Source organism: Castor canadensis, chromosome 6 (assembly GCF_047511655.1).
Source record: "Castor canadensis chromosome 6, mCasCan1.hap1v2, whole genome shotgun sequence".
Lineage (NCBI taxonomy): Eukaryota > Metazoa > Chordata > Mammalia > Rodentia > Castoridae > Castor > Castor canadensis.
In genome coordinates, this window is record NC_133391.1 from 21,406,698 (window position 1) to 21,550,876 (window position 144,179).

A 144,179-nucleotide genomic window follows, 5' to 3' on the forward strand; every position below is an offset into this window, starting at 1 on the left:
ATTAAAGCTACAAGCTTTCTGTGTCTCTGTGACAGTAACTAGAAAAAAAAAAAACATTTTCTTTTCACTGTGTGACCGTGAAATATTTTCAACCACTGGAGGATATTAATACATCAAGCTATAAAATCTTTTAAATTAAAAAGGCTCTGTCCTGCTTGCTTTATGGAGACCAATAAAAACTTGCATAAATTTAATATTTCCAGAGTTCTTATAAAATAAAGAAGCTGAACTTGTAGTGCTCGAAGTGCACTAGCCATTAAAAATCAAAAACAAAACCTTCCACAGAAATTACTAACTCAGAGGCATTTTATATAAGATCCAGGTTCATGTAATAAAAGTGAGTATTATCAGACAAATTAGAATGGATTTTCATAATTTCACTTAAAAAGTACTTTGCATATTTTTACTAATTTTCTCAATTTGTAGTATCATTAAAGCATTTTTTAAAAGATTTGTATTTGTTTCTCACAAAGAATCTAAAAATCTGGCATTCCCAGACTTTTTATACTGGTTTATAAGTTCATGTGAGCTGCTATTACTTTCATTCAATTTTTTTTGTGGTGGTGGGAATTAAACCCAGGACCTTTTGCATACTAAGTGCCCTACCACTGAGATGCGCACCTAGTCCCTTCAACTTGCTAAATTGAGTAAAATATAAAATTATATATGTCCAAATAAATAGAATTATAATTCTAATAAACATTGTATAGCAACAGTAATTATGTCCCAGAGTGTGTCAGCTAAAACTTCTTTTCCAAGATCTTCACTTCTAGGCAAAAACCAAAATGGAGTTAATTGATTCTTGAAACCTACGTAATTTCTATGTAATTGCAGTGTAAATGTATATACTTGTTTGAGATAGAGTCTCTCTGTGTTGCCAAGGCTGCTCTTGAATTCATGGGCTCAAGTAAACCTCCCATCTCAACCTCTTAAGTCGCTGGGACTACAGACATGCACCAACACACCAGAACATGTACTTTTGTTTCTTGTTCTTACATGTCAAAGAAAGGCTCTGCCTCTGAGCTCTGTTAAATGTATTCATCTATGCTACTTCAAGAAAATATAAAAAGTATATGGACTGTGGATGTTGCATGTGCTCATGAGTACCGTGGTCTGACAAAATGCTGTTGTAGAACAGACAGTTAGCAATCCCCTGCTTCCAAATTTTCTCTAATGGAAGGTAGTGCTTTGGTTAAAAGCAGAGTTATCATAGTAAAAATGTCGATACTCCCCAAAGTAATCTACATGTTTAATGCAATTCCCATCAAAATTCCAATGACATTCATTAAAGAGATTGAAAAATCTACTGTTAAATTTATATGGAAACACAAGAGGCCACGAATAGCCAAGGCAATACTCAGTCAAAAGAACAATGCAGGAGGTATCACAATACCTGACTTCAAACTATATTACAAAGCAATAACAATAAAAACAGCATGGTACTGGCACAAAAACAGACATGAAGACCAGTGGAACAGAATAGAGGATCCAGATATGAAGCCACACAACTATGAGCAACTTATCTTTGACAAAGGAGCTAAAAATATACGATGGAGAAATAGCAGCCTCTTCAACAAAAACTGCTGGGAAAACTGGTTAGCAGTCTGCAAAAAACTGAAACTAGATCCATGTATATCACCCTATACCAAGATTAACTCAAAATGGATCAAGGATCTTAATATCAGACCCCAAACTCTTAAGTTGATACAAGAAAGAGTAGGAAATACTCTGGAGTTAGTAGGTATAGGTAAAGAACTTTCTCAATGAAACCCCAGCAGCACAGCAACTAAGAGATAGCATAGAGAAATGGGACCTCATAAAACTAAAAAGCTTCTGTTCATCAAAAGAGATGGTCTCTAAACTGAAGAGAACACCCACAGAGTGGGAGAAAATATTTGCCAATTATACATCAGACAAAGGACTGATAACCAGAATATACAGGGAACTTAAAAAACTAAATTCTCCCAAAACTAATGAACCAATAAAGAAATGGGCATGTGAACTAAACAGAACTTTCTCAAAAGAAGAAATTCAAATGGCCAGAAAACACATGAAAAAATGCTCACCATCTCTAGCAATAAAGGAAATGCAAATTAAAACCACGCTAAGATTCCACCTCACCCCTGTTAGAATAGCCATTATCAGCAACACCAACAACAGGTGTTGGCGAGGATGCGGGGAAAAAGGAACCCTCTTACACTGTTGGTGGGAATGTAGACTAGTACAACCACTCTGGAAAAAAATTTGGAGGCTACTTAAAAAGCTGGACATCGATCTACCATTTGATCCAGCAATACCACTCTTGGGGATATACCCAAAAGACTGTTACTCCAGAGGCACCTGCACATCCATGTTTATTGCGGCACTATTCACAATAGCCAAGTTATGGAAACAGCCAAGATGCCCCAGCACTGACGAATGGATTAAGAAAATGTGGTATCTATACACAATGGAATTTTATGCAGCCATGAAGAACGAAATGTTATCATTCGCTGGTAAATGGATGGAACTGGAGAACATCATTCTGAGTGAGGTTAGCCTGGCCCAAAAGACCAAAAATCGTATGTTCTCCCTCATATGTGGACATTAGATCAAGGGCAAACACAACAAGGGGATTGGACTATGAGCACATGATAAAAGCGAGAGCACACAAGGGAGGGGTGAGGATAGGTAAGACACCTAAAAAACTAGCTAGCATTTGTTGCCCTTAATGCAGAGAAACTAAAGCAGATACCTTAAAGCAACTGAGGCCAATAGGAAAAGGGGACCAGGAACTAGAGAAAAGGTTAGATCAAAAAGAATTAACCTAGAAGGTAACACCCACGCACAGGAAATCAATGTGAGTCAATGCCCTGTATAACTATCCTTATCTCAACCAGCAAAACCCCTTGTTCCTTCCTATTATTGCTTATACTCTCTCTACAACAAAATTAGAGATAAGGGCAAAATAGTTTCTGCTGGGTATTGGGGGGGGGGAGCGGGAGGGGGTGGAGTGGGTGGTAAGGGAGGGGGTGGGGGCAGGGGGGAGAAATGAACCAAGCCTTGTATGCACATATGAATAATAAAAGAAAAATGAAAAAAAAAAAAAAGCAGAGTTATCAAGGTTCTTCTAGAGCAATTTGGCCAAGAAACACAAACGCACATATAAAAACTGCACTGTGTACAAAGTTTTTTCCAAAGAAAAAGAAGAGTGGATTTATTTTTAAATCAAGTATCTTATTTCAGAGGTCAGAAGGGAATAATGAAAACGAAAACATAAGTGAATATACTATGTATATGTGCATGAAAATTGAACAATGACACTTGTTGAAATTGTTCTAAGAAGGGAGGAGGGGGATGAGGGAGAGCAAGGGAGGGGGTGAATCTAATTAAGACACGTTACAAACACATATGTAAATGTCACATTGAACCCCCCACTACTAATATACTCTAATAAAAAAATTAAGTGAATATAGAATGTGGCAGGTTACAGACTGTAAATGTTATTTGCTTTGTCTTGAATATCTGCAAATAATGAAATGGAAAAAAAGAAGCATGCAAAAAGCCTATCAGCAAAGTAGGCTTAGTTTGACACATTAATTCAAAATTTAATGCTTTAGTAAGCTGCTAAGAATCAGATTTCACTCTATTAAAATGAAAAAAAATGCTTTTTGGAGTAATTAATCTGCTCTCAATAAAAAATGAAAAAGGCATTCTTTATATTTTCTATTATCTGACCAGATAACAGAGATTCTTCTTCTCAACAGAATAATGTCTTCTGACTGATGCTGGTTGTTTGCATACTTATTTTGTAAAGCAAACTGAATTGGCAAATTTCAAAGTTGGATAATAAAAATTACCTACACTGACAATAAAAGATTGTGTGTAGAGAGGGTACAAAACCTTAAGAACTTATAGAATAATGTCAAAAATTATGAACTATGTGAAACTGGAGCCCAACAGGTAACCAGATAAAAGTCAATTCTCTAGTCATTGACTGCATGCCAAAGAGGCCTGTGGGAAATTAATACACCTCACTGCATCTATGGGAGTGAACAGGGATAAAACACAACATAGCTGACCACTTTTCTCACTGCCATATCACATCCATAGATAGTTATGAGATACAACGTGATGTTCTGAATCAGGTACACATGGGACAGCCATCAGCTCGGGGCAATGAACATACTTAGCACCTTCAACTCTTATCATGTATGATGAATACACTCAATTTCCTCTCTTCCTACTCCTTTAGGGTATATAATGTTCTGTTGTTAATAATACTCACCCTGGAGCTAGTGGAGTGGCTAAAGTGGTAGAGTGCCTGCCTGGCAAGCATGAGGTCCTGAGTTCAATCCCAGCACTGCCAAAAGAAATTATACCCTACTAGGCCATAAAACACCAGAATTTATCCTCCTACCCTCCTTTCTAGTGATCAAGAATAATCTTTAAAGATTATTTATAATTGGGGGAATGAGAGATTGTTACAGAAAAACATCTGAAACCTGAAGAGAAAACAAATGGGGGAAAGCTGCCTTTTCTGTATCATACATAGCAGTTCCTAATGGGTTTGTCCAGTCTATTTAATTCTCTGCTTGACCTTTGCTTGACTTAGTACTAACCATGGATTATAACTTAGACCCTAGAGTTTCATGCTAACTTGTAGACTGCTTTTCAACAGATACAATTTCTTTGATACATGCTCATTTTATACTTATGCAAATCATATTTTTCATTTTTTGAAATATATACTTTTTGACAAGATGAAATTCCTGAAATTTCAATTTCTGAAAAGTTAAATGAACATACACAGAACTTTGGTTGTAAGCAGAGATTGACAAAGAACCTTCTCCAAACAGTTATTTGTGTGTGTATGGGTGTGGGTATGTGTGTAGAGGATGACCAGCGGAGCCCAAGAAAATTCCACAAGGCAGACAAAGCTTAGATGGATAGGATTAAATGCCACTTTATAAATCATTAAAACCATCCTAAAATCAATTCAAAAATTGACCAGAAGCCATTGCACTTTGTTCCAAAGTGAAATAACATGCTGAGTAAGCAGGGCAAATGCGGCTTTCTCTTCTCCAAACCGAGGTAACCTGCTGGGTCAGCACGGGGACAAGTAAAGCTCCAGGGGACAAAGGCAGTCAATGTCAAAGGCAGCGAAACCTACAGAACGGAAGCTAAAATGCTAGAAATCTGTTGTTAGTGACTATATTATTGTACAGTTCTAGGAAAATTATAAAGGCAGAATGTGGGATAAGATCATATATACACAACAATATGAAACATACGCTCAACACCACCTCAAAACAAAGAGAAACACCGCAGATTCCCATAAGATGAGAAAACAGGGTTTTCCACGTCATCTGACTTTGACCAAGAAACCTAAACTGGAATCAAATAGAGATTTTGACTTCCAAGGTCGGCAGCAGCCCTGCCATTGCAGCAGCAGCTGTTTTCCCAGGAAGGGTTGGCTCCTCTGTGCTCCTGTTTCCAAGACTTTTCTTGAGGTCACCAGATTGAATCCTTCCAGATTCATGCAAACATACAAAGGTCCTCTTGTTAATATTGCCATTGAGGTCACATCCCGGGATGCTACTGTGGGTTATTTATTATGGATCATATTGTTGATTATATTTCAAAATCTTTTTGGTATCTCCAAAGAGCAGGCTTGGCTGCGTTTCATAAACATGTTCAATGATTCCCTGCTCACCTGCCCCCCCCACAAAAAAACTAAACTAAAACAAGGAAAGCTCTAGAAAATGCCCTGTAATAATGGAAGAAGACTCCCCAATGGGAGATGAGAGGGAAAAGAGAAGAGCAAATGCTCTCCTAAACTCTGGTTTTTTTTTAAAAAATTTTTTTGCCTACTTGCCTTTCAGTCTGAGGCTGAGAGTTCTGTGCCTAGAAGCTTAGGCTGGCAGTGAGGAAGCAACTGTGAATGGAAAAAAGTGGAAAGACAGTAACCTATCAAGGTTGGTATATTTTTCCTCACAGAGTGCATAGATTCTGGGGGGAAAAAGTGAAAGTCGTGTATAGGAAACTATAAATCAATTACAGAGCATAACCTTGGACAAGCTTGAAATAAAATCTTGTGGATTTTCTTTGGTGTCTTGCTTTGGGTTTTTTGTTTGTTCGATTTCATTTTCTTTTGTTTCTGTAAGTCTGCTACACTGTAGCTGCATGGTGTGGGGATTACTCCTGTAATACCACTTCCAAGTACATGAAATACCTAGAACACAGTAGGCACTCAACAAATACTTGTTGAAGACTTGATCAAATTAACTAATGAGCAATTAAAAAGTAAAGACCAAAAATCGTATGTTCTCCCTCATATGCGGACATTAGATCAAGGGCAAACACAACAAGGGGATTGGACTTTGAGCACATGATAAAAGCGAGAGCACCCAAGGGAGGGGTGAGGATAGGTAAGACACCTAAAAAACTAGCTAGCATTTGTTGTCCTTAACGCAGAGAAACTAAAGCAGATACCTTAAAGCAACTGAGGCCAATAGGGAAAGGGGACCAGGAGCTAGAGAAAAGGTTATATTAAAAAGAATTAACCTAGAAGGTAACACCCACGCACAGGAAATCAATGTGAGTCAACTTCCTGTATAGCTATCCTTATCTCAACCAGTAAAAACCCTTGTTCCTTCCTATTATTGCTCATACTCTCTCTACAACAAAATTAGAAATAAGGGCAAAATAGTTTCTGCTGGGTATTGAGGGGGTGGGGGGAGGGGGGGGTGGAGTGGGTGGTAAGGGAGGGGGTGGGGGCATGGGGGAGAAATGACCCAAGCCTTACATGCATGTATGAATAATAAAACAATAAAAAAAAAAGTAAAGACAATGCAGACAGTGCTGTGTCAAAGCCCCTCTGTATCCACATACATGCAGAGCTGCTGGCCAGAATGCCCTGGGATAGGGATTCCCCACCCCATCCCCAACCCCAGCCCAGGCCAGCCTTGCTGCACCCACCATTCCCTGACTGGGAATCCCCCACCCCAACAGTGATGATTTTAGAAAAATGCAAGTTCCATTCATTGATCAATTAGATCTGGGGAGTCCATGTCTCAATAGCTCTGATCCTGGCTACTTCCCTTAGAGAAAGTAGTCCTTTTTTTTCAGCCTTGTAAATGGCAGAAGAAAGGGTTCTTTAGGTGTTCCCTGCCAGTGGGGGGGTGTCCAGGGCTCCCTGCCCCTGGTCAGCTTTCTGCTGATGAACTTGCTATTTGCATTGTTTTAGGAAACAAAGCTGTTTTATGAATAAAAGGAATGCATGTTGTGTCACAAAAAAAAAAAAAAAGTACAGTGACAGTAAAGGAAGCTAATCAACAGAGTGAAGAGACAAACCACAGAATGGGAGGAAAATCTTTGTCAGCTGGGCAAGCAGGAGATTAGTATCCAAAAGAACTAGAGGAAAGATTAGTTCAAGAAGAATTAATTTAGAAGGTAACACACATGCACAGGAAAGCAATGCAAGTCAACTCCCTGTATAGCTATCCTTATCTCAACTAGCAAAAACCCTTGTTCCTTCCTATTATTGCTTATACTCTCTCTTCAACAAAATTAGAGATAAGGGCAAAATAGTTTCTGCCTGGTAGCGAGGGAGTAGCAGGGGAGAGGAAGGGGGGGTAAAGGAGGGGCCGGGGGGAAGGGGGGAGAAATGACCCAAACATTGTATGCACATATGAATAAAAGAAAAAATAAATAATAAAAAAGAGAAAAAAACATATACAAAGAACTGAAAATTAAACACCAAAAGAGCAATACAGCCAATAAATGGGCAAATGAATTGAACAGTTTCAAAAGAAGAAGTACAAATGGCTGATTAGTATATGAAAAACATTCAAATCTTTAACCATCAGTAAATGAAAGTCAAAACCACATTGAGATTCTATTTCACCTTAGTCAGAATGGCTACCATCAAGAAAATGAATGACAAATGTTGGTGACAGTGAAGGGGAAAAGGAGCCCTTATATACTGTTGGTGGGAATATAAATTATTACAGCCACTGTGGAAATCAATATGGAATTTGCTCAAAAAATTAAAAATAGAACTATCATATAAGTCAACTATACCTCTCCAAGGCATATACCCAAGGGAATGTCAGTCAGCATGCCATAGAGTCACCTGCACACCCATGTTCACTGTGGCACAATTCAAATTCACAATAGCCAAGTTATGGAATCAGCATAGAAGCCCATCAATGGATGAATGGATAAAGAAAATGTGATATATATACACAATGGAGCATTATTCAGTCATAAAGAAGAATGGCTTTGTCATTTACAGGAAAATGGATGGAAGTGAAGACCATCATGTTATGCAAAATAAACCAGACTCAGAAAGACAAACATCACATTTTTTCTCTCATATTTGGAATGCAGACACAAAAAGAAAACAGACATGAATGTAGAAGGGAGAGGTCACTCATAGAGAAGAGGAAGGGGATTAGAAAGAGGAGGATGAGATAAAGTTAGGATAATGGGGTTGATTATGACTAAAATACATTGTATGCATGTACAAAAATGTCACAATGAAAACCATTATTTTGTACAACTAATATACACTAATTAAAGTGCAGTGACATTTATCATTATTTATAAATTAGATTTTAGTTAAGGCTAGATACAAGAAGTGTTTTGGACCAGGGCTTCTCAAACTTAAGTTTTTATATGAATCACAACCCACCTGGATATCTTAAGATGAAGTTTGGTTCAGTAATCTCAGACAGAGCTGAAAGGTCTGCATTTCTAAGTTCCTAGGTGATGCTTAAACTGCTGGCTCACGGACTGCATTTTGGGAACCAAGTTCTGGGCAACCTAGCTCTTCCTGGCTACAGAGGAGGCTCCAAGTGGGGAGTCCATGAAAAGCATTGAGACAGATGACCAGCAAGGACAGGGATAAGCTTGGGCTACACAGGCCAAGCCATGAGAGGGAGGGTGGGCGACCTGGAGAAGTACACTCAGTCTCCTTTCTTATTCTATAAAGTGAAAGCATTTATGATCTGTTTAAGAAATGTAGCAAGAACCATTGAGCAGTAGAGGAAATATGGAGGCAAAGGGGGACCATCTCCCTATTGCTCAAATCATGCCACAGCCTCCTTGGCTTTATCGGGCTTGGTGACAAGGTTTGTGAAAGACCAATCTTCTCTCTTCTGACACCTTCTCAAGGATCCTCATTCCCTGAAGTAAAGACCTTGGCTACAACCATAGGAACCACATTCCCAAAACTCTGGAGTCTGAGAGACAATGTCTTGGCATCATGGCATCTCACATGGATCACAGCAGTTAGCTTAACCCTCTCCCGCTTCCAACCCACTCCGTAACTCTAATCCCTCCCCTCTGCTCCAAGTCTCGCAGACACTGTAGATAGAAGGATGACTCACACCTCACTGCCCCTCTCCTGTGCTTGGTTTGCCATCACTTTCCATCATGGTTCTCACAGAAGTAAGATACAGCCAGATAGATAAATAACATCTTTTTGAGATATCATTTAAGGATCAGGGTGACTCAATCTACTTAAATGAGTTACTGATCCAGAAGTTAGAATCCCTCATGGTAGCCCCTGAAGTTACCTTTTGAGCTCAAGTTTTATATAAACACACACACAAAAAAACTTTAACAAGAACAGAGCTCAGTGTATGGGGAGGGGGTATGACTATGGTTACTTCCTGTTTCTTACTCTTCACTAGAGATGTGGTGGTGAGTTGTTTCATGCCTCCTCTCTCATTACAGTAAATCAGCTTCGCAGTGATGGCCCTAGGCTGGTGTCACAAGCCTTAGGACACCAATCATAAGATGGGTAGAAGGGTCGATGAGTGGCGGTAGTTGCTGCTATGCCGCTAGTCTCGTGGCAACCCAACTCTAGGCAACAAGACTCACCTGAAGGACAATGTGGAAGGCACGCCTGGAGCTGTACAGTTCCATAGTCTGGGAAGGGACTCTCAAGAGAAGGTTCCCACAGGAAGGGACTGCTGAAGGTGGACCCCATGAGAGCCAAGGAGAGGAAGTTTCATCTAGGACATTTCTCTATAAATCTAAGTGGATGTATGTACAATAACAAGGATGGTTATATTATAGATGTGGCTTCAGGAAAATACAGATGCCCTCTGTCAAGTGCTTGAGAACTAATGAGGTCATCTCTCTGGCTTTGTAAAAGTAACACAAGCTGTAGTCTCTCATGTAAACTACCACCATGCATTTGTTCCCAGTTATCCTGCTTTACAATAAGAACTGTGCACAATAGTAAATGAGTCATGTTACCTGTTGGGAGTCTTACTTTAATTCAACAGTATTTGAAAGATTTTGTAATATGCCCCTGTTTTTAAAAATGGGTGATGGACACTCCATTGAGATGCCTCCAGTGCCCTGACTTTCTACAAAGTAGTCAATGAAACCCAGTGAAAACTGTGAACAAAATTTAAGCTGAACCAATCAGAAACTGTCAAGTAACCTCCAACTACAGACATTACACTTTAACCAATACATATATTTTCTTTGCACCATTTCTGCAAAAACCTTATAAAAGTTTCCACTTTTGAGTCCTGAACTCCTTCTGGTCTAATGCTTCCCCTTTCATGGATCACTGAATGTTTAAATAAGCTCACAAAAATTTCTATGTGCCTATGTTTGTTTTTAACATTCCCATTCCTGAATTTAGCAAATCCAAAAGAAAAAATTTTAATTAAGAAAAAGTGCATGACAATATGGATGGACCATTTATAACATAATTACCTGATGCTAAAAAGTTAATGAGTGAGTGAGTGAGTGAGTAGTTGCAATTGGGGAAAAAACAAAATACTGGTCTAATCTTAACAAAAATAAACAATGTTAAGTGCATTGTTTTTAATCTCACCTAATCCTTACAACACAACTATAAAATTGATGGTTATTTCTATTTCTACTTAAACACAGTAAACATAAAGTTGGTAAGGAATTTGTGGCCACACAAGGTGCCGAATTGGAAGGCAAACCCAAGCTCTTGCCGTTAGGATATACAGACTCCCTAGTCCTGACAACCAACACTTCCTCTGTGCCTGACCCCAAGACGAGTGTTTTATGTACACTATCTAAAGGATCAACCTATATCCACAGTCAGACTCTATTTTACTCCAGTCAGTCTGGAAAAAACATGAACATCAAGAAACAGAAAATGTGAATCCCAACAAGACTTTCTTATGGTTCATCCAAAACAATCCGGGGAAAGCAGCACACCAACTAAATGGCAAAAAAAGTCTAAACATGGTCTTCAAGGATGTTTCAAATGAAGACCATACAACCAACCTCCTCTCTCTGGTATTGTATGGTTTTGTTATGACTTTCTTATGTTTTCTTGACCCTCTACAGGAAAGAAACCTTTGGCGGTTTCAGAATAAACTAATGAATTGTCATCAGTGTTTTGTGGGTTAGGAGAAATCAAGTATGGTCATATAACTAAATTCTCAAGACTAAGTTCTTTTATGTAAAACATGCCAAGCACACCAATGTGCTACCATCCTAAGACCACCAATAACGCCAGTGAGCTCTTCACCTCTTAAGATGTCATTCCTGTTATGTGTCTAACTAAATATATATGTACTCATTGTTTTCATGCGTTGTTTCTTCGGTCCTATTAAATGTTTAAAACTAGGGGAAGCATCTCTTGACTATGGGCTAATAGCCTTTTTTTTTTTTTTTTACCGTACCAGGGTTTGAACTCAGGACCTCATGCTTTCTAGGCAGGGGCTGTACCACTTGAACCACTCCACTGGTCTGATTCTTAAATACACAATTTAACCAAACAGTGGACAGAAAAGTTGAAGAGAAGGAGAAATAATTATGGATTCATTAACACTTTGAGCCAAAATTATCCATGTCCCCAATAGAAGAAGTGGAATAGAAATATAAGCTCAAAATCACATAAAATCAAGACTAAATAAAAGTCTTAGAGAAAGTCTGAGCTCTGTGGCCTCCTCCTAATTTCCAGAAAATGCTTCTACAAATGGTCAGGCAACTGAGCATCTGAGATCTAATTGTGTCACGTCTAACAAACTAGCTTGATGTTCCCCTTTTAGAAGAGCAGATGGGGTAGTCTAAAGACTATGAGAAGCCCCTTAAGAATGATATGACAGTCTGAGGGACAGACTTAAACTAACACTTTTTTAAAAAAATCAATGTTTTCATGAATTAGCAGGGATTTTTCAACTCACATCTAAATGAGATTTTCATCATTCTTTAAACAATGCCAAAGTAATTTTTTGGTTTTAAATAAGGATAAAGAATAAGAAGTTAAATAAAAATAAATTGACAAGAAAAGAGTTCAGCAAGAATGCAACAGAGAAGAAAATTACTTAAACCATTTTGCTACTGACAACTTCTATAAAATACAGGGAAGTACGGTGAATAATATCATAAATACATTTCTGCCTACCATGCAGTTTTAATAAATACTAATGTCTTGTTATACTTCTTTGAGAGAAATAAAATTATATATACATGTGCATATGCATATGTGCATATACATATATGTACATGTAGATAGGTGGATAGATAGATGATACATAGATACATAGATAAGATACACACATACATACAAACATACATACATACACATATACATCGATGATAGATAATAGTTGGTGTTCCCTATATTTTTCTTCACATTTTAATTCTCCCTTTCTCCCCAGAAGCAAGTATTATTATGACTTTGGAGTGTATTATATCTATTATATATGTATAAAGTATAAAAATCCCTAGTATTATACATGCATAGTACATAGATGAAAACATCTAGTATTAAAATATCCACTGAGTTGTGGTCAGTGAGCTCAGTTGGTTAGAGTGCAGGGTTAAATAAAATGTGGATTAAAATATACCAAACTTATGTATCTCAAGTGACTCATACATCTCATATGTCTTTTAAAATATATTCTCAAAATTGTTCCTAACAATGAGAAATACTGGAGGACAAATTTCAGAAGTAACTGATGTGACCAAAAACCAGTGGCCATTTCTTCTTGGAAAAATAATTGGATGCGAAAAATATTCAAAGCAAGAACTTTTCTATAGTGAATTCTGAAACCCGTATTATAAATCCTGAGAAGAGACTGAGAACTGGAAAGAATTTCTAAGGTGGAGATGTGATTTAAAATGTTACCAAGAAGCTCACACTGTATAAATTTAAAACTAAAGATGAAGTCTACAATAGATTTGAAAGGTGAACCCAGACACTATACAGGGTTATGACGGTTCATTGAATGCTTTTCCATGTATGCTAAGCTACTCTGGGAGTAACTTGCACAGCTTCAGAAAATGCATTAACTCTTCAACACCCCAGGGCACTGTGTAGTAAGTTATTATCTGATGTACTACATTTTCCTCACACTGAAATTATTTTCACAACTTTAGCTCTTCCCTAGATGTCAGTTATGGCCTCTGTAAGCCTTATAGCTTTCTGATCACTTAAGAGTTCCCGAGACTCCCAAAATTATTTAAATTGTCTACAGAAGTCATTTGGGTCACTTGGAAAGCCTAACTAAACAAGTGAAATTCACCATGATGCTACTGTGTCCATGTTCTTAAAGACACCAGAGTGGGAATGGCCAACCAGATGCATTCAGACCTATTAAAGATAGTCTACAGACTGCATAGCCAACCAAGTGGCCATTATGATTGGCAAGCAAAACCAATTAAGTACAGAAAGGCTCACTTACTGGTTTTATGCAGTCAGAGTTTTAGTAAGTAATAAATGCTCTGTAAGTCTGGCTCTTCTTGGTCAGACTTCCTGGGATCATTAACAGTCCCTTGGTAATTTTTTCAAGAAGAGAGCTATCAACCCTGGCACTTCAGCCAAATTTTAACTTAAAGAATTAGAGTCTACCCTGCCCAAACTCCCTTGGATTGAGTGGCACTCTCTGGAGGACAACCACCTGGACTTTTATTATGCTTGTCTCGTAGGAAGCCAAATGAGCTCTCTCTGGCCATACTCATTATGAAGATGTCTTAATGTGTTTGCATAATCCTCTTCTTCCATCATGCACTCAACAATATAAATGTACATATTTTATTCCTTTTCAGTAAGAGCTGTGTCCTTGGTCATCTCATTTGCACGGTCAACTGAACAGGACATTGTCAGATGTCTATTTACAACTGTTTGATTTCTCTCTAGACATTCCAAGAGTGATAAAGAGAGGTAAAGAGTGAGGAGCAAAATTGTGAATTTCAATTCCTTCTGGAAGAAGAGAAAATGAATAATTAGCCTTAGTGTTAATTCCCTTGGACATAAACATTAGCCTTGATGGTTCAGAAATGGAGATTGAAAAACAGAAAAATTCATTATTTTATCCAATTTAGGAACACAGCCAGGCATGGTGGCACGTGCCTGTGATCCAGGCATTCTGGAGGCTGATGCAAGAGGTTTGGGGGTTTGAGGCCAGCCTGACCTTAACAAAACCCTGTCTCAAAAAAATGACTTTTTTCCTAAAAAGAAATACTCTTTCCAGGGATGAAAACCAACCGACATCAAGAGACAAGGCTGGTGAGACAGAAAAACGTGGTAGATCACCAGTCTAGGCTGGTGCAGCTTCTGAAGAGAAACCTGCAGCAGATTTCTCATGATATCTTCAGTCTTTTAATTGTGTCATTAGGAAAATGAATAACTGAATGCTTATTTTATTTCATTTGAAAAATCAGCTTATTCAGTGAGGAACAAACAAGGTGACATCAGAGAGGTGTTAATAGGCATCACATAGACATTAGTAGATTAATAGAGTTTTAATTTTTCATATTTTTAATTTTGCATCATGTGTATATAGCTCAAGATACCTATGAACTCTAGGGAGAGGGTGCTTTGAGAAAATGGTTAGAGGCATTTTATGTGGAAAACAATGAAAATGACCAAGACTCAGAAAGCATTAATGCCATTTCCATGCATTAAACTACAAACTTGACTGTGAAAAATTATATCTAGTTAACACATAAGCACAGATTGAGGTCTAAAAACTCACTTTTCCTCTTCTTAAGCACTACTGACACTCATTAGCACCTTGAGATAAAATTTCATGCAATTTAATTTTTTTTTATTTATAAAACTTTCCAGGTGTGATTATTATTCATCCATCACAAGATATATTTTTAAAAATAAAAAAAGACAGCATTCATTTCCAAAATTTACATATGCTGGTGGAATGCTCTAATTATAAAACAAAGTAATTGTGTTAATATAAGGGTTTTTTTTGGTATGAGGTTGCACTCTGTAAAGATGCTCACAAAGTTAAAAACATTAAAACTCCACAGTCCAGGTATGTTATTTCCTTGTGGATTTTAAGTGTAAACTCAGGTAAGGTTTGGCAATTCTTTCTCAAGGATTTTTTCTTAATCTGTATAACCAGAAACTCCAAGGTCAAGGAGAAGTGTCATCATCATTTCAGGCTTTTATTGCTATCACAGCAACGTTTGACAGCAGAGTATGAAAGAAGTATGGCCGTAAAGTTGAGAACCCTAGAAAATTTGAAGACAGACCAACAAAAGTACAACAAATTATCCCAATACTAAAGAAAAACAGAAAAGTAATCCAGGTAGAGATGCAATTATTATTATTCATTGATTAAATACCTTTTGAGCTCTAACTATTGGGCAGATAAGGCAGTAGGTGATGGAGACCCAGGTATCAAACAGTAAGGGCTTTACTCCAGCCTGGTGAGGTTGATGGGACCCCAAGGGATTGGTGATTAAGCTGGGTATATAAAAGGAGCTTCTGCAGGGAACAGTGTCGCTTAGGAAAAGCATCAGTTAGGTGTACTCTGTAGGAAGACAGTTGTGTGGAGGAAGGACAAGTTGCTAAATGTCTCATGTCAGGACTCCCTAGCAGCAGCCTCTTCCCACAGATCCCCTGTGGTTTCTCTTTAAACCCCCCCCCCCGCCTTTGCATTATGAACGCCCATAGATAATGTGTTCTCTAAGACTCTCCCCTCTAGGGAGTATAGGGGGACTTTGGGCATTGTTTATTTTTCCTTTCTCACAATGAAACCTTTTTTTAATCCTATAAGGCAGTAATTACAAATGGAGACCACCTGGCCAACCAACGTGATGAATTTTCCAAGCTTCTGGGAAGTTGTTCAAGCCAAAAGAAATGTAACACACCCCCAGAAGAACTCAAGCCCTTCATAATACAAATACATGTATATCCAACACACAGAAATCATGAATATTCTGTCGTGGTGTGTGTGTGTGTGTGTGTGTGTGTGTGTGTGTGTGTGTGTGTGTGTGTGTGCAAGCATGGAGTTCTGAGCCTGCAGGGTGTGCCTTATATCTATATCATATGTTATCCAGATACCAGTTGTATATTATAAGCTGCATATGCAATACCATATGGACACTATAAAATATCCCATGTGTTGTCAGGATAATTTTACATTTAGTGCACGATTAAAATGTCCTATATTATACACCTAGCTTTTTTGTGTGCACGTGGATTAGTGTAACAAATTCCCTTCATTGTCAGATTCAGATACAAATCGAAGTGAAAGTCTCTTTACTTAAATTTAATAAAAAGCAATATAGAAGCGTGAATACAGTGTGGTTTTTTTCTTCACTAGATTTTTCTGCCATACAGCATTTAGCACTCATGCAGCTGTCAATACCCATTCATCTGCTACCGGGCAGCTTTTTCCTTTCACTCACTGTGACATTTTTAAAGTGGCAAAAAAAAAAAAAAAGCTTAAAACAGCATATTTGCCACTTTTTTCTTTCTGGTGACCTTTTAAGCACTAGGGAAAATTACTCTATATGTACCAAACCTTTAATCATTATACATAAATTTCACAATAGTGTTTGATATAGGGGTGTTGTTTAATTAAATTTAAGAAATGTCCATGGTACATGCTGCTGTTCATTTAATTATTCAAAAATTTAAACATAAGAAAACCTCATAATGTACTCGTTATACAAGAATGAATACAGAATTTTTAAACCGGTTGAAAGCACCATAGAAAGGGACTAAGGGGGAGGGAGCGGAGGGGTTAAGGGAGGGCGGGGGAGGGGGGGTAATGACCCAAACATTGTATGCACATATGAATTTAAAAAAAAAAGGGACTAAGGTAGAAAGAAGAGAAATGGAGATGAACCAAATTGGGGTATAATACATTTATACATGGAAATGTCATAAGGAAACTCCTTGTGTAGCTATCTTAAACAAACAAAAATGTCATTTATTTTTCTTTTATAAAATTGGAGAACAGTAAGGTGGAGCAAGTTTGTTCTGGGGCATTTGGTACCAGTTGTGGGGAGAGATGTAGGGAAAGGTGTGGGAGGGTGAATATGGTGCAAATACTGTGTACACATGTATATAAACGGAAAATGAGACCTGTTGAAACTGTTCCAGGAATGGAGGGGAGGGGAATAAAGGAGAATGATGGAGGGTGTTAGCTCAACTATGATGTACTTGACTTATTAAAAGAACATTTGTAAATGCCACAATGTCCCCCACCCAGCAGAGCAACAATAACAAAAAATCTCATAGCTCTTAACTATGGCAACTAAGGGCCACATCTGTAATTTAGACAAAAAAAATTTTTTAAGAGTAGAATTTCAGAAATAACTTGTACACATCCTCAGCTTCCTGTTTTTTCAATTCTGATAAACAGTTACATACATGAAATAAATGTTTTCAATGAATAAAAAGAGACAGGTTGGTAGTCAGGTATGACAGGGAAGGTTTGGAGAAGGCAGCTGTAAGGCTGAGCCTCAATTCTATTTTGGATGTGCTGTGTGACTTAAAGCTGTCACTGAGCATCTCTGATTTACCCCTGCTGTCTCATCACTTGCAAAATAACATTCTCTCCATGGCGTGATTGTGAGGACCAAATCAGCAAATATTTGCACACGTGCTCTACAACCCATAAAGAAAACAAATGTAGTAGAACCTGTAATTCCAAACATATTCTGTTGTCCAAAAATGGTGAATTTTAAACTCTTTTAATATACCAGAAAGAAATCAAATGTTTAAAACAAGCTAAAATATCAATATTAGCCAAATGTCATTTAAAGCTACTGTCCTTTGAAAATAGAAACAGAACTACTGCTATACCTGCTGTAAAATGACTTTAAATGTTTCAAATGGTAATAATTCTGGCTTGCCATTTAGTCTCTTTCATTCTTGTCACTTCAATACAATTGGCATTTTTCCTCTTTATACTGTGGCCTGGCATCATGGAAAGCAACTGAGTGTCACATCAGCTGCCCTAGGACAGAATTTCTTCCTCAGCATTTACAATCTGGCACCAGGAGTGACTTAGCTTCTCAGAACATCGGCTTCCTCATCTCCTTAAAAGAACCATAACAGCTGGGAGCAGTGTTGCACATCTGTAATCCCAACACGGGAGGCAAAGGCAGGAAGATCTCGAATTCAAGTCCAGCCTGAGCTACATGAGACCCTGCCTCAAAAAACCAAGAGCTGGGAATGTGGTTCAGTGGTGGGGTACTTACCTAACAGGTGCAAAGTCCTGGGTTTGATCCCAGCACTGCTTTAAATTTAAAAAAAGAATTATACCAGAAGATATATAAGGTCACACGTTTGTACTTACGTGCAATAAATGTATTTAAGAGACATCTTTTGCTTAATTTGACATTTTGAAATAAAGGAAAAATAACTGTATTCCCAGGTACTTCAAATCACCTTGGAAGTGAAATATCCGTGAGTGCTAGGTCATCTTATTGGCAATGAACTCTTCCAAAAAGTGAGGGATGACTCTTGGTCACCGTATATCATGTTTCATAGTGTTATCCTCAAAACAGAGTATACTGTCTCCTTAGTTTACAAAGCAGTTGAATTTTTAGAAAATTCCACATATAGTTAAATGGCACAAACTTACTTTGTGTTCGTAGGTCAAATGGCTATGAACGGCTTTCCTTCCACTGTGCATGGCTGGTGGGAGCATGTGCATTTGTACAGCGTACGGGACAATTCTTTGTGCTGGACTCACCCAGGCAACAGAAACTATTCAGCAACCTTGCCTTTCTTCATGCTACTGTAATTCCTAAGTCACCATGACATCTAAATAATCGGGATAGTTAAAAATCTTTCCAACAAATTTCCCAAACATTCCCCTCACCTGGTATCACTCTTGACCCCACTGAGATTATACATGAAGAATGTTCCAGAGAAAACAACATATTTCACCTCAGAAATAAACAATTAACTTCCTTAAAGGGAACTTTGCTCCTGGTAACTGAGAAACCTTTGTTTTATTATAAAATTTTTTATCAGGATATATTCGTTACTTGGGTGGGGGGAGTGGGATTCATGGTAACAATTCCAATTAGGCTTATGCTGTACATTGGTTAGATCACCACCATCCTCTCTCCCCCTCAACCCCTTCCCCACCCCACTTAAAGCAATTGCAAGGTTTCTTCATTCTATTTCATGTAAGTATATGAAGTCCATCAACCATATTCCCTCACCTTAATGTGGAACCTTCTTTGATGTGACTCAAACTATGTAAGACACAACGATGAGCAGTAGTACTGCATCTGTGTTTTGGTCTTTACCAAAACGCTCACCTCCATCTCTGAGAGTTTCTGTGACCTTCAGCAAATTCATGAACCAAAACAGGCATTTCTGGGCATTGAGTTGGGTCAAGATACAGATAAGACTCACCCATTGGTTTGTTAGATCAAATGATTTGAAGGAGTTGGCTCACAGAGGCTTTTGAGAACCAATCTAAATTTTCAGGAATTTTGTGAGCCAATTGACAGCATGTTGGGAGATTGAAATTGGCTATGATTATATTTAAACCATAGAACCTGGCAAACACTAAAAATCAGGGCTCTTCCCCGCTACTGGGAGCTAGTTATTAAAAGTTTACCTGTACAGCACTGGTTGAAACTATTCTCTATCCTGCAGGAATGGTACGGGTGGCCATTAGGAAGACATTTTATAAACACCCATCATCTCTGCATCCTGGCTGGCCCTACTGGCTGCTCATTATAACCTTTGCGCTTGGTAATAACACTAACATTGTCATTTATGGACAGACTGATGCTGTTTTTCTGAAGCACCCAAGCCAATGTCTTGTGGGTGGGCAGTCCCTGTCACTGCTAGAGACAGCTAAATTGGCTCACCTTCAACAGACAGTTCTAGGAAATTCTAGCACCCTCATCTGTCAAGGCGTTTATTTCAGTACTCTCCTAATCTTATGGTTGGTAAATTTTTCTCAAAGCTTCGATTGGACATAAACACAGATTCACTCATTCCTCAGTCAATCTCTCACCCCTGCAAGACCAAGCGTGGGGAAAAGCAACATCGCCTCAAAGCAACTTGAAGCTAACACATCCCTGAGCTTTCATTTCTGGCCAAGAAGAATTAAGAGTTTGTCAGCTCCAAGTCCCAAAAGGCTTTCAAAGTCAGTCAAATCTGCCGACTCAACACATATCACTTTAAATCAGGAAGATGCCCACTGAAGTTGAAGGGTAAGAAAGATTTCCAGAGAGTGGTAAAAGTGAGGCGAGGGGAAGGGCAGCAATAGGAATCATTTCTACTGCAAACTATCTGGCAGGATCGCTTACTAGATACGCTGTCTCCTTTCTTCACCTCGTCCTCTGAGTTAAGTATGATTTTAGCCATCTTATAAATGACAACATTAGAGTGGTTGGTTAAATCTGCTCATTTCAGGACATTTCGAGCGATCAGAACTCCAATTCTGATATCCTTTCTATCATGTTTACTCTAGTTTCCTGTTTCCTACTTAAGAACATTAAAAATAACAAAGGCAGCCTTGAACCACACCTGTGTTTATGCTTATGCTATGAACTTGTTTCTTAAAAAGTTGAAAATAGTCAAACACTCATCTAGTCCAATTGAATTTTAGCATTTAAAGATATCAGTATAATCTATATGGTCGGTACATGTATACTCTACATTATAGATATACAGATAGAATCGATATGATTGTTAACTATGTGCTATTCGATCCTTATAGTGTCTCATTTTCCTTTTTTCATAGATTTTTTGAGGTATAACAGGCATACACTTATGTGTACACCGTAAGTTTTGATGTGTGCATAAACCCATGAAATCGTTACCATGTTCAACCTGGTAAATGTATTGATCACCTCCACGGTTTCTCAATGCTCTTTGTAATCTGTCTCACCTGCCCTCACCCAACCCTCAGGTTGCTTTCTGTCAATACAAGTAAGTTTTCTTTTGTTCATATATCATTTTTACATTTACTTACATATGTATACATTATTTGGGCCAGTTCCCCCTCAAGTTTTCATTTTCAAAGTTTGACAAAAATGGACTCAAACAGTGTGCACTTGTCTGACCTCTTCTAATCGTCACATTAATGTGGAGCTGTCACGTTGCTGTAGGTACCTATGGTTCCTTCTGTCTTATTGCTGAATACCATCTCTTTACATTGATATGGATGGCCACAATTTGTGTATCCATTCACCTGTTGGTGAATGTCTAACTTTTTCCAGTTTGGATGTAATACACATAAAATTTCTGTGGACACTCATGTAAGTCTTTCATTGGATGTCTTTTCTCTTGAGTTAATCCCTCAAGGTAGAACAACAAGATCTTACGATGAGGTATGCTTAACTTTTTAAGAAACTGCTGAGTTTAAACTGATATCACAAAAGAAAAAGCCAAAAAGAAATTGCTAAAATTTTCCAAACTGGTGGTGTCATTTTACATTCCCACATCGTAGTGTAAGCTCCATTTCTTCCACACTATGGTGAACAATCTTTTTAATTTTATTCATTCTGTAGATGTACAGTACTATCTAACATTTAATTTGTTATCTCCCTAATGAATGATTTTTTTATTTTTAACTGATAAAAAGTATACTTTGGGGATATTATGTGATATTTCTATACAGGCATACATTGTATAATGTTCAAATCATTTACCATTTTTATAGCCTAAATACTCAAAATTCTTCTGGCTTGTTTTGAAATGGACAGTACAATATTGTTATCTAGAGTCACCCCATGGTGCAATTGAACAGCAGAACTTCTTACTCCTATCTCACTATACTTAGTACCATTGATAAATTTCTCCCTATCCTGCCCCTAACTCTCCCCAGCCTCTGGTAACTGCCATTCTACTCTCAACTCCTATGAAATCAACTTTTCAGATTCCACACATAAATGACATCAGGTGCTACCTGTCTTTCTGGACTGGCTTATTTCGCTTATATAAGTATCTATGATCTAAAGTACAATCTATGTTGTAAATGACAGAATTTCATCCTTCTAATGGACAAATGGTATTCCATTCTGAGATTTATGTATGCATATATGTACATATATATATATATAAACCCAACAGTTGATGGACCATTTCTTGGCTATTATGAATATTGCTGTAATAAACACAAGTGTGCAGATGTCTTTTTGACAGGTTTATTTCATTTCCTTTTGATATATACCCAGTTGTGCTGGGTCATATAGCACTGCTTCTTTTGCTGTTCTGAGGACTCTCCAGACTGTTTCCTACAAGCCTGTACTAATTTACATTCCCACCAACATTGTGCAAGGGTTCCCCTTTCTCTCCACCCTCACCAGTGCTTATCTTTTGCCTTCTCGATACTAGGCACTGCATTCTAACTGGTGTATGAAGATACCTCATTGCAGTTTTCATTTGCATTTCCATGGTGATTCACATGTTTTTTTTTTCAGTACATGTTGGTCATTTTTGAGAAATGTCTATTTGGACCTATGGTTCACTTTTAATCAGATTATTTGGGGTTTTGTTTATTTGTTTATTTTTGCTAATATGTTACTAAAGTTCCTATACACTAAGGATATTAACCCCAGAATAATGGTATTTAGCATCTGTGCATGTTCATTGCCATTCATGTATCTTCTTTATTTGCATTGTTTTTAAATCTACTGCCAATTTTTCTTGTGTTATTTTCACGTTATTGAGCTTTGAGAGTTCTTTCTCTACTATAGCTCCCAGCCCTGCAGTAGGTGCATGCTTTCCAGATGTGTCCACCTAGCCCATGACTTCTTTCTTCATTTCCTTAATGGTATTCTTTGAAGAGAACAAGTTTGTCAGTTTGATAAAGTCGAATTATCAATGTTTAATTTACAGGTCATGATTTTTTGTGTCACACCTGTGAAATAGTTCCCCAACCAAAGTCACAAAGATTTTTACTTATTTTCCATTCTACAATCTTTATGGTTTTAGATTTTATTCAAAGATTTTTGGTTTTGCCCAAAGATATTATCAGGTCATCTCTTCTTGTCAAGGGTTGTATTGCTTACACTGGAGATACATTATAATACAGATGGTGCCTTTTCTACATAAATCTTGACATTTTGATAAGTTGGGTAAATAATAAAGTTGTATAATATGCTTTATCCAAAGACATAAGTTTACAAATTGTTATGCACATCAATCTTTAAAGTTAGGTAACTTACACATTTTCTGCCATTTCCCTTTTTGTGTAATATCTTTTTGTTTTCTCCAACTTTAAAGAGGAAATATGAGGTTTTACCCCCTCCAAACTGTTCACGACTTACAATCCACTCCATTAGCTAGTACTTTGTCTATAGCTACAAGGATTATCCTGCTGAAAGTAAGAGAAATAATGCTTCAAATAATATTCACAGTTGATCTTCATGCAGGAAAATTATGACCTGCAATTTTTTAATATTTTATGATTTGATATGTAGAAGGAGAGACTGATGTATGTACCTACCTACCTGGCACAAACAAAGTGTGTGTGTATTCTACCTGTGTGTGCACGTGTAAATTTCAGTCCAATAACTTGATGGAACTGTTGGGTTCCATGATGGAACCATTGGGTTCATCATGAAAGACTTCTTATAATGGTGACTGAGTCTGTCAAACCTACTACTTCCTGGTGACAGGAAGATTCAAGTGTCCGACCTCATTCATTATTTCACTTATTTGCCAAGTACCTTCTCTGTATCAGGCAGCCTTCTCAATTTTTGAGTAGCCATAATCATTTAAAAGTTGTAACCCCATGGAGATGAAATCCCTCTGTAAATAACTTCACCACAGCTCCATCACAGAAACGGCATACAGGAGATGGGGAGGTGGACATGACTGTTCTCAGGGGTCACAGTGCTGTGGAGATAAGGATGGCGTCTGGCATCAGAGCTCAGTGCCAGAGTGCAGAGGCACAGAGCGCTTTGAGAAACTGGAAAAGGAAGCCTCCAGCTAACTCTATTCAGGAAAAGGCCATGTTTTCTACAGAGAACAAGGGATTAGAGATTTCTATAAGATGAACAGAAATCAAGAGAGAAAGAACATTCCAGGTTCCAGGAAGTATGTGCATGCAAGCATGGAAGCACTTTGAAGTATAACACATTCAGGAAACTGAGTCAAAAATAAAAAGTTGTAGTGTAGAAGGAAAGACTGGCAAAACCATAAGAAGGAGGTCAGGAAGAGATTTGCACAACACAATGAGGAGAGTTCAGACTTTCTTTTCTGGGCAGTAGGGATCCAGTACAGAATGTCACGGGAGGGAGCCCCAGATTGCTTTTCTGATTTGACAGTTTCCCCTGACTGAAGTACAGACAGTTCCCAATTTATAACAGTTCAATTTAAGAGCTTTTGAATTTATGTTGACATGAAAACAATACATATTCCATAGAAACCTGTGAATTTTGAATTTTGGTCTTTTCCCAGGCCAGCAGTGTGCAATAGGATGCTCTCTTGCTATGCTGGGTGGTGGCAGTGAGCTACAGCTTCAGTCAACCACGCAATCAGGAGGGAAAAGAACCCAAACTCTGCAGTGGACCATGCTGCTAAACTATGAGGTACTTACTAAGTGCATTTTTGACTTAAGATATTTTCAATGAGTTTGTTAGGAAGCAATCTTATTGTAAGTTGAGGAACATCTATACAAAGGATGAATCGGAGAAAGACAAAAACATAAAAAAGAAGACCTGGAAATGCCTATTAGTTTCTTCCTTGTTCTTTCTCCTCACCTCTCTCTCTGTGTGTTCTTTCCTCCTACAATAGGAAGTGTCTAAACTAAAAGAGTTAAGTGAAGACATAGATACTCAACAGCTTCAAGAGATAAGGATTACAATTTTCATCAGTCTTGGTGACCAACTGAATATGGGGAATGAGTGAGAGAGCTCTTCTCGACGACAGCCCTTCAGTCATTTGAGAAAAATTGTCACATTCTTCCCCCTCACCACTCAAACACACCAACTCTCACCTCTTCAATCTAAGATGTCATTTCCTAGTCCTCCTATTCTCCAATGTTTAATCAGGGATGGAAGGGGCTTAATCTAATCACCTCATCAGTTTACTCAAAGCTCAGTAAATAGAAAAATGCATTCACTTGAGTTGAATAGGTATTTACACCAGCCGAAAGATCTCCCTCAGTGCTCAGTTGTCAAGAAAATACATGAATGCTTCTAGATCAAGAACAAAAATAAAATCGCTCAGAAATAAAGTTTAACATTTCATATTTTTGGCACTTAAAATATTCTTCTATTTGTGCTATCCTAACATGAACATATGACTTGCAAAGAGCAGTAACCATAAATCAGGCTACTATAACACCCTTCTCACAGACATTTGTCAGAAAAAATAATTAGTTTACTGGCTAGAGAACACTAATAGAGCAGTGCATTTCATTTGGTCCTTATTCAACAACTGCAAAGAGTTCCAAAGAAATAGACAAAGAAAATTAGAATTATCATTGCCCTACCCCCAGCCGTAATGATGAAGCATACTTCTTGCTGCTGGGAAAACTCCAGGACCTAATCCTTATTTTTTAACCTCTTGAACCTTTTCCATCAGTGACAGACTTGCTCTGCTACAAGGGATGGGCTTCCAAATTGGCCTGAGGGAGGCATGTGGGTTAGAAACAATATTGTCATTGTCCTAGTTTTGGCAGGATTGGTGGAAAGTCAAACAACTGTTATGTTTTGGAGTTGTGGGCTACTAGTGCCCTCTGTTTTCCATTTTCCCTCCTATGAACAGAATTACCAGATGGCCAAGAAACCACTAGAACAGAAGTAAAGTTCTAATGTGGTGGAAAAAGACCAATCCTGTAAACACTCCAGCATCTACCAAGTGACATGAAATAATCTAAATGTTATAAAGATGAAAGGTGGGAAGGAAATATAGTAAAAATCTTTAGGCCTTACTCTTTCACCAAGCACTTGTTCTTTTTAGAGCAATAAATTTACCACAGGTCCTACACCTTCAAAATATTTCACCCATCCTCCCAAATGCCAAGCCTTATATGCTAGTGGACCACAGTCAAGAAACTGCATTCACAGTAAAGGGACCCTCCCTCTCTGATAGTGTGAGCAAACAGAACTAGTGGGGCTTAATTATAAAACAGCTGTCTCTACCACCCACCTCAACATGGGGGGGTCAGGAGACAAAAGTTCTTCCTCTGCTGCTGCAGGAAATTTGGAAATGTAAATTTACCAGGCATCCTCAGATAATAGTCACCTTGTCTGCAAAGAAGCCTCATGTTATGATAAAAACTCAAGTCAAATTAGTGTTTAGTGTTAAAATTTCCCTTCTCCCCCACTGTAGATATGCTCTTGCAACTGGGCTTGCATGGTTAACCTCTTCTGAGTTTCCTCTCTTGATCTTCTACCCCCTGCACCTCACTCAGTTTCCTCCCCCCGCAAGATCCAAGGTGGGACTGGAGGCTGGAGTAGGAAATACGGAAGAAGAGAAAATACAGTGAGAACAATCTTGCCTGACCAACACTGATGCCATCTGACCTGGTTCTCACTGACTGGTTGGTGTATAAAGGTAACTCTTACTCGTTGGGTACCTTACGGGTTCCTTGAAGACCTCCTGTTGTCTCTGAAGACTTCTCACCTGTAAAATCAGATGGATTAGTTTACTCTGGCTGTCTTAACAGTTCCTCCTCTGTGCCTGACTTCCACCATACTCATGCAGCCTTCTCTAGTGACGTCTCCTTTCCCTCTCTACCTATATACTTAGGCAGGATGTAAGATAGTTCAAGGTCAGCATTCTTTCTCACACGTGACCCACATTTGATCCATGGAAAAGATTCCATTTCATTCTCTGTTCCACCAACACAATGGGAAACTCACTCAGAGCCCTTTGCTTTTAGGTGCTTTATGTGTCAGATACCCATCCATGGCACTTCATCAGAGAACCATATCAGGGTCTTCAACTTATCCCTATGAAGCCCATTTTGCTTGACTTGAGGTAAGAATGCCCTTTCCTTACTCCATATCCAGGAAGGTTGAGTATAAGCAGTATACTAAAAATTTCTCTTTAACCTTCAAACAATATCTAATCTGTCCAACCTCTTTCATATATTGGAGATGGGTAGTCTGCAAAATCAGTTTATCGCCCACCTTCTCAAAATGGTATTTGGTGCATCTAACTGTGTTGAGGCCTTAGAAGAAATAGGGATTTGAAAAGACCCATTTTACAAGCGCTAGCTAAAATCCTAGTCCCTTGGAGTGCCACACTGAGAAGGTCAACGGATTTCCATTACAGGATGGGAACATGCCCTGCATTCAGTTGGCTCTTTGACATTCAAAGTCTGGGCAGCATGGCAGGTCCCATTTGCCAAAGAGCAATTACTTCAGTAGTAATTAGGTCTGAAACCATGTTGCCTGTTTGAGTCAAAAGCAGTTATCCACACAAAATAACATTCAACCAGCGCAGACACCGAACAGTAAATAAACAACCCATATTTCTTCAACCAGGCATGGCACTGAATTTCACAGGAAAGATTCTGAAAATATTAACAATTTAAAAGATGATAGTCATAAGAAAACCAAAGAGATTTGTTCACTAAAGCCAAAAATTGGAAACAAAAACTGAAGTTTTTATTTGTACCATAATATAAGAGGAACAGAGGAATTAGAAGGGGAAGAGAGACTCTGCAGTGGTAAAGTTCAAAGCAAAATCAGGAATGTTTAGATATATCAGTGATCCCAAAAATCAACTCATTTAATACCTTCATTTTAAAAAATAGAAATAGTAACAAAAACTCTATTAAGCATTTACTATGTTTTAAGCAATTTTTATATGATTTTTTGAGACAGGGTTTCACTATGTAATTCAGGCAGACCTTGAACTCACAATCCTCCTGTCTCAGCCTGCCACATGCTCCGATGACAGGAGTGCTACATCCAGCTTATTGCTTCATTGAATCATCACATAAGACTACAGTAGGTGACATTATTGTTCTCAGGTCTTTATTCATTCCCTCTCTCTGCTGTGTAACCTACAGAGCACCTTACTATGCAGGTTGCATTTCTTCAACTCATTGATATTGGACCTAATCATGTGACTTGTTTTGACTAGTAGGATGTTAGCACATGTGACACAGAGATGTTAAACATGTTCCATGATATTTGGGGCATTTTGTCTCTGTTGTTTTGCTTTCATATTTTTTTTATAATTTTATAAATTGTGTATTTTGACTTGTCATCTTGCATTCTTGAGATGGGTGCTGACCCAAGATTATGAAGAAACTTATGGAGCTGATTTATACTCAACCTGAGGCCTACAACCAAGGCTAACCAACCAATGGGCATCCTGAAGCAGCTCTGTCCCAACAAACTTGCAGCCCATGAGTTAGAAAAGTTAATGCTTGTGAGCATGAAGTCACTGAGTTCTGGACACTTTGACATATTATTATGTATTATATTATTCATTACACAATGAACAGTTGATCATTACATAGGCCAAGACAAAGAAAGAAGTCTGTGCATCATTGGAACTGAAATGAATTTCAAAACAGTCTCAGTTTTCCCTATCGCATCTATTTGTCACAGTAGAGATACCTTAACTCTAACCTGCTGTCACTCCTAAAAGTGAAGCTTTTTATTTGGAAAAGAGTATATAAGGAACTCACAAAAATTCTGAATGACTAAAAGAACTTAACACACACATACACACACATCTGTTTGGCGTGTTTGCTTTGTGATGTACAGACAGCCAAATGGATGTCTATAGTTGGACCATATCAGCTTTAGGCTGAATGAATAAGTATAAGGAGATTGGCAAGAGCTTTTCATGCAAAATGGACCACCAACTTTCAGGTTGAGGGATATGTAAGAACCTTAGCATTAATCACTGGGCATTCATTGAGTGTTTATGCAGTATTATTAGGCAGAGTACAAAGGTGACAGTGGGGGTAAGGGCTTGAGGAGTAGCTAAAAACAAAAGTATGAAAGAGAACTCTGGAGAAATGGTATCCCCACTCTGAGAGAAATTCTAATAGGTTCATATTCATTGTTTCAAACCCCAAACATTCACAACTACACAGAAAGTCATAATTTGCTTCAGACATAAATGTCAAATTTGCTAGCAACAACAACAAAAAAATCCACCTCTTCCCAAGAATGAACCTGTGGCAAGCATCAAATTAGTGGTGAACAATGAAGAGCACTAACTCTAAAATTATAAACAAGATTTTTAAAAATGCCTAATATCACAAAATACATGTTTGCATAATTCAGGACATCAGAGCCAGTAAAATAAGGACAAAAGAAATCAAACGGAATCTCAGAAAAGGAAAATGTTATTATTTACAGAATATATGGCTGCATACATAGAAAACTGAAAAGTATAAACAAGTAAAGTGTTAGAATTATGAAAATATTTTAACGAGGTACCTGGATAAAAGGTTACCAGTGTTGGATGGGGGATGTAGCCTGGTGGTAAAGCTCTTACCTAGCAGGCACAAGACCTTGGGTTTGGTCCCTATTGCCACATACACACACACACACACACACACACACACACACACACACACAAGATTATTAGTGTTAAGATGAATAGTAAAACGTCAATTGCACTTTTATACCAGCAGCAGAACTTTAGAAGTCATAATTTTAAAATATCACTTTAAAAAATGTTATGTGAATAAATTTAACAAAAGCTTTGGAAAATCTCACTTCAGAAATACATAAATCTTAACCAGAAAGCATGCTGGATGACTTAGACTAACAAGAGACATACCATGTTCATGGATAACACACATATGCACATCCTGCAACAGTACCAATTACCCCCAACTTGTCCCGTGTATGCAGTTTACCTTCAGTCACAGTCCATTAAGAGTTTATGGGACATTAAATCTAACTTTTAAAAACCATATGTAGGTTTATGAAAGGATAGACAGATATTTTAGTGACAAGAGAAATACAATAAAATGTCATTTATAGAACCTAAGTGGTGGATTTGTGGGTATTTGTTTACTGTAAAATTCTCTTAACTTTATTTTTAAACTAGTTGTAATGAAATATTGGAGGAAAATTGTACAGAAAGGCCAAGGGCTAAAAAATAGCCCAGACAGTCCTGAAAAGAAAGAATCAAGGACTTTACCACATGAGAAAACTTTGAATCAAAGTTTTATATATGTATAATATATATATTATTTATATCTATAAATTTAATATAATATAAACAAAATATTAACATCAATATGTTATATATCATGTAACATTAATATTATAGTTGATAAGCTATGGTTATTATAAACATTAGCATTAATAAATTAATATAATGTATTATAATTATGACATAGAACATATTAATGTGTAATGATGTTAATATTATTAGTGTATAATTATCTATTATGACATATTATATGTATAACCATTGTTTCAAAGGAGAATAATGAACAAAATAAGAGGAAATTAAACCAAGGACAATAGAAAAATACAATTGAGAGACATAGTAAACAGAGATGTATGAGGTTGCTATAGGTGTAACATAACCTAATATTTCCAAATTTTTTATAAGTAGAAGTACACTCTAAAGTAAGGATAACAAGTACAGCATAGCAAATACATAAACCAATAATATAGTCCCTTATTACCATTATGAAGTAATATGTGCTGTGATAATTTATGTCCTGTAGGACTGGCAGTGCTGGGGGTTTGCTTGCACCATCATCACCACAAACGTGTGAACAATGCACTGAACAATGACAAGACAATGGCTATGATGTCACTAAAATCTTCTAGCTCATCTATAATTTTCTGGGACCTTTTGTCGTGTGTGCTGCACGTTATTGACTGAAACACTGTGCTGAGTGTGATGTAATTGCATATGCCGTCACTGGGAAAATATATGAACTATGAGCACATGTATCTGAAGAAATATAAGTTAACAATAAGACACAGCATAGAACAGCATAAAGGAAAATCACCCCTAAAAACGTTCATGACAAGTAAGATCAAGCAATATATCATAAGGAATGCACAGAAACTCAAAGCAAACAAAACACTATTAAGATGAAATTTATGGGGTGCCAGGTATGGAGAGTGCACATGGGGAGCTATGGCAGTAGCAATAATGGTCTATTTTTAAAATCTGAGTGAGATGTATCTAAATGTTCACTTTGTTAACATTTAAAACTGAATACATACATGCTGTTTTATACATGATATAACTTACAAATCAAAACAAAACACTTAACACAAGTACAGAAGGATGCTAAAAAGTCTAGCAGGGAGGAAATAACCTAAAAAGTTTGTCAAAGTGGAAAGAAATAAGTCCTTCAGAAATCTTAACATGTGTAGTGTCCCTCAAGTTTAAAAGACATAAGACAAAACAAAGGTGATTCTGGCTTTTTCTATACAAGTAAATTTGCTAAACCTTCCATAAAGTATAATCCAGAAATTCAAAACCACCCAAGACTTCATGACGACTCATTTATTACTCTCTTAAAAATGTACAAATTATGGTGAGTGTGTCTTTCTGTCCTAGGCTAGAGAACAAGGTTGTAGAAAGTATGAGCAAATATCCTTTTTCCTTCCCTTCTTCTGTCCTTCGCTTTATTGCCTCCTCTTCAGTTTTCCCTCTATTCTTCCTTCCTTCCACCCTTTGTACTTTTATATTAGTTCTATATTGCTGCATAACAAGTTACAAAAAACTTAGCAACTGAAAATGAAACAAACTATTTAGTCTCCCAAAATTTCCATGAGGCTGGGGTCAAGAGTAGATTAACTGGATTTTCTGCTCAGGTCTCACCAGGCTGAGCTCAAGGTGGGCTCTGATCTCACCTGTGACTCACAATTCTCTTCCAAGCCCTTTGGGGTTTGGCAGAATTTAGTTCCTTGTGGCTGTAGGACTGAGCTCCCAGTACTCTTGCTGAGTGTTCACTAAGGATGGCTCTCACTTCCAGAACCTCAGGCCCCCTGAGGGCCCAGCTCCACGGTGCTCTCACAACATATAACTTGCTTCCTCCACACCAACACATGAATCTCTCTCACACTTCAAATTTCTCTAACTTTGTGTGAGGTATTCAACCAGGTCAGGCCCTCTTGGATAATCTCCCTTTTGATGAACACAAATTCAACTGACTATCAACCTTAATTACAGCCAAGAACCACAGATTATTTAAAATACTTGATGGGTAGAGTGACAGGTGGCACTGAGTGGGAGAAAGCTAGAAAAATAAAGGCCATCACATAAGACTCTGTAAGCCACATATGGAATGTGGCCTTTATCCTGGCAACAGTTGGAAACCATTGAAGGTTTTTTAAGAACAAAAAATGTTAGAATCAAATGATTGGGTCTGCATTTTAGGAAGATGGCTCCAGGGGGAGGTTAGGAAAGAGGAAGAAGAAGGGGGTGGGGGTGAGGAGGACGATTCACTTGAACACCTATTTGTGGGCTCAAAGGAGACTAGGTGATCAAATAACTCTAGAAGCTACCACAAAATACTGTGGCGTGTTCTCAGAAATTCTTTCTTTAATTTGAAAACTCATTACAGAGCATCCATTCTATGTCCAGAAAAAGCTTGTAATTAGAAAACAAGTAACCTGGACTTCCTCCTCCAACCTGTCACTACAAATATGTATGGATTTTGATAAAATATTTAAGACAGAGCCAAAATCAAAATGCAAAGGGAACAAAATATAGGGGAAAAGGTAGCACACCAAATCTATACCACGTGGTTTTCAGTTAAGATAAAATTTCATCCTTAAATTTCCTTGAAATGAAAGGGACAGGAAACTTGGTCCATTACAAACTCTTTGTATCTACAGGATAAATTGTTCAGGAGAAGAATAAACATTCCTGACAATGAGATTGAGTGAAACTTTTCCCATGGATCTCTGTGTTATTTTTAGCAGTACACTATGAGCTGGAAGAGGTCAGAACAGAGAAAAGACCAGTGAGTAGCCGAGTGTGCCAAGAAAGGTCTGTTGATGAAGGGAAGAGATGATTGCTCTGCAGAGAGGAGGAGCCAATCCTAGTAATAAATTTTCTCTACATGCAGTGTTTGATTACCACTCCTTTGATTTCTCAAAGGTCAGAGGGGTTATTTTGTGATTGGAGCATCCCACATGTTTAAAAAATTACTAACTTCATCTCTTGACTGACTTGTAAATCTTGGACCTTTTCAGGGATTAACTACTTGTTAGATTCATTTATCAAAATTAAACTAGGTTTGCAGAATGCTGCCCTACAAATCCCAAGAATCTATGAAAGATTAACCTTTTGCAGCTCTTTCCCGGAAGAACACCAGTGGGTGACACCAACGCCAGTGATTAATTATGGGTACCTAAGGTCTGGGGGAAATTTTGACAGACATCATCCCCACATGATAGCATAAGTCAGCCACTAATCTACTTAAGAAAACACCACACCCTATTGTCTCCATACTGATGAAACATAGTCAGAGAGCCTCCGTATGAATTCTCTTTTGCTCTAGAACCAGAGGTTTTTATAAGTGTAACAGAACTCAATGTTGTAAAACAGAATTCATTAACTCAGTTTAAAGACAAAAAAAAAAAAACATTCTGGGCGCATCAGAAGCAGCACAGAAAGAGACCTGAAATCTGGAGTGAATCAGTCATAGCTTTCCTATGACGCTGTTCTGGAAAAAGAACGTTAGCTAGCATTTTTATACCAGGCCCTTGCACTGCATACACCGGCTTGATGCCTGGCATGAGAAGCATGCTGCTCTTCTGTTTCTGCCTGGTCTATTTCCAGCCTGTGGTGCTATCTTGGGGCCGTAGAGGCATTTCATCCAAATATCCACATTCACACAAAATGCTCCAGCACCTTCCAGTACAATCCTTGACATTTTCACTTGCCTCCCTGAGAGATGCTTGCTACGAACCTATCCCTCCTTGCGTCTGAAATGGCAGCTGGGCTACTTACTGGTCCCCTCAGATCCTCTACCTCCTCTATTTCCCCTCTCCCTCCCCAAAAAAAACCAACCCTGCATCAGTTCATAACAGATCTGATGATGCTCTAAATAGAAGTCACCGAGAGTCTGCTTCCCACTAACGGGTGCAGATAGCTGCAGATGGGGGTTGTAGGATGGCATGTGCCCCATCAAGGTATTCCCATTTTTCCTTAATTACACTTTATAGTATTGAACTCCCCAAGCCAGGGGTGAATGAACTCTCCTTCTCCCCTTGGGGGCTACTACCTTACAATCATTTAACCAGAATCATAAATATGAACCACACTAGTTCCACTCATTTTACCAGCATCTGATAAAGCTTGCATTACCAAGCCTTCATAGTCACCAGATCCTGCATGAAGCACCTCCAGTATTTATAAGTCTGTGAGATATGTTCAACTATCAATATCCATTGAAACCTGAAAAGACTGAGGCATGGACACATAACATAGCCAACATGAGTGAGTAGTAAGACTAGAACTCAGACTCTGGTCAGTCTGGCCCCAGAGCCTGGGCTGTACTCACCAGTGACTGCCTTCTCCCTCACCACTGAAGGCCAGGGGTGGATCCTAGAAGCATGTGGATGAGGAGTCACGTGACTACATTAGAACTACACACACACACACACACACACACACACACACCTAGGGCTTCCATTCCTACTACAGAGCCAAGAGCAGAGTGGCAGTCCAGCACAGGAGATGGGATAGTTAACTTGGCCTACAGCTTTGAAAAAGGCATCCCCAGTCTGTGAACAAGATGGAGAGTATTCAAGACAGAACGACAGGCAGCAGACCAAAGTACAGAGTCAAAGAGACCACATATCAGGAAAATTGTCAAGTAGAGACAAGCACAGTGGCTCATTCCTGGAATCCTAGCTACTTGGGAGGCTGAGATTGGGAGGATCAGGGTTGCATGCTAGCATGGGCAAAAAAAGTTCATGAGACCCCCACCTCAAAGGAAAAAGTTGGGTGTGATGGCATGCACCTATCATCCCAGCTACTGTGGGAAGCACAAAATAGGAGAATCAGGGTTCAGACTAGCCTGGGCATAAAGCAAACCCTATCTCCAAAACAAAAAGAGCACAAATGGCTGGAGGTGTGGCTCAAGGGGTAAAGCCATGAAGTGCAAAAGTTGTGAATTCAAACCTCAGTAACATGAAAAGAAACATATGCAGATGTATACAGATAAATAAATATAAAGATAGATAGGTATATAGATATCTATCTATATATGGGGAGGGAGAGAAAGAGAGAGAGAGAGAAACTCAGCCAATTATATATGGACTTTATTTGGATACTGATTCCAAAGGACAAATTATAAGATAATTTTAATTGATAATAAGGGGTCCTTAGCAATTTGAATATTAACTAGATTTTGTAATATTTATAATATTTGGGAATTAATAGTTTTAGGAGTGATCCTGGCTTTGTGGCCAGGATTACTCATGAATGAGAGATACATACAGACATATTTACAGGTGAACTTGTTACAGAACTGGAATTTGTTTCCAAATAATGTGGGAAAAGGACAATGGATTGGACACAGGTGACATGGAAGTAGCCATGAATTGACAGTGCTGAAGCCAGCTGGTAGGCACGTAGGTGTTCATTATACTATTCTATGTACTTTCAGATAGGTTTCAATTTTCTACGACAAATTTTGCTTGATCTAATGACAAAAAGAAATTCTACTCACTGAATGACGGGAAAATTGCCTTAGTTCTAATGAACAATGGAGGAGATAAGAGGAAGAATGAAAAAGGAAAACAGTGTGAAAAGAAGGATGCATAAATCAGAAAAAGGCAGAGATTAAAACAAATAAAGCACAGAGGCATGAACGCATGAAAACAAACAGGAAGAAGTCACCAGAATGAAAGCCACACAGAGTCAAAGACAGACTTGTGAAATTACATTACCACCTTGTGGTCTTTCAGGGTACTGCCCCTAAATCTTCAAACCATGGTGTTTTTTCACACCTGTAGGCATTTGTGGGTGTGTCCTGCCTATACTTGCAGGAGGTATCACTGAGTAAAAGGCCACACCTACACTTCAGTCTGGAGGTTTCATATTTGTGACAAAAACTTTCTAGACTCTCCTAGTATTTTCAGACTACCGCCACTTGTCACAAGTGTCAATATTTACTAAGATTTGTTTTACCAACTTTCACATCTTATATATTCAGGGTTACTCCTAACATGGTATTTCAGATTTCATGAACAAATCCTTGTCCAACTTGCACAACCCTTGGTGACTTCCTTCCTTTGGTTTTGCCATAGCCTCTTCTCACCATGTTATCTCCAGCCTTGACTCCTCTGTCTCCGCCCTTGTGCATTCTGGCTTTCTCCAGTCTCCTCCAACTTCACAGAAGTTCTCCCTGAAGCATGGGACAAAACAGCAAAATATATTCATATCATCTGGCACTGTAAACCAGGAAAGAACTAAGGAATGTTGAACCAAGAGGTGTCTATCTATGGCTAGCATGGCCCCACTGTTCAGTCAGACAGCCTAAGCCAGGCAACTGTGCCACTCTCACACTCCACAATTCAAATACTGTCATGTGACCCCCTAGGATCCTTTATATTCCTCTTGCCTCCACCTGCACTTGTGTGAACACTTGCTGTCCTGGTCTTTGGCACTCGCTCTGAGCCAGCCTCCCTGCTTCAGGTCAGCAGTCCTTCCCCTTGACCTTTCTCAATTGCTTCAAAATGTACATCTGATCATGCAACTCTCTGCTTAATATCTTCCAGAACTTTTTTATTTAGCTTTAAAAAGGCAAAAGTATATTTTCTGGAGGTTACAATGACATAAAGGTGCTAGCAGGCTTGGTTTTTCTGAGGGCCTGCAGGTGGCCACCTGCTGTTTCCTCACATGGCCTCTCCTCTGTGCACATGCAACCTGATGTCTCCAGAATCCTAGGCTGGGCGTGTGGCTCAAAGCAGTGGAGGGCCTGCCTAGCAAGTGCAAGGCTCTGAGTTCAAATCCAAGTACACTCAAAGAGGAGGAGGAGGAGGAGGATAAAGAAGAAGAATCCTCTTCTTAATGCAATTCCTGCAGCTTTCTGTTCTCATCACAGCCATTCCCTCAACTTGGACCCCTACTCCAGCCATATCAGGCTGCATGCTACTTCCAAAAGGCCACAGTATATTCCATACGTGCTTGTGTTAATGCAGGTTGAGATCCCTGGCTGAAAACCCATCTTTTATGCCAGTTAGTTCCTAATCTTGGTTCATCTTGGTTCAGACTTAACCCTTATGGCTGGTGTCACTCTCCAGCTGAATGTTGCCATAGCACTTTCACACTGTCCCACTCAAATGTCTAACCCATCCCCACCCCCACCTCCACTCAGACATAAGATACACTGAGATGCACCACATTTTTTTCAAAATTCTCTGAACCTAGCACATTAGCTGACAATAAAGTTTGCCTTTTACTGCAAGACAAAGTGGGAGGTCAGAAGAAAACAAGTCACCATATAGGACACACATTTGTACTGCTATTAGTATTGGCAAGAATTCTCCCTTAATCTTTATGTAAGAGGAAAAGGAAAACTCAAGTCATCAGGAAGTAACTATACCAAAATGCATCAAAATGTGCATATCAGGACAGCCGAATTTCACTTAAAGGAACTGAAACTAACATGTGCACAAAGACTTGGATATCAGAATGGCTGTCACAGAAGCGCTAATACGGATAATCTACACAGGAATTGTAGGCGGCCATTAAAAGTGCCATTCTGCTGACAGTGGCTCAAGTGGTAGACCACCTGCCTAGCAAATATGAGGCCCTGAATTCAAATCCCAGTCCCACCAAAAAAAAAGTGGAATTCAAGGCCAGGCGCTGGCAGCTTTCACTTATAACCCAGCTACTTGGGGGACTGAGATCAGGATTGCGGTTAGAGGCCAGCCTCGGCAAAAGTTTGCAAGACCCCATCTCCAAAATAAACAGAGTAGAATGGACTTGGAAGTGTGGATCAAGTGATAGAATGCCTGCTTTGCAAGTGCTAAGCCCTGAGTTCAAACCCTAGTACCACCCAACAAGAAATGCAATTCAGGGTTACAAATGATTCAGTGGCACAACCCTTTCCTAAGGTGTACAAGGTCCTGGGTTTGATCCCCAGAACTGTCCCTCCCCCACAAAAATCCTCCTGAAATTCAAAGTTATTCTTCTGAAAAGCAAAAAAAAAAAAAACAAAAAATTGCTGGTATGAAACAAATGTAATCAATTTTGTAGTATGTGTGTGTTTATTGCTATCATGCACTAATGAAACACACTATATACATATACTACTACACAAGCAAAGAAAGATATCCTCACACGATGAAATGTAAAAAATATACATATAACACAATTAAAATAGAGTTACAATTTAATTTTTGGCTTATCTGTAGTATCTGACTTTTCTGTAGTGAACAGGTTTTACCTTTATAATAATAAAGGGGAAAATTAAAGAGGTTTTTTTTAAAGAGAAGAAGGGAAGAGCAGAGGCTGAGTCCCTAATGCTGTAAAGAAAGGAAGCTGGCTTAAATTTAAAAGAGCTCCAGAATCTTAACAGAAGAAAGACTTATGGAGCTTTACAGAAGGTTAAGCTAATGGGTCATATGTGCCTTGGTGTCAAGTACTGAGATCAATATGTACTTGAGGTCAATGTCAGGGAATGGAAATTACTTGGAGAGGAAGGAGGTGGGAGGAAAAGGTGGTATCTGTCAATAGCCCAGGTCAGACTATTCCCACAACCTTCTCCTGGGTTGCCCTCCACTCACACACCTTACTACAGGGACTTAGAGAATTCTAAAAGCTTGCTTACTGTGGAGAACAAGAAGGATATCTGTGGAAGGAGTATGAGGAGCTTATCCACCCCAGTTGTCTGCCCATTCAGTCTGGATCTACATGACGAAACTTGGGGTTCCCTTCCTTAACCAGAGGGAAGATTGATTCTTTCCAGTGCTTAGAAATTCACTTAAATTTGGGTGTCATTGATTTTCCATTAAGAAAACCTTCAGAAAAAGAATCTCTGCTATGATTAGAATAAATCAAAAATATTTGTTTTAAAAATTTTGTTCAGACCCAAAGCACTCATTAAAACCATAATAGATCAAAGAGGAAATTGAAGGTAAATAAATGAAGATAGCGAAAATATAATAATTTTTCAAGGACTTCAGCTATGAAGTTGAAAAGGGCGATGAAGGGAATATTTACCTATTGCTATTTTGTTTCTTTAAGGTAAGAAGAGACATTAATACCTTCACATCTTATGAGAAAAGTTTTTTTAAAAAGGCAATATTGAGTGCAATGGTACTATGTGGGATAAAGAGAATCTCTGCTTCTGAAATTGTATGAAAGATATAACAACAATTATGGGTAATATTGCTCATTATGGGAATAAGAAGTGGTGAGATTTTTTTAGCTGATTCTTTGTAAAATTTAGAGGCAAGATCAACTGCTAGAGAGGTGGGTATAGAAGTGATTGTGGTTTTAGGAACATCATACAGGCTTGTGTCTCTGCACCATTTTGTATTGTTGGCTTGTCAGACACTCCAGGGCAGCAGTTCCAACTTGGTAGGTAGGAGTTCACGCTGGTGAGTCTACCCATAACCTCCATCACTATCACTACTAATGTGGCCTCTTCATTCGTATGCCCATCATGCTAGTCCTGGGGTAGCCACTGATACAGGCTCCCTAACATCCAATAGCCAAGTTTACTAAATTTAGTGCCTCTTCTATGGTAGATTCTATTTGGGGCATGTTAATTCATGACAGACCTTTCAAATTTGTGTTCCCTCCCATATGCCCAGCTGTATGCCTCTATCCCAGATCTTATCACTTTCTTCTGTCTCTGGCCAGCCCATCACTGCCCATGAGTCCTTACATAGCCTAGCAGTTTACCACCCTGGGCTCTGTCTACTGGAAATACTTGCCTTCACTACTACCTTTCAAGATCACTTGAGTGGAACAGTTCAGTTGTCATGCATATCTGGCTCACATCTATATTCAAAACTGATCTATTTATAAACCAAGATCCATGGTGTCTACCTAACGATATAACCCAAGCAACACTACTTCATCAGACTCAACTTGCTGCAGAGGTCTTACCAGCTCCAACCCCCCACCCAGAGCTGTAAATCTAGTATGCTGTCCACTACATGGTTAGAAGCAGTATTTGTAGATGTAGGGTGTGTTGCCTCTGGAACCCAGAGACCTACTAAGCACTATGATACCTTCTTTGCACAACAAAACATTGCCTTTTACTTTGGAGCTCTCCCAACATATTCCTTACCACTAGATCCCCTAAATATTTAAGTCACAGGCCCCTGAATCTACATATGAATTAACACTTTTTTTATGCCAAGGCCCCCAGCACATTAGCTACCTCTTTTTTATCCTACCTCTTCAGCAGGATGTCACTGAGATACTGGATCAATAGGATATTTTGTGGATGTCTAGATGGTCCAGGTCTTTTTGAATTCTATTACGGCATAGCATGAGAAACTTAACAAAGCTTTAGAATACAGCCACAAATTCTATTGTAGTCCCTTCCATGCTGTAGGATGTACTTCCTGATCCTTTTCATGATTGGATTAGAAAGAATATATTTGTCCAATCAATTGCTGCCTTCTATGCTTCCGAGGCCATAGCATTTACAAGTCCTAATCAGGATAGCACATTGAGGCCAGGTGTGGTGGTGCATGCAGCAACTGGTTGGACAAATACATTCCCAGCATTTGCAATGCTGAGACAGAAGGATCACAGCAAGGCTAGCCTGGGCTACATAGAGAGACTTGGTCTTAACCAAAATAAAAAACAATGGAGAGCACATTGACACGGCAGCCACAATCAAGACCATTACTTGATAAAACTTGTGGTACGTAACCTTCTTTCTTCAAGATCCATCTATTTGTCCCTGTTTCTGCAGGAACAAATAGAGTTATGAAAGAGCCATCACTTCTATAGATTGTTACACATGGAACAAGCTGGGCATGATGGTACATACCTGTAGCCCATCATTCAGGAGGCCAGGAGGCTGAGAAGGGAGGATCACTAGAGCCCAGAAGTTTGAGGCCAGCCTGGACAACATAGCGAGACATTGTCATTTAAAAATACAAAAATGTTGAACAAATCTCCACCATACTCCTTGGGATGAGTAGTTTTTTGTTTGTTTTTACTGGCTTCGAGAGTGCTGTGTCAGAGGTCTGCCCATGACTGTCACTGTGGTTGCTCTTTCATCTTTGGCCAAAGACCAAATACAGAATTGACTAACTTCCAAGTATATCAATCCCAATTATTCATTTGGGGACTGGAAAGATGACCATGAGAAAGGTTTGTGGACCCAATGGGCTCAATATATCCAGACTGACAAGCCCAAGCCCCAGTCTAAAGTGATCATGCTTCCATCTGTAGACATCTAAGTCTACAGATCCAAGATGATCATCTTGGATCACAGAACCTCAAACTTTCCAGGTTATTCCCATTTGTTTTGTCTACAATCTCAATGGCTACAGGTCCATTTGGGAAAGGACTGATGTATTGTTAGTTTTACTTGCTAAGACTTTGCAGTGACTCCCCCCCACTTAAGGACTCAGACAACTCCTTTGCCAAAGGGTTCAAGGCTTGGAAGTTGGTCAAGAGATTGTAAGTCTTTATTAGCAAGAACTCCCTTGGCCTTCTGCCCATTCATTCCTGCTCTCCTTTGGATATGTCAGTATAAGTGTATTTATCTCTTTTACCCCAGTGACACTGTATACTATTAACTATTTCCATCAAGGCTCACTCCTTAATTGTGCGTGGTTCTGATCAATTTGTGTGTGTGGAGCCCCATCTATAGAAATAATTTGATTTAAAGTGCATTAAAAAATTCATTGGACCAGATGAAATATAGTCACTTATTGATGTAAAGATTCTGTGTATCCAAAAACCATCCCTCTGTATTTAGGTTCAAGAGGTACCTTTCCATGTTCTTTATTTTCAAATGTACCATTATTTGTTAATTTCATACATTTTTAAGAAAAAGGTATTAATACTGTTGTTAATCACTATCATGCCTTTTCAGAACCTATTGGCACAATAAAAATTACCTTGCCTCTGAATGCAGATGTAATGATGATTACATTAACAGCTATGATCCTGCATTGGATCATTTGAGGTTCCAATGAACACTGGCTTCCAACGACCCTCACAAAAATGTGCCTGACAAAGATTTGATAGTCAAATGCAGTCACCCCTATAGAACTGTTTGAGCCTAAGGAGAAAGCAGACTAACCACCCTGGGGACCAGCAGCAGGCAAGAGGGCTCAGAGACAGAGTAAAGGATGCTGCAGAACAGAGGCAGTGCCATGGCCAAAACAATACAATGAGTGGCAATGTGTGGTCTTACATGTGATCCAATCCCAAATCAACAGTATCCCAGAACCCTAACTTATTCTGTGTCTGACACTGAGTAAGAGCTATTCCAAAAACCAACATGTCAAACTATTCAGCCAGTCTGGTCTTGAGTAATGCACTGATTTACGGGAGCAGAGTATCACCACCTCATGATGGCATATCCCAAGAGGGTGCATCTCAAGTTAATAAACTCATTGTAAGTTACCAGACTAGTTCTATTACATAATTTTTAATTGTCAACTTTTCATTATCCATCTGCATAGTTTTAATACAATTTATTAACAACAATCAGATTCTTTTATCTTCATTTTTATCATTCTCTGCTCATTTCAAAATCAGGGGAAGAAGGAAAAGAGAGGGTGAAGGAGGAGATGAATATGATCAAAGTACTTCATACACATGTATGAAAATGAAGTAATAAAACCCATTAAATTATTTAAAGAATGGGAAGAGGGATTAGAAAGTAATGGGGTAAATTTGATCAAAGCACACTATGTGCCTATGTGTGTATGGAAGTATCACAGTGAAATTTTGCTTTGTAAAATTGATGTATGCTAATTAAAGAGAAAAAAGTTTATGATAAATATGAAAAAGACATGGCTTTAACAAAGGAGTATGATTAACTCAGCTCTCTGTTCCTGAAGTCAACTGCTCTTGAGGGCCCCGGCTACACTGGCGACTTTGGAACTGTTAAGAGCATCAACTAGCAAAATTGTGTCACTAAGCAGGGGCAGTCATAGGGCAGAGTGGACAAGGACATGGCTGGATATATCCAAGTCTAAGGATTGACTGAATGGTGGTAGGACAACAGTGGTGGGTGATGGTCAGTAGTTAAGGATGTTGGCAGGAAGGTGTGCAGTGACACACCAGGGTTTGTACTAGTTAATAGTGGTATTTGGAAAGAAAAGGAAGAGGTCCAAGGTGAGAAGGTTTTAAGGCAGGTGAGGTGGAAGGAAGAAGAAAAAAAAGCTGGATGAACAAGTACAGTTGAAGATTAGGATAGTTTTTCTACTTCAGAGGTGCAACGCAGATATGAATCAGGCAGACTCTAACCATGCATATGGATGTTGATGTGAAACAGAAATGAAGAACACTAAAATTTGAAGAAACAGAGGAACACTGAGCCTGAACGGCCGGAAGGGACGTTACAAAGTACCTGTACATTACAAAGTACCTGTGGGTGGCAACAGAAGGGATGAGAAAGAAGCAGGGGACCTGACTCAGATACTGAAGCTCTTTCTGAGGAGCAAGCAGGCAGGGAATGACAGAAGGACAAGCTGGCTGTGGCACAACCATTTGTCATGACTTCACATAAAGCAAGCGACTGCTGGCAAGTAATGTCAGAAGAGGCTAAGAAAATATCCACAAGCAGCTGAACATGGTAGCTCACAACCTGTAGCCCAGCATTTGGGAGGGTCTTAAGTATGGGATCTTAAGTTTGAACATCTATCCCCAAAAAAAGGAAATTAAGAGCAGAAAGCCTCTGTACCCCAGCAAATGTGTAATGAAACAATGAGTTATTTTTGCTTGGGGGACCATGAGTGGTATCCTTAGGGTAACAGTGGTCTCAGTTAAAGCCAGAAAGGAGATACCTTGTAAAATACTTAATACACCATCCCTTAAACTCCACTTCAAGGCATGTATTTCCCTCATGCACTTAGAGTAGTTACAAAGTTATGAAAGTCTCTGTTCCTACCATCTGTATTAGTCTGCATGGGCTGCTGGGCTTCCATCACAGAATACCATCTACTAGGTGTCTTAAACCATTTTCTACCCAGCTTCATAGGCTAGAAGTCCATGATCAAGGTCCAGCCACTCTTTTTCTGGTGGGAGTTATCCTCCTGAAAACGTCCATCTTCTTACTGTGTGACCACATGGCTTTTCCTGTGTGTGCCGGGGAGCAGGGAGGATCTCTCTGGTGCCTCTTATAAAGACACTGATCTTATAGAATCAGCACCCATATGGCCTCATTTGACTTTAATTACTCTCTTAGAGGTCTTATCTCCAAATATAGCCACACTGGGCATTAGGACTTCAGCACGTGAATATGGTGCAAATATGTAATCCATCCCATCATCTACAAGTTAGTTGAAAATGACCCAGTATCAGGGAGAGGCTGCATAATATTTCACAGAGGAAAGACTACAGAAATAAAATTGAAAGCTTGAGACTTCCAAAGATGAGGTATCTCCAGGACAGCATATAGATACTGCAGAGCCATTGGCAGTCACATCTACTTTCTGAGTTGGAAATTTTAAGTAGCAAGTACAACAAAGGGAAAGAAGTGATGTGACAAAGTGATAGAAAAATATCCAAAGATCTTGAACTACAAGAGCCTCTAGAGGTAATGTGTTCTCTTTCAAATGAAACGAAGAGACCCACAAAGCCCACATCATTACTGGAAGTTCTTGTATCTGAACTGCTTTTCACTTCCCAACACTTTACTGTCTTCTCCACAGATACTCTAGCTTGAGGAGAAAGAACAGAAACTAAATTCCACTGACCCAACCTTTGTGAAGTGATGCAAATCCCTCCTTTATCTTGCATTTTTATCACAGAAGGTAAATGAACTGATGTCATCAACACAATATCAGGTAACCTAAGACAAAGCAACAGCAGTGTGTTCCTCTAAGCAAGAAGGGAAACTCCCTGGCAAATGTGGCCAAGTAGTTCTTTTCTTCGTCTTGGTAAAGACTTCCCTATTAGAACATCCCAAAGCTGGAACTCAAAAATCTTTTTTAGCAGGATTGCTTTGAGTTCTCGTGAGGGATGTCACCAAGAAAGCCTTTCTCGGGGCACCTACACAGCCTTCTGTTTCCACTCTGGGTGAAAGGTGGGAGAGGTGGGGTGGGGAGAGAATGCAAGAACCACAGTTAACATTTTAAACTCATTTCAAGTGTTACAAAACTGGGAAAGAAGAGGACAGTTTTAATTGGCTTCTTAAATGTAACGAGATTAAGATGGCAATTCATCGACTAATTACTAAATATGTAATATTTTATCAAAAAGGGCCTAACCATCCAACTAGTAAGATGCAAAACACAGATAGTTGAGAAAACCAACTACAGCAATTTTAGTAGCTGGGGGCATGGCTCAAGTGGTAGAGTACCTGCCTAGCGAGTGTGAGACCCTAAGTTCAAACCCCAGTAACACCAAAAATAAAAAAGCTACTAGGATATTAGATTTTAAGAGCTGAATTTTGGCCACCTCCAACAAATAAATGGCAGTTAAAAAATCTTTACATACTTTACTCAACTGGGACACAACTAAATAAAAGCAAACTCTGCAAAAGAAAGAAAAGTATATGGTAAGAGGGTAAAATGGAATTCGAACTTCAAAGTAGCAAAGTACAGACTCTCCAGTGAAGCAGCTGTGTAGGCATCCTATCAATTGAGAAAAAGTTCTCTGGAGGTCTCCAGTGTTCTACCTCTCTCCAAGATCAAGTCCTGTTTTCCTGCTTCTTTTTGTTTGTTTTCGTGTGTGACAGGAAGTGTTTCTCAACTATTCATGCAAAAAACACATGAAGTTCATTCCTGGTGCCATGTATGGTTCCAGGACTACAAGAACAATGTTCATAAGGTCTACACAGGGAGACACACATGATGAGCTAAGTACATTGGTAAGGGTGTTCCTAGAGCACTATAGTGAGGTGTAGAAAGGGACAGACAAGACAATCAAGAATGGCTTTCTGGAAGTGATGCTTCCAAAGTAGTCTAGGCAGAGTTTTGAACAGTCATGCCTTAGGCATCAAAGTTATAGAAAAAGTCAAAGACAACAAAGATAGCACAACGGTCTGCAAACTTCTGTGTGAAAGGCTATATGTAATTATTTTAGGGCTTGCATACCACCTATGATCTCTGTTGCATATTCTTCAATTTATAAATGTAGAAGGAAAGAGGGAAATAGAAGGCAAACACAGTAATTGCAAAAGCCACCAATGGATGCTAAAATTGATGACAATACCTTTGCAATTTCAAAGTCCCCTAAGATAGTTACTGAATAAATGAAGGAAACGGGTAATCTTGCTGAATGCCATTTAACCAAGTGATCAGGCTAAAAATCACTACGGATTGAGCATCCCTAACCTGAAAATCCAAAATCTGAAATGCTACAAAATCCAATTTGCTAAGCACTGACAAGATTAGTGGAAAATTGTTTTGCATACAAAATTATTTAAAATATTATATAAAACTACCTTCAGCCTGTGGGTGTGAAATATTTATGAAACATAAACGAATTTCTTGTTTAGACTTGGTCCCGATCCCCAAAATATTTCATATGTACATGCAAAGATTTAAAATCCTGAAATCCAAAACACTTCCAGTCCCAAGAATTTCAGGTAAGGGATACTCCACCTAATACATAAGTTAATATGTTATATTATAAATTATATAATATGTTAACTTATATATTAACATCTTACACTTACCAAGTCTAGGGTATTCTTAACACACATACATATGTTGCAATAATCACATTAAGGATAAAAACAGAAAAAAAAAAAGCAAAGTGAAGGAAAACCTCAGCACGTGGATTCAATACTAGTATTGTTCTCTAACTTCTGGCTAAGATCAAGCACAGAAATTAAGGTGTCAGACTAGACTCACAATTTCTAAAATAGTATGTATTATACATAAATGTTTGTGTGTGTACTTCCTTGCTCTGCCATGTAAAGGAACTTGTGACATCCCAGAAGCAATGAGCATACCTACTTCTCAGAGCTTGGTTTCTAAACACCATTCTTTTTAAAGGAAAACCAGACTCCTTACAAAAATATCTGACTGCAGGGCTGAGGCAGGGAAGGTACAAGATGAGTCTAGAATGTTTTGTTTTTCTAGAAAGTAAGGAAGTACTCAGAAAAAAAGACTGAGGGCATTTGAAAAAGGACACAGGAACCATATCTGAAGAGGATCCCCACCCCACCTCACCCCACCCCCGCAAGCAATTCTCAGACAATTTTAACACCAACATGAACAAGTGCAGAAACAGATAATCCATTAGATGAAACAGAAATCTGAAGAGTGATTAACACAAAATATAGTGGAGTTATTAGAACAGCAATGACTTTCTAAAACATGTACACAGAATTTGTAAGTTAAATTAGTTCACACTAGGCAAAATTTTCAAAAGTATACTTTAAAAAAAATTGACAGTGTAATACTAGAAAATGAAAATTTTAAATAATCACTTAAAATACACATTTATGTACTAACTCTGGAAAGGCTTGTATTTCTAGACATTCTACAAAAGAAAATCTCAAAAATAAGTTGAGACAATAAACAAATTTATGGATACACTGTAGTTAGAACCCAACTTTATTGTTACAACCAATTTTTATTTACAGAATATAAACCTCTTCAAAAAGATACATTCCTTCATTTAATCAATGGTAAAGCCTTATTAAACAGAAATAAAGCCTAAACATCACTCATGTTTAAACAGAAAAACAGCTTCATTAAAAGTTCATGAACACGTAACGAAAATGTACTTTCACTTAGGCAGTTACATGAATGAGGCTGTTTTTAATGTTCGTTAGCAATGCCATTTTATCCACAGAACAAATTTCACTTAAATTAACACAGTGGTAAAAATTAAAATTTAAACATGAAAATATGCAACCAAAAAAATCCAGGAAGTATCTCCATTAGCAAACAGATGAACAAATTCTCAGACACTCAAGAGGCATTCTGAGGCATATCGAAACACCTACATCAAAAGTTGCATTCATTTGAGAGGTATCAATGCATTTTCAGTGCTGAGACTATTTGTAGCACTTACAGTATATACAAAGCAGCATTATACTACTATAGATTTCACATTTGATACACAAATTTAAGCTCTATGCCACAATCTTCCAATTCAACATACAGCTAACGCAATGACATTTATTCTTTTTTTTCCTTGCACATGAGATAATACCGTGCCTTCTTCCTTGGAATAACAGTATATTTTAAAAATTCAAATACTTCACGTCATGGAAGGTTGACCTAGCCGTGTAAAAGCTCCTAAATACAGTATAGTCGAAATGTTTCTTCTTTGCAGATTCCATAGGTTTACAGTTAGTTCAGTATAGATAAACACAGAAAATTAGGTCAGGTTATTCAACAGAAACAGTTTCAGCATGTTACTACCTGTACTGAAGTAGCAGCATAAGCACAACTAAAGCAGCAACACACACTCTCATCTCCTCCACTGCTTTTGGGGTCTTTTCCAGTCACAGGAGGTGGTAATATATGGACACCACTGGATTTCAATCTCTCTGAAAGCTCCTTATTAGGAGTTTTGAAATTTAACAAACGGAAAGCCTATGAATCCAATCTGCTTGTTTTCTTTTTTCACTATTCACTTACTGGCTGAAACAAAATATGTGGTATTTTCAATTCTGCATAAACATCTAGTGACTTACTGTTTAAAATAATTAATGGTATCCAAAATACCATTAGTAAGATAACCAAAAAACGAGATTAGGAATGTTTTAGAGAGCAATTTTTTCCTAAGTAAAATAGTTGTAGGATTCATAATGAGTACTGGTATAATAAGCATGTAAAATACATAAAAGAAAGAAAATTTCAGAGAGATGCCTACTAAAAATCTGACTTTGGCTGCCTCAAATCAAAAGAATTTATAGTGCTTATCAGCATCAATTTTTCTCCAATCCAAATAGTTCATATTTTCTTTTCATATTATATGATGACTCACAAGTAAAAATTTTCAGTGTAAAAACTGTCCAGGATAATCAAACCTAGCATTACAGATCTTACTGTTCAACATTTTCAAATACTCAAAGTAATACAAAATCCCCAAGTATTATCTTTTAAAGCAACACACAAACTAAGTTCCAAAAACAGGGAAAAATTGATTTGCAGTAAAAGTGATATACTTTTCTGTTTAAAAACATCAAACCCAAGTCCTGACACTGCAATCACACAAGGTGCCTCAATATTACCTGTACCTTCTTTTTAATCAAAACAGAGTGCCTTAATGTGTAACTGAATTTCTCAGTAAAAGTTCATTATGAAATTTATTTGACCAAAGAGGAAAAACCAGACCACATCCATTACAAAATAGAGATAAAGCGAAGTTTACCCCAAACGTGTCATTCTTTCCCCTCTGTGCACAACAGTCACTAGCTTTGCCTCTGTGTAAAGTGCTGCAAGCCACTGCCAATACACAACTCTGTGAGGGCCAGCCACTGCTGATGCTTGTACCCTGAATGACTAATTAATGTGAGAATGCAGCACAGAATGTTTAAAGGTAATTTAGAGCAGATCAAACTGACAGTATTTTTATTTATATTATGAAGCAATGAACTCATAATAAAATTATATAGCGGCTTCTGTGTAATGTGTTTGGGGAAACTTTTTCTTTAAGTATGGAAGCTTTAGTGACATTTCTATGAAGTTAAAATAGATACTTCAGCAAAAAATGGGAGTATTTGCCATTAAAAGATCACCATGTCTTGTCTTTTACTGAACGATGCTTGCTTAAACTAAGAGATGTCACACATACACATATATGTATATATATGAGATTTAGATTCACGCTAAATTTCAAACTTTTTCAGAGAAAATGCTAACAGCCCTGAAAACAGGAAAAGCTTTGCAATCATTAAATGATATTTTTACTTTCCTTTAGCTTCAAATCATGTTTCAAAGAATGAAGCTCTCTTAATATAACAATATATAAATTCACTGCTTCCAGGAATCTAACGTCACAAAAATAAATGGCAAACTAAGAGAGAAGTGTTATTAGGCACTGAGAGGCTAAATAAATAAGCACAACATTAACCAAAGCCAACAAACGCTACTTCCAGTTCCTGTTATCTCACTGTGCAGCCAGACTATTGGCTAGTCCCAGTCTAAAACCAATGAGCTGGATCATTTCCTGACAGAAAAACTTCTACAAAAGGAAGAGAATGCAAAACAATCTCATATGCAAGATATAAATCACACTGACTTACAAATTTTTATTTACACTGTTTTTATATACATTCCAGGCAGACCTAGTTGATAAGTTTTGTGCTCAATTATATGACTGACTTACTACCACATCTGTGATTTCCAGAAAATGGTGGTAGCAAGGGATCAGGAGAGAAAAAAGTCAAATATCATTGGTCAGGTAAGAGTACACAAGTGTGTAAGGGAAAGAGGACAGGGGGAATAATACGGAATTTTGCTTGTTAAAGCATCCAGGCCACTATGGTCTATTGACTAACACTGAACATACATGAATGCCACTTCTAACAACCATTTCATATCTACAAAATGAGCTTACTACCAGGTGATTAATTAGGTAAGGCATTCAAGTTCCTTAGCTTAACATAAAAAGGCAACTGATATCTTAGCAAGCCCGGGGAAAAATTTTAGAGTACTGTTGAGACTTATCCTCCTTTAAGAACCCCTTAAATGGTCAACATTAAAGGGAAGTAATTTTGAATCCTACTGCTAGTCTGTACCATGATCCCAACAACTTGTACAGAAGTAGGAGCATCTGAAATCTAAAATCCAAAATCTAGCCAAACGGTGGGAACAAACTTTGAATATCTGCACTTGTTCCCAAGACCCACTGCCTACTTACAGGTCAAAGTGAGAGCTTTTCCCAGGCTCTCTTCACTTCCACATGAATCTCCCCAAATATTCACAGCAGTGTCACAGTGAGTAGCTACGCATAGGCTACCAGGAATGGCTCAGTGGATCGCTATCTGGAAGAGTTTGAAGTAAGAATATGAAATAAGGTAGAAAAATGACCTCCTCTCCTCTTATAGTTCCAGAAGCTATATTCTCTTGTGCTTTAAAAGGCAGAAAGCAAAAGCTCAAGAGAATGACATATTCGCCACTCTGTGATAACACTCCAACCACAGATGAGCATTCCACCAAAAACAATTGTGTACGTTCACTTTATCACTGTAAAAAGCTATTAATTACTTAATTGGTTCCACTTAATCAACTAGGCAAAATTTTATTGATCTTACAGTAATATGGTTTATAAAAACAAAGTGAACATTTACAACATTGGGGAGGTAGAAACCAAATCTTGGTCTAACACTGTTGAAGACACAAACATATTTTAAAATTCTAAATATGTAACTAGAATTTACCATTTAAAATGGTCTTTAAGTGTTTCTACTTAATTAGCTTTAAATATCATGAGACAGTCCACATATTTTAAAGCACTTGTCTAGAGAATGTAAATCATTTACAATACATCAGACTCACCAGACAATTTCTCAGAGGATAAATTTGTAGTTGCAGATTTGAAATATGAATAAGCATTAAGCCAACTTTGTACATGAGCACTTCTGTGACCAAAGGACAAAGCTTGTCAGACTAATTTTCTAAGAAAAGTTAACCATAACTGCTCAACTCCACAGTAATGTTCAAAACCTGAAGCCTTTCCACCCCAAATTGACTTCCATATAACAGCTGCCTCTCTCTCATCCCTAAACATCCCTAAGTATAAAAAATATACTTAAACAAAAAGAAGATAAATGAAAACAGAAGCCCCTCATACTATGGGTGTTTCTGCTTAATTCACATTCTTACTTGTCAGACTTTAAGTGTACAAGATCAATGTCCTAATCCCTCCTTATCTGAGTCTTTTACTAAATGCCTCAACATATTACTCTGAAATTACATGTGCCAAGTAATCTTTTGCTATTACTCTAAAGACACAGAACCATAGTAAAACATAAAACTGAAATGTAAGGAATGAATATGAATAGATAAAAAAGAATTAATCTAAATGATATTTTTCTGATTTCCAAATATAATAAACTTTGCAGGTTTCTCAAAAATTAGCAATACCAGCTATTATTTAATAAACAAAAAAAAAAACACAGTATTTCGATTAAGAAAAAATTTTTGGTTACAAACAATTTCGTAAGGTAAAAATTTAAAAACAGAAACTAGTACCTTAAATGACCATGTTTAGCACTTGAAAACACTATTTAATACAGATTTTGTTAATAGTAAGTAATTATACTTATTCCAGAATTATATGGTAAATATATTTGTATTTCCAAACTATGTAAAGAGACAAATTCTACATTGTATTCCCCCCAAAAGATATAATTTCCAGTATTCAATTCAAAAAGATGTACTACCCCAACAGAGACAGTGAATGCACCTCTCCCTCCTACACAGCTATTTTTATATGACATCCTAAATTATCTACACCAGTGACTGGCATTTTAAGAGTAAATGATTCATTTTACTTACAGAGAATCAAGATAAAAAAGTTACAGTGAACAACCAGAATTTTTTTTTCTAAAATTAACCTTATCAACAAAACTTCAAAAATTTTTCTCTAGAACATTCTCATTGCATACACTCAACAAACAGAATTATGTTAAATTTACAATAAATAATTCACATGTAACAGAGACTAATTATCAAAGAAAGGCTTAAACTGACATCTTTATACCTTTGCAAATTTCTAATCCTCCACATACTGACAGCAGTAAGTATTTCTTGACATCATTCAGTCTATTTAAAAAATAGATTGCTTGTTTAGAGGCATAATTTGTAAAGCAAGATAACCAAATTAAATAGTAATTTTAACAAATATTGGCTTTTTGGAATTTAAGAAAAAACTCCACAAGCACTGCTCAACCACTTGGGAATAATCAAGTCTCTTCTTTACTCAGGCACTTTTAATGCAGTAACCTCGGGCTTCATTTTAAAGTACTGGTTAAAACGAACAATTGCATACCTGGTAAGAAAACAGATGACGGAATTAGAGTTGGAAATCCACTACTTTCTTTATTTGCACTCACCCTTCTAAACTGGTTTTTAAAAGTTTAGAAATTTCAGAGAACATATTTTTAGTTTATTGCACCATCTACTGGACACTTTTCTAATACTAAAGCACTTACAAGCAAATTTAATTAGAGGCCAATTATTAAATGTATGCAGTTTTGTAAGAACTGACTGAAAATAATATCTGCAATGTTCCCTATGAGTTCTAAATGTCAGTTCAAATAAAAGTAGAGAGAAATATAATGCATACAGCAAAATTACACTTACCCAAGGAAGTCAAATTCAATAGTGGAGTATTTGGCTTGAATCAAAGCCCACAATCCCCAAAAGAAATGCGAAGCCTTAAAAGAAAGGAAGAAAAAGAATTATGACAATTTTGTAAAACAAATATAAAACTGCTAATTCCATCTTCTTCATCAGCTCCATGCACAGTACTTTGTTTTCTTTCTTTCTTTGGTGCTAGGGCCCCGACATAGCTACATTCTCTAGCCCTAATACTTTCTTACCTTAAATATCTGAAACAGAAAATTCTGAAATGTATGTAGTATTACTGGACGGCTACAGAGCACACCTGTCCATACTAGAATAGGTTATGGTAAAGTATAATCTCTTATAAACTAAGGCCTAATTCCTGTAATCTGCTTTATATAAAACAGAGTTCAACATCTGCACTGATGGATGTTAGATAGGTGTCTTTTTTTTTGAAACAGGGTCCTGCTACAAAGCCTAGACTAGACATGAAATCATGACTTTCCTGCCTCAGCTTCCCAAATCCTGGGACTACAGGTTGTCCCACCATGCCTGACAGCTAAATATTTTTAATGACTGTAATTGCTAACAGCCTTTCCTATAACATATATATTATCAAAAGCCTTCTTGATATAAAAATATAAACAAAAGCGAAAGTGCAAACCTCAGAAAAAACAAATAGATTGAAAGTGAAGAATCCTGTAGGAGTGACAAACATCTGAAAACACTTTGATGGGCTCAATTCTATGTAACCAACGCAGATTTACAAACTGCCCGTGGACAATGAACTTAGGACTTAAAGAAATTACTATGTGAATGGCAGCTGTAAAATAACTGTGCGTAAAATTAGAAATAAGGGCAAAATAGTTTCTGCTGGGTATTGGGGGGGGGGAGAGGGAGGGGGCGGAGTGGGTGGTAAGGGAGGGGGTGGGGGCAGGGGGGAGAAATGAACCAAGCCTTGTATGCACATATGAATAATAAAAGAAAAATGAAAAAAAAAAAACAAAAGTGGGATGGGGGTGAGTGAGGAAATTAGAAGGTGAAAATCAGAGAAGACAAGGCAGCAGATTTATAGGATGAACAAGCCTAGAAGTCTAATGTACAGCATGAGAGTTACTGACAATAACAGTGTACTGTGTTGGGATACCTGCTAAATGAGGTCTCAGCAACTCATACCAGAAAACTAATACACGCACAAAAAAATGGGTAATTGAGGTGATGGGTAGGCTAAAGCCATTTTACTACCAATATGAGTCCCATAATATCATGTTGTATACCTTAAGTATACATAATAAATTTGATTTAAGAAAAATAAATAAATAACTGTGTGTACTTCAGTTAGACCTGATAATATTTTATTAAGATTTCACTTCCCAAGAAATACTAAATTAGAGAAAGATAACCTTAGAGATAGGGTTTTATAGGGATCTTAATATCAGACCACAAACTCTAAAGTTGATACAGGAAAGAGTAGGAAATACTCTGGAGTTAGTAGGTATAGGTAAGAACGTTCTTAACAGAACCCCAACAGCACAGAAACTAAGAGATAGCATAAATAAATGGGACCTCATAAAGCTAAAAAGCTTCTGTTCATCAAAAGAAATGATCTCTAAACTGAAGAGAACACCCACAGAGTGGGAGAAAATATTTGCCAGCTACACATCAGACAAAGGACTGATAACCAGAATATATAGGGAACTTAAAAAACTAAATTCTCCCAAAATTAATGAACCAATAAAGAAATGGGCAAGTGAACTAAACAGAACTTTCTCAAAAGAAGAAATTCAAATGGCCAAAAAACACATGAAAAAGTGCTCACCATCTCTAGCAATAAAGGAAATACAAATTAAAACCACACTAAGATTCCACCTCACCCCTGTTAGAATAGCCATCATTAGCAACACCACCAACAACAGGTGTTGGCCAGGATGCGGGGGAAAAAGGAACCCTCTTACACTGTTGGTGGGAATGTAAACTAGTACAACCACTCTGGAAAAAAATTTGGAGGCTACTTAAAAAGCTAGACATCAATCTACCATTTGATCCAGCAATACCACTCTTGGGGATATACCCAAAAGACTGACACAGCTTACTCCAGAGGCACCTGCACACCCATGTTTATTGCAGCACTATTCACAGTAGGCAAGTTATGGAAACAGCCAAGATGCTCCACCACCGACGAATGGATTAAGAAAATGTGGTATCTATACACAATGGAATTTTATGCAGCCATGAAGAAGAACGAAATGCTATCATTCGCTGGTAAATGGATGGAATTGGAGAACATCATTCTGAGTGAGGTTAGCCTGGCCTAAAAGACCAAAAACCGTATGTTCTCCCTCATATGCGGACATTAGATCAAGGGCAAACACAAGGGGACTGGACTTTGAGCACATGATAAAAGCAAGAGCACACAAGGGAGGTGTGAGGATAAGTAAGACACCTAAAAAATTAGCTAGCATTTGTTGCCCTTAACGCAGAGAAACTAAAGCAGATACCTTAAAAGCAACTGAGGCCAATAGGAGAAGGGGACCAGGAACTAGAGAAAAGGTTAGATCAAAAAGAATTAACCTAGAAGGTAACACACATGCACAGGAAATCAATGCGAGTCAACTCCCTGTATAGCTATCCTTATATCAACCAGCAAAACCCCTTGTTCCTTCCTATTATTGCTTATACTCTCTCTTCAACAAAATTAGAAATAAGGGTATTGAGGGGTGGGGGGAGAGGGAGGGGGCAGAGTGGGTAGTAAGGGAGGAGTGGGGGCAGGGGGGAGAAATGACCTAAGCATTGTATGCACATATGAATAACAATATTAAAAAAAAAGAGATAGGGTTTTATAATTTCAGCGAAAGGCCTCTAAAGAAGAAAAAAATAAACACAAAAAAAAAAATCACAACAGTAGTGACCTTTGTATTTTTTTTTAAAAACCCTAATTCGGTGGGTGAAGCAACACAGTGTACCTGAAAGAATTCTTAATTTGTATTACAAGATATACAGGTTCATATCCTAGACCCAGTACTAACTCCCTTCACAGACTTTAACAAGTTACAAGTTTTTTTAGTGTTAGAACTATCCCTTATAAGCTATTAATAATATTAGCCATTTGGTATTCCATACAGGATTGTTTAAAGATTAATGGGAATAACACAATAAAAAATTAAAAATAACCTTTTAACTTAAAAATCTCCATTTTCTTTACTTTTGTCTTCCTCCAAAAATATCACTAACAGGATACATCATATATAGAAAACAATAAATACAGTGAACTGTAAACAGTTAAAAGTCGCATATACTTGAACATAATGACTTAAAACAAAAAAAATCTGGGCTGAAGCTGGGGCTGTGGCTCAGGGGGCAGAGCAACCCTAGCAAGTACTAAGCTGTAAGTTCAAACTCCAGTACTACCAAAAAAAAAAAAAGTTGGGCTCTGGCTAGGCATGGTGGTTCACACCTATAATGCGAGCACTTGGAAGAGGGAGGCAGGAGAACCTACCTGTCTGAGCTATATAGCAAGATCAAGGCCTGTGAGCTACATAGTTAGACCCTGTCTCAAAAAAAAAAAAACAAGGGCTAGCCAGCACAGGTGGCTCACTCTATAATCCTAGCTTCTTGGGATGCTGAGATGAGGAGTATGGAAGTTCAAGACCAGCCTGGGCAAACAGTTCTCCAGACCCCATCTCCAAAAAAATAACCAGAGTAAAATGGACTGGAGGTGTGGTTCAAAGCAGTAGAGTGCCTACTTACAAGCACAAAGTCCTGAGCTCAAACTCCAGATCTACCAACAAATAAACAAACAAACAAACAAATAAATAAATAGGGGGTGCTGGGGGGATTAGGAGAGTCTGAGAATGTAGCTTAGTGGTACAGCACTTGCCTAGCACGCACAAGGCCCTGGTTTCAAAGTCCAGCACCACAAGGAGAAAAAAGAAAAGCTGGGCTCTGAAGTGTGGCTATGCACAACTTAATTAACCTCTGTGTGCCTTTGCCTTCTCACTTGTAAAACACATAAAGTAGCATTTTCATTTGGCATGTAGTAGTGCTTACATTTATTATTAGATGAAATTAGAATAAAAATGACAAAGTGTTTTTTAAATGTCTCAGGTATTGAGAAATTATTAGACAAATTTCTTTTCAAAGTCTAAACCAGTGACTCATAAAGCAGTCCATGAGCCCAAGGGAGGCTTCTAGTGTCCAAAACTGGTTTTCTTAATAATATTAAAATGCTGCTTACCTTTTAACTGTGTTAACATTTGCACCAATGGCTCACAAATAACAGTGAGGGAAATGGTAGGTAAGCTGCCGCTACTGTAACATAACCAACCTAACTCTTCATCAACACACTCACAGTAAGAGCAATGAAGTGCACATTTTGTACACAGTGTTCTAACACTTGTGGAGTGGAACCGGGAAGGACAGGTAACACATACCTACATATCCAAAATACAATGGCTGCCTCAGGAAAACCACTTATACATTGGAATTGTGAGTTGAATTGGCACAGATTTAATGGAAATAACATTTTTATTTAAAAAAAAAACCTAAGAACTAAAATTATCAGATCTTGGTATATGGCAGACATTTCTCAAATACAGAAAACAAAGTCGTCATTTTAACGCAAATAACTGATAGTATTTGTTGCCAACAATAAAACATGAGTTTACACGTTAAAATTGAAACTTGAAAAAAGTTGTATTTTATTGTGTGAGCCTAACAGCTTCTCGATGCAGTATGATAAGTTTTTGAGGACAATTGTAGTGACATCAATGTTTGTCATTTTTAAATATATAATGAGATGTGTCAATATTTGCTAGACCTATACAATTCAATTAATCAGTATTTTCCAAATCACTAATAATGTTAAAACTACAAAACTATGCACGGATAAAAGAGACCGTCCAAGCAAACCAACAAATTCTAAGGGACTAGAGTTTAAACAAATTATACTACATGTTGTGATCAGCACTAAACAGACTTGCCATTTGGACTGTAGGGGAAGCTAGCTATTCCTTATTATATTATAGATATTATATTATAGATATACAAGAAATTTGCCAAAGTGTAAAACAACGTTAATTCTAACCAATTGTTTTTTGTTCTAGAAAACTGTTTTCATTTTAAAAAACGGTATTTTGTCTTACCACATGATGAGTTTATTTTTTAAAAGATATATTTCATAAGTATGTTGAATTTAATTCCTCATATGGTAAACAGTGATAATCACTTCCTACTAAATTTGTTCTGTAGTGGAGAAAACTGAAAAATCAGGGGTCATCCTGCATTTAAAATAATATGAAGTGCATGGTGTGTGCCTGTAATCCAAGCACTAAGGAGACTGAAGAAGGAGAACTGGGAGTTCCAGACCAGCCTGGGCTACAGAGTAAGACACTGTCTATAGAAAAGAGCTTGGAAGTGCATTCTCCCTCAGGATTGAGTGAACTTCCCAGCCCCTTGGGAAGTACCCATCTTCCTTCCCCCGCAGGATAAGGAACATCTTATCAGATTCTAATGTGAGTAACTAACCCAAACTACTAACTTTTAAAACACAGCTAAAACTAAGAGTTTCATACTTGGAGAGCTTAGGCTGTGACAGGCCACACTAGGTATTGACTGCTGAACACAGAGCACAGGCTGCAATTGGCCTTGGAGTCCTGAAGCCTGGATACAGAGGCCAACACTCACACTGCCCTCTAGCACCAAGGGACCTTAGGTGGCATTGTGCATCTCCACTGTGCTGGTCAAACCACTTTCTTCTGAAAACCACTAGTAAAAGGGCATACCTCACTCTGACTAGACTTTACTTTCCACTGAAGGCTGTTTTCATCCTAACCTAGTGACTGGGCTTTAATCGTCTTGGAACTCATTCATTATGTACCTCGTCTGTCAAGTATATTCCCTGCAAGATTTGTTCACATTATTCTCCCATTCCTGAAGCACCATGAACCTAAGGGGTAAAAATTCTTTTTGTATGGTAATAAGCCATATGATTCTTGAAATCATCCTTTAATCATCGCCCTATGTCACTATACAGAGCAGAACTGTATCACAAAAGGCAAGGAAAATTTTTAAAATCAATGATAAATGCTGTCTTTACACAGATCAAGTAAGGTAAGGACTAACAAGTTTAAATTGAATTTAGCAATTAGGTCATTATTAGTAAACCTTATCAGAACCGTGTTTTTTATCAGTGAGGGAAAAGGCTGATGACTAGAACAGTCTGAGGCATGCATGCAAGATGCTAAAGGAGAAAGAATAATGGTAAAAAAAAAAAAAAGAATAATGGTTTGTTTTTATTTCACTCTACATTTCTAATTATTCCCTCATTCAAACATTTGAGATGTGACATAGACATAAAAGGCTGTAAAGATCAAGTAAGCAAACTGGTAAGAGAGAAGTGGTAAACTGGCTGGTTAAACAGAAGTTACCAAAGCAATCGTGAAGAAGAACGGTATATCACAAGGAGAGTGGATAACCTCAGAGAGGACCAGTGAGCTATGTGTGTCCTGCTGTATTCTTTCTACTCTGAAGACAGCAACAGAGGCCCTGCAGCAATACAGTAACACTTCTCAAACAAAAAGGCAAGAAAAGCACACATTCAGACAAAAACTAGCTTAATAAATGAAGGTTTTCAAAGGTTTCTTGAAGAAGAACTGGAAGTTGATAAGAACCTCAAAGTATAATAAACACTATACAGTCTTATTCAAAAACTAACCATACGCAAATTCAGAGGACATACTAAATGAGGAATATTACTAAGAGTTTTAAAGTTTTATTTCTCTGTCAACTGTCCCTTAGTCATTTTCTATCAGATCTTCTACTAAACAAATAACATTTTATTAATGTATTTGCTGTAATTGGGTGTGGGGCTGCACACCTGTCATCCCAGCACTAGGAAGAGTGAGGCAAGAGAATCAGAAGTTTAAGGCCAGCCTGACCTACAGTTGAGACCTTTCCTCAAAACACAAAAACTAATTAAATGCATTTGCTACACATATGTATCATGAAGACATTCTTTTTTTTCTTAAGTCAGGTTAAAGAACTTTCCTACAATTCCACTCTGATAAGAACTTTAAATAAGTATGGGTGATAATTTTTAACAAAAATAAAAACAAATCCTACTCTGTACATCTTAACTGCCCTTCTAAATTCTAAGCATTTCTGAAGAAATATACTACCAGTTTGCTTCCCATCGACCTAATCTAGAATACCAATAAATACTTAACATCTGATTCATGAATATTTATAAACAACTTGACCAAACCAGAAGGAACTGTATTTTTTTTTAAAGGTAGCCCAGTCTGGCCTCAAACTCTTAATCCTCCTGTATCAGCTCCTGAGTGCTGGTATTACAGTAGTAGACCATGTGCAGCGCAACTGTGTTTTCTGAAGTGGTATGCACAGATACAAACAAAATAATCAAAGAAAGGTTAAACACCACAAAAAATTTGCAAGGAAATCCAAGTCAGTTTCTTAAAAGCAATCAGCTGTTGACTAAGAATTTATAAGCTATGTGGAAATTAATTCAATACCTTAGGAATGAAAAATCAAATGGATAGATGGGGAGAGGCAAATTAGAATAATATTCCTCTTGTTTATTGAAAAATTGCCTAAATTAGAGTATTACATTGACTCTGAAGCTCCTTAAATGACCTAATGAGAAAGAAAACAGTACATTCTCAACTTTAAGAACAAGCTTAAATAGAATAAGCAGAAACAGTCAGCAACTTCTGAGTAACTGGAGAGCAGATCACAACTGAACCAGCACCTCTCAATTGGAGGAGCAGCTTTCAGTGCTGCTCCCAAGACTATGGAACAGCAGACTTGTGGGCCACAACCTATTTGTAAAGACAACATAGTAAGTACTCCCCTTGTCAACTGCACAAAATGAGATTAAAACTTATAAAGAAGCAGTTAAAACAACTTTGACCTGGTATTCAATTTAATTGTTTAGCACCTTGGTCGCAAGCTGGTACATGATACTGTTCTCAGAAGATAATTAAATGAACTTACTAAAAATAAAAGCATAGAAAGAGAAGTGGGTCTTGAATACAGCATTAAAATGAGGAAAGCAGAAAATAACTGCTTATCAAAAAAAGGTCAAGAAGATAAAACACTGGGTTTAAATAACAAAAACAAAAAAGTACTGGTACTTCCGGTCTACTTTTATCATAACACTGAGATGCAATGATTAAATGCATTTTGGAAAACTTTTGTAACATAAAGTGATTTACTATTAACCTAACATTAACTAGAATTCATTCATAAAGCCAGAGTACCATCTGGCCAAGCACTGAACTAGGGGCAGGGGATATAGTAGCAAATAAAACAAAAAAATTGTTCTTAAAAGCAAGGTAAACTGTAAGAGTTCACACTTTTTTCCATCATTTTGAACAAAAATTAACTGAAAATAGAAAATTGTTTTATAAGATGATGAAACTTTAGAAGCATTTAAAATATCACACTTCAAACTTACCAATGCAAACTGATTGACTTGAATGAAAAGTATTTCTACCTCCTTTTCAGTAACGTCAGACCCAAAGCCCTTATATTCTTTGTAGGCTTCAAGGTAAGAACGCAGCCACTGGCCCTGTAGGTCTCTATCTGGATAGAGACTATAGTCTACATCACTTACACCTGTAGGGAAAAAAAAAACATACTGAAGAGTTTAACAATACACACTCTTCAACCACCTTAATAATCTCTACCACCAGCATTTTCTTTCATGGAAAAATAAAAGAACATTTCCATTCCTGGCTGTACTCTTAGATATGTAACTTAGCATTTACTAAAATAATAAACCAATCATCCTATACCCCAGCTTAAACTCTAAAGCACACTACTGTTAATCACTATAATTAATTTTCATTGCTTCCATTTTTCCTCAAAGGGTATAGTTTGAACCATCAGTATCAGGAGCCCAAAGTGTATTTTAATAAGCACTCCAGATTATTCTAAAGCCCGCTAACATTTGCAGTAATACTTCAGTACCTGTCTGTGGTTGTAAAACTCATGGTAAGAAATACATTTTTTATTAAGACATTATATATACACCTGTTGCTAAATTTCACAAAACAATATTTACTCCAACTATATCATCTGGCTCTGATATTTTATATTTCTATTCTTGCCCACTGCTTGCTTTAAAAAAGAAAGGGTGGGGTCATTACCAGAAATGCGATTTGATGATGTGCAGGTTGAAAAATAATAAACTAGAAATAGTAGTTCCTACTATTTTGCCTGATCTTCAGAGTTTTCATAAACTATCTAAATCTACCCCCTCTAGTCTTGTAACTTTCTCTCCAAGAATTTTATATCCTACAAAAATAAGTAACTCCTCTTAAAGTTACTTTCTTCTCTCTAGAAATAACTAGAAATGTGTAAATCAAAACGTTTTCCTAACTTATTTCCCAGTCTGGTAACCTGAAGTATATTTTTTTTAAAATAATACATGAATAAGTAATGTATATAAATGCAAATCTAGCAATTAAATATTTCTACTTGGAATAAACCATTCAAGGAAATTTTCTAAACTTTAATTTTAGAACTTTCATGTTTCTAAATATAGAATTATTAAAATGAATTTTAAATTAATTCTACTTATATAAAAAATTATGTAGGTGATTATAGGTTAACACTTAGGACGAAAAATGTCCAACCTTTCAATAGTTATAACCAAATACAAAAACTAAAACATTTTGAGCTTTTTAGTTAAAAAGCATTGCAAAAGCTCAAGTTTACAACAAAACAATAATGACTTTTGTCCTGTGTTGTTTTGCTTTGTGGTACTGGGGATGGAGCCCAGGACTCTGCATATACTAGGCCTAGGCAGGTGCTCTACCACTAAGCTATACTATTAGCCTCAACAAAGGCTTTTACATGATTCAAAAAAAAAAAAAAAAAAAAAAAATGGGTCCAAATGTTAGTTCTCTGTATTATACTATGGCCTTGGTAAATTACTTCCCTACTCTGTAAACTGGAGCATTGTGAACCAGAAAAAGAGACAGATGTTTAAGAAACACCTTGAACTATGCAAGGTCTCAAATTCAGTCACGATTATTGTTTTTCTACTATCCCTTATTCCATTATTTTCTGATGGCAACTAAGGAAAAAATTCTGGTAATCTCATTTCTCCAGAAATAAAGAAATGTTGCTTCTCCCCTATAAGTGGTCTTCTTAAAAACAGAAAAATTATTTTTAAAACCCTCCAAACGTATCTGAAATGAGATAAACTGAAATGTGTTAAATAAGAAGTCTTAGCTTTTACCTGCAAATTCATTGAAATGATTTCCAATATCATATGCCAGGTAGTTGTATCCAGAATATTCATAATCAATGAACTGTACATCACCTATGTGAGACACAAAAACAAAGATAGTAAGAAATCACATACAAGATCAAAAACCCCTATGCTATTTGTAATTAAATAGCTCCTCATATTTTGTCTCATTGTACGTGCTTGGTTACATGCACTTCTGAGACAATACAGGGTAAGGCTGTGAATTTTATGGCAATGAGCTTTACAAATTCAAATTATGTCTTGATCAACAGCTTCTAATAAACACTAATGTCCACTTTATTAAAGAAAATGAAAATAAAGTCACTTTAAGTTCTAACAAAAGCAAGATATGTTTTTCACCACATGAGGGCATCAGTAATTTAAAAATTCAAGTTTAGTTAGAAATAACTCTCTCTTGAAACTGTTAATAATACACCATTTTAACAAAAACTTAATCCATGATACTCTGACTATACACTGCCAAGTTTATCCTCATAAGAAATCAAATATAAACTCTCACGTACTTAAACTGTGTAAATCTTGTAGTGCAGATTAGTTTAACAATATCACTAATTTAAATACCACACTCCCTTGGAATGCTGCATAACTAGCAGCACATCTTGGCTACATCAGCCTTAAGGTGGTAGTTTTGAAAAGAGCAAAGACAAATTTCCTTTTGATGTTTGTAAATTTGAGAAATTTTTACTTCAGATGAATTAAGATTCCCATTCTCAATTTTGCTACATATATTATATATTCTTTATTAAAATTCTCCAAAGATAACCCTGTTCTCCCTGTAAAAGTGAAATACTGTTACTTAGGAACTTTTAATTTTTGAGTACTTATTTTGGAGGGATTTAATCAACATGATATAAGTTCTATATAGACAACAGAAAGAAAAACAAACAAACAGAAAGACTTAAGAGTTGCTTTAAAAAAAAATTAATGCGAGTCACTGTCTACACCAGGGATCACAAATCCACAGGCTTACAAGGCCATGAGTTAAAAATGGATAAATGAACAAGACTAAAAAATGTTTAACAACTGTGCAGTCCCTATCCTAAAAACATCAAGCTGAGATAAGAAAACATTCTTGGTCTATATACATTGGCATTTTCCAAAAAAAAAAAAAAACAGTTTTTGCATGACAATGTCTTGATATACATTTGTATGCTTAATTTAGGGAAGTATGTTAATCATATTCAAACTTAAGAGAAAAAAAAATTTATGATAAAAATGTGGCAAATTAGGGTTTATATAAAAGCAAAATCTTTTTAAAAATATAACTGTATTTAGGATAATTCTAAACTTGTATAAATAACACAACTGGAAAAGAAACAAGGCCCTAGGTTTGATCTCCTGCAAAAAACAAAACCAGAAAAAGTAATCATGTGTAGAGTAAAATGAAGTGAAAACAATCAAAGTACATTCTAGTTATCAAAGCTGAGTGCATACTGTTTGCAGTTTGCCACAAGTTTGCATTCTCCGATTCCCAGAGCACTATTCCATGCACTCTACTACAGACTGGGCAAACAGAACATGTTTTATAATTTCTTTTCTAGGAATCACAGGAATGAGTGCATGAAGACAACCATCATGATAAAATTCATGCAGCAATGAAACCAAATAGAATGAAGCCATGAAAAAACATCTCATTTGCAAAACTACCAGGAAATTTAAAGAAAAAGATAGTACATTAGTCAATACAATGTGATCTGAATTATTAAAATATGCTTCATGAGGGGAAAAAAAGTTATATTGCATAAGGAGGAAAAAATGAATGCAAATGAACCAAAGCAAAATATTCCAGCTGATATTACAGGTGATAGACAAGTGACTTTTTTCTTTTATTTTCTTACTTTTAAAAATTACTTTTGAAGGAAAATATATTTTTAAGAAGCAGAGTGTAAGTTGGAGACTGAGTACAATCATGCAGGAGATGTGTATCCACAAGCCTTCAAAATGTCAAGATACAGGATTTATCAAGATTCACAACAGTTTTAATAAGCAATTTTTAAACTGCAGCTGTTGATGCTTTAGCTCTTTAAGCAGAAATTCTTGTAGAGCTCATATCAATTGTTACATGCCAATAAAAATCCACAGCCCAGTCCTGAAGCTTAATTTTGCCACATAAATAAAAGCTTCAACTTCAATTTTCAAAATTACATCTAGAATTTGACAAATATAGTTAAAATGGCAGGTAAAAACATACCTGCTTATAAATACAACTTAATTAAAACATAGGTCATTTAGACAAGTTAAAATCCTTTTCAGTATGAAAATTTTAGAAATGACTTTTTGTAGTAGCATTAATTCATTAAAACTAGCCTTTATTTTTAAATGCTATGTTGAGTTTATAAATAATGAAATTTACAAAATAAGAAAATGAAGCTAACAAGATACAGATGAGGCTGTTACCAGGCTCCGTGCATGTGAACAAGTGATGCGATAAACCTCCAGTCAGTGCGTTTAAGAAGCACGGGTGCGCCGCCACATGGCAGCAACAATGGCATACCTAATCTGTAGCAGATGAAGAAAATTTGGCAAACTCACATTTTACAAGACACAAAGCTTAAAAGGAAAGAAATTAAAAAAAAATCTGCATTAACTATTCTTTTTCAAATTATTACAAACAAAGTGGAACTCAACCTTAAATTTAAGATTCTGCAATAAGGTAAAATTGGAGATCTATACTGTCTTAATTAGGGTGCCAGAAAAATCAAATTACAGAATTAGAAAATGCTTTCCTGTCAACAGAAAACATACTTTTTCTTCTCCTATAATTTTAGATTTCTACTTCTAAACTTTCTCATTATATAGCGGAATGCTCATTTCACCTAGCTAGCTGATTTTTAATAGAGGTTTCCAGGGTAAAAGACAGTGAGAATACACCCTAAAGTGTTACACAGAATTTTATGTGTATGTGAATTTTCAAAGGAGAGCGTTCTCAGTTTTCTAATTTAAGGGCTAACACTGACTTTCATCTTAATGTTAGCACAATGAAAAACACATAATAGGCAAAGCATAAAGATAAAACTGCAACTTGATATTTCAAAAGCTGTATTTTTCTTTTTAACGGTTTCTTTTATATCTGTTTTTTTAATCCAGAGTTTAAAATGTTGAAAACCCAATATACATACTAAAAATAGTTCCCCAAGTTTATAATAAAAAAAATAAAAATTACTATCTAACACTACACAATTACCAGGTCATGTTTGTTTGGACACCTTTATCTTGTTGTTAAGGATGAAAGAATAAAAACGGAATAGTATAAGAGTCAGTACAAGATCTTGAAGATCTTTTTCAATTCATTCTATTTGTTCTGCTATGTCAGACGTGTGGAAAGAGATGGATGACACTACTGTCCTCTCTCTTACACAGAAAAAGACAAGGAGTACTGTGTCTGGGAAGCTGTGCGTTCACACTTCACACTGGTGTGCAGCAGTGCTCTGTTCACCTTCACCTCCACTGGGTCTCACGTAAGTACCCTCTTAGTGACCTAACTCCTCTATCATGACACACTGCCTTCTGAAGGGACGACAAAGTCCTTTCATTTTGCATCGTGCAATCCACAAAGTATTAAAATGCTAGTGGATAAATGAGGCTTTGCAGAGAATGCTCAGACACAGTAAGAATACGTCTTTAAGGTGGAAACACAAATTCACCATAAAATACAGAAGAAAAAAGTGCAGTATTTCTAACATTCTTATTCATGTATGTAACTGAAAACAGTAGGCTTGAATGCATGAATTTAAAAACCAAAAAACCTTAAACTACTAACTATTTTAGGTCATTCTTCCTTAATAGGTCACATTTTTAAATCATTTATATTGCTTATGGCCTGATTTAGGGATGTTTTATTTTCTGCTTACTAGTGACCCAGTATACAAATTAATCCAGTATTAAGATTATCCCTCATAAGAATATGGGAAACTTTCTGGAATAATGAGACTGTTCAGGAAAGTACAATCATCTACTAGAAATACCTATACCTTTATAAGTGTTTCAGTTAAAGCAGTGGTATGCTTAAGCTTTTTTGGTTGTTGTTTTGTAACAAGCAAGGTTTCATTGTGTTGCCCAGACTGGCCTTGAAATCGTGGGCCCAAGCTATCCTTCTGCCTCAGTTTCTCAAGTAGCTGGAACTACAGGTGTGCCTCATCACAAGTGTGTGCTTAAGATATATACATTACACTACAATGAAACACTGAACTCTAGCTGATGTCATGCATGCGGACATGAAGTTCACTGATATCTGCAACTCACTTTGAAAAATGTCTTTTTTAAATAATAAGATGGTACCTGCACTCATGCTATAATCCTAGCTACTTAGGTGGCTGAGATCAGGAGGATCATGATTCAAGGCCAGCTCTGGCAAATAGTTTGTGAGACCCCCATCTACAAAATAATCAGAGCATAATGGACTGGAGGTGTGGCTCAAGCACTAGAGCATCTGCTTTGCAATTGCGAAGTCCTGAGTTCAAAACCCAATCCCACAAAAAAAAAAAACCAGTAAGATGAACTGATGGATGAACAGATGGAATGTAATAAAGAACAAACTTGTCAACAATTCTAGAATCTAGCAGGTACTTTGGCTGATCACTACAAATCTTAACTTTTCTTGTGTTTGAAAATTTCATAATAAAATGTTTGGGAAAAGAAAAATGTTATCAGTTACGTATATTCATTTATTAACAATACATATTTGTATTTGCAGGCATTTGTATCAAGTACTGTATATGTGGCTTTTATTCTACTGAGTATGGTGAGGATTCTAGCAGGTACAGCAATATATGTCTATGAATAATTTCTGTTCTACAAACATTTATATGACTATGTAGATTTTTCTAGTTGCTCCATCAATAATATACTTGTATTTGTCTATATATATACAATTATTTCTCAAACAAGGATAGTTTTACTGAGGAGGCCACACAGGTCTCAGCCTAGCATGAACGACCTATGAGATATTCGCAAACCTTCTAGCAGGAATGATCAGTGTTTATTTAAGTTTAATTTCAGTGGATGGAAAAAATTCTCCTAAGTTATTAAAACAGCAATGCTTTGCATAGTAAAAAGAGTGGATAAGATTTAAAGCCAATCAAGTGACTAAGAATGATGACTCACCCATTCTCTATTTATAGTGTATAAAACTCTAAAGAAAACCGTTTTAGTGTATAAGTCTTAAAAAAAAAAAAAAAAAAGCTTTTCTTTTCGTCCACTCATTTGTATGCCCTGAAAGGTATACATCAGCTTCTCATACTTTGCTGATAGAGAAAATAGACACTGACTGATGCTGCTAAAATGAGAAGTTATATATTAGATCTTTACATAAGCTTTTATGAAAATATGGGTGGGGAAAAAATGAAATAACCATGAAAAGTCATCAGGACAATAAACACTGTGACAAGAGCATCAGGACATGACACAGCAATCTCAAAAGCTTTAGCAATTAACTTCTGACATGTCCATAGTTAAATGATTAGTTGCAATTAAAATATTAGACTGGAAGTCAATAAACAATATTGCAATTTGTTCACTATGAACAATCAATTTAAAACATAACTCTTAAAGTCTTATCTTACAGTTCTGAAGCAAGAACCACTACTTTTGGTTTTCTTATTTGTTTCAAATTCTGTCTCATTTATTAAGTATTCTTTTCCTGCCCTTTTGGGATGTCATTTCACTGAAAGCAAGGACTAGACCACAATTTACCAACCACTTACTTACTGGCACTAACTTTTCAACAACCTTGATAACTATCACCAACTTCAGAAAGGAAGTTCAATCCTGTCCCATATCCTTCAGACCTGTCAACTGTCCTGGTGAGAACAAGGAGAAGCAGTGTTTTTTTTTCCCCTATGCTGACTAACTGTTCCTATTAACATTTGCATGTGAACACACCAACAAAATGCAGGTGCTCAGTCGTGTGTGTGCTGTGTGTGGATATGTATTTAAGTACTGATACATACATTCACTTTTTAAATTTTAAATTAATCACTCAACTTACAGTTAAGATAGAAACTAAAAGTTACATTTAAAGAACTTTTATGTGATATGTATGGAATCTCATATACATCATAATTCTACTAGTTATGGTAACCATCTTCCACTTTTTAATAATCAGATACATTTTGTAAAATACATGCTATAAATATGATACAGGGATTAAAAACTATGTATATTCAGGTCAAATCCACCTCATGACCGGTTTGTAGAAGTAAAATTTTATTGGAATACAGTCACATCATTTACTTATGCAGTGTCAATGGCTCTGTTCAGGCTAACACAGAGAATAGCATGCCCACAAAACATTAAAGCTGTACTACTTACAGCTCCTTACAAAAAAAAAAAAAAAAAAAATTGCCAGTCCCCATTTTAGTATAATACTACAACTGAGACCTAGGTACTTTGTCTGTGCTATATATTTTATATGTATGATCTAAAATCTTGTCCGCAACCATCTGAACTAAATATTATCTCTAATTTACAAAAGAAACAAAGTCAAGCTCTAGACTATCAAAGTGCCTTGGATCTATTGAACATGCAGATTTCTAAGCCTATCATGGAAGCTCTTGATCAGATGGTCTTGGGAATCTGTTAAACCCATAGACTTCTAGGTCTATCTATAGAAGTTCTTGATTAGTTGGTCTGAGATAGTGCTCAGAAACCTGCATTTTGCCAAGCACCAAGGTGCTTGGCCAAACATCAGTTATAAAGAGAGAAGATGATTGTTCTAACACCACTTACTTCTGTAAATGACTGAAGTGTGCTTGGTTCCAAAATCTATACTCTAAATTCTCTTGGTTTAACTAAGCTTTAATCTGTTTTTAAGAGTCAGAGATATTCTAGTTAAAATATACAAAATCTAAATTATGTTTTTAAAATATATGCAGAGACTTCAAGATGATCCTGAATAAATTTCTGAAGTTTCACTTCTGAGAAATTAAGTGTGAAACATACTATAGAAAAATACTGAGCTGTCACTGGCTTTCATCCATTATTTTCATCTGTATGAATCTCCTAGGGTGGGGACAAAACAGTGAGGTCTTGAGCTTAACATAACACGAACTACTTAAGAAGATACAACAAACCAAACATGTTCGTGAATTTAATGAATAGCCTGATCAATTATTCCATGTGCCAATTATCTCCATCTCAAAAGACTCAACTTCACTTTTATATGCTATAACAAGTTAACTAGTTGCAGTTCATATCTGTAATTTTAATTATCCTTTTGAACCCATACAATCCAACTATTCCAAATGTGAAAATTTTTGTTCATTAAATTTACTAAACTTACAAAGCATGAAGCATGTTATCTTCTACTTATAATCACAGACTCAAACAAGTCATAGGGTTTCATTACCTATGAGCTCCTAACTTGAAACTTAATATCATAGAGTAGAATAAGCTTCTAAACAAACGTTTTTGAGGTTTAGATTTTATCTCAACATTCTAACTATATTTTCCCACTGATCATGTATCAACTAACCACTAATCATAGGAATTGGTTATTTTCCAAAGGAGTGTTCAAAGGTCCTAACAGGCCTGCCTAATAAACATGACAAAAGTACTGACTCTTGACAGGGGAAACACAACTATTACATAACTAGCACTCAAATACAACCATGAAGACAAGCAGAAAAAAATGGTACAAAACGGACTTCTATAGAAAGATGGTGGATTCTAAAAAGATGTATCAAAACAGTTACATTTGTGAAGCTATACATTTTATTCTTCTGGGTAGGCAAGAAAAATCAAGTCACAAAAGTGTAATTCAGGTAACTCCTGGGGGGATAAACGAAACACACAAAAACAAAAACAAAAAAAAAAGACCCTTGATCCCTGAAAAATACAGGAACTTTTCACATAACTGGTCAATAGTTTAAGCAACTATTTAAATAAAAACAAAATACCTATGACAAAGTAATCTGATTTTTTTGGTCCCTTATTTTTTTTTTAGTTTTATAAACAAGTTTGTTATATGAAATGATATGCAAAAGAAATTTATAAAAATAAAAAGATGGAAGGCTAAAATTATATTCCAAAGGAAATAACATTCTCTTTGACTGACTTGCAGTTAAAAATAAAGCTGAGTGTCCACTTCAAATGTAAGATGAAGACCCTCACTTGAAATTCCATTCTATAAAATGTGTAATTAGGTCTTGTACTGAATTTAAAAGCTAATGCATTGCTTTACTGCATACTAAGGCTCTTGTCTCACCGATGGCATTGAGATTTGGTTACCACCATATAATTGACTGCATGCATTCTGTGAAAATTATAAATAGACAGTAATTTATTAAAGGACACTGTCAAGTACTTAATGCTTTAGGGTATACCTGAAGGTTAAAATAATCTCTAATCCACATTAAAATATCAAATATAAAAAATACTTAAATATTTTTAAAAATATATGCTTAAGTCTACCATCCTTGACAGTGTTCCTTTAGTTGGTTTCCAAGTTAAAGTTAGCTATAAATATTAACAACTTTCATATTAGAACAGTCCCAACTTATAATAAGAAGGGCCTTAATACAATTATGACTATGTTAAAGAGAATTCTTTAGCTTTTCTGTATCTACAACAGCACACTGTTAATTTAAAATATGGTCTTCCAACTTTAATGACCACCTTCAAAAACCAGTTTTCTATGAAAAGCAACAGTTTCATAGTTTCAAACATAGTTTTAAAATAACACTAATCCCTCAACTAAATTTATATTTTTAAATTTTAATGTAGTATTTATGGTTTAGCAACCAAAGCTCAAACCACTTATCCCAATGGTAGAATACAACCAAGTGTTTCTTAACTATGAAAACAGAATTTAAATGCACCAAGATATGAACATTCACAGAAAAAATAGTACATCAAAAGTCTCAATTTCTACCTCAAAATATTTTAACACTATTTACTAAAGTCCTTGATTATTACTTTGGTAGATAAAATTTGAACAACAACAAATAATATTTCCTCCATCTCTGGCTCTCTCCCTAGCATCAAAATATCTACCAAACAAGTAATGGAAAACTGGAGACACATGTTTCTATGCTGTTATTGTTCCCAATACTGTGAGAAAATTTATGTAAGCACAGAAATAAAGCAGTGCAATGTCAATTTATTTTCCATAACCCCCATTACAAGAAGGTACACTTTCAAATCATGAAACACCAAGTATGTTTTAGAGTTATAAACAAAATCATTTCATCATTTTACACTTAAAAACCCAACACAAACTGTTTCTAACAAACCATTATTTTAAAGCATACTTTACATAAATATATAGAATACACTCCTAATTTATCGGTTAACATGACTTTATAACCTAAAAAGAAAATCTTTTTAACAGTTTTGTGCATGTTTTCAATTGTTGCATTTGAAGTCAATTTCTATTTATTGATACAAAGGCCAAAGGGTCATTAAGAATATAGAAGAAATCAACTTTACTTACTGCTAAGGTCAAACACCTACCTTGTTTCTCATTGTAGATGATATTCTTACACAATAGGTCATTATGGCAAAGCACGACAGGTGAACCCAGGTTGGAAAGAATCTCCTTCATCCAAGTCATCTCTTCTTGAAGGATCTGAGAGCTTGGGATATCACTTAGGAACCTTTCAATTTTAAAAGAAGTTATACCTTGTTTATCTTAATGACATTTCTTCAAGTCTGATTTAAGGATTAAAATACATTTTAAATAAATTCTTTCCATTTAAATGCACTACTCCTGAATTTAACAATGGGGCAATATATCCCAAAAATTGAAATAAAGAATGTTTTTATAATGAATAAAGTAAAACTAAGCAACAGTTTAAATGCAGGGTAAAAAAGTAAAAAACTCCAACACTAAAAAAAGGGGCAGGTAATATATATACACATATATACTGTCTGTGTGTATATATATATACACATATATATATATATATATATATACACACAGACAATAGTTAACATTTATTAAATACAATTCTAAAGGCTTTGATCTCATTTTATATAGATAAGAAAACTAAGGCACAAAGAATTTAATAAAAGGAGCTTTAAGTACACTATTTAAAGTTAAAAAGGCTATTAAAAAACCAAAAATATCTATTTCAAGCTTGGAAGGGTAAGTACACTCCCCGCCCTATCTGGGAGGACAGGCATCACCCAGTTTCCTCGCCTCCCTGTCCCTTTGAGATGGGATCTCCCAAACTTTTTTGGCCTGGAACCCTGCTTCTTCTGATCACACTTCTCAAATAGCTAGGATTACAGGTTTATAAGCCACTACCACCCAGTATAACCTGATGTTTTTCACACTCTGTCTCTGCTTTAAACAAAAAGAAATTTTAAAAAATGTATCTATGGCCAAGTCATATATCCAACAATGTATCTAGTCATATTACAATTATTTCTAAATAAATGTTCTCTATTAGTTTCTTGCTTCCTCCCCCTCTTATTGCAGGGGGTGTTCCTGGGAGAAGGAGAATAGAGGAACAGAGAAGCTTTTTACTTCTAGTGCCATCTGAAAGCCAAAGAATCAATGGCTTTTTTTTTTTAAACTTCAATACAAAGAGAATCAAAACCTAGATTTTATTATGTCACCTGAGTCACTATTATAGAACAAAGCAATGCAAAAAAATTTCAAATGTGAAAGTAAGTTTACCTTTTATTAAGGTCTTCATCTGCAAATCCTGTAGGAATGAGAGAGAAATATTTTCCCATCTTTAGCCATAGATTAGATTTGGGGATCCAGCCGTTGTGTGCGTGGATAGCGTGGATTTTAGCAAGCTGACGGGCTATTAGCCTGTTTAAAACAAACAGCATAAAAAAAGAAAAAAATTAGCATCATAAGGTTCATGCATATAGTCAAAGATTCTTCACTTGATCCAACTTTTTGTCATGCTTCTCTTCTCCACTGTCTCCCAGGCAATTCTGTGCATTTCCTTATAAAATCCAGTTTTAGACCTTGCTAAGTCAGTTTAGCAGAAACACTTCACCCTCAATATCTGATGAGGTTTCTTATACTCTACCATCCCCTGATACCTGGTGGCCTGTCTTCAGAAAGAATCGTGTTTGCTTGGTTTAGCCAGAATCACCGTTACTCCTCATGTTACCTCTTAGGAACTGTTGATCTATCAACCTCCCATCCTGCTCCTGGGGTAAAAATCCCCATTTGCCCACCTGGTATTTAGAGTTGAGCCCAGTCTCTTTTCCCCCACTGCCATGGTTCCTATACATATCATGGTGGTCCTAAAAAGTCGGCCTTACCTTGCTTTCACAATTATTACTTAATTTTTCAAGTTATAGTGCCTCAGAAACTCAGATTTATAACTGAACCCATCTGCCAGGACCCTACTTGTGTATCTTTGATGCATTCACCTTCACTTCTGACCAAATGACAGATGACCCTTTGGTGAGTCAGACTCCTGAACCAATGCTCTGGACAAACATCCGCTGAAGCTGGTGAGGACAGGTACTGATTCTGAAGGTTCTGAGTGAATGCCCTGAATGTCTGTTAGATGCCAGGCTTCTCCTGAGAGGTTATCTCTTGAGCTAGAAGTCTCTTTTCCTTCATCTCTTTTCCAACCTGGGGATTATTCCCTGAACCCCCTAGGCTACATGTTCTTTCTGGCTCTCTGTTCTCTCATGGAACTTCTCAGTCATCTGATACCTTTTGAGCCCTTGCTGACTATATGCTTCAACAAGTCTGCCTGCCTTCCTTCTCACTGGCACAGTATTACTGACAAACTTCAAAACAAAATCACTGACTCTATAGTCTCAACAGAAATTCTGATTTAATAGGTTTGGGGTACAGCCAGGGCATATGGATATTTAAAAGCTTCCCATAATATACAAAACCATTTGAAAACTACTCAACTAAGGTACTATACTGACTCAGCATTAGAGTAACCCTTCACCAGTCTGTGATTCAGTAAAACAGATGAACTAAATATTTATAGCATCGTGAACATTCTTATTCTAATCTACCTATCTTCTAGTAACAATAGTCACGAATCTTTTGGTTGTGTTTATGTGGCTCCTACAAAACTGATCTCAATCCTATCTATACTCCTGTTAGGAATAAACACTAGACCCAGACTTGCCCAGAGCACTCCGCTTCTCAGTTCACCTTGACTAGTTCAGGGCATATAACTCAAGCTCTGCCAAAAAGACTTACCTAATCCTACACACATTGTTGTTATTAACTCTGATTGAAGCTATTAGAAAAAGAGAGTCACTTTACCCGTGGAGTGACTAAACTGGCTAGATAAGCTGCAGATAATCAGAGTGGCCACTCTTCAGGCAAGTTTGTCAGAAAATAAAGCTAACACAGAAGAAAACAATATTCCTAATGACACTGTTAAAGCCCCTGGACCCAGCCGTTACTTCTCCTTGAATTCAGCATTCTGTCATATATACCAATAAACTGCTTCTCCTTTAAGTCCTTGAAAGGACTTAAATTGGTAATACTACTGGCTTCATCCTCAATCTAAGACATTACTCTTTTTATGAACATGTACTTTGAGTAACACCTCTCAAACAACTATTTATGTATATATACATTAAACAAGTACTGCCTGACCCTCCCCAAGACCACATATTCATGTCTACAAAAACACAGAAATTTATTTTGATGCTAGTTTCTCATATATATGTAGCTACGCCCACATCAGCTAACTTTATAGAAAGTCAGATGGTGATAAAGTCAAACAAACAAAAGGCAGCACAACTACACACACACACACACACACACACACACACACACACACACACACACACGTTTTAAGCTAGTAACAATTAGTTTTAAAACTTGAAGGAGAGGGAAATAGGAGGCCTGAAGAAAAGCACAATCTGTGTTACGTAAAAATCAAGGAACAATCTTGATGCCAACAAAATATCCCAGAAATGTTTACTGAACAAATGAGAAAGGGGATTCAGAAGGGTCACAGATGAGAAGATATTAATGTATAACAAATTTTACTTGCTCAGATTTTTTAATGAGCAATTCTGTCATTTTTTAATAGTTTAACCCAGAGTATGTAGAAGCGCCTCATTTCTAAAATATCTTAGAAGGAGGCCCATTATTTAGCTAATCCAATCTTATGGCAAATACTTCACAAACAGTATGGCCACAACTCAAAAGGGTACTTCCAGGTTAATGGAATCTGGGCATTGAATGAATAGCTGCTAAAAGAGAAAATATCAACTCATTTTCAGTGCCTTGCTAAAGCTGTCCAACTGGGGCTGAGACAGGAACTGAACGGATAACCCCATGCAAAAGCCATGCCCTTTCCACTATAAAATATCTCCAAAATACTGCACAAACCTAGCTGAGGTTTCATTCTGATTCTGCCATTGTGTTTGCAGTCTGAACTTCAGCAAGTCATTTGTTTTCTCTGGTTTTCGGATTTCTTACAAGGACAATGAACTAACTGTCATAGAACAAAGTTTTGAAGCTCTCCTTCAGAGCTATTAACATGTGTCCTGAATACCAGGGGAAAAAACTTAACATCTACATAGAACTTAATCTATTTGAGCTTTAATGTTCAATAATGACAATGTAAATGTAAACCATACATTATGACTAATATACAAAGATCCTGGAGACTAACTTCACTTTCCACATCAATTTCCTAGAAGTTCCAGTAGAAGGATTAAGAGAACATACACTATGGAATGACAGAGGCAAAATTTTCTAAGTGAGTGATTTTTATCAAAAACAATTCCTCCTCTGAACAAATTCCTAAAATTATTGAAGGAATTCTGGGTTTGCTTTTATGTAAAATCTTAAAGACATTTTCTGCATAAGGTACAGTATGCCTACTCTAATGGAAACTAGACTATTTATTATCAGTCATCATACTATACCACAGCTAATATTTGCAGAAGTATCAAAACTTAAGATCTAACATCCAATACCTTTTTTAATTATGAATTTGCCTTCTCTATAAGTGCATTACTAAAATTAGATTATATAAATGGTAAATATTAAAAAGCATATTGACATAAGTAAAAATATATTCATGGTGATATTCAAAAATCTATACAGCATTTTCCTATATAATTCAAAAGAGCAGCCATAATAGGAGCAATAGAGATTGCTTTATCTAGATGACTGGTAAGTGTTACAGCTGAGATTTCCTTCCAGGGGCCTACATCTACTCTTCTGTTTAGTATGCTAGGAGGTGCTTACCAGTCACCTGAGAATTGGAAGCAATTATCTTGGCGACCAATGCAGAGTATACGGACAAGTCTGCTGTAAGACAGAGATTCTTCCACTATATTATATTTGTTTTATCAGGTGGACTACAATCTGTTTTGAATTTTTAAAAATCTCATGTAATAAGAATCTCCTTGCATCTGTATATGAAAACACGTTTTCTGATACAAAAGAAAAAAAAAGATCATCTGTTTGAAATATACCATTATCTGTTGTTGTTGTTTTAATAAGAAAACCACATCTATTTAAGTCTCTTCTCAAAGTCTACAATTCAAGCCAATTTCTTTTGCTCTTTTATACAACAAAATTAGCAAAGAAAATGCCTTAGTCCTTTTTGGCTGCTAAACAAAAATAAGATAAACTGGACAGCTTGTAAATGACAGAAGTTTCTTTCTTATGAATCTAGAGGTTGGAAAGTCTGAGATCAAGGCACTAGCAGGTCACATGTCTGGTAAGTGCTATTCCTCAGAGATAGCAACTTACTGCTGCACCATTATATGGTGGAAGACATGAACAAGCTTCCTTAGGCCTCTTTTTATAAAGGACTAATGCCATTCATGAGGGCTTCTCCCCATGACTAGACCCCCAAAAAGCCCGTCTACCTTGTAAATAAGGTTTCAAAACACTTCTGAGAGGACATAAAACATTGAGACCAGAAAGGAGCAGTATTTATTTGCAATAAATCTGTTTATGAAAATAACAATGTAGGGGCTGGGTATGTAGCTCGGTGGTACATTTGTCTAGCATGCAAAAGGTCCTGGGTTTAATTCTCAGTACCATTAAAACAAAATATATATATTTTTACATATAAGCATGTATATAAATATGTGCATATATATATATTCAATTATGATTACAATAAAATCCAGCTGTGGTAAGAGATTTCAGAAATTAAATATCCAAATTCTAAGCTCCATATTCATCTAAAATATTTGATAAGTTGAGGTTCAACAAAACATGCAGTTTGTTAGGGAAGCCTTATTAAGGAAACAGCTTTTCTAATAAACAAATCCAGTAGTTATAAAATACAAAGTTAACATGCAAAAATTTGCTCACTAACAGTGAACCACCTGAAAAAGAAATTCCATTTACAGTAGAATGAAAAAGAATGAAATATTCAGGAATAAACTTAATGGTGAAAGTGAAAGACACAGACCCTAAAAACAACAAAATACTGCTTGTAAAAAGTACATAAATAAATAAATGAAAAGACAACCTAGGTTTATGGGTTATTATTGTTAGGATGCAGGTCAACCCAAGGTGATATACAGATCCAGTGTAATCTCTATCAAACTCCCAAAGATGACCCTTGCAGAAACAGAAAAAAAAAAAAAAAATCTATCCTAAAATTAATGCAAAAATCTCAAGGGACCCTGAAGAGCTAAAATCACCTTGAGAAGAACAGTAATGTTAAAAGTCTTAAACTCCTACTTTCAACAGTTATTACAAAGCTATAGTAACCAAAACAGTGTGGTACTGGCACAAAGACATAATACAAACAAATGGAAGAGAATAATGAACCCAGAAATAGATGCACATCTATGCAGTAAAATAATATTCAACAAGGGAGCCAAATCCATTCAGTGGAGGGAAGGACAACAAATGGTGCTGGGAAACTAAGCACCTACATGCAAAAACAGGAAGATGGATACTTCCCTTGCACCATATAAAAATATTAACTCAAAATGGACAAAACATCTAATGTAAGAGCTAGAACTGTGGGTGGTGGCCCCATGCTCTAATCCCAGCACTCCTTAGACAGAGGCAGGATAATGGCAAGTTTGAGGCAGCTTGGCTACTCTGTGAGAACCTGTTTCAAAACAAAAAGTAGAAAGCTGTAAAATGTAACAGCTAAAACTATAAAAACACTTAGAAAGCACAGGGAAAAGTTTCATGACATTGAATACTTGGCAGTGATGTCTTGGATATGATACCAAAAGCACAAGCAACAAAAGTAAAAAATAAACCGGACTACATCAAAACTAAAAATGGGTATCAAAGGACACAATCTGCAGACTGAAAAAGCAACCCACAAAAATAAAAAGAACATCTGCAAATCACATCCAACTGACTGGTCTTTCAAGAGTTCAATGATATGGCATTCAATCTTTAAAATGGTGCAGAAGTGATAGGAGTTCAGCATAAACTCAGGAGAGCAATATGCAGTACAATATTCTCCTGGGTGTCAGCAGTAAGCCACAGCTCCAAGTTGGGCCACACAATTACAAAGGTAAACAACACACACCCTGGAGCACATTGGGCTGCTAAGCTATTTAGGTAGGGTAGGTGTACTAAATACATTTTTAACAAATGATATTTTCAAGCTTAATGTTGAGCTTATCAAGCTATAATCCCATCACAAGTCTAGAAGAATCTGTATTTGATAAGGGACTAGTATTCAAAATCTACAAAAACTCCTACATTCACCAGAAGAACAATCCAAGTGGACCTAGACTGGAATAGGCATTTCTCCAGGGAGACAAACACAGGGCTCAGATACATATGAATACATGCTCAATATTACTAATCACTGTGAGCGGAATGCAAGCCCAAAGAATACCTTGGTATCACCTCATGCCCACTAGGGTGGTTACTATTAAAGAAGGGAAAAAAAAAAAAAGGCCAGAAAACAGTTGTTGACAAGACTGTGGAGAAAATGGAACCCTTATGCACCTTTAGTGAGAATATAAAATGGTGTGGCTACAGTGAGTAACAGTAAGGTGGCACTTCAAAAAAATTATCATATGATCCAGTATTTAATATAAAAAGTAGGCCTCAAAGAGGTATCTGTACACCCATGTTCATAGAACATTACTCACAATAGCTAAAAAAACAGAAACAACCTAAGTGTCATCCACAAATGAATGAAGAAAATGTAGTATATAAATAGAAAGGAGTATTATTAAGTTTTAAAAAGGAAGGAAATTGAGCTGGGCAAGGTGGTGCATGCACTGTAATCCCAGCATTCGGGAGGCTAAAGGATCACAAGTTCTAGGCCAGCTGGGTCTACATAGGGGAAAAAAAAAAAAAGGAAGGAACAAGGAAATTCTGGGCTGAGTGTATAGCTCAATGGTGCATTTGAGCATGCACAAGGTCCAGATTTGATCCCCAGAACAAAAAAAAAGAAAGATTAAAAGAAAAACAGGGGGAGGAATTCTGACATATGCTACTACATGGGTAAAACCCTAAGGACATCATGCTAAGTGAAATAAGACAGCCACAGAAATACAAACACTGCATGATTCCACTTACATGAGGTACCTAGGAAGTAGATGATGACTGCCAGGTCTAGAGAAAAGGGGGATAGGAGTTAATGGGTATACATTCGCAGTTTCTGCAAAATGAGATTTCTGAAAATTAATAACAGAATGTCAATATATTTAACAGTCCTCAGCTGTATACTTTTAAAAAAATGGTTACAATGGTAAATTTTATATTTTGTGTATTTACCATGATTAGAATTAAAGATTAAATAAAATGCTTATAAAAAGATAGTCCTCAAAAAACCTGAATAGCATACTTTAATTACTTGCTATTATATTTCTTATTTAAGATATTTTTAAATGTCCTTATCTTTTCTTTTATATTTTATTAATATAAATAAATCCAGCAATGTATGAGAATTATAAAATACCAAAACAAGTGGAACTATCCCAGAGATGCAAGACTGGTTCAGCATTTGAAAATCAATTATTATCTATCACAACAACAAGCTAAAAAAGAAAAAAGCCAGGTGTGCTGGTTCATGCATGTAATCTCAGCATTGGGGAGGCACTGATCTGGAAGACTGTACCTCAAGGCTTACAAGGTAAAAAGTGAGCCACACTTCACCTCAACCAACAAACCAGGCATGGTGATGGGGGCCTATAATTCCAGCTATGTAGAAGATAGGTATAGGTAGGAGGATTTCAGTCCAAGGCTGGCCCTGGGCAAAAAGAACTCAAGAGACCCTATCCAAAAAATAACAAAAGCAACAATGGCCTGCCTCAAATGGTAGAGCACCTGCCTAGCAAAAAAAAATGACAATCACATAAAATTATCAACAAATACATGAAAAGCATTTAACAAAATCTACACTCATTAATAAAACCTTCAGTAACTAGGAGAAGAAGGGGAATTTCCAACTTGACAAGTACTACTACTACTAAAACTGCTGAAGGAAGTGGTTATAGCAGGGAAGCAGGGATATACGAGTCACACACAAAACTCAATCACTTTCTGGCTGAGGATGTGACTCTGCAGTATGGTGCTTGCCTAGGATGTGCAAAGCACTGGATTCCATCCCCAGTGCAAAAGTCAATCGTCTTCCTAGATGGCAGCAATGAATAAGGGGGATTTGAAACTACAATGGAGTATCTTTTACAGTAGCATCCCAATAAAACTCAGTATAAGTCCAACAAAATAAATGCAAGATTCTCAGTAGTATATAAAGCTATGACAAAGAAAATCCAATAACTAAATTAATGAAGAGATACTCCATGGGTAAGATGAAATTGTCAAGAAGGGGATATGCAGAGTCAAGGCAAATGAACAAAACTCCCAGAAAGTTACTTTGTAGTATCATCAAACTGATACTAAATTATGGAGAGACACAAGGCCCAGAACAGCCAAGGCAACATCAAAGATAAAGTTGAAGACACACACTACAGCATTCAAGATGCAGTATAGAAGATACTGTGATACTTGCAAAAGGATAAGCAGATGAAGAGTCCTGAAACAGACCACACAAATAGTCAACTGATCTTTGACCAAGTAGCAAAGGTGACACATTTGAAGAAAAGATAAGTGTTTGACAAGCAGTGATGAACAACTAGACATTCACATGCAAAAAGTTAGCAATACCCTATCTCAAAAACCAAGCTAGGCATGTGGTACATATCTGTAATTCCAGATGCATAGGAGGCATAGGTAGGAGGATCTTGATCCAAAAAGCTGGCCCTTGGCAAAAACAAGAAACTCTATTGGAAAAATAACTTTAAAAGGGGGCTGAGGGTGTGGCTCAAGTGGCAGCACTAAAAACAAAACAACAAAATTTAAGCTGTACAACAACCCTAGAAGTAGGTCCTATTATTATGTGTATTTTTATTTTAGATGAGGAAATTGAGGCAGCAAGAATTAAACTCTTGAAGCTTAGGTATCTGGCTTATAGTGTGGCCTTAAGGAAAGAGGACACAACCTAAAGCAGAATTTCCACACAAGGACCTCATTCCACAACTTCCCACTGCCTGATGATCAGCAAGAGAGAAAGGTGATTCCACGGGTCCAGCTTCCATTATGAAACCACAGAATGAAAGCAAGCAAACAGCTCCTGAATCTCAACTTCTGCCTGCCAGTGGTACCCACTGCCACCAGGTCAGTTCAAAGTTTAAACATGACTTATTAAAGACAACTGAAGAGCATCAATGTATAATTTTTCAAAGTGTGGAGTTTACAAAGGCAGTTAAGAGCAGACTAGTAAAAATGGTATCAGCATCAGACAATATTGTTCTTACATGTTTTACATGTTCTCATTCTTCTTAGTGTGTCTAGGCAAGAGCCCTATTATTGACAATAACAAAACCTATGTAATACATACAAAATTATCACTTTGTAGGGACAGAATGTTTCTCGTGTTGGGAACAGTACAGGGAATACCAACTTACAACTGACACATTACTCCACCTCCATGACAGGCCTGTTTCTCAACATAAACCTTCTCTTCGCTGAGAAAAAAGATGAAGAAAGTGTATCTGATCTTGTTCAGAAAGTACCCAGGGCTCCTTCTGGGAAGGTGTCAAAACTTAAAAGACCTCACCAGCTAGTACTCAGGCTGCTTCCTGTCACAGTGTTTGTCAAACAGCAGCTGCACCACAGCCTCCCTGGCCTGGATCTTGGTGGTGCTGTGCCCACACAACTATCTCATGTGGGCCTGGGGCTGTGTAGTACAAGCCATGGTTCACACTGCCATCCAGGAACTTCATGTCCAGCTACTGCTAAGTTTTCTCTGGGCTTCTTAGTCTCTGCAAAATACTGGCAGAGCTCCTCAGTGACTTCTATATTGCTCAAATTGAGTTCTACCTCTCCATGTAACCAGTTTCCATCTCCTCTTTTTTAGACAAAGGTTAGTCTTCTTTGTGAATCCCTGGATCCCACTGCTGTTATGTGGATTGTGAACAGATCTTCTATAAAGAGTAACCTCAACAGGATTCCTGGGAAGCCATGTGGAATTAAAGAACTGAAGCTACCTACCCTTGTCATAAGGGCTTCAGAGAAGAGCTGCAGGAGGGAAACACCAAGGTGGAACTGAAATAATCTGTGGCCGGCCATCCTTAGGAGTTCTGGTGGCTTTGCATCCCAGCCACTGCTGGATCACAAGGTTACCAATAAATCCCAAGACTTCAAGACTTACTAGCTTTTGAAACTGATGCCTTTGCTGCCATCCTAACTATGAAAGTGCAAATTGGCCCTGAAGCTCATGGATGTACATTTTGCAGATCTTAGGCAGTGAGTGAGCAGGGCTTATTCTTCAATGGAGACAGAGGGCGACTGGGGAATAGGGTTATGAAAACTTGTATTTTCTTCTCTGCTTTATTTGTAAGGAAGCTTATGTGGCCCTTCTCTAACAACCTTATAGAAATTTTTTTTTTAATCTGACGCTAACCCCAATTTATCCTTTGCTCTAACTTATGCATATTTTCATTTTAATCCTACTATACAGGTTATGTCCCAACCATGGTGAAACAAGACTGAAGTTTTATGAATAAACAAATATGTACAAGACTAAAGATGACAAAAATATTTGCAACAAATGAGCAAACATAGGCAGACATAATGGAGCACAGTTATAATCTCAGCTACTTGGGAGATTGAGGCTGGAGAACTACAAATTCAAGGGCAGACTAGGTGATATAGCAAAACTCCAGTTCAGAAAAGAGAGTAAACACAAATTTCTTAATCAGAATACTTCCAACACATCTAAAGAGTGCAGTCACATAAAAGAAGAATCGTAAGCATGTGTGCGTGTGTGTGTGTGTGTGTGTGTGTGTGTGTGCGCATGTGTGTGTGTCTGTCTCATGGCTAAAATCTAAAGTCTAAGCAGATTTCTATGCCAAAATAGGCAAATGGCGCTGGCCCATTCCTTTCATCAGTTTTAACTCAGCAATCTTTCAAGTACAACCCAGGGATTCCTGTGGACCTGCAGCCCTTTCTGAAGGCTTGTAGATTAAACGACTCTTCTCAGATTACAGTGCAGTTTGAGAGGTCACATCATATACAATAATGTCATCATACTGATAGCTAATGGGATGTCCACTTGAGATTCCTGTACTCTAAAAAGATGTTTTAACTTCTAATATTGTACATGTTAATAAATACAAATCAGATAAGAAAAGCTCTTTGGAGACTCAACAACCTTTCAGAGTTTCTGGTGTTGAAAACAAAATGTTTATGACTGCAAACCTGCTGTTTTCAAATCAATCTCATTTTCTAGAGTTTTTAAGACCAGAAAGTGAATTTTAAAGTTGCCAATTTTAGAATAACCATCAAGTATAGGTACAATATCATTCTTTAAAGAAAATATAATGAAATGAACTTAAGGAGTAACAAAAAAGTGCTCAAAGTTTATAAAATTTTACTAAAAACTGTGAAAATATGAGCAATTATGTAATAACTGGCAATACGCTCAAATACTCCTTAAAAACATTCCTTAAAATTCAAACACTCCTTTAAAAAAATTATCCCTGTAGCAATTAATCCAAAACCACCTGCAGTCCTTTCTTCTGAAGAGTCAACAGTCAACAATGAGAGTAGCAACTATAAAGGAATTTCTTTCTTTTTCTTTAGGAACAAATCAAAAACTCTGAAGTTTCTGATTCAACCAATTAGTTTCTCCAACAAAGAAAACAGTCATAAAAAAAATTTAATATTCTTTTAGCAAAAGAAATGTACCTGAAAATGGCCGGGTTGCAGACATGCTGGGGGTCCAGTGCTTCTCCCTGTATAAATTCATAGCACAATCCATTGTTGAAGGTGCAGTAAAGCTGTGGTGCACAGCCATGAGCCTGCAGCACTCGAAAACTCTTTACTTCTTCATCTCGATCCACTAACAACTCGGTCTTATTGCCGTAAATCCGCACCAGGACTACATCTTCCATGGTATCACCCACATAACAAGCAATGAGTTTATTTGTGATCCCATCTGTGAAGAGCTGCCAGGAAAAGAAAACATGGAGGAAAAACAATCACATATTTTTAATGAATGGAACAGAAGATAACATGAAGATATGAGTAAAATGCCAATTAAAAGTAAGCACCAGTGCTGAGGGCATGGCTCAAGTGGTGAGTACCTGCCTAGCGAAGAAAATACCAGAGGCTGGGGGTAGGGTGGGGGGCGTAGTTCAGTGGTAGAGCACATGCTTAGCATGTACAAGGCCCTGGATTCAATAATCAGCACTCAGGAAAAAAAGAAAAAGAAAACACCTGCTTCTTAACATAAAAGAACCTCTGGAGTATTTGAGATGTCACACAGTGGTAGACTACATCCCTAAATGTTCCCTGGGTGTGACATTCTGTCCTTAATTCCTTCAGTATCAAGCATTCTTTGATCCAACAACGTTACTTATTCACGGTCTCCAATATTCTATACAACTTTTCTGATACCTGCTTTATCTCACTGTGCCTTATGCTGCGATCATCGTGTGTGTGTGTGTGTGTGTGTGTGTGTGTGTGTGTGTGTGTGTTTTTCCATTACCAATTACTGTCAGAAAGATCAGGAGCTATTTAACATTCTGAAATGTGTATAATGAAGACTGCCAAGGCTTCTCAAATTCCAGAAATCATCATCTATGTTGTCTTCACAGCAAAGAGTAGGTACTTAAAAGTTAAACACCATATAGCTATCAACAGTTTTCATCTAGCTTATACATTCTCATTCTTTCCTATAATATACTTTCCTTGATTAAACACATTATACTGTATATACAAAACCACACATATAAGTATGCACTTAATGGGCTAGAGACAGATTTCTTTACAATGAAATGACCATGTCTAGGATAAAAAAGGAAATATATGAATAACTGCGTATTATAACAAGTTATATAACAGTCAGATTAAAAATGTCTACAAAGATAATCAAAATATTAAGTAGATTAAACATTCTCATTTTCTTATTCCTAAGTAGCTGTAGTTTAATATGCTTCTTCTGGCTTATGTATTTTTCCTCACTAGCTTTTTTCTGCAATGAACCTAGTTCATTTCTAAAAAAAATTGTAAGAAAGAAAAACAGTCCACCACTGGCACTAATCTGGTATTCTGACTGAACATAAATAATTTCACAGAATACCAACATCAGATGAGGCCACTCAATGACCATAATCAAGAAAAAAGTAATGGAAACACTCTGTGATCATGTCTAAATGTACACAATAAAATCAATTTCGTCCAAATCACAAATTTTACCAAACACAACCAGGCAGAGTGGCACATGCCTGTAATCCCAGGACCCTCCTAGTCTAGCTAATCTAAATGACTGAAGCTTCATTTCTAGTCATAGCTTTGCTTGCTTCATCTCACCCACCCCCAAATGTCTAATAACATTTAGATACAGATACCCACAAGTCATAGACTTGACCCTACTTTTCTTGATAGAACCTAATTCAGAGGAAAGCCTTGCAACCATGAATTCTCCCTTAAACTGCCAGACAAACCCAAACCCAAACCCTAAATAAAGTTTTTCTACCACCAACTTACTGAACTGCCCCAGTTCTCCACAGTGTAGTTCTAACTACTGTGAATAATGAACCCAACTTGTGCAGTTACAGTGTGCTTCTACTGCTTTGGCTGAAGAACTATGACTTTAAAGATATGTGGATAATGCTTCCTGTCCTTGCATGGTTCCTACTCACATATAAAACACATGTTAATCAATATGCCAAACCATCCTCCCAAAATACACTTTTTTTTTTTTTTTGAAGAGTTGAGGATCACCTCTAGGGTCTCAGACATGCTATGCAAGTACTTTACAAAGCAAGCAACATCATTCCCAGCTCCATAATATACGATTAAAATACAACGGACATACACTAGATCTATACCAGAAATAGAAAATTCTAACTCACTGAAACAAAATAAAACTCTGTAAATCCTATAGAGCTCCTTTTAACACACTACTTTGTTTGAGGACTCAAGCCCTAATATACCTAAAAAGCCCTCAGAACAGTGCTTGGAACACAGAAAGCAATTAATGTAATTATATATAGCTAACTATGCATATGAATTTTAATTAAAAACAGTAAAATAATTCATCTTGAGATCATAAGAGAGTGAATAATAAAGACAAAAGCCATGCTAAAACAACGTAAGGGCTGGAGGCATGGCACAAATGGTAGACTGCTTAGGCTAGCAAGCATGAAGCCGAGTTCAAACCCCAGTACCGCCAAAAAAAAGAAAATGCAGAAACAGTATTTCCAACATATTTATTAAAAGTAGCTTAAGTCTACAGTTACAAACGCTAAATATCACTACTTGTGGGAAAATTATGTTTCACACCTAGAAAAGTAAAAAGTCTACAATTCAGTTAGAAATGCCACTGAACATTATTTTAAGTTAACAACATTACACTATATTTGGTTTTGTATAACTAATTATATTCTGTTAAACACTGATTCCTAAAATTCAGATAACTGGTTAGTGAATTTGGTACTAATCACTTCTAATCTTTGAACACTAACAGCAATATTAATATTAATATTAATAGGTAAATTTAAAATGGATTCTAAATTTCTCTGCTTTACCTCATTACTTTTTTAAAAATATATATATATATTTGTTTAAAATAGGATTTAAACCTAGGTTTTAACAAACTCCAGTAACTCAATAGTCTATAAATTTTTTAACTGCATGATATTAATGATGGTATAACTTACTCTGAAAATTTCAATTAATATAGAAATAAGAATTTATCCTGCATTTTCTATGAATTATATTTCATAATATCCATACAGCTTAATTAATCAGACAAGGTTCTCTACCAAAGAATTCAAATTCACAAATGTGAAACAAACAACAGAACCAGAAAATAACTAGCAACAATAAATCAACTATTCAGGCAATGATCTCTAATGAATTAAACCAACAGATGAAAGAACTCAATACACAATTAAACATGTCATACCTCTTGATGTGATGCAATATGAACTACATTACACTACCCAGCTAGAACATGTGAGAAAGAATACATGCTGAAGAAGAAAGGCACAGTGTGAGAGGGAACTCTGCAAACAGCCTCATTGAATATCAGATGAGTACTGATGGGACAGGTATATGAGGAAACTACCTACAATAAGAAAGCTATCCAAGGCTGAATCCAAAAGGATTAGAAGAAACAGTGCCAAAATGCACGTGGGCATAAAATGGTCCCGGCCTCTACCAGCCACACCAGGAAAGCCCATCATTCAAGTGCATACAAGAACCTTCTTTCCATCAGAAATGAAAAATAATTAGCTCTAGATTAAATAATAAAAGCATGATCCAAATGATTCAAACTCTTCTAATAATATCAGCAAAAACTAAGTAGTAAGTAACAAAGTCAAAATTCAATGCCTGATACCCAATTAATGATCACAAAGTAGCCAGGTAGCCAGATGTGATGATGCACACCTGTAATCCCAGCACTCCAGAGGCTGAGGCAGAAAAACAGCATGGACTACATAGTGAGACCCTATCTCAAAAAGAAAAAAAAAAATCAGTTATGCAAAAAAGGCAGAGTTATAAGCGTATGCTTAGCTTGCATAAGACTCTGGGTTCAATCCTCAGCATCACAAAAGAAAAGAGGGAGACACCATTAGTGAGCTGAGAGATGACTTCAATAGGATTTATATAGATATGACATGAGTATCAAGTCCCCAAAGGAGAGAAAAAAAGAACATGACAGTTAAAAGTCTTCAAAAAATTTGATAAGAAACTATAACCTCAAGAATCGAGTAAGAAGCTCAACAAGCCCTGAGGTCAGGTGTGGTGGCGCACACCTGTAACCCTAGTTATTGCAGAGGCCAGCTGAGGCAGAACGTTTGGGAGACCTCATCTCAACAAACAAGCTGGGTGTGGTGGTCCAAGGTAGGAGGACCAATCCCAAGTTGGCCCCCACAAAAGTGAGACCAAACCTGAAAAATAACTTTGCGTGGTGGCAATCAGGATGATAGTGAGGTGGAGGCCACCTTGGGCTATATATTAAGACCCTACCTCAAAAAAAAAAGTTAACAAAAGAGAGGCTTATGGGGTGCTAGTATGATGTCTCCTGGTTTGGATTCTTGATAAGTAGGGTCACTGTATGAAAATTAATCAGCTTCCACACTTATTTGAGAATTTTGATTACATGTGTCACATCAACAAATTTACTCTTCAAAAATGTAATGCAGTATTTGTATCACAAACAATGCACTTAAATCTTTTACTTTTCATTACTTAAATCCCTTCATTACTTTCCACTCAGAGTAATACCAAATAAAATTACCTACAGCTACAAAGTCTTTAAAATGGAAAAGAAAAACCCAACTACTATGGGATGTTGGCTTCAATATCTTACGAATGTGAGGAGGGAAAATACACATGTGCATACAAACACACATACACATATTCAGGAAACTAGTGAAACAAACCATGCAGCCTCATATAAAGGAGTAGCCTCATTTGTAGATGGAGATAATGATTTTATACATCATTTTGAAGACTGTGATTTTATAAATCAAAGGTTTTGGGGAGCAAACCCAAGGCCTCACACATGCTAGGCAAGTGCTCTACATCACCAGCCTCCTGGTGTCATCTTGAAAATAAATAAGGCATATGTTTTAACATAATCAAATGTTTGCAGCTATCAAAAAGTACAGTCAACACCATACAAACATGGGAAAATGTTACAAAAGACTAGAGAAAAGGAATACAAATTTGTGCAAAGGATTACAACTATGTAAATATGTTTCAGAAAAGTAGAATGTAATATAAACAATTGAGAAAAGAATAAAATAGAAACAGAATATGGATGTAGAAGGGGGGGTATCATATCCAAAGTTTTACCACTGTAAAACTATTTTGTGTTCATGTAATCTCTTATAAAACGTTCTTCACACACTTAGTACATTATTTTTTCACAAAACTTCTATTTTTTAATAAGAGAAGACAAAGAAAGGAGGGAGAAAAGGAGGGGAAAGGCAGGGAAAGGAGGGGAGATAAGAAGAGGGATAAAACAAGACATTGCTACTGTGGTTACCAGTGCAGGGAGGAAGAAGTCAAGACCAAAAAGGGAAATGAAGCTCCTCTGAGTTCCTGGATATATTCTCTTTCCCAGGGTTGGGGTGTCAGGTACAATTTATGTTCATGAGTTTTTCAAGTCTCTTTTTTAAAAAAAAAAAAAAAAAGAAAGAAAGAAAGAATCTTGCTATGTTGCCCAGGTTGGCCTTGGACTCCTGGGCTCAAGCAATCCTCATGCCTTAGCTTCCTGGGTAGCCAAGAGTACAGGCATACCATGTGCTTCGACTAAACTTTTTTAATGCAATACACAGACTGTAATATACACATACTTTTATATAAAACTCAAATAAGCTTCAAAAAACAATACTTACTGTAGTATAAAGCTTTCTGATGCACTTTAACTTTTTTTTTAAACTGTAGTGGTCTCAGCCCACTATATCGATTTGGCTTTCTATTAGCATGTGGTAACTCTTGGTTTCAAAGCCACGTCCTAGGTGGTCACTTATTCCCAAATTGAAAGCACTTATCCTCAATCCCCAACAATCCTCAATGCCTTCCCAATGGCATTTCTCCTCCCAACAAAGCAGGCTTCAGATTTAATAATTTTGGGTTTTGTTTTGTTTTGTTTTGTTTTCCAGTGCTGGAGATCAAAGCTGGGGCCGCATTCCCATGTGATAGTTTAGTTTTAAAAATAAAAATTTCCTTAAACCAATGCTTTTCTACATGACAGGTTGTAACATGTCATGTCTCTAAAAAAAGATAATACCTACCTGCTTAAAAATATCCAATACCTTCCCATGATATCCTTAATAAAATACCAACTCCTTCATGAGTCACAGAACCTCATTATTTAATCTCACCCTTGGAAAGCACTCCCTCTTCTTTTCTTCCTCAGAGTCTAGTTTCACTGCCTTTGTGAAACAGTTCCCCTTGCCAGAAATGATCTCCCATTCCAGCTAATCATGTCTTTCCTTCAAAGCTCAGCTCTCAGCTGGGGGGCAGCTCAATGAGTGCACAAGCCTCGCATGGACGAGGCCACGGGTTTGATCCCCAGCAAAACCCCCACTTTTATGAAACCTCTGCTCTAATTCTCCTATGTCTATCTTGTGCTACAGTTAGTGCTGCAAAGGAATCCAGTTGAAAATCAGTATGCCTGGTACAAAAACCTGTGTCCTAATTGTAGGAGCTAATGATTCCTCCAGCTCAACTCTCCCGTTTACGAAAGTGGAAGAGAAGAGGAGGAAGGAAGCCCGGAAACATGCTGTACATTATTTCAGTATTTCTTCCAACCTCAGGACTGCTTTTCTAGGTAGGCAGTAATTCCATTTTGTACAGTCATCTGAAATCAAGACTCAAAACCATCCTCTTTCCACCACATGATGCAATGGCCTCAAAAAGAAATTGTTTAGTCAAAGTAACACACGTGTTAACACCTGAAAATTAACTAGCACTTGAAGCTCCTGACTCTATAGTTACATTTTAATAAATATATGAGTAATTTTTAAAAAAGAAAATTTGAGCCAGGGTGGCTCAATCCTATAATCCCAGCTACTGAGGAGGCAGAGATCAGAGATAGGGAGGATTGCAGTTTGAGGCCCAGCAGGGCAAAAAGTCCATGAGATCCCCCATCTCAACCAATGACTGTGCCTGGGGGCATGCACCTGACATCTCAGCTACATGGGAGGCATAAAAAAGAGGATTGCAGTCCATGGGAGAGCTCTTGCCTCACTCCCTGGGTTCAATCCCCAGCACTGAAAAAAACAAAAACAAACAAACAAAAAAGAAAATTTATGATAAAGAAGAACAATACACTTTTTAAATGCTCTTGCATAATCTGTGCATGTGAAAAAATTTGCATAATATTCTACAAACACTACATTTTATTTTCTTATTGTCTTCCTTATCAGACTATGAATTTCAAAGAGATGTTTTCTGATTCAGGCATTCAGTATAAAGTAGGTGCTCGAAGCACCAATGATGCTATGGGCAGGAACTGCTACTGGGATTTCCTTTACAGGTAAGGATGCTGAGACTGAGGCAGGTTAAGAAACTTAACCAGGGCAACAAAGGTGGTAAAGTACACAGCTCTGACTCAAAACCAGTTTGGTAGTCAAACCCCCTGCCCTTGACCTCTACTAATATGTCCCTACTGAAAAACTAAGTATATATAAGCAATCCCACTGAGACCCTATAGCAAGAATAGATGTTAGTTTTACAATGTTACATAACAACTATGGTCTACTATCAAGCTTTTGCCATTATGTACTACAGGTCCCAAGTTAAGAAAAGATATACCATAGTAGCATCCTGATGATACAAATAGCATTGTTCAACACTGCAAACAGAAAGACCCTAAGCATACTAGACTAGAGCACTAACTCATGCATTTTAGAAGGAAAAACTTTAGCCAGACATGGTGGCACACACTGACAATCTAAGCACTAAGGAGGCTGAGATAACAGGATGGTGAGTTCAAGACCAGCCTGAACTATACTGTGAGACCTTGTCTCATAGTAATAGTAATAATGAGAATGAGAAGTTAAAAGAATTCTGTTGGACCTAAGAGATCTGACTTGATTCTTCCTTTACATCATTACTATTCAAAAAAAATGTAGATAAACCGAAAAATCCAAACTCAGGGGAGGGACAGAAAAGGCGTGACTATCCTTTTCTGAAACAATAGCACACATGGGACAAAGAATGCAAATTTTTGTAATCCTAGCTACATGGGAGGCAGAGATCAGGAGGACCATGGTTTGAAGCCAGCCCAGGCAAATAGTTTGGAAGACCCTATCTTGAAAAAAAACCCATCACAGAAAAGGGCTGGTACAGTGGCTCAAGGTATAGGCCCTGAGTTCAAACTCCAGTACTGCAAAAAGAAAAAAAGAAAAAAAAAGAATGTAAATTTATGTTCAAAAGACATTGAAGCAAACTCTTTTTCTGAGCCAAAGCTTTTTCCTTTTAAGAAACTAAATGTACACAGATGTGGCTCCCCTGCCTCAATCATAATATAGAAACATAACCCTTTCTTGGTCAAACAGCAATTAATTCATAAGACAAGTTTTCATCCCAGATCTGTCATTTACAAACCTCAAGTTCAGTTTCACTCACTACAGAACACACATTAACAGTACTTGTCTACATCTACAGGATACTTGTAAGAATGCAGGTGAAAGTGCTTTAGAACAGCAAATTACTATTAAACATGAAGCACAGTGGCTTATAAGACTGTCTTCCAGCTACTCTGCCTACTCCCCCTTGAAATTTCACTCTTTCACTGCGTAAGGACATCACTGTCCAAACTGGGATATATTATATATTAGTCCATTTGCCCAGAAGTTCTAAGCAAAGACTAGGCCCACTATCATTTTCATTGCATTCAAGATTTTGTTTGTTTCTAGATTTTCTGATATATTCTGGGTAGTTCAGCTTGCTTGAGTAATTACCAGGAAGATAAGTATTACTATAAAAAAGCTTTCAAAACATGCTTAAAGCATATTCTAAACACATAAAAACTCTTAAATTTTGGGGGAAAAAAAAGCAAGCTAATACCCAGATGTCCTAAAATAGCATTATAATCTGTTGACTAGATGTTTTCCCTTCTGAAATCAAAGGCATGACTTTTATCCTTATAGTTCCAAGGAAAATATTCCCACTGAGATTGACTAAAGAAATTCCGAACCATCATTAGTTTATAATAACCTAGAATGAGAGAAGTTCAATCTATTGAGTTGACAGGGAAATAGCCATCAATTCAGCTTATTGATATCCCTGCTTCTAGAATGAAATGGCTTTGCTATACAAGGAGGGAATGTATTCTAACAAGCAGTCATCCTCAGGGCAGAATAAGTGCTAATATTTACCAACACTTACAAATAAGTACATTAGAAGTTTGGATTATGAACCCGAAGGTCAAAGTTAAAGGTTTCTACAGAGGATGGGCATGGTAGTGCATCTCTGTAACACCAGTACTGGAGAGGCGAAGGCAGGAGAATCTCAAGTTCTGGGACAAGCTGAGCTACACAGCCACACTGCCTCAAAGGAAAAAAAAAAAAAACAAGTAATGAAAAAAGTTGCCACAGAGAAGCCAAGATTCAATAGTAGCTAGATAACTTTACAACCACCAAAACCAGTTTGCTAACACATTTTGTCCCTTCTTATCTGCATCATGTCTTTATTTCACTGAGCTTCACCCAAAAAGATAGTACTTACCTAATAGGGTTATTAAGCTACTAGATGATTTAAAAAAAAAAGTCAGTTCATAGCTGTAATATGATTCTACAGACAAATCAAAGGAAATTCCAATCTTCAAAGCTTCCAGTTTTAAAGTCACTGCATAAAAAAATAACATGACTTGCCAGCACCAGCGCTTACCAGGAAGTAGCACTGTCTTTAGTTAATAAAAGATATGTTTAATTTATCACTGACTGACAGAAATCATTTTAATAAATTTTGGAACCTCATAAAATAAAACTAAAAGTTAGCAAATAACATGCTAAATAAAATCAATGAGAGCTAGGGATACAGTTCAGTAGTACAGCACATTCAAAATGCCCCAGGGTGCCACCCCTAGCACCACAAAATAAATTAATAAACAAGTACAAGTTTCAACTTGCAAGATATTTCCTTTAAGGAAATATACTAATTTTTTTAAATTATACATGAAAATCATTTTGACTTTACTATTTCCTATATTCTTAGCCAAGAAAAACACATTTTTTAAAATTTCAGGACTAGCAAGTTTTTTTCCATAACATATGAGTCCTTTCAATCTGCTCAGAACTCCTCTAGACAGTAAGAAATGAAACTAAAACTTAGAAAAGCAAGTATCAGGAATCTTTGTGTAGGTGGCTGGCTACTTGAGCAAAGAATTAAGTCAATAAATCTTGCTGAATTAATGCAACAATTTATTGAATGGCGTCATCAAATGAGGCAGACGATTTGATTAATTCAAACAAATGTCCTTACATTATTGCTCAGATCTAAAACAAACCCCATATAACCAAGCCTTCAACATTACTATTGACTTGGGGGTTTTTTTGTTTGTTTGTTTGCCTGCAAGAAAAATGAGAAAGGGAAATTCATTCTTGCACATAATTTCCCAAACAATACATTACAAAAAAATTAAAACCAAATCATTCAATATGAACGCTATGGATAAGGAAATCCTAACTTCCAAGATGATATTAAGACTCCTACATTCTTAGGGAATTGTTTTCCTCCCAGTTTTTTTGTATGTAGGAATAAAATTCTAACATCAGATAATTAATTCTAGGAAGATAACTTCAAAATTTTTGAAAATACCAATGCAAGCAAAACGATGCAGATACTGTTGCCTGAAAACCTGCTCAGGAATGCAAGGCCATGGTCATTACCTGGGCTAACCCGAGGACTGGAAAAGATAAAAATGCCTAACAGGGCACCAATGGGAACTGGAGAGGATTAATTCCTGCATTCTTCATGGCAGGGGCGGCGGGCGGGGACCGACCCTGGGGGCAAGGGGTTGGCGAAGGGAGGGTGGACCCAGGTCGCTCGACAGTTGGCACGGATCGAGTCCAGGGATCAGGCGACAGGAACGAGCCTCCCCGGGTGGCCCGGTGAGTCACTGCATAGCGGCTTCTAGAAAGGCACATCTACCCTCGGGGCAACCCTAACAAGGGAAGGGACTGACCTTGCCAGGTGCGATCGAGGGGCACGGGGTGCCCTCGCGAGGCCGGGGAGTGGGCGTCCCGCAGGCCTCTGGGTCGCGGCGGATGGGGGAGGGCGGGGACGGCGGCGTCGGGGACCGCAAGGCAAGACGGGGTTGGGGGCGTTACCTGCAGGGTCACCTCGCGGGGGTCCCAATGCGGCCGCAGGTGCTGCAGGAGGCTAAGGGCGCCCTCCCGGCAGCGCTTCTCCTCCTGATCCTGAACCGTAACGTCCAACTTGGGCACCTCCGGGGAGCCAGGCGGGACGTGGATGTAATTGGCCATGGCCCAGGCGACGGCGGAGACGACCACGACGACGACGGCGACGGCGACCACGAGAACGGCGGGCGCCGACAGGCTGCTGGTTCCTTCCGTCCCGGGGCGCCCTCGTGGGAGGGCTGGGGGCGCTCGGACGGACGGGCGAGCGGCAGGAGAACGACTGGGGGGCGGCACCGTCGCCGACCCGGCTCTGGACAGCGGCTGCAGCGACAGAGGGACGCTCACGGGACGATGCCTCTCTGCACTCGACCGCGGCCGGGCGCGGAGCATGCCGGGACTGGACTGACGCTGGCGTCCCGCCGGGGGGCGGGGCCTCTGTTGCGTCATCAGGCGCGGGCCGCGCCTCGGAGCTCGCGGCACAAAGGGCGGAGATCGGGCTTCGCAGGACCCACGCGGGGCTCCAGCTCGCGAGGCTTGGAGGCTTTAACTCAGGAGGGGCTTGAGTTAGTCCCTGGGGCTTTGGGGACGTGAGAGATATGTCCTGAGGTGACCCTAGCATCATGCTCTGTACTTGGCCTGGGGCTGGGTGAACGGGACTCACTGGGTCGCCCCTTTCCTGGAACTGCTGCTGTGGGGTCAGAAACTAAATCCTCATTAGGATTTAGTATATAAAGATCACGGCATTTGGGGCCAGTTTAGTGAAGCGTGAAATATGTGACCATACTGAGAGTTATTCAAAGCCTGGAAGAGCAAGTTATAGAGTGACTGCATGACCGTCAGGATGCCCCAGTAGGCCCTAGGACTCACATCTGTCACCCTGAAACCTTTAGGGTCTTACAACAGCTCCTTCTTTCCCCTGTTAAGGAAATGCTGAAACTGCATCGTCCACAAGTGACCTAATGTACTTCTCACTTTTATGATGGAAGAAAAGGGACTGGGATCTGACCTCGGAACCTGGCTTCTCTGCAGCATTTAGTACATGGTGTATACGTTTGTTAGTAGTAAATTAAATCCCTAACTGGACTCAAGTAAATGTTTTGTATAACATCCTTAGTATAAATTTGTATTTAGAAAAAGCCTGCTGAACTTTGTAAATCATAAGAGAAATACTTCAAGCATAACAGTAAACATCTCAAACTAAAAAGGTTGGAAATCGAGTTTTACAATACAGCAAGAAAGTTGATTGAACATTTTCCAGACTTTTTTTTTTTTTTTTGGTTTGGGATTTTTTTTGTTTGTTTGCCTTGAGGGTTTTGTTTTTGTTTTCATCATGCACAATACAAGTCAGGCTCTGGGTTCAGTCCCCAGCACAGAAAAGAAAAGAAAGTTACACACTACAAGAACAGATATATGCATTCCACCCAATTTGGGGGAAAATATCAACATACAAATGCTTCCACTTATCAAATAGTATCTCTTGTATTTTGCTATATATTGTATGTGTTTTTATTAATCTGTTGACATTTTAAGAATTTAATACTACATTTTCAACTACAATGATTTAGCAGACAGTTGTGAAAATTTATTTGGGGAACTGCAGTAGTTTGTAATTTTAAACAAGGTTAGGAAACTAAACAACTAGGAAAATAAAAACTTAGATGCCTAAGAATAAAATTAACAAAAATGTGAAAGACTTTTACAGATGAAATTGTATTAAGGGAGAAACGAACTGTGTTCATAAATAAGAAAATATAACCATTGAAAAGTCCTCAGTTGTCCCTCAACTAGTCAATAAATATAATGTAATAGCAACAAGATTTTTCATGGAAAAATTCATACCAAATTCATACCAAAACTTAAGGTTCAAGAAAAGCTACCACAATTTTGTGGAGGGGGTAGGCAGGGTTGGGAGGCCCCATTTTTACCAGTGGTTATTACATGTTGATTTAGCAATAGGCAAATAAGCCAGTAAGACATAACACAGGCCCAAGAAAAATACTTACAGGCATATGAAAACTTCAACTGTAACAATGGTGACATTAAAAATTGAAAGAATGTGGAAACCTCGCTTGGGCTCTTGACCTTTTCCCCTCTTGCTGCTTCTCTTCTTTGTCATCTCTTATCTTTGCCTAATCCTCTCTATCCCTTCCTCATCTTCTCCCTAGTTACTACTTGCTTCCTTGTGCTTTTTAATCTAATAAAATGAAAAATAAAAACATTAAAAGGAAGGATGATTCAAGAAACTACTGGAACAATTGTATGGGGTAGAGATGATCCCACCTCATTATTCATAAAAATTAGTTCTGGGAATAGTAAAAACCTGAAGTTAAAAGCAAAACTTGAAAAACATGCAAGAAATACCAGTTCTTAACTTGATCTATACATTCAATGTATTCTATTCAAAATCACAGTAAGTTATGAATATCAAGAAACCGATTATAGAGTTTATGTGCAAAGGCAGTAGACTCAAAATAGCCAAACTTCAAAGACGGTATACAACTTCAAGATTTACTTTAAAGCTAGAGTAAGGCATTGTGGTATTATCAAATGAATAGATAAGTAGATCAATAGAACCAAATATAGAAAGTTCAGAAGTAGATCCACACCAATATAGTTAACTGGTAATGGATTAAAACTAAAGGCACTTCAGCACAGAAAGTATAGCCTTTTCAGTGAATAATTCTGAAACAACTGGATATGTACACACAGGAGAACTGAATCCAGACACAAACCTTACATATACAAAGCACACTCATCAAATCAAATAGGAAAACAAACTTGATTTTAAAATGTTCAAAGGAGCAGAACAAATAGATACACCAATACAACTGGAGGTGTGGCTCAAGTGGTAAAGCACTTGCTCTGTAAGCTTGAAGCCCTGAGTTCAAACCCCAGTCCCACCAAAAAAAAAGAAAACCTAAGAAGATACACAAACAACAGCAAACAGCATCTGTTATAAATGTGTTCAATATCACATGTTGTCAAGGATTGCAACTTTAGACGGTGAGATACCACTATGTACATATTAGAGTGGCAAAATCCAAAGTACGATAAGCATCAAATGTTGGTGAAGATGCAGAAAAACAGGAACATTCATCACTGCCAAACAGCACAGCCACTTTGGAAGACAGTCTTGCAGATTCTTATACAACTAATATAGTCTTACCATACAATCCACCAATTCTCCTTGGTATACGTAAGTGTGTTGAAAACATCTCCACATAGAAATCTGCATGTAAATGTTTACAGAACCTTTATACAGTAATTGGAAAGGAACCAAGATGTCCTTCAATAAGTGAATGAATAAAAAATTGTGCTATATGTATATAATGAACATTATTCAGTGATAAAAGGAAATGAAGTTACTCAGGAGGCTGTGCTTGGAGGATGACTTGAGCCCGAGAGGAATTCAAGACAAGGGAGGAAGGAAAGAAGGAAGGAAGGGAGGGAGGGAGGGAGAGAGGAAAGGGGAAAGAAGGGAAACAAAGAGGGAAGGGCAAAAAAGGGATCAAGTCACAAAAATACATAAGAGGAATTATATGGCACTCTAGAAAAGGCTAACCTATATAGAGAATAAAAAGATCAGTGGTTGTCAGGGGTTAGGGCAGGGGGAGAGAGGAGTGGAGCATAGGGGATTCTTAGGGCAGTGAAACTTCTGTGTGATACTAGAATGTTAGATATGTGGTATTTTTGTGTTGCACCCATAGAACTGGGCAGCACAAAGTGTGAAGCTTGATATAAGCTACAGACATTAGTTCACATTTGTATCTTTGGCAATCAACATACTGCCTTGCTGCAGCACTCAAGTGTAAATAAATGAATAAAATGCATAAGAAAATATTAGGTCTGAGCTCTATAACCACAAGTTGAGGGATTCCTAAAGAGAACTCATAAAGCGTACCCATAAAGGGAAAGGATTGATAAATTTGAAAACAATACAATTTAAAACTTCATAACCAAAGTAACCATGAAGTTAAATGACAAGCCAATGTTTATGATCAAAAAGTATTTGTATTCAGAATACTACTAATCAGCAAGAAAGTCATACCACCTATATAAAAATGGCCAAAGAATAGCAGTTCTCAGAAGAAGAGGAAACCCAAATGGCCAATAAGCTTATAAAGATGTACCCCTTAACCAACAATCAAAGCAGTGTAAATTAAGACAACCGTGAGATACCATTTTGCACCCACTAGATAGGGAACTCTTTTAAAGGCTGACCATGACAGTGTACATATTTTTTATTTTTAAAAAATCTTTGAAAGGCAATTTTATAATGCAGTTAAGCTGTAGGCATCTTTTACCACCCAGCAATTCCAAATCCAGTTATATGCAGTCATCCTGCATATGTACAGGAGAAAGTGTGTACAAGAATGTTCACTGCAATATTGTTCGTAAGAGGTAAAACTGGCAACAATGCTTCCCTCAATATGGAAATGATTGAATTGGTGGATAGAACCATGGACAGATAAGTAGACGGATAGATAGATAGATAGATAGATAGATAGATAGATAGATAGGTTTTAGATGACTGAGATAGAGATGGATAGCTACAGATACGATAAATAAAGATGGCAGATGGCACACATGCATACATTCAGGTGACAAAAGGAGCCATGGAAGTCAGAAATCAAACACTAGTTATGGGAACTCACAAGCACTTCTTGTTAGTTTGCAAACTCTTCACTTCTTTGGCTCTTCATTTATTTATCTTCTGCTTCTAATTGTTTTTGCTTATTCATGATTTCTGCCTACTGGTTTTCCGCTGCTTTTTCTCATCCTTCAGTGAGGCCCCTCCTTCCACTTCCTTACTTATCACAACCTATTATATATATCGCTTATCACAGTGGAAGTCATCTTGAAATCTGTGTGTTCACCTTTTTTAGTGTTCATCTTTTGTACCAGAAAATTGGCCCCCAGGAAAGCAGAGCTACAGTTTATCTTATCTATTGCCATGTTTCCACTGCCTAGAATAGTACCTGAGACATAAAAGACAATAAATGTGTAAGCCAACCTAGTTAGTTCCCGAAACTCTGCAGTCTCCCACAAGAACAGCCCTCAACTAGAGGTTGTGTAAGCTGATCACCACAGTAAACTCTGAGCTGACCATTCACTTGGCCCCTCGCCAGACCATTAGTTATCTTTACTCCACAGTGTCAGTAAAATTGTCCAACACCTTGTAACAAATATCTAGAGGATGTAAGATAGTTATGAAAATACAGCATTACTGTGGGGATCCAACATATCCCACCCAGTCCCTTTCCTGTACTTAGATGATGCTAGAACCCTTCAGCACCAGGAATGGATTACCTCCTGTGTCTGCTTCTTGAAATCCCACTCATTCTTCAAAGCTGAATGTTCCAGCAATCTTTGTCAGACCTTATCTGGATTTTCCCAGCACAAATTTCTCCCTTCTACATGATTTTTTTTTTTCAGTGTTGGGGATCAAACCCAATGCCCTGCACATCCTAGCCTCTACCAGTGGCCTACAATCCCTGGCTCCATTTCTCCCTTTTATACATCTGTTAAAACACCTTTAAAAATTCTGCATCGTGACACCCACATGTACCTTTAAGTCATAATAATTATTCCACATATAAAAGACCAGAAAAACCATCTATTACTTGTTACATAATGAGCAGTTTGTATGAGGGAATAAAAGGATGATTGAATACAAATCCAAGGACTCTGAGCCTAAAGGTTTGAATTATAATGGGGTTAGATTTAATTCCCAGAGTAACAACATAAAGAATTTGAAGGAAAAAATATTCTATGAAATAAGATTATGTAGGCATGTCTAACAGCTAAAACATCTACCCAGTCAGAAGCTTGTTTAAAATTAATCACTCCTGCACTCCTCACAGAAAAGCAGAGTCAGTTAATGCTATTGTAGAGTCAACTGAGAAGTTGACTTAGAACCTTCTGTATACCAAACATTCAAGCATATTCTGTTTCTTCCTCTCTCCCCGCTCCCCCCCACCACAAAAAAAAAAAAAAAAACACAGAAGGCACAGGAAGAGCCCCAGAACCCCTAGGTGCTTAGATTTTAGAAATACTATATAGTAAATGAACACTCACCTGCTCCTCACTTTACAACTTTAAGATAGCCTAAGGGAGTTGGTTGTCTATACTACTGATGCAAGAACCTCATTAAACACCCAAGAGAGGCTCACTTCCATGTGTGCTCAGTTTTACCATCTAATAAATGCTTACCTCTACACTACATGCCTTCTGGTAAGGGTTCTATCTTGCCTCTTTTTCCTATTCTGAGAATACATTAGATGACCTCGTGAGAGCAGGATTTGTCAGTTTCCTCTGCAGGTCTTCCATGATCTTGCCTACTATAAATAACAATGTGTAGGCTTCATGGAGCAAAGAAACATTAATTGTCCCTGATTTTCATTATCTTAAATATGGAGGACTGAAAAAAAAATCTTTTCTGTTTTGATTTTGCAGTGTTAGGGATCGAACCTGGGGCCTTTCACATGCTAGTCAAGTGTTCTACTAAAGCTGCACACTCAGCCCTGAGAAAGGTTTTAAAAGGTTAGTTCTACTGCAGGATTTGTGCAATTTGTTTAATCTCTTTTAACCTCAGGTTCTTCATCTGCAAATCAGTGATATAAACAGATATAGAGAAGATTTAGAAAAACAGACAAAAGCTATGGGTACAGCTCAGCAGTAGAAGGTGTGCTTCGAATGTTCCAGACCCTGGGTTCAATCCCATCACACCAAAGTAGATTACTGTCAGATCTTTAAATAGCACCTGGTTGGCCAGGCATCAGTGGCTCATGCCTATAATCTTAACTACTTGTGAGGCAGAGATCAGGAGTACTGTGGTTTGAGGCCAGCCTTGGGAAATAGTTCAAGAGACTCTATCTCAAAGATCCCCACCATAAAGGCCTGGTGGAGTAGCTCAAATAGTAGGACACCCTGTTTTGCAAGTGTGAAGTCCTGTGTTCAAACCCAAGTCCCACAAAAATAAAATATGGTAAAATAATATCTGGTCATAATAAGGACTCAAGTATGTTTTAAGACATTATTTAATTTTTATCTGACTTCAATCAAGTGACACTTAAAAGTTACTTATTATTGAATGAGATGTTGTTATTATTAAATAGTAGGAGAAGATAAAAGATATTCTTAACTCAATCCAAAGAAACAGTTCCAATGTCCAAACCTTAGTTCAGTAAAGGGACTTGAAAATCCAGAACTGAGTCACAGATTTGGGGTGTGCCTAACCTAAGGATGCTCTGTTTCTCTCTCCTTTCCTTGAGATAGAAGCCCATATCAGACCCTAGATTCTGAGGGAAAGGTAAAAAGGACATTAAGGACCTGCTTTCTCTGGTCCTTTGTAATCTACTAAGCCTGCTCATGTTACTCTTTTTCTTCCCATTGTATCCAAAAGCTACCAGTAACATGACCTGGAAAGAGCACAGCAACAAAGAATAAGGAGTGATGAGATAGCTGGTGGTTCTGGGGCAATGACTGCAAGTCACCTGAAACCAAAGTCGATGCAGGCAGATTTACAAGACCTGATTGTATGAAAACTGAAAATCACTAAAGAGTTAAACGAAATCCTAGTATTTTTTTTTTATTAAGATGGGCAGAGTGTAGCCCTATTAATTATAGACTGGCAAGATAAAACCACTATGATGCCTAGGTAACTGGTCGATGATGACAGATTGTCAAGCACTCTAATAATAGCCATCCAGAAAAGCTTAAAGAGACAAAATCTTAATGTCCTTAAGAGAGAAAAGTCCCCTGTACTAATTAATTAACTTTTATGATGGTGTTAGGCCATTAGCAATAATGAGGAAACCTTGGTTTTTATCTCTTTGGACTTTGGTAAGATGTGATTCTTCTTGTCAACACTAAAACCATATGGTCTAGAACCTATAATTAATAATTATTAATTAGAGAGAAAACTGTGTGGGGATCTGATCTAATGGTTAACAGTACTGCTGATGCTGAAATGCACCAGACGGGGCTATTTAAATTTTTTAATATACTTAAAAAATAACAAAGATGAGACATTTTTACAAAATTCACAGACCTTCAGGTGGGAGAATAAAAAAAGTAAAGTAGTAAGGTAGAAAAGAAATGAGGAAGAGGCAGAGTGGTAGAAAAACTTAAATATTTTGTAAAGTAGCCCAATACACTATAAAAGGAAAACAAAATGTGTGTGCCAAGGAGAAGAAGGAGGAGAAGGAGAAAATGTATGTACAAAGATAGATGCAAGATGATTTGTTTTTTTGTTTGTTTTGAGACCGGATCTCACTAGCAGCCCAAGCTGCCTAAAACATGTCATCCCCCTGCCTTAGCCTCCTGAGTGCTGGGATTACAGGCATGCCTGGCTTGATTTTTTTTAAATGTTAATTATAGCTTGTTATAATAATAACAATAATATAATAATGTTAAAATAATAAATGTTAAAAATAGAACACATGACAAATAACACTAAAATTATTAACCTGTGGTTGAGAGGAAGGGACTGATATTAAGTAAATGAATATTCTCCTAAATTGACTCCTAAACTGAGTAAAAAAGAAGTTAAAATACATTAACAGTATTTTGAAAATAATTGATATGAAAACAACATGCACCACTAGTAAATTGGAAATTACACTTGTAGGTGAATTCTTTTTTATTTTATTTTTTTTTTGTGGTACTGGGGTTTGAACCCAGGGCCTCATGCTTGCTAGGCAAGTGCTTTGCCACTTGAGCCATGGCCCCAGCCTGAATTCTTGACTTTAGGTTTCTTATCATCAAACTAGGAAAAAAGAAAATAAACACTGCGGTTTTTGTTGTTGTTTTTGAGTCCATATATATACATATATATTTTTTTTTTGGCAGCACTAGAGTTTGAACTCAGGGCCTCACACTTGCTAGGCAGGCATTCTACCACTTGAGCCACTCCACCAGCCCTTGTTGTTTTTAAATGCCCAGGAAAGGGAAGAGGGAAGAGCACAGAGCCCACAGGTCAATCCTTCTTTTGCTCAACCAAGACAACTTCAGCTATAATAGAATATGCAAACCTCAATGGTGTTCTTATGTGACACCAAAAACTAGCTGACAGAAAGTACTTTTTACAAAGATTGCGATGACAGTTGCAGTCAAAAAAATAAGTTATGCAGGGTTTAAAGTGTGCAAGAACTTCTATAATACAGGCAAGGCTCATTTTTTAAAACTGTAAAATACTAACATGAATAAAGAAAACTCTTTCTACTCAGTAATAATTATGGATAACACTTTTTTTGTTTTTTTGGTGGTACTGGGGTTTGAACTCAGGGCCTCATGTCATGCTTGCCAGGCAGGTGTTCTACCACTTGAGCCACTCCTCCAGCCCAAGTGGATAACACTTAAATAACATTAGCTTCACACAATTTAGTTAAAATAACTTGATCAAAATGGTGATTAATCAAAATGAAAAAGATTAAAAAGAAAAAGTTGGTCAAAAGGTATATAAATTGTTGGGGATTTTTTTTTTCAGTGGTGGGGATCAAACCCAGAATTTTGCATATGCTAGGCATGCTCTCTACCCCAACTACACTCCCAGCCCTAGAAATTTGTTTTCAGGCTTAAAAAATTAAATTAAAAAATACACACACACACACACACACACACATAATGTTTGTGCATTAAAAGAGATTTAGGAAGTTTAAAAGAGACCATGATTTTTTTAAATTATAAATTGAGTAATTACAATCATGGGTTACTAAGTGATGTCATGTTCTATGTATATAGTGTGGAATAATTAAATCCAGCAAATTAACATATCCATCATCTCCAATACGTATCCTTTTTTTTTGTGGTGAGAACATTTGAAATTTAGTCTTTTTTTTTTTTGAGGAGCCACCATACCGTATCCCATAATGGCTGTACGAATTTACATTCCACCAACAGTGTGCAAGTGTTTCCTTTCTCCACATCATCACCAACACTGGTCATTTGTCATCTCTTTGATAGTAGCCATTCTGAGAGGCGCGAGAAAACGTTGTGGTTTTAATTTGCATTTCCTTAATGATGAGTGATGTAGAGTATTTATTTTTCCTAGGTCTGTTGGCTTTCTGATACTGGGGATCAGACCCAGGTCTCAAGCATGCTAGGCAAGTGCTCTACCACTTGTGTTAAGCCCCGGCCAATGGTATGTCTTCTTTTGAGTCTTTTGCCCATTTTTCAATTGGGTTATTTGCTTACTTCTCCTCAGCATTGTACCATTGAACTAAACTCCCAGCCCCAGGGGAGACATTTTGTCACTTACTCAATCTCCTTATTCATTAATGGTCTGTTCAGATTTTCTGTTTCTTTAAGATTCAGTCATGACAGATTGTGCAGTCTAGGAATTTACCAATTTCTTCTGAGTTATCCAATTTGTTGGCATGTGATTGTTTTTCCTAGTCTCTTATGATCCTTGTATTTCTGTAGTGTTATTTGTGGTGACTCCTTCCTTTCTAATTTTTTTTTCTTAGTCTGGGTAAGGGTTTGTCAATTTTATTTGTCTTTCTAAAGACACAACTTTTCATTTCATTAATTTTAAAATAATTCTTTGGTCTCTATTTCATTTATTTCTACTCTAATCATGCTATTTACTTCCTTCTATTCACCTTGGGCTCTGTTTTTTCTTTTTCTAGTTATATTAAGTGTAATATTAGATTATTTGCTTCAGTCCCCAAAACTGCAACAAAAAGTATGTATATAGATTGTTTGAGATCTCTTTCTCTTGTTTAATATAGACATATTATTAAAACTCTTTTTTGCTGTGTCACATATGCTTTAGTAAGCTGTGTTTCCATGTTTTAGTTCTCTTTTGATTTCTTTTTTGACCCATTGGTTGTTTGGAAGCATGTTATTTAATTTCCCTATATTTGTGAATTTCCAAGATTTCTCCTGCTATTGATTTATAGTTTCATGTTGTTGTGATCAGTAAAGTTGCTTGCCATGATTTCAGTCCTCTTAAGTTTGTTAGATCTTGCTTTGTGATCTAACATAGGATCTGTCTTAGGGAATGTTCTGTGTGCACTTGCAAAAAGTAATCCTTTTGTTTTCCTTATTAATTTCCTATATGGCTGATCTGTGCATTGTTGAAAGTATAGGACAGAGGCCCCTTCCATTGTGTATAGCCATCCATCTCTCCCTAAGATGCTTTAATACATGCTTCTCCATGCTCCAATATTGGTTGCACATAGATTAATTATTGTTGTGTCCTCTTGATGTATCATTTAAAAACGATGTGTGTGAATATAATATCATTATACAATGATCTAATCTCTTTTATTTTTTTGATCTAATCTCTTTTAACAGTTTTAGACTTCAAGTACTTTTTTACCTGATAGAAACCTAACCATTCCTGACCTTTATGGTTTTCATTTGTGTGAAATCTCTTTTTCTATCCCTTCATGTTCAGCTATTTTTGACCTGCATGTGAGGTGAGTCTCCTCTTGTTGAGTCTTGTTGCCTTTCCCTGATTTGATCTCTCTGTCTATTCAGCAGAGAATTTAATCCACTCTATTTGTCTTGGTATTTTTTTGTGCTGCTGTAACAGAATGCCAGACAGTTGGAAATTTATAATGAAAAGAGAGGTATTGGCCAGGATTCTTGAGGCTGGGAAGTACAAGATCCAGGTGCCGGCCTTGGTGAGATTTTCCTGCTGCATCCTAACGTGGTGGAAGGCATCACATGGGTGAGAAGGAAAGAGCAATGGGGTGCAGAGCTCATGCTCTTAGAAGGCACCCCGGCTATGATAGCGGTAGTCCATTCCTGAGGGCAGGGCCCTCCTGATCCAAACACCTCCCGTTAGCCTCCACCTCCCAGCACTGATACATTGTGGGGGGTGGGGTACGGATCAGGTTTCCAGCCATGTGAACTTTGGGACACATTTAAACCATAGCAATGAACAAATCCTTGACAGATAAGGACTTGTTACTACCATCTGGTGGGTTTTTTCCTGGTTGTTTTGTAGATATTTTTCCTTTTCTCTTCTGCTGGCTTGATAGCTTTGTACAGTGTTATGCTTTGAATCACGTCTGCTTATGTTCTGTGTGTCTTCTATAACAGCTTGCTCTGTGATTACCATCAGACTTACACTTACTATTCCAAGCCAATAACAACTTAATTTTGATCTTATACAACTTGGATAGACCTCCACTATTTAGGCTACTCACACCTCCCACATGACTGGGATTACAAGTGTGAACCACCATAGCTGGCTTGTTTGTTGAGATGGACTCTCACTAACTTTTTGTCCAGCCTGACTTTAGAACATGATTCTCCTGGTCTCTACCTCTTGAATAGTTGGAATTATAGGTATGCACAACCCCACCCAACCAGCAATGTTTTATTTGTTTAGTTTTCATTTTCTACTTTTTCTTTTGATCTTGGTTTTTCCCCACCTGATCAAAAACAAATGATTCTAATCAGTAGTTCACATTTTTATTTTTTAAGGCCAGTGTCACTGGCTAAAATGTATGTAGATACATACATGATAATCAATTTATATAAACTAATAGGTGGGACTATTAATGTGTTAACAAATTCTTTCTCAAAAATGTAGCTATTATATGTACCACATTGCCACAAAATACATATATATATATTCATGATATAATTTCACTCAATATTCATTTTACATAGTGTGTACCACATTTATTGATATAAATGTTGGATGCATTTCTTTACGTCTTGAAAACCATGGTAAGCATAATTTTGATAACTGCATACTATGGTAGCATACTCTTTCCTTTCTTCTTCCCTTCCTTTTTTCCTTTCTTCTCTCCCTTTTCCCCTCCTTCTTTCTTTTCTTTGCTCCTTCCCTTGCCCTTTTTAACTTCCTTCTTTCCTTCCTTCCCATTGTGGTAAAAAGCACATGACCAATCTTTAACTGTAGGGAGCTCTCAACCACCATTCCAATTCCATTCAGCCAATGTGGCTGCACAGCTAGCTTCTGAATCAGAGTTCAAGGTTTGATTAGCAGGTCACTTCAATGACCATTCACACTCAGTTTCCATATTGTAACAGAAATAATATCACTAACTACCTCAGATTGTTACCTAGATTAAATAAAACATGTACATCACTTAATACGGTGCCAAATACTACCTACTCAATACATTTTTGCCACTAGATTGTCTTCCATCAATAAAAAGAAAATACTCTGTTTGGACTACCTAAGATCATGTTTTTACTTTTTTGGGGGGTGGTGGTGGGGCTTGAACTCAGGGCCTTCACCTTGAGCCACTCCACCAGCCCTATTTTTGTGAAGGGTTTTTTGAGATAGGGTCTCATGCACTATTTGCCCAGGCTGACTTCGAACCGCAATCCTCCTGATCTCTTCCTCCTGAGTAGTTAGCATTGCAGGTGTAAGCCTCTGGCACCTGAAAAAACATGGCATGTCAGCCTGGCACTGTAGCGTCTGCCAGTGGTCCCAGTTATGCAGAGGATTGCTTGAATACAGAAGTTAGAAGCCAGCCTAGGAAACATAAAGAGACCCAGCTTTTAAAAAACAAAAAAGTGGAATGTCCAAAACAGAAAAAAAAAAAAAAAGCCCATTTCCTTTTTTGTCTATGGTTTGATGTATTTAACAGAGTGTCTCAGGTAGAATAGGTAATTGACAAATATTTTTCTTTGTGGTGCTTGGGATTGAACCCAGGGCTTCACACACATACACTCTGCCTAGAGCTGCACCCTCAGCAGTGCTCTAAGGTTACACATAGCCTGCCACATGCTACAAATTGTGAAATGTTTATTCTGAGTTCACACGAGAGCTCTATTACAGAAAGCCTTGGCTGATAATGGCAGATAATAAAAGTGTTAATGGGTTCATTGACTTCCCATAAACAAATAATACAGTCCATGGTGTGTATCTCATCACACGCTGACAGAGTTCCTATGGCACTTACGGGCCAAGAGGACTGACTAGGATGGAAAGAACTCCTTTCAAGCCCCTGTGGCCATAAGCTGGCTTACATCCTGTGGGGGAGGTACATTTGAATGAGCACAAGTAGGCCAAACAAGGCCGAATTTTAAGTATTATGATTGGAATCTATGGAACTTGCCTAAGATGTCATGAAGAGGCAAGTCAAGGGGATTTGGAAGAACAGAGCTGAAATCATTTAGAAAAGAGTAAGTTTCCTCCAGAGGAAAGACTGGTTATTAAATTAGTTGTGTATATTTTTCTGGCAAAAATACTTTGAAAACCATTAAAGATTTTAGGAACCTTGAAACTGAGAAAGAAATAACATTACTTACAACTGAAGATGTTTAAGCGTATGTGCTACTGAAGAGCACTGAGGTATTCAAGAAGAAAATAATTTACAGCATGTAAATCACCTGATCAACATTACTAAGAACATCATGACTAGTGCACTGTTGCATTGTTTTACCTCATTTTTTCATGCCGGAAATACCACCTATGGCTTGTGCTTATTAATTTGTAATAAAGACGATAGCAGACATGAAGTATGCCCCTACTTCAGTTTGCTGCCTGACAAAAACTCCCACTTAAAAGGCCAGAACCTTTGTCAACACTAGGAAAGTTATAAATAATTCAGCACCCTGTTCTAATTGCTTTCTACTTCTCCGTTTGCATTTCTTTTCCTTAATACGATGAGTGCTTCCTTGTTTTTGTTTGTATTTTTGCAGTACTGGGGATGGGACACAAGCCAGGCAAGCATCCCTTACTCCCAAAATGTTTTTAAGGATTGGAACTACGTCTTATCTGCTTTTGTACCCACTACCTAGCACATTCCTGACACTTAATAAGCACTGAATTAGGTAAATCACATATTTCTGATCACTGAAAATAAGTTCTGTCTGGCTAGCATCTTTTGGCACACTGATGTTCTGGAGCAATGGGGCATTGATTGTGATAGGTTATTAAGTCTTTTTCATAGGTTACCAAGGTACTGAATGGAGCTGGTAATGACTTTATTGCTGGCCAAATTACTAACACAATCACAGGTATTATAAGTTACCAGAAACATCGAAATTATATTCGCTTTAAAAGTTCACTCTATTTATTGCTGGCTATAACAAGTTTATTGCTGTGAAGTCAATGAACAGATCTTAATTTCCTAGTAACATGATAGTGAGTTGGAAGGTGGAATACGACCCATCCACAGTCTGCAATCCTACCCCAGCATTTAAACTACTTCAAGTCACCCATTAACTATTTGTATTGCGAATATAAAATGCTCCATGACTTTGAAATAAGTAAACAGATTCCTAAATATATTTGCAGACGGGGAATCTTTCACACTTTTTTTGCTATGCAATGCCCTACTGCTTGTAACTTGTCTTCCATTCCCTGAGATATTTTCTTTTTGCAGCTGAAACAGCTGCAGAGTTGTAAAGCCTGCGCTTTAACTTTGTTTTGTTACTCATTTCTCACAACAATGGGAGTTTCAAATAGACTTGCACTCCATTAAGTCCATGGAAACATTCATCAAAGAAGCAAACCTAGGGGTGTGGTGCTGAATTCTTTTATTCTATTAAAAAGGCAAAGTTAATATTATTTTGTGTATATTCTTATATGTGATGGCATACCTTTTAGGTTCTAATTACAGTAATAGTATTAATGTGGCTGTAATCTCAGTTTTACAAGCCTGACCACAGATATTTTCATATCTGTTGACTTGACTAAATTATCTAATGGAGAGAGAAAATTTCATCAAATGAAGATGAATTATTTTCATAAATGCTTTAATTAGAAAACCCGGCTTGGCAACCATCTAGATGTGTGTGTCTGCCTTGTGTATCTTTTGTTTCCTAGTCTCTACATTAATCTGGCAAAAAAGAACCTGAACTAATTTCTTCCAATTTAAGAATACTCAAACTGAAGTACAATGAAAGAATTTTCTTTCCTTTGATACATAACTGTATTTCCCACCAACAGGTGACAGATAAGATAAAAAGAAATGTCATTTCTCTTTTTTTCATAAATAATTGTAATTTAAAACAAACCCCATGAAGATAATAGCTCAATCAAGAAATTCATCAGTTCTATTGAATTCAGTTGAATTCAGAACTTTCTACAATTGTTACTACTTTATAAAATCACTAAAATAAATAAAAAAGAAATGACTCTTTTAATGAGGTTGTTTGTAAATAGAACCAGCAAGTCTCACTGATTATATCTGTGCCTCCTGGAAGATAACATAAGTGAGTCACTAATGTACAACTAACATTAATTCAAAATTACTCCGTGCCAGCTGGTGTTTTTTACACTTCACGAATATCACTAATGTTCACCAGTATTCTGAGAGAAAACCATGATGTGGTACATTATTGTCTTCAAGGAGGGAAAAACTTTTGACTAAATCCAAAGACTATTAGCCAATTGTGTGTACGGTTCCTATAGGGTATTTTCAACATCATGGGCAGTCAGTCCATGATTGTAGTGTCTGGTGCTACAGCTAAGATGCAGTCACTTCTGTGAAGGAGTAAAGAAGGACATGTCCCCAGAGGAATGGGCAGTTTAGTAAAGCAATGCAGAGTTGTCCTGAGGAAAGGCTGAAGTCACTGTGGCTCTGTAGTTGACAGAAGAGAATACTTAGCAGCTATTTTCAGATATTTGAAGGGCGTTTTGTACAGAACAGATTAGATCTTATTTTTATATTGCTTTGTGAGTCAATGAGTTCCCTTTGCATTGCTGAAAGTACTCAAGATTATCATTGCCAGAGGAGAACTTGCTTTTGCTCCCTTTAAATACATTCCAAAATAAATATAAAACCTCTTTACCCACAAAATGAGAGGAAAGCAAGGGAACAGGCAGCCAGAAAAAAAAAGATTGGACTAATCTGTCTTTTAAAAGAAAACATAAGGGATAGTCTATCAAAGGTTTATTTAAGGAGTAAATACAGTGCAATTTAAGATGATAGTCACTACTTTTCTTGAGAATAGGAAAGTTGTGGGGTGCTGGTGGCTCACATCTGTAATTCTAGCTACGTGGGAGACTAAGATGGGGAAGATCGGGGCTTGAGGCCAGAGTAGGATGGGGGAGAGGAATAGTTCACTAGGCCCCATCTCCAAGATAACCAGAGAAAAATAGACTGAAGATGTGGCTCAAATGGTAGAGCATCTGCTTTGCAAGTGTGAAGCACTGGGTTCAACTTCCAGTCCCACCCCCGTAAAAAAAGTATAAAAAAAAAAGAATAGGAAAATTCCTCCAATGTATGATCTGGCAAGCATGTCAAAAAATTTTTTTCAATCCCATTTAAAAAATCCTAATAAATAAAATCCCTGGCATTGATTAAGACACATAGAATGAGTATTCTCATATATTTCTTGTAGGTGCATGTATAAGTTGGCACATTTAAACACACATTTTTGGACAATATAAAACATTTATAACTTTGGCACTATAACTCTACTTTTGTGAATCCATCCTAGTGAAAAAAGTCTTTAATAAGAAAGAAGCACTAATTTATATGACACTGCAGTTTTTAAATAGAAGTTAGGAACAGCATAAATCCGATTACAGAGGAATGGGACACTCAGTACAGCAATGCATTGGACAGACAGAGCCTTCTGTTGTCATCAAAAAGATATTTTCAATGGGGAGCTGCATAAAAAATGTCTGGATAAACAGAAGCGCTTTCAAGACAGTACAGTGCAAATAGCAAAAGTATTTTTAAAGGAATTCCAATAATTTACTTAACTCTCTTCCAAAATTGCTAATAAATTTCCATTCATGTGTCTCAGTGACACTTCCCACATCTTTTCCCTTGTTTTCAATTTTATGAAAGCCCGCACCATTCTGGAGATTCTTATTACAAAGGAAACGCCAATATTCTTCCTTCTTCTTTTCTCAACTGCTTTCAGTTTCTCCTGCCCCATCCCTACAAGTTTGCTTTTTGTTGTTTTTTGGTGCTAGAGATCTAATCCAGGGCCTCCCGCACCCATGATTTGTTATTTAAATCACCCCAGCTTTCCTCTTGTCCCTACTTCTTCCCAAATTTGAAATCTTCACCAAGTCAAAGTACAGACTAGTGAAGATGCCACTCCCAGCCCTGCTGGGGAAGGCCACAAAGGAACAGAATCGGCTTTCTCTCCTGTGGTAGAGGGCTGGTCATCTCCATAGGGATCATGGTTGACCATGTTTACTGTAGTTATGAACAGGCTCACAGTAAGATACCAAATATTGAAACTTACTATCAAATTGCAAATATTGAAACTTGGTATCAAATTTCAAATATTGAAACTTGGTGTTCCAGTACTATTGTTGAACTGGCTTTTGTTTGAATATATCAAATTATATATGGGTATTTTATTTCTTAGTCTTTTTCATCTGAAACTAAGACAAAAATATGATGATGATGATGATGATGGTGACATTTTCAAGAGATGGGTCTCACTGTGCAGCTCACACACTCTGGAGCACGGTGGCGTTCACAGCCATGATTACACTACTGCTTAGCAGGTGCACCCTGGTCATCCCTTGCCCCAAGAGATCACCACATTGATGACACACTTAGTGGGGACACCACACCAGCATAATAGCTTATATTACTAGTGTCTCAAATTCCTGGACTCAAGTGATCGTCCTGCCCCTGCCTCCCAAGTAGCTGGGATTATAGATATGCACCACTGTGTCTGGCTCAAAAAACTGTTTTAAAATAGTAACAGATACACAGCTACAATAATATTAACCTAAGTGGTAGTGCTCACATCTGAAGAACTAGAAGGTTCTCCCAGACAGAACTTCTTTTGGAACTATGACCTAGAGCCCTGCCAATCCCTTGCTGAGTTGACAGGTGTGATTTACACATGTCCTTGTTAAGAGGGGACAAAGTGCTGAGAAGATTGTTAATGGGGAGTGTGTCAAGAGGAAGGAAAGCAGAAGTTAGGGTTTTACGAAGACTTAAAATTGCTTCCTTTGTTTTCCATAGAACATGGAAATTTTCCATTTCTAAACATAATTGATATAACTTGAGCCCTGTGGCTCTCTTTCATTAAATGAGAAAAGATTAATGACTATACTTTGCACCTCACTGGGTACTTCCCGGGATATCTTGGCTTTTTGTTAACTAGTTATTTAATGATTCAATTAAAAATCATAATTATAAGTATGTAGGACAAAGTCTCCAGAGTCTTAGGTTTGCTTTAAAATATTTTAGAAACAGAAAGAAAGTGAAGGTCAGATGAAGCCAGAATGGTACAACAATATTTTTTAAATCTGAGTGGTTCGGGTCTGAACATTCATTATGCTAGTTTTCTACTTTTGTGAGTATCTGAAAATTTTTATGAGATTAAAATCAGTAGTTATATTGAAGGCAATTTCAAGCTTTTATTTTATTTTTTATTTTTAACAAAATTTTTAAGACAGGGTCTTTTTGAGACAGGGTCTAGTCCAGGCTGTCCTCAAACTGGAGATTCTTCTGCCTCAGCCTTGGGAATATTGGGATTGCAGATGCACACTACTGTGCCCAGGTTCAAACTTTTGTTTTATTTTTTGGTTTTGTTTTTTTTTTTTTGCAATTCTGGGGTCTTGCACATGGTAGGCAAAGGCATCTACTCTTTTGAGCTCTATTTTCTTGATCTGACACTAGCTTTTCCACCACCAAAGTCTTCTTGCCTCTTTCCTTCACACCTTCACTCTTCTCTTGATCCACTGAATGGAATATAAACTATGGAGAATTCCAGAGGAAAGGAATCCGAGATCTAAAGGAAACAGAGGACTGGGGCAAATAGCAGGAGCGGATGACTAAAAAGATCAGACAAAGGAAGAGGCATATTTTGAGCCTTGTCCTAAGGCAGTATAATGGGATATTTTACATGTAGGAGGGTCAGGTGAGAGATGCTATTACTTCTTAAAGGGTCACTAGAGTAGCCCTCTTCATAATGTCAATATGGCAGGCAAAAGTCCTTGCTTAGTAAGGAGGGTAGAGCAGAACTCTCCACTGAGTCTGTCACTCTGCGTTCCTGGGAATGGAAAGCTGGGTACTGGGGCAAAGTCAGATGAATTTGTATAAGGAGCCCGGGACTTCTTTTAGACATGAAATTAGGGAACACTATTGGGACAAAGAGGTAGGTTTCATTCACCCAATGGTCAGTGGTAGGGATAGGCAGCATGTCACCCAAGATTAATGTAGAGGAATAGTTAATCTGGACTGATAATTCTAACTCATGACACTCAAGTAATGCAAAAGTAAAGTAACAAACATTTCTACTCTTTTTCAACATAAAGAATTAATTGATAGGAGGCTGAGGCAAGAGGATCATGAGTTCAAGGCCAGACTAGGCTACATAATGAGACCCTGTCTCAAAAAAAAAAAAATGTTAAAAGACTTAATTGGCATAGGTTGGGAGAAGAGCTCAGTTGAGTGCTTGTCTAGCATGGGCTAGGCCCTGGGTCAGTCCCAGGCATGGGGGTGGGGAGAGGCGGAGAAAAGAAGAAAAATCATTAATCAGTACATACATCCTTCTGATCAAGACAAAACTTACCTCACTTTGGACTTCCTCTCCTTTACCTCCCATTACTTAGAAAATTAGCTCTAAATTATCCTTGTCAGACCATACGTTTCCTTAGGGAAATGATCTATATCTAGAACAGTGCTGTCTGTACTTCAAAATTAAAGGGAAATAATTAGGGGTCAGTTGAAGTGGACAAAGCAAGACATATTCAAATCCCATAGACTTGTTCCACGGCCCCAGACTTCCTCAGTCTAAAGACTTGCTTCCTCTACCTCCTAGTTCTTGTTGGTGACTTTCCGTCTTAAGCCCCATTTATCTCTTGAAATTTCACCAAGAATCCCATTCCACAGAGATGCTTCCGTCTCTGAATTTCTATCATACTTATTCCTCATTGTCACACTGCTGTCATAGTTTAAGTATTTAAGTAGGTAAACTAAAATAGATCTTATTTAAGAGCAGCGAGTACATTTTAAATCTCTCTGGACCCTGGAAAGGGGTTAAGGTAGTGTTTTTCGTGTAGGTGAACATCAGATGGAAACTGATTTGACCGGAACTCCTAAGTCCACTCTCTACCTTTCTTTGGCTCTTTTTATCTTAATAGCAGCAGCCATGGACAAAGGAACATGAAACTTAGGGCTATTATTGATCTCCCTAACAACCAGGACGTCACAACCTCTGAAGACACACCCTTTTGGTAAGGTGATGAATGAAGCAAAGGAGTATATTTTCACATAACTGAAACTACATGTCAATATTAGGACAGAATGATTCACTGTGGCTTTATTGTATCAGAAGGACCATTAGTGCCCTCTCTGTAATCAAACATTTTGCTTTAGTCACAGGAAGCAAACATCTCTTTTTAAAAAATGAAGACATGAGGGCATGTGAGGGTACCAAGGATGATATAAAAATCATCCATGTGCAGTAAGCCAGATTTAATAAACACAAACCTTCAGTTATTTTTCCTGACAAATAAAGCATAGAGTTTAATTGACTTTTTCCTTTTTCAGAGGGACCACAATCCTAGAGTTGACACATGGAAGTTTTTTTTCTTTGTTTGTGGCACTGGGGTTTGAGCTCAGGGTCTCATGCTTGCTAGGCACGCACTGTACCACTTGAGCCATGTCCCCAGCCCTGTTTTGTTTTGTGTATTTTCAAGATAGAGTCTCTCAAGAACTATTAGCCCAGGCTGGCTTCGAACCGCGATCCTTCTGATGTCTGCCTCCCGTGTAGCTAGGAGTACAATGTAGCTGGGAGTACAGGCGTGAGCCACAGGAACCCAGATAGGTGTATTCATTCTGTAAATGTTTTTGCCTAGATTTTTAAAAATATTATGCAGTATTATTCTGAATCTTTAGAAATGTACAAATGTTACATTATACACAGGTTCTACAAACTACTTTTTCATTAAAATTAAAATTTAATCAAAATAAAATCAGCTTTCCCCCCTGCCCTCTCTCTGTCTCTTTCTTTCTGAATTTTTGGTTTTTGGAGACATGGTCTGGCTATGTAGCTGAGGCTACTGTGGAACTCACTATATGGCCCAGGCTGGCCTCATACTTTTGATCCTCCTGCCTCAGTTTCTTGAGTGCTGGGATTACAAGTGTGCATCACCACAGCTGGGTCTCAATTTTTTTATTGTTTCCTTTTGGCTCTGCTTTCATTATTTTCTGCTTTTTTTATGATGACTTTCTATTTTCTTTGGGTTTGATCTATTATTCTTTTACTAAATATTCCATGTGTGCTTGAAAAATGCACATCCTCTAATTGTTGTATGAAGATATATGAAACATGGATCAAGCTTGTTAAATTGCATTGCTCAAATGTTCTACATCCTTTTGAATGATCAGTCTGTTTGATCCATCAGTTTCTAATAGCGCAATTGAAGATGTGACACCTTTTCCTTGTGCTTGTGAAACCGTATTGTTTGGATACATAAATCCATTATTATTATGACTTTTAATGGGTTACTCCATTCTCATGCAGCATTCATTTTAACTTTTTTTGTCCTTAAGTTTTTTATCTGCTCTTACTATTTTTTTTGTCTCCTTCCTTTCTTCACCATCTCTAACAGATTTTTGGTGGGATTATTTCTCACTTGTTATGTTTTTATTTTAACATTTGCCATTTCTGAGCTACTTGAAAAATTGAGGCTTTCCTGGCTTCTAGTTTAGCCAATAACTTTAATATAGCCACAAAACCTATTTGTTAAGAACTTTTATGGGCCAATGTGTTAAATATACATTTATATCAACAATTAACAATTAATGAATTTTGGTGGAAGGTGTATAGGCTTTCATTGTACCATTTTCCAACTTGTTTGTATGTTTGAAAATTTCCAAAATAACATGTTGGAAGTAGATAAAAGCTGAAAGATTCAAACCCACAAGATGGAAGAAAAAGAGAGGATTTAAAAAAAAAATAAGCAAGAAATGAGAATGTTGTAAAGACTGAAATAAAATTTAACCAGCTCACAATTTTGTGGTAAGGTAAGTCCCCAATTCTACCCTAGTTCAGGTTATTTGCTTTAGGTTTGCAATTTTGAAGTATATTTCATGTTTCTAAAGCATACTGAAATATTTAAAATGCTTATGAATGAGGTTTTTACAGCAAAGAAATGCTCAAGTCCTGTGTAGTGGTGTATACCTATAATCTCAGCACTTGGGAGGCTGAAGCAGGAGTATCGTGAGCTCCAGTTCAAGTCTAACCAGGAGTACATAATCATACCTCATCTCAAAAAATGCTTGAGGAAATCCACCTCTCGCTTTTCTGTTATATACATTATTTTTTCCTCTAAGGACATGGAGAAGGTTACTAGTTGTTTACAGAATTTATGCAATAGAATGATATGTAAAGCCCTGGGTTTATGTTGTAAATCCTGGTGAGCAGAAGTGCGATCTGATCCTTCCAAAGCAGAGATTTAAATACTGAGTGTGCACACATGTCTTCCCCTTTCTGTGTACACTAAGCTGCCTGTGACTCAGCTTCAAGCCAGAGACAACCCAGGGCAAAGGTCCTTAATCTGAGGCCACGAACTTGGGTGGGGAAATAGTACATCCTTATTTTCAAAAGCCTCTAACTAAAATCAATGCTTCCTTCAGTTACAACGTTGATAACAAACCACAGTGCAGCATTAGGAACAACTATGAATTTGCCACCCAAAACAATACTTTCCAATCACATTACAACTTTTTTTGGTGGGAGGGCGCTTCTGGGGATCAAACCCAGGACCTTGCACATATTAGGCAGATATTCTACCACTGAGTTACATACTCAGCCCTTTAATTTTCCCTTGAAATACCATTTATGCTCAATTCTTCTTCATTATAGTAGTTATTAGACCCATTGCTAGACTGCATTGTTTAGTAAACTAAGAAATATATTTATTATTGCATCAGAATTTAGAAAATAAGCCAGGCACTTGTGGCTCACACCTATAAACGTAGCTACTTGAGAGATGCTCCTGAAATTCGGAGGATCATGGTTCAAAGTCAGCCCAGGCAAAAAGTTTGCAAGAACCCCATCTCAACTCAAAAAACCTGGACATGGTGGCATGCACCTGTCATTCCAGCTATGGCAGGAAGCATAATAGGAGGATCGCAGTCCAGACCAGCTTGTGCAAAAAGCAAGACCCCCCTCTCCAAAATAACCAGAGGAAAAGGACTGGCGGCATAGTGTCCAGTCCAAGAAATAGGGTGCCGGCCTTGCAAGCATGAAAGTCCTGAGTTCAAACTCCAGTACTGCTCCCCAAAAAATGAATTTAGGAAACTATTATAACTGTTACTCAGTTTATACTGGGTTCCTTGAAATCAATTGTATTTTGAGTCCATACACTTAAATATAGGACCACAGAAGCTTATGGCATAAGTAGGACAATAAACTCTTGCCCTGGCCAATCGTGGAGACACAGAGTAGAAGACATCAGCCTCATTTAATGACTAGAGAGAACCACCTTGGCCCAATCACCTCAGAACTATTACGTATGACTACACTGAATAACTACATTTATTTTTGTGAGCTCGGGGATCAAACTCAGGCCCTTGTGCATGCTAGGCAAGCTCTCAACCACTGAGCTACACCCTAGCCTGTCGTTTCTTCAGATAAGCTCTCACTATGTAGCCAAGGCTGGCCTCCACCTTGAGAGCTTTCTGAGTCATCCTCCTGAATGCTGGAATTACAGACATGTACCATCACTGGGATTTGAACTCAAGGCCATACACATGCTAGGAAGGCATTCTACACTTGAACCATGCCCCCAGGCCATAACAATACTTTTAAGGCTCTGTATATTGACATTTCTTCTTCTTTTTCTTTCTTCTTCTTCTTCTTCTTCTTTTTTGGCCATACTGGGGTTGGAACTCAGGGCTTCATAGTTGCTGTGCAGGTGCTCTATCAGTTGAGCTGTGCCTCCAGCCCAAAAGATATCTTTTCTATAGGAGTTTACCTTAAAAAAACATACTAGCTGTGCATGGTGTTATAAACCTGTAATCCCAGCATTTGGGAGGTTCACCAGTTTGAGGCCAGCCTGGCCTACAGCACAGAATCTTGTGTCAAGAGAGAGAGAAAGAGAAGGTAGGGGAGGAAGAAAGAAGGGAGGGGAGGAGGGTATTAAGAAGGAAGGAGGGAAAAGAAGGAAAGAAAAAGAGAAAGAAAGAAAGAAAGAAAGAAAGAAAGAAAGAAAGAAAGAAAGAAAGAAAGAAAGAAAGAAAGAAAGAAAGAAAGAAAGAAAGAAAGGAAGAAGAAAAGTTTCAAGTTTCGAGTTCATAGTCAAGGTCTGGTTCCCATCCTGAGATTATCTAGGGACCTGCCAAGAATTGCTTCATAGAACAAAAGACACTTCTATCCCGCAGGAAATTCTAAAGGTTTTACAGGTTCTCTACCAGGAACAAGGGACAAAGACCAAATGTCTTATTACACCACAGGTGGAGAAGGGGAAGTCCTTTACTTCAGAAATCCAATTCATAAATGTAGAAGGTGTGGTACAAATAGGAAAGAGGCAATGGCCAATACCAACGTGCCCTTGTGTCAGACCGAGTATTGTCAATGGATATTCAGATTAGCAGAAATGTGTGTTAGGAAGCAGGATATTTACATAGTCAGAGGGCCTGTGTGTAAGACACTGTTAATAACAACATCACTGGCTAGACATCATTATCCAGCTTTCCGATGTGCTTGTTCTTCTTGTCAAAAACACATACCCTAAAAGTTATCATGCAGAAAATCACAGAACCCAATGAAAGCTTCTACAACAATAGAAGTACTCTTCAAAAGTGTCAATTTTATGAAATAAAAGATGGAGCTGTCAAGATGAAAGAAGAATAAGGAGACACAGCAACTAAAGGAAAGGTGTGGACTAGATTCATTCCTGGGATTTAAAAAATGACACTAGGGGACAATTGGCAAAATCTAAACAAGGTCTACTGATTTAGTTAATAGCATTGTACCCATGTTAATTTCTTAATTTTGACAATTTTATTGTGCAAAATATAAATCCCTGGAGAAGCTATGTGAAAGATAAATAAGAACTCTACTATTTTTTTGCAAACTTTGCAAGTCTACAATTATTTTAAAATAGAAATCCATGAAAACACAACTAAATGCTGCTCATAAGAGATGTATTAAAAACAAAACAACATTAAAAGTCTGAGAGTAGCTAGTGGTACACACCTGTCATTGCAGTTATTTGAGAGGCTGAGGCAGGAGGATCAGAAGTTCGAGGCCAGCCTGGGCAATATGGTGAGACCCTGTCTCAAAATAAAAAAGTAAATAAATAGGGGATTTACCTCAGTGATAAAGTGCTTGCCTGACGTGTTAGGTTCAATTCCAGTAATACCAAAAAAAGAGAGAGAGAGTAAAATGATGGAACAAATTAAACTAGGAAAAAGTAAATGAAAAATATTAAAAAAAATTACACAAAAGAAATAAATGTGTGGTAGAGAACAGGCTTAGTATGAGGCCCAGGGTTTGATTCCCAGCATCACACACATAAAAAAAGGTTTGGGCCATTGTTAACCAATAAGGGCCAAGTTGTATAAAGACATGGTTATACTGTTGATTTTAGAAAAAGAAGAAACTTTTATTAAAATCTAGGATACATTTTGAAAATAATAGGAAGTTTTTTTTAAAAAAATAACATATTGGGTAAGTATTGAAACTTTGTATATTTCATCAGATATTACCTGTGTATCTTTAATAATCATCATGATTTTGGTTTTTGTGGGTGATTTGACTGTAGCTAGGCTTGAGCTCATAGCCTCAAGCTTGCTAAGCATGTGATATATCACTTGACCACTCCATCAGCCCTTCCATTATAGTGAATTTGTTTTTGCAAATCATTAAGCTAGTACTTTTTAAATGACAGGATGTTTTAATAGCTGTCTTTAAAAATAGTACACATTTCTTTAAAAAAAAAGAAAATTTAAAATAGTAGACATTCCTATAAAGCTAACATTTATACCCAAACTGATCAAAAGTCATGTACATTTTTTTAACCCATAATTTGTTTTTAGAATATCTACACTTCATCCCTAATGACTCATTTGGAAAATTAGGCATCTGAAAACCTACTTTAAAAATATCCACACTGAAGGGGAAAGGGAAAAGGTAGAGGCAGGAAGGGGGGAAAAGAAAGAGAAAGAGAGGGAGAATGTGATCAAAGCACATTTTATGTATGTGTAGAAATATCATGATGATATCCTCAAGATATCTTAGCATTTATATGCAAATATTCCAAAGTCTGAGAAAATCTGAAATCCAAACATTTCTGGTCCCAAGCATTTTGGATCAGGGACGTATGTATATACACTCAGTCAGTTATCACATGTTTCAGTTAATGACAGGGTGCACATGCAATAGAGATGTCACAAGATTTTATAACCTAGTGACTTGTATCTTAGGGCTGGTATGGCATGGCTCAAGTGGGAGAGCACCTGTCTAGCAAGCACAAGATCATAAGTTCAAATTCCAGTACCACCAAAGTAAATAAATAATAAAAATGTGATAAAAAAGGAATATGCGATAAAGAAGGACATTCCATACTAATAAAAGGGGAAATAGACCAAAAGGAAATAATTATCATCAATCTGTACGCACCCAATTTCATCAAACATACCCTGAAAGACCTAAAAGCATATATAAACGCCAACACAGTGGTTGTGGGAGATTTTAACACTCCATTATCATCAATAGATAGGTCATCCAAACAAAAACTCAATAAAGAAATCCAAGATCTAAAATATGCAATAGATCAAGTGGACCTAGTAGATGTCTACAGAACATTTCATCCAACCTCTACACAATATACATTCTTCTCAGCAGCCCATGGAACCTTCTCCAAAATAGATCATATCCTAGGGCACAAAGCAAGCATCAGCAAATATAAGAAAATAGAAATAATACCATGCATACTATCTGACCACAATGCAGTAAAAGTAGAACTCAACAACAAAAGTAAAGACAAAAAACATGCAAACAGCTGGAAACTAAATAACTCATTACTTAATGAAGAATGGATCATCGATGAAATAAAAGAAGAAATTAAAAAGTTCCTGGAAGTCAATGAAAATGAAAACACAACCTACCGGAACCTATGGGACACAGCTAAGGCAGTCTTGAGAGGAAAGTTTATAGCCATGAGTGCATATATTAAAAAGATTGAAAGATCCCAAATCAATGACCTAATGATACATCTCAAACTCCTAGAAAAACAAGAACAAGCAAATCCCAAAACAAATAGAAGGAGAGAAATAATAAAAATAAGAGCTGAAATCAACGAAATAGAAACCAAAAAAACCATACAAAGAATTAATGAAACAAAAAGTTGGTTCTTTGAAAAAATAAACAAGATCGATAGACCCCTGGCAAACCTGACTAAAATGAGGAGAGAAAAAACCCAAATTAGTAGAATTAGGAATGCAAAAGGGGAGATAACAACAAACACCATGGAAGTCCAGGAAATCATCAGAGACTACTTTGAGAACCTATATTCAAATAAATTTGAAAATCTAAAAGAAATGGACAGATTTCTAGATACATATGATCATCCAAAACTGAAGCAAGAGGAAATTAATCACCTGAATAGATCTATAACACAAAATGAAATTGAAGCAGCAATCAAGAGTCTCCCCAAAAAGAAAAGTCCAGGACCTGATGGATTCTCTGCTGAATTCTATCAGACCTTTAAAGAAGAACTGATACCAACCCTCCTTAAACTGTTCCATGAAATAGAAAGGGAAGGAAAACTGCCAAACACATTTTATGAAGCCAGTATTACACTTATCCCAAAACCAGGCAAAGACACCTCCAAAAAGGAGAACTATAGGCCAATCTCCTTAATGAACATTGATGCAAAAATCCTCAACAAAATAATGGCAAATCGAATTCAGCAACACATCAAAAAGATTATTCACCACGACCAGGTAGGCTTCATCCCAGGGATGCAGGGGTGGTTCAACATACGAAAATCAATAAACGTAATAAACCACATTAACAGAAACAAAGACAAAAACCACTTGATCATCTCAATAGATGCAGAAAAAGCCTTTGATAAGATCCAACATCATTTCATGATAAAAGCTCTAAGAAAACTAGGAATAGAAGGAAAGTTCCTCAACATTATAAAAGCTATGTATGACAAACCTACAGCCAGCATTATACTTAACGGAGAAAAATCAAAACCATTCCCTCTAAAATCAGGAACCAGACAAGGATGCCCACTATCTCCACTCCTATTCAACATAGTACTGGAATTCCTAGCCAGAGCAATTAGGCAAGAAGAAGGAATAAAAGGAATACAAATAGGTAAAGAAACTGTCAAAATATCCCTATTTGCAGATGACATGATCCTATACCTTAAAGACCCAAAAAACTCTACTCAGAAGCTTCTAGACATCATCAATAGCTATAGCAAGGTAGCAGGATATAAAATCAACATAGAAAAATCATTAGCATTTCTATACACTAACAATGAGCAAACTGAAAAAGAATGTATGAAAACAATTCCATTTACAATAGCCTCAAAAAAAATCAAATACCTAGGTGTAAACCTAACAAAAGATGTGAAAGACCTCTACAAGGAAAACTATACATTTCTGAAGAAAGAGATTGAGGAAGACTATAGAAAGTGGAGAGATCTCCCATGCTCATGGATTGGTAGAATCAACATAGTAAAAATGTCGATACTCCCAAAAGTAATCTACATGTCTAATGCAATTCCCATCAAAATTCCAATGACATTCATTAAAGAGATTGAAAAATCTACTGTGAAATTTATAAGGAAACACAAGAGGCCACGAATAGCCAAGGCAATACTCAGTCAAAAGAACAATGCAGGAGGTATCACAATACCTGACTTCAAACTATATTACAAAGCAATAACAATAAAAACAGCATGGTACTGGCACAAAAACAGACATGAAGACCAGTGGAACAGAATAGAGGATCCAGATATGAAGCCACACAACTATGAGCAACTTATCTTTGACAAAGGAGCTAAAAATATACGATGGAGAAATAGCAGCCTCTTCAACAAAAACTGCTGGGAAAACTGGTTAGCAGTCTGCAAAAAACTGAAACTAGATCCATGTATATCACCCTATACCAAGATTAACTCAAAATGGATCAAGGATCTTAATATCAGACCCCAAACTCTTAAGTTGATACAAGAAAGAGTAGGAAATACTCTGGAGTTAGTAGGTATAGGTAAGAACTTTCTCAATGAAACCCCAGCAGCACAGCAACTAAGAGATAGCATAGATAAATGGGACCTCATAAAACTAAAAAGCTTCTGTTCATCAAAAGAAATGGTCTCTAAACTGAAGAGAACACCCACAGAGTGGGAGAAAATATTTGCCAATTATACATCAGACAAAGGACTGATAACCAGAATATACAGGGAACTTAAAAAACTAAATTCTCCCAAAACTAATGAACCAATAAAGAAATGGGCATGTGAACTAAACAGAACTTTCTCAAAAGAAGAAATTCAAATGGCCAGAAAACACATGAAAAAATGCTCACCATCTCTAGCAATAAAGGAAATGCAAATTAAAACCACGCTAAGATTCCACCTCACCCCTGTTAGAATAGCCATCATCAGCAACACCACCAACAACAGGTGTTGGCGAGGATGCGGGGAAAAAGGAACCCTCTTACACTGTTGGTGGGAATGTAGACTAGTACAACCACTCTGGAAAAAAATTTGGAGGCTACTTAAAAAGATGGATATCGATCTACCATTTGATCCAGCAATACCACTCTTGGGGATATACCCAAAAGACTGTTACTCCAGAGGCACCTGCACATCCATGTTTATTGCGGCACTATTCACAATAGCCAAGTTATGGAAACAGCCAAGATGCCCCACCACTGATGAATGGATTAAGAAAATGTGGTATCTATACACAATGGAATTTTATGCAGCCATGAAGAAGAACGAAATGTTATCATTCGCTGGTAAATGGATGGAATTGGAGAACATCATTCTGAGTGAGGTTAGCCTGGCTCAAAAAACCAAAAATCGTATGTTCTCCCTCATATGTGGACATTAGATCAAGGGCAAACACAACAAGGGGATTGGACTATGAGCACCTGATAAAAGCGAGAGCACACAAGGGAGGGGTGAGGATAGGTAAGACACCTAAAAAACTAGCTAGCATTTGTTGCCCTTAATGCAGAGAAACTAAAGCAGATACCTTAAAGCAACTGAGGCCAATAGGAAAAGGGGACCAGGAACTAGAGAAAAGGTTAGATCAAAAAGAATTAACCTAGAAGGTAACACCCACGCACAGGAAATCAATGTGAGTCAATGCCCTGTATAGCTATCCTTATCTCAACCAGCAAAACCCCTTGTTCCTTCCTATTATTGCTTATACTCTCTCTACAACAAAATTAGAGATAAGGGCAAAATAGTTTCTGCTGGGTATTGGGGGGGGGAGCGGGAGGGGGTGGAGTGGGTGGTAAGGGAGGGGGTGGGGGCAGGGGGGAGAAATGAACCAAGCCTTGTATGCACATATGAATAATAAAAGAAAAATGAAAAAAAAAACATAAATAAATATATATGTATAAAAAAAAAGGAATATGCTGTGACATTTGCACAACTTAGTTTCCTAATGAAGCATGTATCAGAAAATAGCATGAATTATGACCCTCAGTATGTATATATATATATATGTGTAATTTTGTAAACAATTTGAAAATTACAGACACCATGAAACTTCACCCCTAAATACGTCAACATGAATCTCCTCACAATAAGGACATTCCCCCACATAATTGCAATGCATTATCACTCTTAAGAAAATTTACAATAATTCCAATGATTCATCTAATATCTATTCCATATTTAAAGTCTCCTAATCTTTAAAAAATGTTATATATAGTTTTCTTTTCTAATATGCATCTTTTAGTTTGGTAATGGGCCTTTTCAATTTTATTTGATTCAAATTTATTTTATTTTGTTTTCAGTGTCGGGAAGCAAACTCAGGACCATGTGCATGCTAGGTAAGCACTCTTCCACTGAGCTGTAACTCCACTCCTGGTCTTTACAATTTTACTTTAATATTATTATGTATTTTTTTTTCTCACTATGTAGCCCATGCTGGAATCGAACTCATAATCCTTCTGCCTCAGCCTCCCAAGTACTGGTATTATAAGCATGTACCCCAAAAGTCTGGCCTTTGTAGCTGTTCATGGCTTATTTTGGCCATTGGAATATGGCAAAAGTTATGCAGTACAGTTATGGGTCATGATGAGCTGGAAGGCACTTACGAGACTTGTAAAGCATACTTCCTGGTGTGCCTGTATTTCCAGAGAGGATTAACAAAGGGGGACGACCCACCCTGAACACGGGCAGCACCACCACATAAGTTGAGGGGGAAAAGGAGGAAGCTGTGAGCGCAGGCACTCATTCACTCTCTGCTTCCTGACCTCCATGATATTGGGCTGCCCTGTTCTCCAGGCTCTTGCCACCATGATGGATTCAATCCTCTGAAATCACGAGCCAAAAACCATCTTTCCTCCCTTTAAGTTGTTTCTCTGAGGTATTTGGCCACGAGTTGCAAAAGTAACTAATGCATGGGTAATTTCATGAAGGAATTACCTTCAATATTTCAGCCCCTGGTGAGCTCTTGGCTGGATGCAACCATATGAATAACCCTAGCCCATATCACATTGGCAGTTGTCATTTAGCCGAGTGTAGCAAACTCACAGAATTATGAAAATTTTACCAGTGAGTAATTTGAAGAGTATATTTTTAGTAAATATTGGTTGCTTCTAGTAATTAAATTTGGTTGGGACTATTTCTTCAACCCTGTTCACTTTCCCAATATCATTGACATCAGTGGTATCTTACAATAAAAGTCACAGACCACATTCTGACAAGTGTGCTAACATACATTGGAATGCTATTTTGAGATGTATAGAAATTATGGCCCTTCTGAGGCAAGTTAGCAGGCAGGGAAAATAACTTACCAGGGGTTCCCTTAAGCAAACAAAGCTAACAGGCACCCCAGCACGGCCCTGAACTATCTCTGCAGCAATAAATCCCCTCTAAATGGTAAACACCCTGGTGGTCATAAATATCATTGCAAGATAGCATCCAGAAGAGGCGCCTTTGGGTCTGCCATGCTTGTTCAAAAAAGGGCCTGCCCACAATTTGACCTCCCATGCCAAGTCCTCTTACTTAGGACCTCATGAATATGGTCACATCTCATACATACAATTAAAGGCCAAAAATTAGCATAAGCACCTGCATAGAATATGCCTTGTTATGTGATGAGGCTGTGTTAAGTAAACCTGCCAGCCACCTTAGCCCCTCTCTAAGGACTGCTCAGATTTTTCCTGCCTTACAACTTATAAATTGGGCTTAAACAAAGAAATCAATGCTCCTACACCACCTGAAGCCCACCGCTTCCCTTGTGATTCTTTCTTTTCTTTCAATAAAATTTTGCTAAGCAATGCCTCCTTGCCATCAGGCAGGGGCCCACTGCTTTTCCTGCAGTGCTTTTCTTTTCTTTTTCCTTACTGTTTCTTTCTTTCCTTTCAATAAAGTTTTGCTATTGTTTTGCAATTTGTGTCTCTATCCCGTTCTCTGTTCAGGTGACACAGGGACTCAGTCTTGTCTTCTTTGACCACTCGGCCCAGTAACACTTCTATGACAAAAATGTAGCAGAAACCCAGTAAGAAATATATAGCAAGATAATGAAGCTAGCAAAAATCATACTGTTGGTGGCACAGTGGAGTCTGTGATCAGAAGACTTACAAATTCTTTGTGTCCCACTGGAAAGAATCCATGGCCAGACACATAGGTATAAATGGAGTTTATTAAAAGTTAGTGAAGGCAAATATAAAAGGGAGCATGGTGGATGCAGATAATACCTGGAGGCAGAGAAGAGTGCTTCTTTTCTCCAGGAGCTTTTAAAATCTTCAGTAACCAATGGGAAGGGAAGAGCCAGGTGATTCTCATCCAATGACTGATGAGTGGGGAAGGCCATGGGTGGTTCTTGGGCCAGGTGAGGGCAGTCTCTGAGCCAGAGAGTGGCCAATTAGAAATGCAGTATTAAGTGTCTATGCGTCCTGAACTTTCCCTTAATTTAAGCCTGCCTCAATACCATTAGTGTTTTTGCTGTAGGTTTGGAGATGTGTGGTTTGTCATTGATATGTTTTAATGCATTTGGCAATTTTAACATATTATAGATTATCCTTATAGTTCTACCATAAAATGTCCCACTAGTACAGTTTGCAACTTTATGTTGAAAAGTATAAGATAATGATGTTACTTTATGAATAGTATTTTAACTTTCAATAAGGACTATGTAAACACTTAAGAAGTTTTGTCAATCAGATCATTGAAATACTTAAAAATGGTGAGACCAAATATTAAAGGCCCATTTAAAGTTATTGTTAAAATTTGTTAGATTTATAAAGTAATAATTTGCTGCATAAGTACAGTTAAAAGCTTAAGAAGAAACAGATCTTTAGGTGTCTTTGCTCCCATTTCCTGCATGGGGAACAAGAAATGTTTCTTTCTCTCTTTCCCCCCAACTGTTCCTCTCCTAATAAACTTTACTGTTATTTTTACTAAAAAAAAAAAAAAAAAGAAGAAGAACGAAAAAGAAATAGATCTTTAAATCTGTAACTTTAGCAATCTCAATATTTTCCTGAGTCACTCTCAAGGACACTACATGTTATTGCATAGGTGGCCTAAGAGTTCATCATCAAATCCTAGCATGGTGGTGTAGGTCTGTAATCCCACCGCTGGTGAGGCTCAGGCAGGAGGCTCTCGAGTTCAAAGCCAGCAGGGACTACACAGGAAGACCTTATCTCACACACAAAAAAATAGTTCATTAATGTTAGGTAATAGCTTTCAGTGAAATGGATTATAGTGCTTTCCTTTGTTATTCTACTTAGTTTAATAGTGAAATATTTTTAGTAATAACTAGCTAAGAGGTCATTTTTGTTTTGGTTTTGAGTAGTGTACCGTCAGAGGCAAATGGTCAAAAATGGTCAGAAAACTCACTGAAGGGTTCCCAGACATTCAACTGTTTCCTCTACCAGTGGGAGCAGCTACAAGTGAACTCAGCTTTCCACAACTGGGGATTTCTTCTTCTTGGGCAGGAGGCTTGCAGTTTCCCCTGGGTGTCAGGGTTTCCTGGATGGAGTCCATCTAGACTTCCCTGGGACCTCCAGTCTTTATATCTCTTCCTGATGGCCATTCATTTCTCTTTCTAAAGTGAACCTTTTTCCTAACCCATGCCACTCTACCCTCTCCATCTTACTGAGAGAACAGGTGAGGTAGTTAGTTAAAAATCAGATCGGTACAGTTAAGACCAAGAGCCCCTAGGAAACTTCATTATAACCTGAGTGGCTGACAAATAGGAGAGATGACATCATCACCTTTAAGGACCCACTTACCTAACAACATCCCCTGTGCCCCCCCCCAGGACTCAGATGGGTGAGAAAGGGGGAAGGTAGAGAGGATCTAAATGAGAACAGCTGAGAACATCGTCTGATTAGAAGGTTATGGGCCAGGCCAACAAGAATGCTGCTTTCTACACACCTAATTATCATTTTTTTAACAAATGGGCTGCTCTCAGGAACAAACAGGTTAAAACTCCAAACCCAAAATTTGCTGGCACCCTGCTGGAGATCCTTCCCTATCTCATGTGGGGGCTTTATCCTTTCTCTTAATAAACTTCTTATCTACACTCTCACCCTCCTTGTCGGTGAATTGCATTCATCACACTCATGAGACAAAGAACTCCGTGTAAATCAAAAACTCTTTGCCACTGAGCCAACAGAGCTATGACCTAGCGAGCACAGCAGACCCTGATCTCATGAGAAGATTCTGATTTCATTAGTGCTGATTCGGTACTAGTGCTTCACACGTGTTTCACATGTAGCTGAGGAAGAAATTAATTTAAAGTTCTATTCTGGTCAAATGCAATAGCTAAGATATAGCCCCACAGTCACGATTATGTGTAGCTGGAATAAAGAAAGCTTGGATGCTTAAAGTCTTTAAATTAGAATTTATACTTCCTATCATCAAGTTTTGGCAGAACTAAAAAGCATCTTAGGAATAAAAGTGTCTATTGGCACAAATCTATGTTTTTGCACTAACCTTTTTACCTTTATGCAATTAACTTGCTCTTATTAAATACGAGTTTTTTCAACAGCAAATGTATCAGAAAATCTAAGTGTTAGTTTACCGTCTTAGTTCTCTACAAATGCCCTTGAGCGATAAATACTTTTAGACAGAAGACTGAAAGAACTGGTCTGGTCCTGGCTCTCTTTTCTTGCTGAGTAACCTCACACTGTCCCATGTAAAGAGGTAGCACAGCTAACTCTACCAATCTGACACAGTTATTTTGTAGTTTAGTTGAAAGGAGATGTGAATGGATCTCTGGAGTTCAGCAGACAGGCACTATTGTATTCATGACTAAGTCACTGCTCCTGTGATATGAATATATACACAGTGTCCCTTGGGCCTGGAATACAGTGTCTCTTTTCTTTGCCTATTGAAATGGCACTTACTCTTGAAGTCTCTATTCAAGGACTATGGCCTCCTAAACTTTCATTGAAAATTCTGTCTGAGGTCTTCTTTCGTCTGAAAGCAATTATTAATTATATGACTATTTAGTTCCTACTTTTGCTGGTTGATGCTGAAGTTTTAAAAAAATATCTTTTAAAAATTTCTCTCATTCAGTTATGTTTTTAATATAGCACAAAGTCACATATTGAAAGTAGGAAGCATATAGCTTTCAACTTCACATGCTGAGCTAAACATCTGCCTTTCTTTTGCCAGACAATGGGAAGATTACCAGACATGGGATAGGTGAACCTATCCATGTCCCTGGTTGAAAATATCATGGCTTAGTAGCAAAAATGAGACATTTTCTTTATTGGATAGTCATAGTGTTTACCACTGAACACTATAAAAGCATTAGCATCTAGATGGTATTTAAAGCCCAGAGGTGCAGGAGCTTGAGCTGAATAGACAGAATAGAAGAGGGCCTAGGACAGGGAGTCACCTAACCAATATGGAAGAGACCCAGGGAAGGCTGGGTCTGAATAGCATGATTTCCAGAGACTCCCCCCACCCCCAACACACAGAGGCAGAATGCTGCACAGGTTCAGAAACCACTGAGGCCCATCTCCAAGAACTGCATCCTGGCATGTGTTTGCTGCCCAGCAGGTCTAAGTCACCCCAGCCCAGGCCTGCTGAGTCATGTGACTTCCACTGCTTCCTCCCCTCCTCAAGGAGATGAAGTACTGGGTAGATCTGAATGCACTGATATCTGCCTCCAGGAACTACGACCCACTGTATATCTGCTGCCTGGTGGGACTGACAGCTCTGGGTCCAGACCATCTGCACCATGAGACATCCAAAGCCTCCTCCTCTTACAAGTAGGTGAGATGATAGACAGGGTCCGCAAGCATTCAGAGCATCAGGTAGAGAGACCAGGCCCCTCTGCTCTCCCCCAGCCAGCATAGAACTCAGAGTTCTGTTTGGTCCTCCCCACCTCTGATGCATTTGGGGATCACCCTGAGGCTTGGATGATTACTGTCCCTGGGGATACAAACTGAGCAGAAGGTTATGGAGCAAGTAGGAAACTGCCTGACCCATAAGCAATAAAATTTCCAGCAATCATCAGCAGCAACTAGTACACAAAGATGGGAAACTTCTATTGTGAAAGCAGCCCATAAGTGGACAATTGATCCTTTTACAACAGACTCCAACTTGTTTACCTCAATCTAAGCAGTGTTGGGAATCAGGTCTGGTGCCCTGAGTACATGGGCAAATTTTAGGCTACTGAGCCCTACTCCTCCTCTAGTGGTGAGAAATAGCACCTCAACCTACCAATATACTACCCCTCCTGAAGATCAAGAATATTTCAAATGAAAGACTACAGGTGATTAAAACTTCCAGCCAAATGCTTGACCTCAAATAGACAAATGCTAGTGCAGAAACACAAGAAATATGAAAAAAAAAGGCAGCTTGACCCCTCCCAAACTTGACAACGCTATAATAACAAACACTAATGATAATGAAGTGCATGTAATCTCAAAGAATTTTTTAAATGATTATAAGAATGATCAATGAAATTAAAGAGAACATGAATAAATATCTGAATGAATTCCAATAAAACTCAGAGATTAATGAAATAAAAATGCAAAGCATGAGAGAGGGATTCAATAAAGATAAAGAAATTCTGAAAAAAATAAAATTGAAATTCTAGAAATGGAAAAGCTCACTAAGTCAAATTTTAAGTCAGTTGAAAGTCTCTCCAGTGGGCTGGATAAGAGTGAAAACAAAATAAAGGGCTTGGAGACAAGAAAACATGTTAAACATGCACAAAAAAACTAATGAAGTATGAATGAAATATGCAAGACCTTTGGGACATTATTAAAAGACAAAACCTACAAATCATGGGCATAAAAGGACAAGAGGTTCAAGTCGAAGGTATAGAAAACATATCCAACAAAATAATAGCAGAAAACTTTCCAAATCTTGATAAAAACAGGGTCATCCAGGTAAAGGAGGCTTTTAGGATCAAAACAGATAAGAAAAGAACCTCTCCATGTCATATTATAACTAAAACATAAGGCTTACAGAAGAAGGAAAAACTACTGAAAGCTGCAAAAAAGAAGGGTGAAGTCACCTATATAGGGAAACCCCTCAGGGAGGGCATGGGATGATATATTTCAAGCCCTGAAAGAAAATAACTGCCAAGCTAGATTACTGTATCCAGCAAAGCTATCTTTTGTAATTTAAGGAGAAATAAAAAACTTCTATTACATACAAAAATTAAGGGAATTCATGATCACTAAACCAGCACTGCAGAAGATACTTAAAGGAATTCTGCACATACAGAAGAGGAAGATAAACACAGCCACAAAAAAAAAATAGGAAAGAATAAATCTCACTAGATACTCATCCAAGCAAATGAGAACTAAGGAAGAATCAAACACTACAAAACCAATAAAACTGCAGGAATTACCATATGTCTTTCAATAATAACTAAATATTAATGCTCTCAATTCTTCCATCAAAAGACTCTGACTGGAGGATTGGATGAAAAAACAAGACCTAGCTATTAGTTGCTAACAAGAAATGCACCTCACTGGCAAAGACAAACACAGACTGAAAGTAAAAGAATGGAAAAAGACTTTCAAAGCAAATGAAGCCAGAAAGCAAGCAGGAGTAACTATATTCATATCTGAAAAGGAGACTTCAAAGCAAAATTAGAAGAGACAAAGAACATCACCTCATATTGGTAGAGGGGACAATCCAGCAGGAGATAACAATTGTAAACATTTATACACCAAATGTTGGTGTACCCAATTTCTTAAAGCAAACACTACTCAGCATAAAAACACAGATAGCCCCCTAACACAATAATAGTGGGTGACTTTAATATGCCACTCTTGCCAATAGGTCATTAACATAATAACACATTAACATAATAAAAGCTACATATGATAAACCTATAGCCAGCATCATACTACATGGGGAAAAACTGAAGGCATCTCCTGTGAGTTCAGGAACAAAATAATGGGGTCAAGTCTTTCCACTCATTCAATGTAGTGCTTGAATTCTTAGCCAGAGCAATAAGACAAGAGAGAAAATTAAAACAATACAAACAGGAGAGGCAGAAGTCAAAATTATCCCTACTTGTAGATGATACAATCCTATACTTAAAAGACCCTAAAGATTGCACCAAAAAGCCCTTAGATCTGATAAACACTTTCAGCAAAATAGCAGGACATAATATTAATGTGCAAAAATCAGCAACTTTTCATGTACCAATAATGAACAGGCTGAGAAAGAAATCAGGAAAACAACCCCATCAAAAACAATACCATGAGAAAAGCTAAGCACCTAGGAATAAACCTAACAAAGGAGGCAAAGACCCCTACAATGAAAACTGTAAAACCTTAAAGAAACAAACTGAGAGAGACATTAGAAGATGGAAAGACCTCCCATGTTTATTGTTTGGCAGAATTAATATTTTGAAAATAACTATACTACTGAAAGCAATCTACAGATTCAACACAGTCACCATATGGAGTGAGCTTTTTCTTTCAATCCTTTGTTGGAGGGAGCTTTCTCTCGTTCCTGGTTATTACTGAACCTAACTGGGGCTTACTGGGGGTGACAGGAGATTCAGAAAAGACACAGGATAGACAGACAGACAGAAAGTGGGTTCAGGTGTGTTGGGTGCTCCAGTGGAGACACACAACCCTCATTGCTTCTTTTCTCTATCTTTATTCTTTAAGGCCTTACTCCTTTACAGTTCTTTAAAACTTTGTTTCTAAAGTCTTCTTTAAAACCTTGCTTAAAACCTTTTTCCTTAGACTCATTCTGTTCCATGTTTTCTCTTAGCTGTTCTTTAGCATAATCTCTCAAAGTCTTTGCCCCCAGGCTTGCACTGTCCTATGTTCTCTCTTCAGCTTTCTTAAAGCCTCCATGCTCAAACAACAACAGCTGCGTCTAAAACCTACATTAGCATAACTCTTAACGTCTCAGTCCTTAGACTTGCACTGTCTTATATTCTCTTTAGCTTTTCTTTAACTTAGCTTTTCTAAAGCCTATGTATAACATTCTCAGTGCAGACTTTCTATCAATCCCTCTAGCAATTCCCCTTTAGCAATTTCCCTTTAGCAATTCTTTTCCCTTCCAAAAGCCTCCCACACCAAAAAGCCAAAAGACCCAAAGCCAAAGCCAAAAGCCCCAAAAGCAAAAGCTCCCAAAACAAAAGCCCCAAAACAAAAGCCTGGTGTACTCCTTCAGTGAGTCTTTTACACACAGTGGTAAACAGGGTGGAGCAGCAGTTCTCAGGAAGGGGCATGACATTGTAACAGGAGAAACCTGCATTCCTGCTTCTCTGAATGTAAACAACTTAGGAGAAGCAGCTGTTCTGCTGGCCAGGGCTGTGCCAATCTCGGCCTACGATGAAAGCAGCCAAGCTGCATCTCACCTTGCTTATGCCCAGTTCTCATAGACTTCTTATAATCTGCTCTTCACACCCATAAAATTCCAATGTCAATTTAATCAATCCTAAAATTCATATGGAAACACAAGAAAAAAATGCATTCTTCACAAAAGCACCAGTAACACTGTATTAGAGACAAATAAAGCTAAGAATCTGAAAAAGTGTATGTATACATATATATATATACACATATACATATATACACATACATATATTTTAAGAATAGTTATTATATATATTTGATGTATAGAAAATCACTGTATAGTTTTAAATTGTTGCTTTAGTGTACATATAAATATATGCTATTTTTATTTTTTGTTTCTTTCTTTGTTTTTAGACAAGATCTCACTAAGTAGCCTGGGCTGTCCTTGAACTCAGGATCTTCCTGACTCAACCTTCCAAGTTCTAGGATTATAGTCATGCACCACCCTGCCTGGCTTGTTATTTTTATTTTTTAGGAAAAAATTTTTCGAAAAAAAGTTTTGAGTTTATTTTCTAAGTCCACACAGGAAACCAACTTTTTGGTCAATGATAAAATGTTTCAAAAGTAGATCATTTAACTTATTTTCTGTTACTCTTTTTGTTCTCAAAAGTGGCCACATTTGGACAACAAATTCTAGTGCCAATTTTCTTATGAGGCCCTACTGGGGTCTCTTCCCATTATCTCTGAATTTCTTACTTGTTTCCCACTGATTTAATTTGTGCTTTCCACATGGGCTTTCTTCCAGCTCCATGCACACTTGAAGCAAATTCCTGCACCTGTACTTGCTTCTCCCTTGCTGGGAGGCTTTGTCTAGCACCTGTAGAGATACAGAACTCACTTCCTAACCTTCTTGGGCCTTCCTTTTCACAATTTTCGCCTTGACACTGAGGCTCTCTAGACACATAGATTGCAACTTTCTTGCCACTTCCTCTCCTCCTGCATCCTGTTTATTTTTCTTAGTTATACTTACTTCCATTGGACTTACTGTTTTATTTGCTTTTTGTCTTTTTTCCTCATGCTAATTCCTCTCATTCACTGAAGAAAACTTCTGTCAGTTTTCTTTGTTGCTGTCTCAGAGACTAGCATAATACAACTCATAGAAACCATATGAAATCTCCTCCTTTCTTTCATTGTGTGTGTTGTTGTGGTGGGAGTGCTGGGGATGGAACCATAGTGCATGATAGGCAACTGCACGACCGAGCTACATCTCCAGTCCTTCAACTAGTATTTCTTGAATAAATGAATTCAAATATGCTCAAGACTCTCAAATCTTAAAACAAATAAAAGACAAATAACAAAAATACACCAAATACCTCACCAAAAGTCTGTCTGGCTACTCTGTTTATTTCTCTTTTATTAAATTATATTAATCATACAAAAGGGTTTCTTTGTGATAGCTCTATGCATGCATATAATATACTTTTATCAAATTCACCCCCTCTATTACTCTTTTTTATTGAACGAATTTTGACAAGATTCATTATTCTACCTTCACACAACTGTATGAGGTATCTGAATTATACTCACCCTCTCCATCAGCTGAGTCTTCTCTGACAACATACATTTTAGCCAATCTCATAGGGTATCCTCATTGTATAGTCCAGGCTGGCCTTGGATTCAAGATTCTCCTGGTTCCGTCTCCCCAGTGCTGGGATTACAGGCATGTTTCTGTGGATCTAGATGTGTTTATGTGTGTGCATTTTAAATAAAAATTTCTGTGAAGTATAGCGTTAACATAAAAACACTTGTTATTAAAGTCAGAAACTTATGGGGCAAAAATGTACTTGATGGTCACAATATACACATAACTGATAATAAGCAACTGTGTTCTACAAATAGAACAGAAATTGTAGTTATCAAAACTTATAAATCTATCACTATCAACTCAGCTATCTATATCAACTCCTCTCTCTCTCTCTCTCTTAAATCTTATATAATCTCTTATAATCTCAGGCATCCATCCACAATAGCTGGCTAAACTTTTTGTCATAAATCTGATTTTGAGTACAACAAAAGCTTCCCAGCATGCACTTCCTTTCTCTGTCTCCCAATATCAGTATCTTTTAAATGTTTGAGCTTTTGATGCACTACTTTGTGGATTGATCCATGTGTCTTACAATGTTATCAAATCTTTTAGAAACTAATGCTCTAAATTTGGGTTTCATTTTGCTCAACATCAGTTGCAGTATTTAAGTCAAAACATGGGACCATAAAAAGGCTAGCTTTTAAAGCTTGGAAAATTCTGATTATTGAAAATAAAGCTTTCAAACAAAAAGACATTAAATTTGTCTCTGTGGAAGTTGTTAGCTTTTTGTCACTATGATAAAATACCTGAGGAAAAACAACTTCAGGGAGAAAAGATTTCTTTTGGTTCACAGTTTTGGAGGGTCAGTCCATGGTCACATGGTCCTGTCGTTTCTTGGCCTGGTGAGGCAGAGCATCATGGTGGAAGGGTGTGGCAGGGCAAAGCTGCTCCCCTCATGTCAGCCAGAAGCAGAGAGAGAGGACACAGAAAAAACTAAGGACAAAACCATGCCCCACTTGACCCACTTCCTCCAACTAGGCCCCATCTTCACAGTTTCTATACCCCACCCCCAAGTAGTCCATTCAATTTTTGTTAACTTTTTTTTTTTTGTAGTACTGGGGTTTGAACTCAGGACCTCGTGCTTGCTAGACAGTTACTCTACTGCTTGAGCCACTCCATCAGCCCTCCATTCAGTTTTTGAATTCATCAATGGATTAACCCATTGCTTAAGTCAAAGTTTTCTTGATAAAGTCACTTCTGAGAATCCCACTTTTGAATACTGCCATGGGGACCAGGCCTTCAACATATGCGTCCTTTGGGGGAACACTGCATATCTACTCCACAACAGTAAGCAAGGAAGGAGAAAACATTAAATGCTAAGAATTTAAAAGTTAAAAAAATGAATTTTGCCATAATAAAATCATATTTTCCTATATTTTATAATGGAATACAATAAAATTGAGAAGCCCAACAATTTTGCTGCAGTCAAATTTGATAAAATATTCTTACAAATTCTAGAGACAAATCATCTAGAAATTTTGTCTTGGAAAATATCTTTGTTGGGGCTGGGGGTGTAAAGTGTACATACAAGACTCTAGGTAAATGACTAGCATCCAAACCAACCAAACAAAAAACTGTTTTAAAAAATTGTGGGCAGAGTGTGATTGTGCACGCCTGTAATTCCAGCACTCTCGAGGCTGAGGCTGGAAGATCAAGAGTTCAAAGCCAGCCTGGGTTACATAGTAAGACCCTGTCTCAAAAAAAAAAAAAAAAAAGAATTGTTTTTGTCTTGGGATGCAGTTCATTGATAGAATAGGTACAAGGCCCTGAGTTTGATTCCTAGCAACATAAAGGAAAAAACTTGTGTTCTAGAAGAACAACATCATAGCATTTACACTTCTTGATTTTCAATGTTTATTACAGAGGTACAGAAATGAAGAGAGTGCATTATTGGAATGAGTGTGTATGTGTGCATGCGAGTGCATGTATGTGAAATATGGATATGAAACAGAATAGAAAGGCAGAAATAGAACCATATATATATGGTGAGGTGATTTTTTGACAAAGATGCCAAGGTATTTCAGTGGGGAGAAGGAATAGCTTTCTTCAATAAATGCTCCTGGGAGAACTGGATATTCAGAGGGCAAAGAAATGAACCTTAACTCTTAACTCACATTGCACGTAACTTAACTTGAAATAGGCCAAAGAATTAAATGTAAATATTAAACGTTTCAAAAATTTAGAAGGCTGGGTGCAATGGCTCATATCTGTAATCCCAACGACTCAGGAGGTAGAGATATAGAGGATTGCGATTCAGTGCCAGCTTGGGCAGAAAGTTAGTGAGACATCATTTTACCCAATGAGATGGAAGTGGTGGTGATGCCTGTTGTTCCAGCTATCTAGGAGGTAGTTAGGAGGATTGTGGTCTCCTGGGTTATCCCAGCGCAAAAATGTAGAATTTACCTGAAAAACAGCTAAAGCAAAAAAGCAAGCATGAGGTCCTGAGTTTAAACACCAGTATTGCAAAGTTTAAAAAAATAAAAGACATAGGAGAAAATCTTTGTGATCTTGGGATAGGTAAAGATTTCTTAGACGGTATATAAAAATCAGGAACCATAAAAGAAAAAAGAATAATAAAGGAAATGGAAGGTAAAGACAATATGAAAGAAAACATTCGTGACACATTTAGGTCTAATAAAGAGCTTATTGCCAAAAAGAAACCAGTGTTTCTTTTTTTCAGTGCTGGGGATTGAACCAGTGTGTGTGCATGCTAGGCAAATTTCTCTCACTAGGATATAACCCTAGCCAGAAATCTGTGATCGAATTTAACTGATTTCATAGTTGAGATATTGGATAACACTGGCATAAGACTGTTTACAAAGCTCCTTCTGCTAATGGAGCCAACCCTTTAATAGCCATCACTCCACTTTTCATAAATGCACAAGAATACTTTTAATAAAAACAAATGAAATGAATTGAACAGTCATTTGAGCTAATCCACAGTTATGTTTCACCACGTGATATGGAAATGGACTATGTGTAATCTGTGCAAGTTCAATTTTTGTCTTCTGGCACAGACTTTTAAAAACAAGTACTCAAGCCAGGTGCCTGTAGCTCAAGCCTATAATCCCAGCTACTGGGGAGACTGAGACCAGAGGATTGAGGTTCCAGGCCAACCCAAGGCAAAAAGCAACACCCTATGTTCAAAATAATTTGAGCAAAAAATGGCTGAATTGGTAGAGGGCCTTCAAAGCAAGCACAAAGCCCTGAGTTCAATCCCTGACACTGCCAAAAAACAACAACAATAAAAAAAGTATTCACTGTGGGATTGAGTATAGCTCGGTGGTGGGGTCCATGACTAACATGTGAAAGGCCCTCGTGCAATCTGCACTGTGCCTGCCCCACACAAAAAGTAAGCATTCCCTTTTGAAATAAACGCTAATGCTCCTTCAACTGATTTTTGTCTCCCGGATTTTCAGTAATCAGTGATACACTATAGTCCCGTGGAAGATGCAAATAGTAGCAAACATGTCATGCAAATTTTATCTCAGCCATCAATTTTCTTCCTTCCTTCCTTCCTTTCTGTTTTTGGCAGAAAGGGGGTTTGAACTCAGAGCTTCACACTTGCTAGGTAGGGAACTCTACCGCTTGAGCCCCTTCACTCTGCCAGCCCTTTGTTGGGTATTTTTGAGATAGGGTCTCCTGAACTATTTGCCTGGGCTTGCTTTGAACCTCGATCCTCCTCATCTCTGCCTTCTGAGTAGCTAGGATTATAGGATTGAGTCTCTAGCACCCAGCCCATCAAGGTTCTCAAGAAAAGAAGCACAGTGTTTGACAGTTAACCTTGATTGTCAACTTGATTGGATTGAGAGATCCTAGCAGGTAAGTAAAGCACACTGCTAAGGTGGGCACTGGTGGCTCAGGCCTGAAGTTCTAGCTACTTGGGAGGCTGAGATTGAGAGGATCAAGATCAACCAAGGCAAATAGTTCATAAGAACCCCATCCCAAAATAACCAGAGCAAAAACTGAACTGGAAGTATGGCTCAAGTGACAGAGCACCTGCTTTGCAAGTGTAAAGCCCTGAATTCAATCCCCAGTCCCACCAAACACACACACACACACACTATTCTGGGTGTGTCTGTGAGGGCATTTCCAGAGACTTTGGCCTGTAGGACAGCATGCCTACATGAGGGGAAAGACTTAACCTGACTGTAAGAAGCACTGTCCAGTAACCTGGGGGCCTGGGTGGAACAAAACAGGAAGAAGGAGGAAGCCAGTTATCATGGGCAAGCTCCCTGTTCCTGAGAGGGTGTATCTACTGAGTGTATGTATCACTGTCACCATCACCTGTAGCCATGAAACTCCAACTTCTTCAGCCTTTCAGTGTAGACACACACAGCAACTCTTCAGGGAGCGTTTTAGCCTTCACCCTGGACTGCGACGGCATCACTGGTCCCTCTTGTTCTGAGGCACCCACATTCTAGGACAGAGCATGTTCTGGGTTTTCTACCTATCAAGCATGTGGACAGCCATTGTGGAACTATCCAGCCTCTGACCAATAAATCCCCCTTGATCATTATATATAAATATGTATATTGCCCATTGGTTCTGTTCCCCTAGGGAACCCTACAAATACAAAGTCCTTGTTTTCATTAAATATACATGCTATGTGTTGACTTATGTTCTCCCAAAAATATGCTGAAGTTCTAGCCTCCAGTG

At 37.4% G+C, this 144,179-nt stretch overlaps 1 protein-coding gene across 1 annotated transcript; it reads right to left on the bottom strand.

Moving 5' to 3' along the window:
• Positions 1-47,796: 47,796 nt before the first annotated feature.
• Etnk1 (ethanolamine kinase 1) lies at positions 47,797-97,443 on the bottom strand. Its single transcript, XM_020183780.2, has 8 exons — positions 97,022-97,443; positions 85,908-86,167; positions 74,424-74,564; positions 73,253-73,395; positions 63,770-63,853; positions 61,979-62,139; positions 53,524-53,597; positions 47,797-53,209 (listed from the first exon to the last, which is right to left on the bottom strand). The coding sequence occupies exons 1-8, from the start codon at positions 97,439-97,441 to the stop codon at positions 53,137-53,139; spliced, it is 1,356 nt and encodes a 451-aa protein (XP_020039369.2). The 5' UTR covers positions 97,442-97,443; the 3' UTR covers positions 47,797-53,136.
• Positions 97,444-144,179: the final 46,736 nt, after the last annotated feature.

Coding starts and splice junctions, on each gene's coding strand:
- Etnk1 (XM_020183780.2), bottom strand. CDS start 97,441: ATGCTCCGCGCCCGGCCGCGGTCGAGTGCAGAGAGGCATCGTCCCGTG. Junction 86,168..97,021: donor CCCGCGAGGTGACCCTGCAG/GTAACGCCCCCA, acceptor TTTTCCTGGCAG/CTCTTCACAGATGGGATCAC. Junction 63,854..73,252: donor CATCTACAATGAGAAACAAG/GTAGGTGTTTGA, acceptor TGTCTCACATAG/GTGATGTACAGTTCATTGAT.